Raw genomic sequence first — 113,255 nt, 5'->3', positions numbered from 1 at the left:
AGTCTCCCGGAAGTATGCTCTTGTAATCAGAACATAAACCCAAAGGGAGGTAACTCTAAAGCACAACCTTAAAACCTGCTGCCAAAGCACTGAACATTTATGATACGAAATGTGACCCATAATAATTTTCTCTCAAAACACTAAACGTTGTGACCCAATAATAAGTATTACTTACTTAATAATACAATTTACAGAAGATGCACTCTCTTAACACTCTGTTGAATTAATTGTCTTCGTAGGGCAAATTTGCCGTGACAAAAGGTAAAAGAAATCCCCTCAGAACCAGCAAAATATATATACTTTTGTATTGAGCAGAAAACAAGATACAAAGATTCACAATAGAGGTTTCATGTACGATGCAACTGAGTCAAATCTAAAGTAATGGGTCACAAATATAATATCAACTCACCAATAGTCTTGGTTTGAGAGTGAGAAACGTTATACTGAATGTACCATGGTGAGCGGTCATGCAGCAGTTATGTAGGTCAAGAGTTGACGGAGAGGCAGGCAGATATATATACTCCACTTAATCTCTGTGTGTCTCCGTGTCGTCAACACGACAACCAGCCGCATATACAAAGTCACAGATTCCTGAACATTCGAGCACATGTGCCACCTTCGGCATTAACGCAGATTTTTCTCGTAGTCTCCCGGAAGTCATCAATTAATCAAAACACATGCTCAAAGTGAGATTACTCTAAAGCACTAGCATAAAGCCTGCTGCCAAAGTACGAAAATCACTGAACATTTATGACACAAAATGTGCCCAGTAATAATTATCACTCAAAACTATAAAAATTGTGACCCAAAAATAATGAGCACATTAATACAATTTACAGAAAATACACTCTCGTAACAGTACATACTAATTTATAGTAGCTAAACGTATGGGTGAAGTGTCCGCAAAGTTTGAAACTGTTTCGCCCTTTCTGTGGCCCTGATGTGATATTCCGGGTGGCCCAGGCCACTGGTGAGGAGGTGAGAGCCAAGTATAACAACTGCACAAGGTATGGGATATATGGCGACCACAATGGTATCAGCTGTTTCAGTCCGGTCATCAACAATAGAAAACACTGTCAGCGAATGCTTGCCCGATGTATTGATACAATGTTTTCTTGGTCTTTAGCACTATTAGACTTCATCTTAGTATAAAAAATGTAAACCAAAATACCATTGAATAAATTCACAATGTATCAAACGATATATGATAACTGTTCAGAGTTAAAGGTAGGATTTCAAAATGTCAGACCAGAAGGACTCTTCCCTTTTCAAGAAAAGGGGTCATCCTATTCTTTTGTGGGTCATTAATTTACTACTAGGATAAAGGATAAAATAAAGGATATGTAATTCATAACTGTTTTGCTAGTTGTTTTGTTTGTTTTTGTTGTTGCTGTTGTTGTACCTTGTGTTTTTTCTTTTAAACCACATTAGAGTGTTGTGGCTTGTTGGTGTCAGTCTAGCTGTTCAACATTAATCAGCAGCACACTCACACAGTCATGCGTTGGTAGATTTTCTGTGGCCAACCAACACGTTACTTCCAATCTCACTGTAATAACGTGTTCTTTATTAGTTAAAGCTGTCTCGATGACTCTGTCAAAACTTAATTTCATAATTTCAGCTTCTACAGCTGCTTGGTGGTCCGCCCTAGTTGTATATCTCGTCAGCCTGCCAGTTCTAAAATTGTGGTTACCACCTGTTGCTAAATTATCTTTCTTACGTCTTTTACACAGGGAACACGTCATCACGGTAGACGTTTGGTCATGATATAACCACGTGTATAATTTGAGCCATGACTGTTGAGAATCGTTTTCATTACTGACAGTAGCGCTACTGTAACTCGATTCTCGCACTTCGGTAGGCGTCCTAACAACAGACAGTTTCATTCTCACTGCAGTTATCACTTTCCTTCTACCTTGCGAATTTTCGGGCAAAAGTTTAAAATAATGAAAAAATCCCACATTTTATTTTTTGTTTATTAGCTAATGTTCGCGTGTGGTCATCCATGCTTAGTCTTCACGATGAGCCTACGCCTGACACACACGTGCTGGCAACGTCACACGCGATATGATTGATTGACACAACCGAGCTAACGAATGAAATTTACGTATAATCGAGGTTTGTCAATAAACCTCAGCATACATGATCAGATTTCAAAATATCGGTAGGAGTGAGTGAGTGAGTTAGTATTTAACGTCACATCGGCAATGTTTCAGCCATATCGTGACGAGAACATTCAATACTAAAATGTAAGATATGTATTTCATAAATAAGCCTGTCCTCAAAGGACAGTAAAACAACTAGAATATCACAGTTACAATTTAAAACTAGTGTGGAAAGTTAAAACTAATATCACTATCTGGACAAAACAATATAAAAACAGGCTATAGGTCTCCAACAACTGAGGTAGATCACCATACTAGGGACCATGGGGACTTACAGTACTTTTGCTACCTGCATGGACCCTAGCTGGATTTACATCATCCCCTCAGCCGCTGGAGATTGTAAGAAATGCTAGCCAAACTTAAAATAACACGAATACTACGATTAAAAACCTGGTAGGCTTAAATTGACTATGAATGTTTTTGGACCTACGTACCCTCTCAGGAGGACAATAATGCTTCAACCCCCTTTGAGGGTACAGCCACCAACAATTCAAGTTACTAATCTAAACTACCAATCATTAAAATATATCTATCTACAAAAACATATTGCTCAAAATTCAACCATGAAATCGATTTCCTTTAAAAAGCCAATGATTAAATGACAACTAACACTGGTAAAAAGGTCCTTCATAGTTTTGACACTGAAATATTTATCCCTTATGATGGAGAATTCAACACAGTCAAGCAGAATATGCTTGACCGTGGTTTTCTCATCAAAAGGGATGCAAAATGGAGGATCTTCACCTTTCAACAGGTATGCATGTGTATACCTCGTATGACCAACACGACATCGTCGTAGTATGACCTCTTCAAATCTGGACTGACAGCCCAAGTGGGTATAACCAATGTAAGGTTTTATCTCATGTAATTTATTGATACCCACTTGGGTGTCCCACTTCTTTTGCATCAGATCACGGATATAAGATCTAATGGTGGCTTTGTAATCACTGTAAGGAATAAGAAGTGGTGTCACAGATTTATGGAGTGCTGCTTTAGCAGCAAGGTCAGCCAATGTGTTACCAGAGATTCCTACATGGCTGGGTAACCAACAGAAGACGATGTCATATTGACCAGTAGCAAGATTATTATACAATTCAATAATTTCAATTAAAAGTGGATGTTTGCAAGAAATATTTTTAATAGCCTGAAGGCAAGAAAGAAAGTCGGAATAGATTATATATTGTTTACGTTTAGGGTGCCTTTGAATATATCTAAGAGCCGTTAGTATGGCGTTAGCTTTTGCTGTAAAAATAGAACTGGTATCTGGTAGTCTAGAAGATATTGTTCTCGATCCAATGACAGTAGCACAGGCCACTGCACCACCGTCCTTGGACCCATCTGTAAGTAAGGATTTATAATTGCTATATTTAAGTTTTAATTGATTATATTCTTGTTTGTATTGTAATTCATTAGTTTCTGATTTTTTAAATGTAGTTAATGTTAGGTCAACTTGTGGCCTAACCAACTACCAAGGAGGAGAAGAGAGAAGTCGGAAAGGAGCTATATTTTCCAACTCAATACTAGAAGCAGCAAGAAATGGCTTATTTCTGAGCCCAAGAAGCGGAATAAGGGAAGACATTTTGTTATACAAATCCTCATAAAGAGGATTAAAGACACAATTAAATGCAGGATTAGACTCATTAGAAGCTAATTTTGTAATGTACTGTAAAGATAGTTTTATACGGCGTTGGTTGAGAGAAGGCTCATCAGCCTCGACGTACAGACTGTTGATAGGAGAAGTTCTAAAAGAACAAAGTCTTAGGCCTTGGTGGTGCACAGGATCAAGTAGTTTTAGGTTGCTTTGACAAGCTCCACCATATACGATGGAGCCGTAATCAAGTTTCGATCGCACGAGTGATCTATATAAGTGAAGGAGGGTAGTCTGATCCCCTCCCCATTTTGAATTAGAAACAACCTTTAATAAATCGAGAGCCTTCAAACATTTGGCTTTTAGGGACTGAATATGCGGCAAAAAGGTCAAATGTGAATCAAAAATAAGTCCCAAGAACTTAGCCTCCTTGACAACTTTGACTGGGGTGCCACTTAGAAATAGTTCTGGGTCTGTATGCGGTTTATACTTACGGCAGAAGTGTACACAATTGGTTTTTGATTTAGAAAATTTGAAGCCATTTTCAAGACACCATTTATTTATTTTGTTTAAACACAACTGCAGTTGCCGTTCAATAGTATGCATATTTTGTCCACAAGAAATATTAAAATCATCCACAAATAACGATCCATCAATTGAATCGTTTAAAACTTTAGATAAACTATTGATCTTGATGCTAAAAAGAGTGACAGACAGAATACTGCCTTGTGGAACACCCTGATCCTGATTGTAATGATCAGACAGGGTAGAACCGACACGGACCTGGAACTGTGTGTTATTTAAAAAGTTGCCTATGAATTCAGGCAAACGACCTTGCAAACCGAAGTGATGTAAATCCCTTAAAATGCCATATTTCCATGTTGTATCATATGCCTTCTCAAGATAAAAAAAGACAGATACAGCGTGTTGTTTATTGATCAGCGCGTTTTTCACAAATGATTCTAAGTGAACTAAGTGATCGACAGTACTACTGTTTTTCCGGAAACCACATTATATATCTGTAATGAGATTGTTTGTTTCCAAGTACCAAACAAGTCGATTATTTATCATGCGTTCCATGGTTTTACAAACACAGCTAGTTAGTGAAATCGGACGATAATTGGCTGGATCCGTATGATCACGTCCAGGTTTAGGTATTGGTACTACTATAGCATCACGCCATGAAGAGGGAAATTTCCCGGAAGTCCAAATATCATCAAAAATTGATAAGAGCGTCTCTAAACAAGATTCAGGTAAATGCTTCAGGAGTTCATAATGTATGTTATCAGCTCCTGTAGCAGTATCATGAGCTTGATCAAGAGCAGTATGGAGTTCGTGAATAGAAAAAGTTTCATTATAATCTTCCCCATTATCAGAATTGAAATTAATAGTTTTCTTTTCTTGTTGTTTTTTATACTGCTGGAATTTAGGTAAATAATTAGAAGAAGAAGAGTGTTTAGCAAGGGTTTCGCCCAGTTTATTTGCGATATCTGATTTATCAGTAAGTAACTGATCTCCATGTTTAAGATGATGGACAGTGGATTTAGTACCTTTACCTTTAATCTTTTGGACCATGTTCCATACCTTGGACATGGGTGTCCGAGAATTTATTTTGGATACATAATTTTGCCAAGATTGGAGTTTGTTCTGTTTAAAAGTACGCCGTGCTTTAGCATTTAAAATTTTAAATTTATTTAAATTATGCACCATAGGATGGCGACGGAAATATTGTTCTGCTTTTTTCCTTGCCTTCCTAGCTTGTTTGCATTCATCGCTGAACCATGGTTTTCGAATATGTGGAACTGCAGAGGACTTTGGTATACACTCATCAGCTACAGAATTCAATTCATCAGAAAAACATGTAATAGCATCAGGAACGTCAATAAAACGTTTCTCCGCACACAGTGTTTCGTATAAAGCCCAGTTAGCCTTTTTAAAATTCCGCCTTGATGATGGAGGAACATCGGATGGAGTTACAGCTATTAATACAGTAGGAAACTGGTCACTTCCACAGTGAGTGAGTGAGTGAGTGAGTTTAGTTTTACGCCGCACTCAGCAATATTACAGCTATATGGCGGCGGTCTGTAAATAATCGAGTCTGGACCAGACAATCCAGTGATCAACAACATGAGCATCGATCTGCGCAATTGGGAACCGATGACACGCGTCAACCAAGTCAGCGAGCCTGACCACCCGATCCCGTTAGTCGCCTCTTACGACAAGCTGAGTCGCCTATTATGGCAAGCATGGGTTGCTGAAGGCCTATTCTACCCCGGGACCTTCACAGGTCGGTCACTTCCACAGAGGTCACCGTGGTCTGACCATTCGAATTCATTTAGCAGTTCTGAATTTGTCAATGACAAGTTGAGGGCAGAATAGGTCCCAGTACCAGGGTGTAAATATGTGTTGGAACCATCATTATAAATACATAAATCATTGTCAGAACAAAAGTCCTCCAACAATTTACCTTTAGTGTTTGTAGTTACACTACCACAGAGTGGGTTGTGTCCATTTAAATCTCCCATTATGATACAGGGATTCGGGAGTTGGTCATATAGAGCTTGAAGATCAGTTTTGTTAAAGGGCGAAGACGGTGAAATATAAAGAGAGCATAGCGTAAACGCTACATGTAAAGTAATTCTCACTGCAACAGCCTGCATATTAGTATTAAGTGAAACGGGGCTTTGAATAACGTTTTGTCTGACTAGAATGGATGATCCGCCAGTGGCTCTATCACCCAGAGGTGAAAAACAATGATATGCATTAAATTGACGAAGGTCAAATGTATCTGTTTGTTTTAAATATGTCTCTTGGAGAAATATCGCGGAAGGTGTAAAATCTTGGACTAATAGCTGTAATTCATGTAAATTAGTCCTCAATCCTCTGCAGTTCCACTGTACAATATTATTGGAATAAACTATCTTTTGGGGGGATTTATTGGGGATCTACCCCGCACTCTCTTGGTGGGCGACAAGCTATGTGCCCTAGAATGGACGTTTTCAGAAACGTCCATGTCTTCAAGAGACCCATATTTATTAAACAACTGAATTTTATTCTGTGGCTCTGCCACTTTGTTGTTTTGAAGTATCAGACTTAGGCTTCGGTTTACTTTTCACAGTTTGTTGACCATCAGCTGTCGATTTAGACTTTGAATGTGACTGAGATGATGATTTGTGATCAGAAAACGACTTTGATGTACTTGGAAGTGATTCCTCAGTCTGAGAAGATATAGCAGGGTACAAAAGCTGTGGAGAATCGCAATTTATCCAAGTCAAGGTAGTCTGGCATCCTGTGGATGATTTTGTTATTTTAGAGGTAGACTCCGGTGATGTTTTTGCTACTGTAGCATAACTTTCTGGAAGATCAGACCTCTTTACCAGTTTTTTTGCCTCAGAAAAGGAGATATTTTGAGTGAACTTTATTCTGTTTATCTCCATGTGTTCTTTCCAAATAGGACACTGTTTCGAAGAAGATGAATGGTCGCCTGAACAGTTGGTGCATTTTTTATAATCACTGTCACAATCTTCTGTTGTGCAAGTATTCACGCCATGTCCATATTTCTGGCATTTAAAACACCTTAGCGGGTTGGGGATGTAGGTATCAACTTGTATGTTACAATAGCCTGCCTTCACTGATTTAGGTGCATTTGGACATGAAAACGTAAACAGATAGGTATTAGTTTGGAATGTTTCATTGTTTTTTCAGGTTGAAAAGCACTTCACATACAGTACACCTTGATCTTTCATTTCTGATGCAATGTCAATTTCGGACATATCTGCAAACAATCGATCACGGTTTCTGATGATACCTTTACTAGTGTTCAAGGTCTTGTGAGCAGAGACCATGACCGGAATGCCGACGAAAGATTTCATGTTCATCAGGTTCGTTGCTTGTTGCTTTTTCCCGCATTCGACTAGCAGGGCACCCGAACGCAAGCGTCTAATGTTTTTCACCTCCCCAGCAATACCTTGAATACCCTTGGATACAGCAAAGGGGTTCAACTTCAGCGGTGTCTTCTCAGGAGTCTCAATAACAACGAAACGTGGCAAATATTCAATCGATGCAGACGGTCTATGGTCAGTATCAACATGGTCAATATCAAGTGGACGTTTTGTTTTTTTTGGTTGGGGTTTCATACACCATAGTTAGTGTAATATGGTTCATCATCCGAGCTCCCCACCCACCACGGAGTATCACAAGGACAATGCTAAAGCAAGCGGGCCTCCAGCTTGCAGCGCCAAGGATACCCGGATGATATACTCCAGTAGAAGAATTACAAAGATTTAATCCACCAGATTGGCCCCATGAGCATCCGCCTTCTGGGCATAAGACTCTAGGCAAAAATCAGAACTTATATTCCAAAACCAGAGAAGTCGATGAATACTTCAGCCAAGACCGAAATTAAAAGTATATATATATATATATATATATATATATATATAATCCATGCACAGGGCTTGGCATGACCAGCCGATTGGTTGAATCGGGCCAATTCAACCACCCGTCTAGGTGAAGTAAGGGCCAAAGTGGTGCGTTGGGCAAATGAAAAGCAGTTAAAAGCCCAAATGCCCTCAACCACCAGGAAAATATACTGCAGCTTTGCCGTTTACAGAGGTCATTTATTTTTCTGTTATCTGCGTGGCCTCAAAAAAGACCAGAAACTCACTAACATGAATTCACTCACATTCTGGTTCACGCGTCTTATTTCGTTTCCTGAGAGAAATTACATCTTACATTTTTGTAGAAAACCAGCGTCTAAACCCTTAAATAACACCGTTGTCCCACCTCATACATCCAAGCATTTTTACATTGACCAACCCGTAGACATCACTTGCTAACAGTTTAACAGACATAACAGTTTTAACAGGTGCACCGCTTACATTACAAGAAGTTGTATGTTCATAGAAATTTATCCGTTTTTCACAATTATCATGGCCTGACCCGATATTACTTTGTCATATGAATTTCAAGCTATTGGGTTGTAATCCACATGCTGATTTAGCTCGCTTCTTCCTCATTTCCAATTTCATCATTCTGAGTTTCTTGAGTATTTCAGCATGACCCGCAATAACGAGGCTACGGAACGCCCTCAGTTGCGTAATTTCCGCAAAGCGCCTGCGACAACTTTCGCCGAAAGTGTGTCTTATCCGCTGGCCTTCTGTACCGGAGTAAAACATCCGTCGCTTCCTAAAATATTTTGTATACAATCCACTGATAACACTCAACAATTAAGTGACACTAGGTTAGAGGTGTACAGGGGTTTGTGAGGGTATTTTGATGAAAAAGACTGACTGCGCATGACACGCAGATAAATATCTCACACTCTACGGAAATCTCGACTGATTGTTTTATAAGGCGTCCAGCTGACCAGTTGGAATTCTATTTATGGTTACTAACCTTATCAGGGCCAAGTGTTTCGTTAGGCGTGGAAAATTCTATTTTCTAGTGAAATATATTGATGTTTATATACATTTATGCGCCACAGAACAACCTTGTATACTACAAAGGGAATGGGAACTTTGGCCTCCTCAAAACGTGCACATTAGCCTGTGATAGTCAATGGCATATACGTGTTTGTGCTTTTAGAAACCTTCTTTGATACGATATGCTTTTAGGCTTAGCTATTGTGGACATGTCCATGGTGTGTTTCATTTGTGAACATGTGGTTCAAACATATTTTGATTCTCAAAGAATCTGGTTTGGTAAACGAGCAAAACATTCCTTTTATTAATAACTAACCAGTCCATCTCGGGTTCTTGAAGGTAGCAAATGTACTGTAAGTCCCTTTGGTGATCTACTTTCAGCTACTGGCTGTCTATCGGCTGTATTTTGTATGGCCTGCTTTTAATCTGTATGACCTGTTTTTATTTTGCATGGCCATATTTTTGTTTTGTGTATTGTCCGATTAGTGCTATTATATAAACATCAAATGCTCAGTTTAAATCTAACTGATATTCTCGATATTTTACTCTCCCTTGACGACAGGTTTTATGATACAGTTTACGTCTATTCCTTATCGATGTTTAATTGGGTCGCTTAAAGATACGGCTAAAATATTGCAGAGGTGGCATTTTTATTCGTGAGAGCGACGTTCTTCGCCCATGAATGACATTTTAAAAACAAACACTCTAAATTAGCTATATTAAGTCAAAATGAGTTGAAATTTCTGTCATGATATTTATAAACATACTTTCATTCATTCACAATGACCAAACATACACAAAGCATTATTTTGAGTAAAAAAAAATTCTCGCACATGGGCGAGGAGGTTTGAATTTTGAATTTTCAAGAGAACATTTTTCATCTCTTTTTCGTCCTTAGCATATACTCCTAACTGCATGTTTATTTTTGTCAAACCCCTTGCCAGAAAGTGGCAACAATACGGAGAGTTTCTCGACGTTTGTGAGTCCAGACTTACATTGTGACGTTTTATTCATTAAAACTGAACATGAATCGAGAAACAATACTGTCTGACACATTCGGAATGTAATTTGTCACGTGCATGCATGCGCGCGTGCTTGCGTGTGTGTGTTTCTTTACATTTAGGGGGGTGTTGGTAATATATTTAAATCCACATTTTTTTTTCATAAACACTGTTTCCAAACATATACTACACCTTCAGAAATATATCTCTACCCTGGGAGGACAGAGTCGACGATCTGGTAGGTCGTCTCACCCTGGACGAGATCCAGCTACAGATGGCCCGTGGGGGGTCAGGAATTAATGGCGGTCCCGCCCCTGCTATACCCCGTCTTGGAATCAAACCCTACGCCTGGGACACTGGGTGTCTTCGGGGAGATCTGTGGGCAGGAGAGGCTACATCCTTCCCCCAGGCTTTAGGCCTTCAGCCTCATTCAGGTAAGAGATACTGCAACAGTAAAGTTCATACAGTTAGAACGATTAGAATATCCATGTTTAATCTATATGAATATTCTTGGTTCACAAGCTGAGAAGTCGTCCTGACGCGAACTTCATCACTAAATGATAGTTTCACAAGAAGGCACTGTAATATTGTCTGAATCTTAAGCAGCTATTATCTATCTTTTCTGGTAATGGCTTTCTTGATTGTATTACAAGTTGTATCTGATATTATAAACCTTTCCTATGTAAGTATAAAGAAAGGAGACTCGTAGCAATATTTTCATAATTTTATGTTTGTCTTTTCAGCCTTTTACCTGTAACAACGTACCCTTTCCGTATATTTTGTATAAGATACAGAGACAGACTCATGTACACACTGCCTTACACACTCCCTGTACATATATGCTGACTGACATATACATACCAACATATGTAGCATGTGTTACTCGGGTAGTATACATGTTAAATGCATTCGCTTCTCTTGTAGCACAGACCTAATATTCCTGGTGGCCCAAGCCACAGCTGAAGAGGTGAGAGCCAAGTATAATAACTACACCTCACATGGATTATACGGCACTCACAAGGGTATCAGCTGTACCAGTCCGGTGATCAATATCGCGAGAGACCCCAGGTGGGGCAGGAATCAGGTACGCCCTTCTTCCTTTCTATACCCATTGTGTGTAAGATTGCATTGTCTGTAGGATATTATATGTCACAACGAGCAGGTCGTTTACAGAAATATCTTATACATTATCATCTTACCTCACACATAAATATCGCATTCTGACTGGCTGAGCGCTCTCCTAATATTTTCAATGTACACCGCATGCAAGCGAGTGACATTTTCTGTGTCCCCCGCTCAGCTCATTTTGTACTAAGTTGTAGTAATTCTTTATCGCAAATAAAACTGGATCCCCTATGATGTATGGAAATTACCGATGTTAGGAGATAACTTTAAATCTGTTTATCTAATTATCTTCAAAATCTAGGGATGACTGTAAAAGGTTTTGTACCCGTGCTTCAAACGATTCAAAATTGACATTTAGGTGTTCGGTAAGATAAATGCGCTGTTCACTTGTCCCAAGCGGCCTACGTGTTGATGTACCACCTATGGCCTCAGGGAACATAAACAAACATCGAGGATACATCAACCCACGCTCCCCTTATGACCCTTGAAGAAATTATAATCTTGTCATTCGTCGTATAGTGGAAAAAAATCATGCACCAAAAGGATCATGTTGATTATGCAGGACGTCTGTTAATGTAGAAAAAGAAAACACGAAACAACTCGGCAGAATGTGGGATATTTTGACCATCTCTCATGTGTCATATGTTGCCTTACCGTCTCATACCCGTTATTGGTCAATATCCTAGCGTTATTCAGGAAATAGAATTCGTTTTACCCCAATGCGTTTTGTAATAAAGTATAGTTTTGCCCTGAACTGTTATAATTAAAGCACGTGGACGTTGTGCCTAGACTCACAAACGAGCACTACAGAGGTTCGAAAGTTGAATGTGTTCCATAATACAAATATTTTCCTTTCTTCTCTGGCTCTTCAAATTATTCACTTCAAGCGAACAAAGTAATACATTGTACTTTAAATCAATTTATATTCTATAAGATAACCCATTTAGTTTTTCTTTTTATATCATTGTGACAGAAGTCAAACCCAATGGTGCTTCATAGATCTGAAGTGTGGGGGTGTTGATAGATACGAGGGGATATCAATAAGTTTTGAGCCTTGCATAGAAAAACACAAAATATTGGTATGAACCACACTTATTTTTCAACATAGTCCCCTTGTGAGTCAAGGTACTTGTTCCATCTTTTCTGCCAGGCGCTGATGCCATCTCTGTGGAAGGCGCCATTTTGGTCCTCAAACCAAGCCTAATAAGGCTTATAAGCTCATTATCATCCTGAAACCACGCAAGTGTTTCTTGAGATTTGGGAACAGATGGTTATCACTTGGTGCCAGGTCTGGAGAGTACGGGGGATTCGGCAAGATTTCGTACCCGCATTCCTGGACAGCAGCGGCTGCAACGCGAGAGGTGTGTACTGGAGCATTGTCTTGATGTAGAAGAATACCACGTCTGATCTTGCCCCGGCGCTTCTCCTTGACTGACTGTCGCACTTGCCTCAACAAGTTAGCGTTATATTCCTTATTCATTGTTCTTCCTTTTGGTAAGTAATCTATGTGGTTGACGCCTTTGCTATCCCAGAAGACTGTCGCCATTACCTTCTGCACTGATCTGGAGGCTTTGAACTTTTTGGTCCTGGGAGAAGTGACATGTTTCCATTCCATGGATTTTTGTTTGCTCTCCGGATCATAGTGGAGGATCCAGGTTTCATCACAGGTTACTAGCCTAAAGTGAAAATCTTCTGGATTCTTGTTGCATCTGCTTAGCATGGAGTTCATGGTGCTCATGGTGACCCTTGTTTGCCTCATTTCATCTGTAAGCATTCTTGGCAACCATTTTCCGCACACCTTAGACATGACGAGATGTTCATGAAGAATTGTCTCGATGGATCCGTGTTAAATGCCTGTGGTCTCCTCTAATTCGTGGAGTGTGATTCGACGATTTTCCAGCACAAGTCTATGCACTCTGTCAATGTTTCCTGACTAGTGCTTGTTGTTGGGCGACCTGGACGGGAGTCATCTTCAAGACTCTCTCTACCATGCTTAAATTCATTGACCCATCGTTTGATGGTAGCAGATGGAGGGGAAGACTTCCCATAAACTGCTGAAAGCCTTTCTTCAATGTTCTTCGCCGAGTTTCTTTCAAGAACTAAAAACTTAATTGCTGCTCTATACTCAAGTTTATTAATTTTCACTGCCGTGAGGGGGTCTCTTTCTGTCAATGTTAGCTGTTCAATAACCTCTGAGAGTAGGATACCAAAACTTATATATCACATCAGCTACACCCCAAGGTTCAATGTCGTACCATAGGCTGTGACACCTGGGTATGAAAAATGCTAAAGGCTCAAAACTTATTGACATCCCCTCGTATGATAAGCACAAAGATACGTGTTTCATAAATTGGTATTGTAACAAACAAGGCCAACATACGTTTTTATGAACTACTGATCTGAAGACAAGTCTCAGTGGAATTGTTTTAACAATAACATCTTCTAAACATGTTGGTTACTTTGGATGAAATATAGGATATAATTGTTCTTCTGTCTTCTGATTTAGGAGCCAAAGTATCAAGTGATCTTGTCGATTATCCGAAATTAACTGTTTTAGATGCATTTTAGAAGTTGCTGAACTAACGGGGAAGGAACAAGTTTTATGGATGATCAACTTCTTTATGTTCACAATGGCAACGTTTCGGCATGGATTCTTATAGCGTTTTCAAGCATATGGGAGGACAAGGTATAACAGTTTATATAAAGGCAGGTAAATGAGCTATAACTGAGGAGTTGAGATAACCAAAACATCAAAGGATATAACTAGAGTTGTTGATATAACCTGTGATTGGTGTGAAGCCAGGGGTGGGGGGATTATAGCGTTGAGGGAACCAATTAATGGAGGATTAGTGACGGAAGCTAGAGGTTATTATTTGTTGATTTAAATGTCGAATTGGTTAGGTAGAAATCTACCCTGACCCCTGTTTATGGAACGGTTGTGTTTGCGGATGTGAACAGCTTCTGACAATTTTCTCTGCTTGTAATCATGTTTGTTGCTGGAGAGTGTTTTGATAGGGTCCCAAATGATCTTCTGGTCAGGAAATTTGGTGATGTGTTCCGAAATGACTGTTGTCTGCTTTGTTGATGTCTTGTGTTCCTTGATGCGAATGTTTAGTGGTCTGGATGTTTCCCCAATGTAGTTGAAAATGTTTTATCTCTGGGATTACGGTTACAATATGACCAAGTCAAAAATATCCTGCAGTGATGTACCAGACAGCTATACTTATGACAAACATACATAACTACTTTGATATTAACCTTCATTCATAGTTACATTTCTAAACAGCTGAAATACAACGCAAGACCATTGGCCTTGTCAACCCTTTTGAAGGCTACAAACACATTCGTGTCCTACAGTCACTCACGTAGGAAGGAGCTAGCGTTATGAGAGAATGTTCGCATACAAAAGGTAACACAGTTGTTCCAATTGTTCGTTTTCTGCAGGAAACATACGGTGAAGATCCATTTCTGAGTGGAGTCTTTGCTGCATACTTCGTGAAGGGTCTCCAGGGAAGCGATCCCCGCTACGTTAGGGCCAGTGCTGGCTGCAAACACTTTGATGTCTACGCCGGCCCAGAAAATATACCTGTCTCACGCTTTTCGTTTGACGCAGAGGTAACTTGGAGTTAAAGATTGCATGTCAATTTTGTCACGGAATACACCTGTAAATCACACATAGCAGTGACAATGTCGTGAAATGAATCTGGCAAATGAGGTTAATTGCTTACGGACAAATACATTGAGTGTAAGCAGAATGAGTGTAATTTAACTCTCTGCTTCTTCTCCAAGAACATCAGTGCAAGATGACAAGAACATACTGCATACAACAATAGAACACATGCATTGTACACATTGAGGGATGTGGGGTAGCCTTGTGGTTAAAGTGTTTGGGCATAGATTCAAAGCCCCAGGATCGATTTTCACGCTGATCCAATATTTGAATCACATTGTTGATGTTCTCGTCAATTTCCTTTTCTATGTATATGTTGGACGAAGCAATAGTAGTACTACCCTCTATTGTTTCACAGGTGTCTGAAAGAGACTGGCGCACTACCTTTCTGCCAGCATTCCGCTCCTGTGTCAAGGCCGGGACCTACAGCCTCATGTGTAGCCTCAACAGGTAGTGTACACATTCAACACTATATGTTGTGTTTTATTTACGAAACGTGTCTCCGTGATAATTTGTCATATCGAAATTATGATCTACAAACCGAAAATACCAACTTACATAACTACGATAAAGTGAGTGACACTTGTTAGAAAGAAATAAGACATCATCCAGATGCATCGTAAACACTTTGTCAATCACTTTTGGTAACAGTCTTTGTACTTCTCTCCTATCTGGGTCGCTTATGTTCAAGAGTCAACGGAGTTCCAGCATGTGCCAGCAAGAAACTTTTGACAGATATTCTGAGAACGGAATGGGGTTTCAAGGGTTATGTGATCAGCGACCAAAGTTCCATTGAGAACATCATCACTCAACACCACTACCTCAACAACAGTGTCGACACCGTTGCAGCGTGTGTTAAGGCTGGCTGCAACCTTGAATTGTCACCAAACCTAACTCAGCCCGTATTCATGTCGCTCGGTACGAGTATATTGTGTAGGAGCTCACCGTGGAGGGATGCTTTCTGTTAACCTGATTGCGGGGTAATGCCAAAGGGTTTGACCATCTTCCATGCCAAAATCCACAATTCATTCATTCAGTCAAATGCTATTTACATAAGCAATTTGTACCACACGCCTGTATGCCAGTAGCTTTGGAAACAAAATCGAGAAATATTTCAGTGATGAATTACGAAAATGGCGCTAAGTTATAAATGTTCATCTTTTGCTGGCGAAGATACATATCTTGGACAAAAATATGAAGAGATGAACTTCAGTTTTGTTAATATTTTCATATTCTAAGCTTGTCGTGTGGCATATAGCGGTATTTACTTGAAGTCATGTAATGTTAGGGTGTTGTTTCAACAATGTCAACAATATCTTTTATTGTACATGCTTTACCGACTTTGGTGTATCTAACGAACGGGATGCAGATGGATGTGTTACAATTACACTTAACCTTTTTCATTTAGGGCGTTAAAACAAGAGTACAAGCACCGGTGACATCGTGATTACATGTCTCAACAAGCTCCTCTGTACGCCCAGTAAACATTTTAAGTTTCAATCGGCATTGGGCGTAGAGTTTACACCGTGTGTCATCCATATCATCCATATATAACAGGACGTTTGTACATTCAGTTATATTCAACGCAACATTGAAACCCATTTCACCAAACCAATATTGCCAAATTGTAAGCTGTCAAAATGAAGGGCCATGAAATGTAAGAAATAAGCTACACTTCTCCGGCAGTGGTGGCTGTTTTTCTTTACAGTTGATGCTGTTAAACAAGGCAAGCTTACTGAAGACGAGGTCAGGAGCAGGGTGAAAGCCTTGTTCAATGTCAGAATGAGGGTGGGAGAGTTTGACCCACCGGAAATGAATCAATACACCAAACTGAACGTTTCAATAGTTCAAGGCCAGGCCCACAGGAACCTGTCGGTGGTGGCAGCAATGAAGACGTTCGTATTGCTGAAAAACGAAAACAACGTCCTTCCCATAAAACCAACGGACTACAGAGATGTGGCGGTAGGTATATGCATTTAAACACACACACACACACACACACACACACACACACACACACACACACACACATATATATATATATATATATAGCAACATTCCAATGTGATACTGATAATTATAAATAGACATATACAACTTGAATGAAGTGAAGTCTTGTCTAACAGGTTGTGGGACCAATGGCCAACAATCCTAAAGCACTATTTGGATTTTATACTCCTGACATGGACCCTAAATACACCACCACCCCTCTACAAGGTGTACAGTCTATCTGGACTACAGTCAGGTATGGAGCAGGCTGCTCGGACAACAACTGCACCCAGTATAACCGGCAGGAAGTCCAAACAGCGGCAAAAGACAGTGATCTGGTATTTGTGTGTCTTGGGACAGGTGAGTCCGTAATTTATTCCAACTGGGCATTATTCTGAAAAGCCGAGAATACCAAATTTGTGGTTTATTATGCATTGAGTAGAGGAATAGGGTGAACATTTGGAATGTTGAATTACTATCTCGTCCGATTTAAAGAAATTACTTTATTTTAACCGTGCAAACATGCTCACTTATGAGAGTATAACAAACCAACATCCTGTATATATTGATAATGAATGTGAAGTTTCATTTTAAAGGTATGCCCATTTCTGTGGCACAAAAGGGATGTCTGCTCCTTGCCTAAATGTGTTTTCAAGTTTGCTCTCCCTACCTGTTTGCAGAAATACTTTTCAGCGATCCCTCATTGTGTTTCTCAACGCTATGTGGTTGAGGCAGGGGGTGTTGTGTTCAGATGATCAGGTGGCCTAAAAGTATCATATTTTATCAACATACACTACACTTGGATATGCAGTTCAGATCAAAGGTGGAAGTGCTCAACGGAATCCTGTGATATTTTGTACTGGACTGTGATGGTGACCGTACTTTCTTGTCAGGAATTGAGGTAGAATCTGAAGGCAATGACAAACCCAACCTGGATCTCCCTGGACAACAGCTGCAGCTGCTGCAGGATGCCGTAAACGCTGGGCAGGGTACGTGAGTGTAGATTTTTAATAATCACAGTGGGATTTCTTTTGCAGTTCTTCAGTTGTCATTTATCAGCCACATAGTAAGAGAAGAATTACAGCAACATCAATTGTTATTTCCCATAAATATTCATCTTTCGTCTCTCCTTTCTGAAGGTGCGAAGGTCATCCTTCTTCTCGTCAATGCTGATCCACTCAACGTCACATGGGCTGTTGAGAGTCCACAAGTTCATGCCATCATGGAACTATTTTTCCCAGCTCAAGCAACAGGCGAGGCATTGCGAAGAGTTCTTTTAGCTGAAGGACCCAACTCAGTTCCTGGTGGCAGACTTCCGATCACGTGGCCAAGGTATATGGACACGGTGAGTATATGCATTTGACTCCATATCAGTTTTCCCAAGGGAATGCCCCAGCGCGCTTATCCGTTCCCTTGTGAAAACATTCTTACGTCTTCGTAATACCCACGGGTCATGCTTTGTCCTTATATACGTTATAAACAAACCCTTTATACTTATAAACAAACAGAAGATATCCCTTGACAGAGGGACATTATTTAGATAATTGCCAAAAACAGTGAGAGTGTATCAGATTTTAGAAATATTTACGAGAAAAAGTGCCCTCCTACGAGCAATAGAGGGACGTCACTGAAGGTTTATAATCTCGAATACTGACCTTCACAGGGTAATAGTATTGGATACCTTCTCCAGTAGTGTCATACATGGCAGGTATATATACATTGCCTCCCTACGTATATTCTTTCACAAGGTGCCTGACATGACCAACTACTCAATGGTTGAACGCACATACCGGTACGCCACGTATCCAGTTCTCTTCCCCTTCGGCTACGGCCTGTCCTACACCAGCTTCTTCTACGACACCTTGGAGTATCCCGATCAGGTGACAGCCGGGACCGACTTGACTGGTTCTGTGTCTCTTACCAATCGAGGATCCTTCGATGCTGATGAGGTATGCACTGTTAAAAAGCATGCATTGAGCAAAATTATATGATCCCTTTAATTGAATCATACCACAAGCAAGCATTACATAAAACAATTGCAAATTATACACAGTGCGGGAACTATGTCAGTGTAGAAGACGAGTGTCAGAATGATATTTGTTCACGCGAAAGACGACCCATCGCTTCTTCATTGCAGGTTATACAGGTGTATATATTCTGGTCTAACGCCACGGTGACAGTTCCACAACTTCAGCTGGTGGCCTTCAACAGAGTGTTTACGCCAAGGGGTGGACAGACACAATGGAACTTTACCATTTCAGCTGAAACCATGGCTGTGTGGACTGAACAAGAGGGATGGGTTGTTGAACCAGGTACGTTCACAAACCAATTTGTGATGGTCGAGCGTATCGACAGTTGGTAGGAAAATCCAATGGTTAATGTTATAAATACAGTCAATATTATCTTTTAGTCCGGTATTAGCTCATATATATCATGAGACACAGTAGATGTTTCTGGGAAAGCAATGAGCGATTATTATGACCAAAATTGTGAAAGAAGATTTCTTCATCCATTGTAAAATATCAGACTGTTCTTTTTAATGCCAGTAAATAAATATTCTTGCTAATAATGGACTTATTAGTATACGATAAATCTGTGTCGTTCGTTTTTTTTTCAGGTGTCATTTCATTATGGGCAGGAGGTCAGCAGCCCAACATCAGTCCAGCCGTAGAGTCCAATGTCATTGCTGGCCAGTTCAAAGTTGTAGGGAAAAAGGTCCTTGGTCGATATTAAGAAAAAAAAGAAAATTATAATGCTAGCCCTTTTCACTTACTTTTTAATAGAGACATTTGTTTGTTGAAACAATTCTTCGTGGAGACTGGAAGACAAGTGCCACTACGAAAACCTTCTACTCCAACACTTCAACGATTATCTCTCATCCCTGCTTTCATGACCCTAGAGGACAGACATGGAAGACTGAGATATGACAAAGCAACATTCATAATTATACATTTGAGATTCGAACGGACTAATTAAGAGGTCGAACCCACACTTTCATACATCACACACAGAGAACGGGATTCAGCCCATCAAGCATTTTACAATCTAGACTTCACCCAGAAAGTGTAATCCCGAAACTGACATGTGACCACTTTGTATTCATGGGACACGCCAATGGTATTGGCTGGTTGGGCAAGATTCGCTCACATGTCAGTAGACGAACATAAGCTGTGTGATAGTGATACATAAAAACCTGTTTGTGGCAGTCGAAATCGAACAATGAACGTTTAGCAGGTATTTGTACGACGGTACCGCCCGCATCCAGTGGACCATTCAGTACGACAGTGGCCTTTAGCATGTCTGGGCAGTGCATGATTACCTTCATCACGAGCACCTGGTGTCATTCCTGGTATTCCAGGAACCCATAAGTCTGAGTCCTCAAAGAGAGATTATCGGGACTGATTATTTCTTAGCTTTGCCTGATGTGTAAGGTATCTCAACGACCTAGTAACTAAACATATATAGTTATGAAACTATAACATACATTAAATTCGCGAGAAACAATACCATCTAGTACGTTTCTAATGTAATCCCTCATGTACGTGAATACGTGCGTGCGTGTGTTGTTTCCTTACAGTCAGGGGTGTATTGCCAATGTATCCCCATTTACAATCTTCACAATGTGTTGATTTCCTAACGCACTTTTTATAAACGCATAACACGTTCGGTTTTAAAAGTGATACAGTTCAGCATGGCAGATAGTTGTATGTTTGTAGACGAATGGTACCGTTATCCAAACTGTCTTTAAGGAGTTTGAAAAGCAATATTTCCGAAGGGGAAGTAAGTTGGATGAAATGTTGCCTCTTATTGTAAAAACGAAAGAAGAAACTATGTTCGATAGTTGAACGAGGAGTGTTAGTTTCTCAAGGCGTTTCTCTCCTAAAACACAGAGGCATGAAAGTGTTTGCAATCGAGACTTCTTGTTTGTCTTTAAGATTTATCTTTAGTATCACCATTACTGACTATAATGAAGTACACATCTTTATGTATGGGAACTTTTTGTTAACTAAACAGAGATACGTTGTATATCCCTACGTCGTTATCACGCTGATGTCCGTACAGTGGTATTCTTCCTAACTGACCCACTGACTGCAGGAATTGTGACCAAATAATCAATGCAGAATAAAAGATGTGTAAGTTACAAATGATAACTGGGTGACATTTGTCATTCTCAGAACTGTTTGTTCAGTTAAAGAAACAACTGTTTAATCTTTACAACCAGAACAAGATCACATAGCAAAGAACATGGTAACACCAGCTCTCGGCGGTACAACTTTGTGTTTTCACTTAGAATGGGAGTGGGTACCAACTGTACCATTTTGCCGTGTAGCCGAAATTTGTAATGTTTAGGTATCAAATACTTGATAGTTGTCAACTGCTCTGCGTTTGAGTCTGTTTCCCAGTTGTAACAAGTTTGACAAAATTCAGACAATATATAATATGATCCCGTATCTCATCTAATAACCTTTGTAATCATGTCTTGGTTTGACACGTATGCAGTCAAATATAAAATGACTCACGTTGTCCCTATAACACACCCCTAATTAGCTGTCATACAGTCGCTTTCCCTGTGTCGTCCACACAAATGCTTCTCCTTCTCGCTTTCGTCCCTCTCGTGACTCGGGACTATCACTTTAGAAATATCTCTACCCTGGGAGGACAGAGTCAACGATCTGGTAGGTCGTCTCGCCCTGGACCAGATCCAGCTACAAATAGCCCGTGGGGGCTCAGGAATTAACGCTTGTCCCGCACCTGCTATACCACGGCTTGGAATCAAACCCTACTCCTGGGACACTGGGTGTCTTCGAGGGGATGTATGGGCGGGAAAGGTTTCATCCTTCCCCCAGGCATTAGGACTTGCAGCCTCACTTAGGTGAGACCTATATGAAGGAAACACTGAAGCCGAAACGTTTAGAAATGACTACACATGGAGTATAGCTTCATGTTTCATCCTCACAGTACTTCTTGTCCAAGCTAGGAAGTCATTTTCACATCTCTAAATGTGAAAAGGTTTTCGCTCCTCCCGCAGTTCAGATCTGATATTCCGGGCTACGGGTGAAGTGAGAACCAAGTATAAGACTACTACACAAGGTACGGGGTATATGGAGACCACAAGGGTATCAGCTGTACTAGTCCGGTGATCAATATCGCGATATCATTTTTGCAAAATAAATAATAATTTAGTTTGACTCTGTCCTTCACAGACCTGTTTACTTCTTGCAGACAAGAGGCTGCTCTTAAAGAGATAACAAAACTATCCTTATACGTTAAAACGAGATTCCAGTTAGCTTATTTCTGTGTTAATATTTTCTTAAGTGTTAAGAACGTGTCATTCAACGTTATTTCTGCTTCTTATATGAAACATTTTTGTAATGGAGATAAGGCTTTCCTTACCTTTTTGAAAATGTATAAGCATGAAAGAAACTTCCCAGTAAAACTTCATTTGTACTGTACAAACAGAGGCCAGCTGTACAATGGTTTGATATATGAAACAGTGGAGACAAATGAAATATTTATTTTTTGTTTGATTCACCTTGTGCATGTCAACATCCATCTTTACTTGGCATTGTTGAATTACACAATAATATCTATGCAGCCCAGCAAGACATCGTCACTTGTTGGTTGTACAGCCATTTTGGGATCGTTGACAGTGCATTGGCTGACAAACTGAATGGTGATTCCAGTTTTAATCTAAGACAGTGACTTAAAACTGTGGTTGGATGATAGGATAAGTATGTACAAAGATATGGTATAGAATTATAATATCTTTCTTTAACATCATTTGGGAAGCTCTTCTCCAACTATATCGTATTTTGTCATCATGAATTCCCATTCTCTGTCCCTTTTAATGAATACCTGTAATGCTTCTAATGCTCCAGTGTGCTGATTTACAATGAATACATATGTTTTAGCTTCACCCAGTAGGATCCTTTTGACCATAGTGAGTGAGTAAGCGGAGGTAAGTCACATCAGCAGTGTTTCAGCCATATCGTGCCTAAAACCAGTAATAGATTCTTAAGACATAAAGCTATCTTTTTAAACCCTGTCAACGAAGGACAGTACAATATATAGAAGACCACAATTATAGATCGAAAACTAGCATGATAATCCAGAACTTTAACCTGTGAAGACAATACAATATGAAATAGGATATACTGTTGCCAACAACTGGAGTAGATCACCATACTGGGGACCATGGGGACTAACAGTACCTTTGCTTCCAACATGGACCCCAGCTGGTTCTTTTTTACAATACTAGTTAACAGTTAATTATTGCAAACTTTCCGAAGAAACATAATTAACCTTTATGTTCAGATTTCTGAGTGGAGTCTTTGCTACAAACTTCGTAAAGGGTCTCCAGGGAAACGACCCCGCTATGTCAGAGCAAACGCCGGCTGCAAACACTTTGATGTTCTTGGAGGTCCTGGAAATATACCTGTTTCTCGCTACTCGCTTGACGTTAAACACTGGAGGTCACTTTGTGTCATATGAAACACTTGTAAACAGCACATCACAGTGACAACAACACCGTGAAATAAATATGGCTTATTCACGAGAAGACTGCAAATATATTGAGTGTGAATAGTTAGTTCAACTTTCTGCTTCTCAAGAAAACGAGAACGTATTGGCGTCTGAAGTTGACCTTCGTATATAATGTCCCTGTCTGTAGGATTCTACGTGTGCTCACTCATTAAATAACAATTAGAAAACCATGTCCATGCTGTTTCTGCCCATCACAGAAGACAATGAAATATAAGTGTAAAACTACTTTAGTGAATATTTGTACTGTATTTGAAACACATTTTGATGTGCCTCTCCTGAGTTTGCATAAGTATTGGAAAAGCAACAATAGCACTACACACTTGTTTGACAGATGTCCGAAAGAGACTGGCGCACTACCTGTCTCCCAGCGTTCCACGCCTGTGTCAAGGCCGTGACTTACAACCTCATGTGCAATGGCAAAATGTAGTGTACAAATTTAAAAGCCACATGATCCGTTTTATTAACGGGTCGTTACTCCATGATTAATAGTCCTAGTCCTACCAAAATTGGCGGCTGCTTGCCGAAAGTACCAGCTCTATAGAGTGTGAGACGCCTTTTAGCAAGAAAACAAACACGATTTGATGAGACCCATGGTAGACAAACTGTCTCTTGTTATTGGTAACAGTGGTGAGTCTTTGTAATTCCCTCATGTGTATATCTTATGTTCAAAGAATTAACGGCGTTCCAGCATCTGCCAACAAAAAGCTTCTGACGGATATTCTGAGAGCAGAGTGGGGTTTCAAGGGTTATGTGATCAGCGACGAAAGGTGCCACTGAGAACATCATCTACCATCACCACTACCTCAACAACAGCGTCGACACTGTTGCAGCGGCTGTGAATGCTGGGTGCAACCGTGAACTGTCACCAAACATATCTCAGTCCGTGTTTATGTTGCTCGGTACGAATATATTATTCGTGTTAGAGTTTACTTTGGAGAGAGGCTTCTTTTTGTTAACCTGTAGTAGGATGAGATCCGAAGCATGAAGTGTTTGGCAGTCTCACATGCCAAAGTACATAGTTGAAGTATTTATGACTCACAAATGTGTAACACACGGTTGTATACCTATCGACATGGGAAAAAAAACTTTTTCGCATCGCATCACTGATAAATTACCACAGGGAAACGATGTCTTTCAAAATATACTTTGCCGATGAAGATACACATATATATCCACAAGAGATCAACCTGAATTTCGTTCATATTTTCACATTCTAAGCTGGGCGTGTGGCATATTTTGATATATTTATCTGAAGCCAGGTAATGTCCACCATTAGGAGGGACCAATGACCAACAATCCTGAAGCACTGTTTGGAGACTATACACCTGACATGGACCCTAAATACACCACCACCCCTCTACAAGGTGTACAGTCTGTCTGGTCTACAGTCAGGTATGGAGCTGGCTGCTTGGACACCAAGTGTACGCATTATGTCCGCCAGGAAGTCGAAACTGCGACAAAAGGCAGTGATCTGGTATAAAATTAACAATGTTTATAAATAATCGAACATGGACCAGACAATCCAATGACTGATTTCATGGGCGCCAGTCTTCGTAACTGGAACGAGCCAAACCATCAGACCCCTTCAGTCGCATCACGTGAAAAGAATGGGATAATACCGACAGACTGGGAAGACTAGTTGACGGTCCTTCGATCTATTGCACACAGTGCGGGAACGATGTCAATGATGATGAGTGAGTTTAGTTTCACGCCGCACTCAGCAATGTTCCAGCTATATGGCGGCGGTCTTTAAATAATTGAGTCTGGACCAGACAATTCACGATTATAGACAGAGCGGGAACGCTGTCAATGATGAGTATCGGAATGACGCAACGTTTTCAGGTTATCCATGTGTATATATCCTGGTCTAATGCCACTGTCACAGTTTACTATCTCGACTGAAACCATGGCGGTGTGGACTGAACAAGATGGATGGGTTGTTGAACCAGGTATGCTGAATGTGCAGGTATTTAACATTTGGTGATGGCAGAGTGTATCGAGACTGGGACCGAACTCCAGTGGCTGATGTTATAAACAAACAGCTATTGTGAACAGATCTCTTTATCTGTTGTAAAATTATCTGTTGTCAGTAATTATCAACGTAATGCTATGTATAGAATCAATATCATTGTTTTTTCAGGTGTCATTTCATTATGGGCAGGAGGTCAGGTGTAGGGTCCAATGTCCTTGCTGGCCAATTCAAAGTCCTTGGTCGATATTAATATTAAAATACAAGAACTATGCCATCTTTTCTCATTTACTGTGCACATGATTTCGCTGGCTAAACTCAACCACTGGCTTGATGTTCAAGAAGCAGATTAACTGACCAATAACATCAGTATTGCCCTGTGAGGGAATAAAACGACAACAACCGCAGCGTGTGACTCTGCAGTCCAGCATGGTGGATATTAATAAAAAGGTCATGCTATATTTTTTCAATTATTTTAAATACACTGGCTATTTACTTGGTTAACTTCAACGGATATAGCACATTCAGGATGGGAATGTGAGCTATATAAGACCATGATGACATGGAGTGTACCGACAATTTGGTACACCCTGTTGAACTGGCATTCACTATTGTAACATGGTCGGCAAAGTATAATGTTGAATTGGAAATGAACGAATGATTGAATGAATGAATGAATGAATGTCTTCTTTCCTCCAAAAGATATTCGAAGATTAAATAATTGTAAACTCAGTCAGTTACATATACATGTATGTACATTTGATATTTACAAGACACGGAGACCCGTAAAGGTTCGGGGTAAAATAGACCTCCAGCAACCCGTGCTTGCCTTTAGAGGCGACTATGCATGTAAGAGGGATCGGGTGGTCAGGCTCGCTGATCATGACTTGGTTGACACATGTTCCCAATCGCGCAAATGCTCATGTCGATCACTAGATTGTCTGGTCGAGACTCGATTATTTACAGACCGCCGCCATATAGCTGAAATATTGCTAAGTCACTCACAAAACGCGAATATTTACATCAACGATTGTTCAGACATCAAAGAATCAGTTAAAGAATAGATATAGTTCAAAACATTTAGTATGATGGTTTGCCATGTTGTTTCTTCAAGGCCAGGGATGTTTAGTTTTTCACTGCAAAAAGAGTAGAAGAGCTTTTGCATCATCAACCGTTTCAGTTAATATTTATACATCTACATCCAACATCGCAAGAGCATTTTAAGCTCCCTGCTCAATTTGAATTGCGTTTATCTTAGGGCTAGGAAAGCAATATAATTTGCACGTGTTAAAGTCTCCTCATCTCTGCACATTCGTGCAACTCTGGAACAAGGATCTTCCTTACCTACCCACATTTCGAATTATGTTGACATAACTATCTTAGTGGGTAAATATATCCAAAAAGATCAGTCGAAACAAAAATTATTATTTTTGACAAGTCTCTGCCTTCAATACCGCAAGATGAAATGGTGGTTGTAACTGATGCAAAACTGTAGCGTTATATCAGTCACTAACTTCATTGTATAACCATCACTGTCTTCACAATGCCTTGAATCTGTAGCATAACGTTCTCATACGTTCCTTACTTACCGTTCGAAAACCAGCTGATAGTGTCAATTAACATACACCGAGGTAGTGCTCCATGGTTTTGATAAAGAATCATATTGCAAAGGGACAAGAATTTTCAATATTTTGACTCGGTTATACAGCTGAGCAGGGCCACCAGCTGCATGCAGTGAAAGAATAAAGTGGCCGGTTTTCAAACTTGTTCTAAAATGACATTCCGAGCGAGTTTGGAAACCCAAATGCCAAAAGCAAAGATCACCAGTTACTTTAAAAGGGAAATAGCAAGCTTTACTTTCTAGGCAGTTGAATGCTGAGTGTTAATCTGTCGCCTTGAGCGCAAAGGCATTTAACGTGTGTGCATGCGAACCTTTTTATTGTCTTTAACAACTTACCTCTATTTTGACAAACATCACCAATACAGACTACTGGCAATTAATGATTAAAGAGAAAGAGAAACCAACAGACACAGTGAGTGAGTGAGTTAAAATTTTACATCGCATCGGCAATATTACAGCCATATAGCGATGACGTTAAAACTAGTCATGAAATCTAAAATATTTTAACTAGAGAGGACGATACAATGTATAAAACAGGCTATAGGTCGCCAACAACTGAAGGTAGATCACCATACTAGGGACCATTGGGACTTACAGTACTTTTGCAACCTGCATGGAACAGACACAGACAGAAAGACGCTGTTTAAAGTGCACGATAAGCGAAAACATATGGATCTAGTCTATATATCTAGATACATACCCCTTCTATGTCCGAAACGTTTACATTGCATTAGATAAAATGTTCCAAATCTAAATACTATGAATTTAAATGAAAAGTTAAAACTGATTATTGCAACTTCTACCTTTGTCATTCTATATACTATGCCGTGCCATAACGGCAACGCTTCTTCATTTGTGTACGTTACATGGCGATATCCTAATCACGATATGTCACAGTATAATCAGCAGTTATTTGCCGAAGGCACAGTTGAAAATTGAGGGAAACACGTGTTGTGTCAATATTTTCTGCATTTCCTTACTTATGGTCATTTGCTGAGTTCCGCCTGTTTTTATATTATATATCTTAACAAAACTGATAACAGTTGCCAAAGAAAGACAGTAATCAGTTGGTGTTCAATAAAAGTAGGCGTGGGCAAATGGAGGCCAGGAGTAAAAGAAACCTTAAACTAAAACTTATACTTTATATACACTTAATGGTAATGGACAAAAGACTCACTGGTTATAAATTTAGAATCCAGCTGAGATCATGCTTGACACAACCTTAGCTAAGTATTTAGAAGATGAGAATGGTTGCCCTTCTTGTCTTATCTAATAATCTTCATACTAGTTATCATGTCTTGGTATGGCAAGTATGTAGCCACAGATAAAATGGGTCATGTCGTCCCCGTAACAAATCAGTTCTTAGTCCACACACAGTCATTCTCTCAGAGTCGTACACACACAATGATTATCCTTCTTCTCGCCCTTGCCCCCCTCGTGCTAGGGGACTATCCCTTTAGGAACACCTCCCTAGCCTGGGAGGACAGAGTGAACGACCTCGTTGGTCGTCTCACCCTGGACGAGATCAAGCTACAGATGACACGTGGTGGTGCTGGTCCTCAAGCCGGCCCCGCCCCTGCTATACCTCGACTGGATATCAAACCATATTCCTGGAACACCGAGTGTCTCCGAGGAGACGTAGGGGCTGGTGAAGCTACCTCCTTCCCCCAGGCCATAGGACTTGGCGCCTCATTTAGGTAAGACATTAATTCTGTCATTTGGATGTTCTTGTCTTTTCCAGTTTATACACTTACTACATGAATATGAAAATCCTTATCTGGATGAAATACAGAGCTGGCCCAGCTACATAAAACAACTGGACAAGCTCTGAAATACCCCTGACCTTGTATTTCCTGCAAGTCACGATACATACTAATTTATAGTAGTTAAACGTTTACGTGACGAAACGTTTGAAACTGTTTCGTCCTTCATGTAGCCCAGATCTGATATTCCGAGTGGCCCAGGCCACTGGTGAGGAAGTGAGAGCCAAGTATAATAACTACACAAAGTACGAGACATATGGCGACCACAAAGGAATCAGCTGTTTCAGTCCGGTCATCAACATCGCGAGAGATCCCAGGTGGGGAAGAAATCAGGTCGGTTTAATCTAAAAGTCACTTGCATGAAATTAAAGAATTGCCCTTGCAGCGGCACCAACAGAAAACAATATCAGCACATGCATGGAATTAAGGAATACTTTCTTAGTCTTTGCCACCTTAAGACGTCAGTTTAACTTTTAATAAGTTTGATTTTTCGACGATAATTGAAAAATCACTGGCGCCTAAACTTTGAATGAAGACCTGAAATAATTATATCCAAGAATAAGCTGCTGAATAAGATGTCATAAACAGTGTTTAAATAGTCATTTTCCGCGATCTTGTTTCGTCTCTCATGAGGTTGAACTCGCTTAACGCGCAATTGCAAAAAAAACATATAGAGGGTTACAAGATATTCCAGAAATATGTGTAAATTTCTACATATTTGCAAAATAGTGAAACTTTACCTTTACTCTTGCGCCACGTGTTCTTCGTTCACTGTCCAGAGAGGAAATGGACTTACATCTTCGCGCGGACCGCGCATCCTCCACTCCTCAATATCAGATCATGTCTGTGTGCCTGCCAAACTAAATGGCTGCTTGCTCAGATTTTTGCAAGTTTTCAAAGGCTGGTCTGTTTTTTCCTATAGGAAACATATGGAGAAGATCCATTCTTGTCAGGAGTCCTTGCTGCCAATTTCGTGAATGGACTTCAGGGAAATGATCCTCGCTACGTCAGAGCCAACGCTGGCTGCAAACACTTCAATGTCCACGGCGGTCCTGAGAATATACCTGTCTCACGCGCATCGTTTGATGCAAAGGTAACCTTTTAAAATGCACTCCTGATACTAAGTTACAGCGAGTTTAGTTTTACGCTGCTTTTATTAACATTCCAGCAATATTAATGTTGGTGGATCACCAGAAATGCCTGTGAAGGACTTATTTCGCTAATCGAAATCCAAAACTTGTGAGTTTGCATATAAGTGTTTCCTGGCATTATTCTTTTGGTGGGAGTGAGTGTGTCTAGTTTTACGCCACACTAGCAATATACCAGCTACGTGGCATGAGGTCTGTAAGTAATCGAGTCCGGTCAAATCAATCCACTGATCAACAGCATGAGCATCGCTCTACTCAGTTTATCTATGAATGAGTCAACTAAGTCAGCCAGCCTAACCACACGATCGCCTCTTACGAAAAGCATGGTGTCTGAAGATCAATTCGAACAAGATCTTCGCTGGTAGCTTTGGTAGGAATGCTGTTTGGTGTGTAGATATAAAACACACAATCAGAATGAATGTAAACTATGACTTTATTCCTCGATAAAGACGAAACATTTATACATACTGTTAAGTTCTAAGTGATATCAAGGAATAAAAGAAATGTTGTCATTTTATGCTTTTGGAATACAGAATTAATCATTTCAGGTGTCTGAAAGGGACTGGCGCACAACGTTCCTACCAGCCTTCCGCTCCTGTGTCAAGGCCGGGACCTACAGCCTCATGTGTAGCTATAATAGGTGGCTACAAAGTAACCGATACACAGTCTAATATACCGACAACACATTACTCCTAAAGCGTCCATGTCTATCTGTATGTATGTATGTATGTATGTATGTATGTATGTATGTATGTATGTATGTATGTATGTATGTATGTATGTATGTATGTATGTATGTATGTATGTATGTATGTGTGTGCGTGCGTGCATTCATGCATAATATTCCATGGCATGTTACGTATCCACTTCATCACGTGAATTCTTTGTTTGAAAGCATCAACGGAGTTCCAGCATGTGCGAACAAGAAGCTTCTGACAGATATCCTGAGAACTGAATGGGGTTTCAAGGGCTACGTGGTCAGTGACGAAGCTGCTATTGAGAACATCATCACCGAACACCACTACCTCAACAACAGTGTGGACACTGTCGCAGCATGTGTGAAGGCAGGATCTAACCTCGAGTTATCTTATAACAAAGATGAACCGGTGTTCTTTTCAGTGGGTACGAGCATGCAATGGATTTGAAGTGAACGAGTCGTATTTTGTTTCCTTAGTAGTCTGTTTTAGCTCATCATTGTGTCTTATTTTAGACATTGATACTTGAACTATATCCAGTACGCACATGTCCACAAACGATGCTGCCATCGTATCGTATGGTGGCAATCACTGGACTGTCTGTTCCAGACATTGTTTACAAACAATATAGTACATCTGTAATACTAATAAACAAACATATACTCATGATATACTAAGTAGTCACAATTGTACAATCGAAGTCTTATGGATGTGGAAATTATCTTGTCACATCTCTTGTCTGATGTTTTTGTGCATATACAATTTAGTTCAAATCGGGTTAGGGTGCATTAAGATAAAGCAGCACCAATAGCTGTTTATGCCACAATGAGATACAAAATACACCGCTACAACAAAGACTGTATGCGTAAAATGTTCTTCAATCTTATTCCTTTCACGTCGAATCGATCCGTTTCATTGCATAATCATCCCGGTTATTCAAACTGTGGATAGAACCTTTGAACTATTCAGGAAACACAATGCCTTGGAAGCTTATATGTGACATTTAGAAACACCATGAAAATTACCAGGAATTCGAGTACCTGTTAATAATGGGCAAAGACATGTCATGGCACTAAGATTTGTTCAGCGTTAAATTGAAGTATTTCGGTTTTCCATATAAACGTGTTCAGATATGTACATGAACATATTAAGCAGTTAATGTAACTGTCAGTTCCATTTAAGTTAGCAACAATACACTTCCGTTGATGCCAAAGAATTGTTTCTTCCACAATGAACGAAACATTATGTCAAGGTAAGCTATCGGTGCTGTTGTTTGGCTTATAGTTGATGCTGTGAAACAAGGGAAACTTACTGAAGACGAAGTCAGGACCAGTGTGAAGACATTATTCAACGTCAGAATGAGGCTTGGAGAGTTTGACCCACCGGAAATGAATCAATACACAAAGTTGAACATGTCAATAGTCCAGGGCGAGGCTCACAGGAATCTCTCTGTTGAGGCAGCATTGAAGACATTTGTGCTGCTGAAAAACGACAAAATTCTTCCCTTAAAACCATCGAGCTACAAAAGTGTGGCGGTAGGTATATGAGATTGAGGAAACTCTTTTGTAATCGTATTTTCAAGAATGGTATTTACGCTGAAATTTAAGATGAACACTTCCTGTGTTCTTACCATCCCTATTCTTTTAAATTGTGAAGATGAAAACTTGCACAGGAAGTTGCATGCTTCATTCTTGTCCAACAGGTTGTCGGACCAATGGCCAACAATACATATCAAATGTTTGGAGACTATACTCCAACAATTAACCCAACATACACTACCAGGCCATTACAAGGCGTACAGTCCATCTGGTCTACAGTGAGGTATGGTGCCGGATGCACCGACAACAAATGCATTCAATATAACTCCCAGGAAATCCAGACAGCAGCAACTGGCTCCGATCTCATATTTGTGTGTCTTGGAACAGGTGAGTTAATGCCTGTGTTGTTATAGCTGTCTATGAACCAACGTTAGGGCACCCTTGCACGTAGTATCTGATAGGCCATATTCCAACTTAGTTCATGTGTTTTACGCTCTGAAACAATGTAAATCCAATGTTAGGCATCTCTTCATACTATTTGCTAAGAGATCAAAGTTGTCGCCCGCTGTAGGACCAACTGTTATTGTGTTTATTCGTTTGGCTTTAATAAACTGATAAACATTTGGGTTTCTAAAACTGCCTTATAATAACTGGTTCAAAGCGGCATTAACCACAACTGAATCACTCACAAGCTCAGAAATATATTTCTCTGTCACTTGCAAGACTACCTTTTGAGTTAAAACGAAGCTCATCTGCATTTTTGTATCGTATTTTTCACAACGATTAAATATAATATATAAAGACTTGGCATAAATGTGTGTATGATCCATATTGACAAACAAGATTATTGCAAGACCTACCCAACAGGCGAAGTTTCTATGAGAACGTTTGCATTCAGGTCAGGAACTTGAATCTGAGGCCAACGACAAGGCCAACCTGGATCTCCCTGGACAACAGCTGCAGCTGCTGCAGGATGCCGTCAACGCCGGGAAGGGTACGTGGGAGATGGAATACACAATTGTTACGATTATTGTTCAATTTGTTCAGCTCCTGATGATTTCAAAGTGTTCACTAATCAAGTCTCACTATCTATCTCCAGGTAACAAGATCTAATTGTTCTAATTCCAGCGTCTGGTGCCAAAGTCATCCTCCTTCTTTTCAATGCTGGACCTCTCAACATTACATGGGCTGTCGAGAGTTCAAATGTACAGGTTATCGTGGAACTATTTTTCCCAGCCCAGTCAACAGGCGAGGCACTTCGAAGAGTACTCTTAGCAGAGGGACCAAACTCAGTTCCTGCCGGAAGACTTCCGGTCACTTGGCCAAAGTATATGCACATGGTAGGATCTCACCCTGGTTTCGCCACTGGACATTTGACCTGTTCTTGAGCAGACATTCGTTAAGTCAGTTTGCCTTGTATTCTGAATTCAAAATATTATTCAGTGAAATGTGCGTTACATTAATAACAATATCACATCTACAGAGACAGCTATAGCTTATTGGTTGGTTCTGAGATTGAGATTCAATATATTGGTAATATGATCACCAATCAACAACCTGCTCTGTGACTAGCCAGTATTCGCTTTCAATTGCTGACCAGGTTGGAAAGTAAGTCCAATGTAACTTACCATCGTTCCAATCGCAAACACAAAACAGGATGTGTACACCATCGGTGGGTATACCAGCCTATGAACCAGCCCATATTCTTTCACAAGGTGCCTGACATGACCAACTACTCAATGGTTGAACGCACATACCGGTACGCCACGTATCCAGTTCTCTTCCCCTTCGGCTACGGCCTGTCCTACACCAGCTTCTTCTACGACATTTTGGAGTATCCCGATCATGTGACAGCCGGGACTGACTTCACTGGTGCTGTCCTCTTTGTCAATCAAGGCTCCTTTGATGGCGATGAGGTATGGAGTTCTGAAAGAAAACATCTGTTGCCTGATAATGCAACAGTGTCGTAAACATGATTTCATCGTCCTTCCTCCCTCCGACCTCATTAGGCTCATCGTCAGTTTAGAATAAATATATGCGGCATATTTTTGCAACACGTAAGATAATACAGTTTATGCGTATAACCGCTAATAATGTCGTTGACGCCTAACTCCTGTTGAAACGTGTATGACCAGTGGATACTCGGACATCGTACATTGACTAGCTGGAGTCGTGGCTTGATTTCAGGTCGTCCAGGTGTATATATCCTGGTCTAACGCTACTGTGACAGTTCCACAGCTTCAGCTGGTGGCATTCAACAGAGTGTTTGCACCACGGGGCGTTCAGACTCAGTGGAATTTCACCATCTCAGCTGAATCTATGGCAGTGTGGACTGACGAGAAGGGATGGGTTGTTGAACCAGGTAAGTCATCTCTTCATGGTGACGAACTACTTTTACCACATGAACAAAACACAGGGATAATCTAAGATTTGGGCTTCAGTAAACCCTAACCCAGTTACATACTAATTATAGCCGTTCCATATTGAGCGTTCCACTCGCTTGGTCCTCTGCAGAATGCTTAGTTAAGTAGTGGCAGTTCGGGCGACCGTGACTCCTAACTGGCCAAATAACATTCTAGTACTGGCACACACACATTCGAAGATAAACGCAACACCATGTTTATGCTCACGTGGTTTTTCCCAGTCTCAGTCCATCTCTCGAACCTCAACTTCACGAACAGACAGGGCAGGCTTGTACCACACGTGGAAACTGAGTCACGTGGTCTAGCTTCAGTGACTTACATCACACCACTCTACCCTCGCCAAACCGGCATCATATGGGGTTCCAGCCTGGCCATCGTTGGATTCGTTAATCTTATATCCGACCTTGCCCTCATGAATATTGTGCCAGTCTATGGGGATTTTTCGTCTCCATACCGTACCTAACCGTTGTGACTCATGAGCAACCCTGCAAATCTAAATACGGAATCTGATTTAATTCTCTCGTGGTTTTAGGGATGCATTTCACCATCTAACAGTATTATGTTCACGTAACGTACAGATTCCAGCACTTTTGGGCGTTGAGGTCCAAGTGGGATTCCAACTCACGCTGTCAGAGTGCAGCACATACAGGCTGATTCGATAACAAGTACACACCATCTGAAGTAAACTGAACTCACTCACTCACTCACTCACTCACCCAAACATCCATAAAAGTGATTCTGTTATCATTTCTTATATCATTTCGTAGTTATCTTGTGTAGTCTGACATAGCGGGTGATATTTTCTGAGCGATTATACATGCAACAACAAATTAACGCACATCCTTTTTCTTTTTAGGCGTCATGTCGTTCTGGGTAGGAGGTCAGCAGCCAAACGTCCAACCAGCCATCATCTCTAATGTCATTCATGGCCAGTTCACGGTCATGGGACAAAAAATACTTGGTCGATATTAATTATTTAGTTTACGTTTTCAATTATACATGTCATGTAGCAGCAGATGATAAACGTGGCATGCACCACCTTCGACATATGTATTAAGTAGGTGTTTAGAGATCTGAGAGCATCAGAATGGTGCTTACCAAAGCATAGAAACAAGGCACTCTAGTTAACGATAAAAAAATCTGTGTTCAGACTGTAGCTGTGTCTTCGACGATGTGAAATATTGGCTGTAATGGACAAGGCCAGGTTTAACAAGGACGGTTGGATTGTGGAAATAAGGTAGTCCGCTTTATCAGTCCATGATGAAATCATTTCTCGTCATAATTAATAAATTCAATCCTTTCATTATACGACCATATTCTGGCTAGTTGACAGACATTAGGTTCATAAAATTAAACATACTGGGTATCTGCAGTCACGGTAGGTATAATCTATAACCTGCATTGACAAAATTGTGAATAGCAAATTCTTTCCTATTGCGAGTGTAACGTTTCAGTACAGATTCTTGTTCCTTTCTCAAACAGGAATATGAGGAATGTTCTTCCCAACTTCTAAAATGTCACTCGAAGAAGCAGGTACAGCTGATATTTCGAAGAATGTTGGCAGATCGGAAATACTTCTTGAATTTAGAGAGAGCATGCTAGGTTTGCTTTCTCGGAATCCATTTGCAGACCTTTCCGTCAATGAAAACCGTTTTCGGTATCGTGTGAAACAATTTGAAGAACACTGTGGCAGAGACACAAACACAACTATTCCTAAGGCGTAGTGACCTTTGGCCATTACTGACGCCCTATCACTAGTATTACAGCTGGGGCTTTACAAGCAACACACTTTGAATGGAATGATATGATAACATGTTGCCTTTTGGAAAGTTGTCAAATGTAACACGTGTTGGATTTGGAAGATCGCATTCCCAGGATACTTTCTTGTAATTTTTTCGGCTACCATTCAAGGTTGTTAATTGCAAGTAAACAAAGTCTAACATACTCAGTCACCACGGCTTCAGTCATCAACACACGTGCGTGTGCGTGTGCTTGTGAGTGTACGCTACAATTACAAATCAAAATAATCATATGTGTAAGTGTAGGATGGTTCTTAGTGATGTAGAACTGCTCAAATCCGAATGTCTGTTCACTAACAGACCTAATTCTGGAATTATCCGCACACGCTATGCCCTTCCGGTGAAATTGCATCAGGAAGAACCATATATATAACCATTCTATACAGTGTCAATGTCGTCATTGCTACGAGTGTGACGTTCTATGGATAGTCAACTTCTTTATAACAATGAGTGCGACGTTTCGGTGTAGGTACGTGCTACATAACGGTGTTAGTACCTCGCACTCATTGTTATAAAGAAGTTATAAGTTGTCACCAATAAAACTTCTAAAATGCTTCTCAAAGAAAACTGAATTAAACTGCCACCTGCTCGAAAAACTATTCTCTCAGTAGTGATAGGCTAGGACACAGAATTTTGCAAACTTTTTGCACGCCGCCTTGGCTCCGCCAATGACAAACATTAACATGTCGGGTTATTGTCGACTGAGACAGGTCACTGGGGATATTAACGTAATTGAACGGAAACCAGACTGAACAGTTATATGCTTTTATGTTCCTTGACACAGTTTGTACTTCGTGTTTTTGAGTTCATGCAGAGTGGTAAATGAACTCAACTCAACCACAGACACTTACAAAACTGGTCCAAGCTTTACAAGGAGAATGGGGTCGAATTTCACTGGATAGAATTCGCAGACGATTTCCGCCTTTCCGCCTCTCCTGACAGTCCTGATACCGACCGACGTGACATTATCAATCACGCGTCAGTTTGTCTTGTCTCTTTCAGAGATGTCATGTCATCTCACTAGATTTGACGTTTACAGTCAGATGGTTGACAACATTAAAGTCACACATGTACAGTTTGCAACTTCACAACAGATACCCAGTGTTCAGGTATACTATACTTCGCATGTTTACAGTTACTTAAACATATTGTGGAACGCTAAAGTGCAGCGGTAAGGCGCCTGCTTATTATTATCCCCGGTGGAGCATCTAGGTTCGGATCCCGAGGTCTGCACATTTGCGTGGTATCTTTGGACAAGATCCTTAGATCCACATTGTCTCAGTTCACCCAGCTGCAAAATGGGTACCCGTAAGGATGTCATGTGAGCGTCTAGTTCACTGCCCCTAACACACGGCATGGTCGTATGGTCCCCAGGTAGATGAAAAAGTGTCGTAAAGTACGATAATGTACTATGACTGGGGGTAGCGTAGCGCTGTGAGCAAGCAATGAGCCTGGATATCAGCGCCATATACGCGAACTATTACTATTATAGTTACTATTACTTTTCTATTTGCGTTTCTCATTGGCTCACAACAAAAGTAGGTCGGTACCAGTATGTTTATCTAATAATGGTATGTTAGGTATACAACCACAGATAAACTCAACCACGATGTCCCTGTAACACATCCCTACCTTGTGCAACAGTCATTATTTCAGTACAAAATGATTAGCCTTCTTTTTGTTCTTGCCCCCCTCGTTGTGGGAGACTATCCTTTTAGAAATATCTCTCTACCCTGGGATGACAGAGTCAACGATCTCGTGGGTCGTCTCAGCCTGGACGAGATCAAACTACAGATTTCCCGTGGGGGTGCTGGACCAAATGCTGGTCCCGCTCCTGCGATACTCAGATTGGGAATCAAACCCTACTCCTGGGACACCGAGTGTCTTAGGGGGGACGTGGCTGCAGGTGAAGCTACTTCATTTCCCCAGTCCATAGGACTAGGCGCCTCATTTAGGTAAGTCATTATTACTTCGTTGAGCGGAGTCTATGGATGCTTGTTGATTGAAATGCAAGATAATATATGCCGGTATGTACGGTGAACGTGCATGCATTGCTCGAACCTATCACATGAAAGCTCAGGACAAACACGCCTTTAACAATCTATGGCATGCGATACGATGTCATAATAATGCACGTATCGCCATGAGCAGGCAATGTACATAATAAGCGTCCTGTAACTCTTACTATACGACAATAGCAAATGCGATGGATTAAAAGACAGCAGCATAGTTGCTAGATATATTAATTCCTGAAACACTGAAATCGTCTCGTTGTTCCCCGTAGCCCTGACCTGATATTCCGGGTGGCCCAGGCCACTGGTGAGGAAGTGAGAGCCAAATACAACAACTACACACGGTATGGGATATATGGCGACCACAAGGGTATCAGCTGTTTCAGTCCGGTCATCAACATCGTGAGAGACCCCAGGTGGGGCAGGAATCAGGTGAGAGACCACAGACGGCATATCGGTGTTATCTTTAGGTGATCTACCTGTAATTATAGAGTAACCTTGACAGCAAAGATAGAATCACCGACAACGACAAGGATAAGGACGGTTAACATGCCGTGCTTACGATGAAACTAGTCCCAACTCTTTTCCTCCTGGCCTGCAAATGATGAGAATATCGTTCCTAGACTCCACAGCATCAGTAAATACTATATTGTTTGATTAATGTCCGGCCATTGAACGTGCTAAATGTCATTTTCAATTATCACCGTCGCATTTCAGGGAAACCATTTAATGGAGTAAATGTATCAGCTGTTGAAGGTACTGAGAGACACAGGACAAACGTATACTCTACTCTCTAACCTCCTTAATCGCTAAATGTCAAAGATCCACTTACAGAATTTTCACTGCCATTGTGCATGTTTCGCCCAATGGAATCTGCTTCAAATGAATTGAGAATTATTTTCTGAAAGTGGCGTTTTCTATCCCGTATGTTGAAACACACACATGCCCACTTAATAGAAATTAAGATCGAAAAAGTGGTTAGCTAGTTTGCAAGGTTTAGAAAAGTTAATAATCTTTTTTCTCGATATGCTGCTGTCGACAGGATGATTTCCTGCATGACCTAATGAACCGGTAGGTGTAATATGCTTCTCAGGACACAGCCTTTTGTATGATTTATCTGTGCGAAATGGTATGTCCAGGCGTTTCAATACATGAACATAGAATCTTGGTTGTACTCCTGAAGATCAGGTTAACAAGTGGTACCCATGGGGTGGTCAGATTGGTTGACAGATGTCACCATATCCCATTCATGACGTCAATCAGTGGATTGACGGCTACAGACTCGATTCTTTTCAGACGGCAATGGTTTCTAGTATGGTGATCTACCTTCAGGTGTTGTAATCTATAGTCTATTTTATATTATGTATAGCCCAAACTATGCTGCTTTTAACTTGTTATTAGTTTTAACACATGCTAGTCTTAAGCTTGAATTACGATAGTCTAGTTACTTTGCTGTCCACTGACGACGAGTTCCTAATACATGCATATTCGTTATGATCAAATTTGATCTCGCCACGATAGGGCTGAAATATTGCCGATTTGACTTTAAATATTAACTCACTTTTCAGTCCGTCAAAAATATTATTAAGTATAGCCTTAAAAAACAAACCAACCTTCGTGGTTTCATACTCACATCCCTCACAGCTTTGTTAGACGAGATTAATTTTCCTTTAGGAGACATATGGAGAGGATCCATTCTTGTCGGGGGTCTTTGCTGCATATTTTGTGAGGGGTCTCCAGGGAAGTGATCCCCGCTACGTCAGAGCCAACGCTGGCTGCAAACACTTCAATGTCCATGGCGGTCCGGAAGACATATCTGTTCAACGCGCTTCTTTCAATGCAAAGGTAACTTTAGATCAGATGGTGACGTCATGTGCTGTTATGACGTCCACGATCTCTTGCTGAAGCCACTTTGCCTTAATTTTCACCTGTCAACCCAACAAATGAACAAGAAGTAGTCTACTAAAAATAACGAACAAGTTAAATTGCAAATAACGAATAAGTTGTTATCCAAACTATATATACATTTGCAAACACGTAAATAAAAATAGTGTTCATACGGGACGATCTTGTGAAGTAATACATCCAGTAATCCCGAATGGATCTTTTCAGGTGTCTGAAAGAGATTGGCGCACTACCTTTCTCCCAGCCTTCCGTACCTGTGTCAAGGCCGGGACGTACAATGTCATGTGTAGCTATAACAGGTAGGTGAAATGGACCTGGTCAAAACAATTAATAACTCCTAGGCCATTCCTCATGTTCTCCCGTAAACCTGCCAGGGCTGACAATGGAACCTACAAAAATTATGCATGTTTTTCGAGGAACATTCGTCTCTTGCACGAATATGCCGATATGAGCGCCACACATTTGTTGGATATTGTTCAATGCTAAACCATGATACATGGCTATTTCATGATGTGAAACCCTTGTTAATAAGCATCAACGGAGTTCCAGTGTGTGCCAACAAGAAGCTTCTGACCGATATTCTGAGAACTGAGTGGGGTTTCAAGGGTTACGTTGTCAGTGAGTAAGGCGCCATTGAGAACGTCATCTATCAACACCACTACCTCAACAACAGCGTGGACACTGTCACAGCATGTGTGAAGGCTGGGTGCAACCTCGAATTGTCCTATCACAGCGATATTCCTGCGTTCTTTTCAGTGGGTACGAAAATGAATATATTGAGTGACCGTTGAGCACTTCCTCAGTTGTCTATCTAGTTACAGTCAGCATTATTGTCTTAAAATTTTGACAGATATATTTGACTGTGTTCAATTGTGCACATGTCCACCATTACTGTTATCATTTATAGTTTCAATTTGCAATGTACGATTGCTTGAGTGACGGTATCCAATACATTGTGTGAACATTGAAACAATAAACAGTAACAATATCAATACTAATTGCAACCTCACCAGCTTTATTAGAAGATTTGATTGTTCCAATTGAGACAAGAACATTTCGGAAGCCACATGGCTTAGGTAACTGAACATTTATGTACGATGATGTCCGGTTGTGAAATAAGAAGTCTGAATAATGAAAATGTTCAGACCTCCTCTCATCAGAAAGCCCAGGCCCAAGGCAAACCTGATACGAAACTTCAGAGATGCGTGATGTGACTAGGATTTGTTCTTCGTAATTGATAAAGGAGCCCGATAATACTGACGGGATCGGATGGTCAGGCTCACTGACTTGGCTTGCATGAATGGTTCTGAAATTCACGGGGCGATCAATGTGGTATTTTTCGTCATACAGTTGATGCTGTGAAACAAGGAAAACTTACTGAAGACGAGGTCAGAGAAACTGCTAAGCCGTTATTCAACGTCAGAATGAGGCTGGGAGAGTTTGACCCACCGGAAATGAATCAATACACAAAGTTGAACATGTCGATAGTTCAGGGCGAGGCTCACAGGAACCTGTCCGTGGAGGCAGCATTAAAGACGTTTGTATTGCTGAAAAACGAAGACAACGTGCTTCCGTTAAATTCGCAAAACTACAAAAACGTGGCAGTAAGTATTTGGAACAGATAGTGCATGTGTCCAGATATACGACGACAGTTTATAAATAACTGTGTCTGAGTCAGACAATTCAGTGATAGCTATCGTGGAAATGATATACGCTACTGATACCGAGTTCCCGAGTTACCAAACGTAACCAACAAATTCAGTTTGTCGCCTAATACGACATGTTTTTATTTATTTTCCACACATGTTCTTGTTGCTCTTTCACGGCGCATTTGTTTACATGATGAAAATGTTTACCAGGTAGTTGGACCAATGGCCAACAATACATATCAAATGTTTGGAGATTATGGTCCAAACATTAACCCGACATACACTACCAACCCACTGCAAGGCGTACAGTCCATCTGGTCTACAGTGAGGTATGGTGCCGGATGCACCGACAACAAATGCAGTCAGTATAACTCCCAGGAAATCCAGACAGCAGCAACTGGCTCCGATCTCATATTTGTGTGTCTTGGAACAGGTGAGTTAATGAGTGATACACGCTAAAGCCTGTGTTGTTATAGCTGTTAGTTATAACTAACGTTTGGCGTTGCACGTAGTATTTGATAGGCCATATTCCAACATAGCAACAAAATAAACTAAGTCCCAGCTCATCGTTATACAATCTGAACACGATGTATGAATTTATCATACTTTTATCAACAATCAGTGAGTCTTTGCAAGAATTTAGTGTCTGCAAACCCGCTGTATCTAAGTTACTGGAAACTGATTATGAGCAATTGAAATTTTGCAGCATAAGCGTTCAGCATAAGAACAGCACGATTGTGTCAATATACTTATTCAACAGCAACTTTGCCTTAGTTACATGTAAACCTATACACCGTTTTATGTTCGTGTTGCATTACTTTGTACAAGTAGCATATGACAGTACTATCCCTTGTGTAATAACGAAATTAATTATAATAACACACTGTCGTATCACACGTGCTATGATTGACATAATCACATAACAATATCAGAAGATATATATCACAGCATATATTTGTGTATCGTTGCAAGCAAAATAGGTGTGGAATTGTAAAGAAATGAGGGCGAGTCATGTGTATCATGATGAAGATGTTGTAAGCGTGTGCGTGCATGCATGCGTACGCTTGTGTGTGTGTGTGTGTGTGTGTGTGTGTGTGTGTGTGATAGCATTTATGCTAGGCAAGGGTGTTTTGAATCCCATATATCTGTTAGCATATGTACCACATTGTTGATAAGGTTTACATCTGATCTGATGTTGCTGGTTAAAAATGTTTTATGTAGGGGCGAATATAAACACCAAAACACCCTATATTAAAGTAAAATAATAAACTCTTTGCTTCAGTTATTCATCATTCTTTCCATCTAAGACATCTAAAAGAGATTTCGAAATTCTTTATGCATGTCTTCAATAAGGTCAGGAATTAGAATCTGAGGGCAACGACAGGGCCAACTTGGATCTCCCTGGACAACAGCTGCGGTTGCTGCAGGACGCTGTCAACGCTGGCCATGGTAGGTTGGAGATTAACAACACAGTTAATATTCACATTCGTATTGTTTAATCCAGTTACGAAAACGAATGTTCACATATTCACTTTTACTCTTTATCTGACTGCACCACTGTACATGTGATCAGTATGTGTTTCCTTCCAGCATCCAGTGCCAAAGTCATCCTCCTTCTGTTCAATGGAGGACCCCTCAACATTACATGGGCTGCTGCAAGTCCTAATGTACAGGTGATGTTGGAACTATTTTTCCCAGCGCAAGCAACAGGTGAGGCTCTACGGCGAGTTCTTTTGGCAGAGGGGACAGATTCAATTCCAGCAGGAAGACTTCCGGTAACGTGGCCAAAATATATCAACACGGTAGGTCCTCAGCTTGATTGCGCCCTGGCTTCATTTGATTTATTCTTAATTTAGCCAGTGACCTGTTTGTTAACGTCAAGTATGTGTCTTGAAAGAATGGTTGTGTATCACTTTTTATCTTAACGTCGAAAATGAAATCAGAAAAGGTAATGTCACATAAAGACAATGTGTAAAATATCCCCTTCGATTCTAACTACAAAGGTACCTGACATGACCAACTACTCAATGGTTGAACGCACATACCGGTACGCCACGTATCCAGTTCTCTTCCCCTTCGGCTACGGCCTGTCCTACACCAGCTTCTTCTACGACATCTTGGAGTATCCCGATCAGGTGACAGCCGGGACCGACTTGACTGGTTCTGTGTCACTTATCAATAAGGGCTCCTTTGATGGCGATGAGGTATGGAGTTCTGTAAGAAAACATAATGCAGCAAAGTAGCACAAACTTGATTTCATTATGAACTCTTTTACCTTCTTCCAACTATACATTTTGACCATTTACCTACAGTACCTCAGTAAACATATTGAATGTAAAACTGAAGTTTTCTTCAGTTGTTCTTTCTTTAGAGACCCGTGAAGGACCCGGGGTAGAATAGGCCTTCAGCAACCCATGCTTGTCATAAAAGGCGACTATGCTTGTCGTAAGAGGCGACTAACGGGATTGGGTGGTCAGGCTCGCTGACTTGGTTGACACATGTCATCGGTTCCCAATTACGCAGATCGATGCTCATGTTGTTGATCACTGGATTGTCTGGTTCAGACTCGATTATTTACAGACCGCCGCCATTTAGCTGGAATATTGCTGAGTGCGGCGTAAAACTAAAACTCACTCACTCTTTCTTTAGACGTCAGTCATAGTAAGACATAGCCCAAGTATGCTCCAAATATGCGGACCATGACTAATTGTCTCTATTTCAGGTGATCCAGGTGTATATATCCTGGTCTAACGCTACTGTGACAGTTCCACGGCTTCAGCTGGTGGACTTCAACAGAGTGTTTGCACCACGGGGTGTACAGACTCAGTGGAACTTCACCATCTCGGCTGAATCTATGGCAGTGTGGACTGACGAGAAGGGATGGGTCGTTGAGCCAGGTCACTTGTCTCGTGCTGCTACAGAGATACTGTCACAACACAATACTAAACCTGTCTGGACCAGACAGCAGAGTGGCTAACTCAATGATAAACAATCCTCGCTTTATGATAGAACACAATGAAAGAGTGGAAGTATTGCCTTATTGTCACATTCAGCAGCATCACACAATAATACATAATTTAGACTACGCTACACAAACCAGCTGTTCATAGCACAATTCCACCTATTCAAAGAAGCATGCCCATACGTAATAATTTAGTAAACGTGTAATCTTCCTGGATGGAAGTATTTGCAGTTGGGGAAATCAGTCAGTCCTGTGATTACACGGACCTCCTCGTGAGTGTTTTCTGTTCCCTCATGAAGCCGTTTAATGTAACTCTGGCAGTGTGACTAGTTCTTAATATCAGGTCGGGTTTTCTGGAATATTCCCACTATTGACTAAGTCGGTGTTCTACAAGTAATTGATCTTCGTCGTGGAAATATGTACGTCCTCATTTAATTACAACCTAGGTTTGGATCACTTAGAAACATTCAGACATGTACAAGTTTCAAAATGGTAAATTTCATAAGATTTTTTTTCCTAGGATAATCACATCTTTAACATGTTCATGTAAGAAAATAATTCAGATATACTTTGTCTTTGCAGGTGTCATTTCGTTCTGGGTAGGAGGTCAGCAGCCAAACGCCCAACCAGCCATCAGCTCCAATGTCATTCCCGGCCAGTTCACAGTCATGGGACAAAAAATACTTGGCCGATATTAATAAGCATTAATCATGTCCTTATACCGCATGGTAGTGGATTTTCATCGCTCTTTATATTGTAACTAAGCAGATAAATATTATCTCCATCACATAAAATGATAAAATGTACTCGATGTTGGTTTAGTAATGTTACCAGTTGCGGAAATGTTTAGTTGTTGCCAGATTTACAACTGTTTGCTCTTTTCTTCAGTAAGATATAAGGCGGATTCAATACAGCGATTTGAATTAATTACACTTTATACATGCCTGTAGTGCAGGTCTCAGAGGTTTATTAACCTTATGACATGACAGAGGTTGGGGTTGGTAATGAGTCGAAGATGTTCAGCCAACGGAATTTGGAATTCAGAAGCCCTAATCAACAAATGAGAATGCATGACAGAGCAGATCTAGAGGTTATCATTGCCGACGACCAATGCAATATGGAGTTGGTAAATACTGTACGTAATAATACATGCATTCATTCAAAAGGCTTAACATTTATGAGATTATATGATTGGATATCAGGAAAGACGCGAAGTGTTTGTAATATACAGTTAAAAATTGCCGTGACAAAAGGTATAAGAAATACCCTGAGGACCAGCAAAATATAACTTTGAGAAGTCTGAAAGTTTCAATTCCTTTTTCTATTGTGGAAACATAGGCAAGAATATAAAGATTCACAAAAGAGGTTTCATGTACAATGCAACTGAGTCAAATCTAAAGTAATCGATCACAAATATAATATCAACTCACAAAAGTCTTGTTTTAAGAGTGAGAAACAGTTATACTGAATGTAACACCGCGAGCTGTCAGGCAGCGGTTACGTAGGTCAAGCGTTGACGAAAGCAGGCAGACTTATGTACTCCAGTTAATCTGTGCGTGTGCCCGGCGTCAACACAATAACCAACCTCTGTATATACAATGTTACATTCTGCACGACTGTTTCTCTCTCACACTAAGACTTTGGTGAGTTTGCCATACTATATGTTTTGTGACCTACTACTTTAGATTTTGACGCATTTGTATTGTATTTGAAATCTGTATTGTGAAATTGACTTGTGACTTCGTATACCTTGCTCTCGGTGCATAATAATACAGAATTTGAATGTTTCAGACTTGTCTTTGTTCTGTTTCGCTGGTTCACAGGGGATTTCTTACATTGTTTGTCACGGTAAATTATTAACTGTAACAACAGTCACCGAATAGTTTTAATAGATATTTTTCATTCTTTTCACCGATATGAAAAATAAAGATTACATTTTATTTCCATTTGATATAATTGCAGACTCTGTCTATCGATGGGATTCGAATCGCATTTTAGTCCTAATGGCAATAATTATCACTTCCATATCATTCATTGTTCGGGTTTTGATCAAGGTCATAAGCGATTAAATGAGTGAGTGAGTTTAGTTTTACGCCGCACTCAGCATTATTCCAGTTATATGGCGGCGGTCTTGTAAACAATCCAATGATCAACAGCATGAGCAAGAGGCAACTAACGGGATCGGGTGGACCATGCTCGCTAATTTCATTGAGACGGGATTGTCTGGTCCAGACTCGATTATTTACAGACCACCGCCATTAGTAACAAAATGAGACCCAGTCTGGTCTGTCCATGATTACGCTGATGGGGTAACGCTAATGCTATTACAAACCGAAAAACTCGTATGTATTGTGCCTGTAACAGCAGACAATTTATCTAACTGAGGATCTGTCAGATTTACACTTTATCAGCCTGCCTGTACATTTCTATCTTTATTCGACAGATGTTTTGGATGGCATTCAAACTTGAAACTGGTGACACTTTCAACTGCAATACAGCCACTAATTTTCTTTCACGCCTAGTTGATTCTTGGAAGCAGATAACGGATGACGATGACGCCTATATCTGCGTCAGTTACCTACTTGACAGATTCCTGTCTATCGCATTCTTAACAAAGCGACGCTTATTCATGACCAGAAACAATTGTGGTGTTATTGATTTCATGTACTAACACTTACCTTTAGTAGATACTAGTAAGTTATTTCGCTTAAAATAATAGTTTTCTTGATGCAGTTGTGATCTGTATACGTTACGTCCACAAGGTGCCTGACGTGACCAACTACTCAATGGTTGAACGCACATACCGGTACGCCACGTATCCAGTTCTCTTCCCCTTCGGCTACGGCCTGTCCTACACCAGCTTCTTCTACGACTTGGCTCGTTCTGTCTCATTCGGCAATCGACGATCATTTGATGCGGATGTGTACGCATGAAGGAAACAGCTTCAAACTTCACCCTTGCCCATACTGCAACATTGTTCCAGCATCGGACAATGACTAACTTTGGAAATTGTCTATATTCCGGGTCATCCAGGTGTATGTATCCTGGTCTAACGCTATGGTGACAGCTGCACAGCATCAACTGGTGGATTTCAACAGTATGTTTGCACAGAGAGATGTTCTGACTCAGTGGAATTTCACCATCTCGGCTGAATCTATGGCATTGCGGATTGACGAGAGGGGGATGGGGGTCGTTGAGCCAGGTAAGTTGTCTCGTGCTGCTTCAGAGATATTTGCAAACAGACAGCTAATACAAAGGGTGAGTGGGATGGTGGTTTTTTGTTGCATGTCTTCAACTGGCTTTACTTGATATTAAGTAAATAATGTAGTCTGTAGGTGATAAAAGAGACAAGCTTATTGTTTTTGAAACCATCCGTCATTGTGATGTAGTGATAGCTACTAATAATATTCTATTTTTCAGATGTCATTTCATTTTGGATAGGAGGTCAGCAATAGACCACCAATCCAGCTATCGACTCAAATGTTATTAATGGCCACTGCCGGTTACAGGACAAAAGATTCTTGGTCGATATTAATACATACCTCTTCTTGCCCCCTTTTACAATGTACAGAAATAAAAAACTGACAGGCCTGGGAGGTCATAGTGTTAACTATATCTGAGATATCTGAACATGATGATCATGGAAGAGCATGCTCACACTGAGACCACCTGTACACTATAGGGTCTGTCCCTGGGCTATCATGACAATTGATTCCACGCAGTCCCAGCTGGCCATCCAGAGAGTCTTTCGATATAAAGTCCATTGTTTCTATTCATGTATATAAAGTACTTGCTGTGTGATGTGCTCCACTCATGGTTTAAGGTTTTACTTCAATGCGTCAGTACAAACGTAAACCTCAATGTGTGTAAACTTCAAACAAACCAGTTAGCCCACTGATTGATTGTGCTATCCTTTTTGTGTTGGGTGACATGCAAATCTATGTGTACCTCACGTCGAAATGGAGACGCAATGGGCCATCTGTCGTCACTGTAGAGTTCGAGGCCATTACACCAAGAACCAATAGTTTATCACTCACTGACCTTAACCTTTTTCCAGCTTCTGCACACTTTAGTGTTTCCGCTTATATTTGACATCCATGTTCACTATTTCGTTTATTAAATTATATTGAACATGTTCAGGATTTTGAAGTACATAAGAAATTATAACAACAGGAGCGGACTTACATAGACTACAAAAGGATTTTCAAGCATTGTTATAAATTTGTTAAATGCTACTTGGGCAGTGAAAAGCGTGAATGAAGCATGACCACAACGCTACTAACATGCGCATGCGCCTTGACCTCAGGATAATGCGCATGCGCAACGTCTAAAACGCGAGATCGTAAGATTGCGAGAACGCGAGAAAATGAAATGTCGCATTCTCGTGTTCTCACGATTTTGTGTTTTTGTGGCCTTATTTGACAAGTCGAGATTGGGAGATTGCGAGATTTGACAGCATGTACAAATATCGCATTCTCGTGTTATCGACATTTGACAGAAACGTGCTCTGTACCGCGAGAATGTCCCTTACAGTATTCCATGAATAAGCGTAATTGCGACTTATATAAGTCTCATGGAAAACAGGAAACCTAGACATTTCAGTACACTGGTCTATAAATAGGCAACATCCATATATATCCGGGCTGTGCAGTCACAACGCCAGTCATACACACGGTATCGTCCCTATGCTTCTCCTCCTCTACCTTGCTCCCCTCGTAGCTGGGGACTTCCCCTTCAGAAATACGTCTCTTCCCTGGGGGGATAGAGTCAACGATCTCGTGGGTCGTCTCACCCTGGACGAGATCAAACTGCAGATGTCACGTGGGGGATCAGGGCCTAAGGCTGGCCCTGCCCCTGGTATTCCCCGACTGGGCATCAAACCTTACTCATGGAACACCGAGTGTCTCCGAGGGGACGCTGGGGCTGGGGACGCTACCTCCTTCCCCCAGGCCATAGGACTTGGAGCCTCATTTAGGTAAGACGATAATAAATATATACTATATCACTCATACCCCTCTTTTATGTTCGACCTACATGCTATGTACAACATCTACAAATATCATCATACATTGACCATGCTTGCTTTGGGTTTGCTCTATTTTCCTTATTTTTTGCATTTATTTATTTATTCATTCATTTTTATTTGGTGTGTGTGTGTATGTGTGTGGGTTTTTTTTGTTTTTTTTGTTGGTTTGTGTGTGTGTGTGTGTGTGTGTGTGTGTGTGTGTGTGTGTGTGTGTGTGTGTGTGTGTGTGTGTGTGTGTGTGTGTGTGTGTGTGTGTGTGTCCATGCTTATCGTATAGTAGGATATTGAGGTAACATATTGGTGCAAGCCATCGATCGACACGTTAAACACCGGAGAATGCAATGTGTGGGCCTGTTTCTGTTGTCCCTCACCGTTGTATCGCTGGCATGTCGTTGCATCGGCCTAAAACCATTTCCACTTACTTAAGTTATATTGCGGTAGAGAAATTCCCATATAACAATAATTCATTTATTTACAGCAACGACGTAGAGCACTATGCTGTGAGGAATATGGATGTGTAGTATATGTGTAATCGACCGTGACCACTCAGTGTCTTGCATCAGTACGGAAGTATATTTAAGTGTATACACACTATAGCCATTGTAAGATAAGGATATCATCATGATAGATGTTAGACAAAGGAAATTCCAGTCCTCCCGACCTGCAGGATGCACACAGTCATATAGCAGTGCTAAATGTTAAAACTGAGGACAGGGCGTTTGCACAACACTCTTTGTTTGTTATTCATTTCGCTGTGACCTGACACGGCATTTATTGCATTCCTACAGCCACAGTAGCCCCTTGGGCAAGTGAAGGCTTGAAGTTTAGCCTGTTCATGTGTTACAAATGATGTATACTGCGTCGGCATTGTCTTTGTTAATTTGAATGCATGAAACAATGTCAAACAATGTGTGTGTCGTACTTGTAACTCAAACACTATATAAGTGTTGCGTTTAATATGTAGTTCGTGCTGTATTATTCAGAACAACATTATTTTGTAGTGCTGAAATGTTAGGTAACATCTGCAACGGTATGTTAATGTGAGTAATACGTGCTGCAGTGGTAGTGTGTTATATATGCTACAACTATTAACACACAAAGGATCAAATTATGCATCACTGATGTCATTATTGGGCCATATCGACAGGCATTAACACGCATTTTGCGACACATCAGACACTTATTATTTACATTAGTGTGCGTATGTTTTATAAGAAAAACAACTCCGTGTTAACTTGCGAAAGCAAAGGAAAGTCCGTAGTGTGGTGATTTACCCTTTGCCACGGGCGATCTAATGCACACTTGTATGTTGTATTGTCGTGAAAATATGAACGCTTCACCCGCCAGGTGTATTTCAGTTCTTTTACTGTTCTTTGTATATTGTTGTATAATGCCTTTATGTATTATGGCTTGTTTAACTTGCGTTGGTGAGAGATTGAGTTTAGTTTTACATCGCACTCAGCAATACTTCAGCCATAATCCAGGGATCAACAGCATGGACATCGCTCAGCGGAGCTGGGATACGATGATATGTGTCAGCCCAGTCAGCGAGTCTACCATCCGATCCCGTTTGTTGGCTTTGACAAACATGGGTTACCGATGATCGGTTTTAACCTGGATCTTCATGGGCCCTTGCGTTAGTGAGTAGGAAATACTGCCGCTGTGACTAAGATCATAACTCACTCACTCACTCACTCACTCACTCACTCACTCACTTATGATGTACGTACCGAAAACATACTCACCCCCTTTCGGGTATGTACATCATATGTGAGTGAGTAATCTGGTTTTACGCTTCTTTTAGCAATATTCCAGCAATGTCACGACTTTGGACACCAGAAATGGGCTTCACACTGTACCCATGTGGGAATCGAACTTTGGTCCTAGGCGTGATTACTGAAGAATTTAGGCACCAGGCTATCCCACCGCCCCTACGCCAAAAGGACAGGGTTATTCTTATCCATACGTGATATATGAGAGAGTGAGGTACACTGTAAGTTCGTATCGCCACTGTTTCAGCCGTACAGCAAGGGGCATTTGAAACGCCACTGGCTGTGCACACGTTAAAATGTTTCGCTCCTAACGGATCCCACGAGTCTCCGGATCCGCACTTGATTAACGTCTTCCCAAGACGTATTTTAATGTAACAAGTGAGATATTTAGGATCAACCGGTGTGCGGATTTTATTAATAACTTGTTTTGAGAGCCATCGGAGCTTATGCGTTCAGAGTATTGCAGCTCACCAATTTCCTGAAAGGTGCTTTTTTGCGTATCTTTATACAATGTCAAGCTGTACCAAATTTTGAACCAGGGCCTACTTTCATCCCTTTGTTCAGCCCTGATCTGATATTCCGAGTAGCCCAGGCAACTGGTGAAGAGGTGAGGGCTAAGTTTAATGACTACATGAGGAAAGGACAATATGGAGACCACAAGGGTATCAGCTGTTTCAGTCCGGTCATCAACATCGTCAGAGACCCCAGGTGGGGCAGGAATCAGGTGAGAGACCCATGAATTCTCGAAGCTGAAACGTAGGAGAGAAATTTACGGGAAAACGGGAAGAAGGATCAGAACCTTCAACAGCAATCAATCAAGGATTTTCTTGAAGTGCAAGTGCAATATAAGTCTCCCAGAGGCATTCGTGGTAATAGCTGTCTAAATGAATGTTTGAATAAGACCAGCAGACATACGAGGGGGAAAGAATCAATGACAGTTAGATGTTAATCCGATCAAAAACAGCACCATTCAATACTGAGAAATATGAATTACTCTTAGGTTTGCAGCATATTTGGCTCCGCACATACAGTGTTCCCAGAAATTATTGAGAAAATCTTTGTTTTTTTCCTAATGATGCTAACATTGGAAAAAGGGCTTTCACTATGCACTAAGCATACTAAATAAGGGAGACAACTCTTGAAGGCTTAGAAGGCAGCTCATTGCGTCAAGAGTTATCTCCCTTGTCTGAGCAGACGGCTTCCTGTGTTGACATGGCAGAATTTACAGCAAGAGAGAAAAGAAAGCTCATTCTAGATGATTTTGAAAGGGGTGAGGCTGATGCTAAAGTGTTAGCTTGTAGACATGGTATTCCTCTGTCTACAGTATACAGAACTTTGAAGAATATTCAAACAGGAACCGGGATAGAGCACAAAACAGGGGCAGGTCGGCCTAGGAAATTCAGTGTTGTGGATCGCCGAAGACTTGGGCAGATTGTGAGTAGGGGCAAATTGAAAAGTGTTGAGAACATCAGAAATGAAATGATTAGCAGAGGAAGTCCTCAGGTATGCAATGAAACAGTTAGGCAGGAATTACAGAGACTTATTTGGGTGAAAAAACGTGGAATTCCCTCGCCGTTGATGAAAGATGCACAAAAGGAAAAACGTTTAAACTGGTGTCGGGCTCATGAAAATCAAGATTGGGATAATGTTTTCTTTTCGGATGAAAGTTCTGTTTGGCTTTTCCCTAATTGTGTGAAAATTTGGACCAAAGATACTGTCAAACCTATCTACCAGCGACCAAAACATAGCCCGAAGTTTCACATGTGGGGTGGCATATCGGCTCGCGGAGTGACGCCATTGTGTGTTTTTACGGGAAACGTGACAAAAGAAAGATACGTTGACATTCTAAATGGTCACCTTCTTCCGACAGCACAAACATTGTATGAAGATGATTGGATTTTCCAGCATGATAATGACCCAAAACACACTGCGCGCTACACAAAACAGTGGTTGTCGGGCGAAAATGTTCAAGTTTTAGACTGGCCCAGTTACAGCCCAGACCTAAACCCAATTGAGAATGTGTGGGGAGTCATGAAGGACAGAATAAACCAAAAGGGACTGAGAAATATTGAAGATATGAAGGCCGAGGTGGTCAAATATTGGGATACCCTGTCACACGATTACCTACAAACATTGATGGGTAGTGTGCCTAGGTGTATTCAGGCATGCATTGCTGAGCGAGGAGGTCTAACAAAGTACTAAAACAAGACTGAGACTGTAAAAGGATGATGTTTTAACATGTTTATGTAAGTAAAACGCCAGAAGTTAATAAACGTAATGAGTTACATGACGCAACATGATTTTCAATAATTTCTGGGACTACTATATAACTGAACGCTCCGAAAGGTTGTGTTTGTCACTATTATCAGGGATACTATCTAAATATCTTGTAGATTATCCCAGCTATTATTCACTATAGAGATGTTGAAATATATCTGGCTTTGTCTTGTATTCATACACTTCCAATGAAATTGTTCTCTTTCGTCAGGAAACATATGGGGAGGATCCATTTCTGACAGGGGTCTTCGCTTCAAATTTCGTAAAGGGTCTCCAGGGAAGTGATCCTCGTTACATCAGAGCAAATGCTGGCTGCAAACACTTCAATGTCCATGGCGGCCCTGAAAATATACCCGTGTCGCGGTTCTCATTTGATGCAAAGGTAAGGTAAAGATTAAGGTCATGTTAAAGATCACATGCAACCCAAAATCAAACATAATTAAAACACATTTATCACCTATTCATGACATATAATATACATTGCTGCTTTTAAAAAAAACAAATAAACAAAATTATAAGCGTACAATCGCGATTCAAAAGTGCAATATTTTGTTCTTGGGCTTACTTCCCCCGAAACGAAGCCCTCGGGAGACCGAACCCAGTCATAGCGGGTGGATATGCACTCAAGTGTAACGACGGCTTCCGATTGGCTGTTTCTTTTGCCGATATGCTGAGGGTTCATTGTGTGTACAGAAAGATGATCTGTTTGATGGGCATTTTAGAAGTATAGCCCATCACAAGAAAGTAAGATTCTTTATGGATAACAACTTCTTTTTGTGTACTTGATGTGTCGTTTCAGCATGGATTCATATACTGTTGTCAAACAAAATCATATACACGAAAAGAAGTCGCTATCCATGAAGAATATATATAGAGATGTTGGATTTGGAAAATGCATGTTCTCTGAATTTGCGCTCGATCCAATAAAAAATCATATCAGTATAGATGGTAAACCACTGCGTGGCTGGCATCTGTCATTCGTCCAAGTACAAAGCAGGACTTGAAACTGACAAGAGTTTGTACCAGTTTCCGTCAGATCCAGTCATCCGAAGAAAATGAATGTAGTTTGTTTGCAACCAAAAGACATAAAAACATGTCATGTGTATCACACTTGCCTAATTACGTAATGTGGCAGACACGGGACTCGGGTGCACGAGTCATAAATCAACATATTTTCTTTATGTCGTATTGTCTGATAGGTGTTAAGTTCAAATTGCACGTGGTCAATGATTGAAGCTGTGTATTGCATGTTGTCTTTAGCAGACAGGCAGGCAGACATATAGGTGTGAATAAACCAGACACTGAGCTTGCTCTGTGACAGAGACTGCTTACCACAATCAACAAGTTTTTTTTACGTAACGAGTAGATTATTTACTTGTTTGTGTACAGAACCAAGATTAGACTACTGCTCACGACCTCAGACGTTGGGCATACATACTGTTCCAAGCTCCGCGAAACTATTCACTGCGCATGCGTTATGGACGCAGCGCAGCACAGCTGTTGAAACCAGTTTTCCCCCCAGCGCTGGGGGGAATTTAGTGAAACGTTTGAACTCCGATTTCGCGGGCTTTTTTTTCATCGCGTTTTTTTACAACTTAATAGGTTGTAATGGCATTTTTTATGATTTGTTTCGGTAAGTGCATACCGAAAGGTACCAGAATCTGCAAAGTTGTGTTTTGCGTTGCATGTGACCTTTAACATAGTAGTACGAGAAAGTAAATCAACACCAGTCCAACTATTTACCTGTACGTAAGTCAGGATCAACCCAATCAGCGACTAGAAGTCTGCTTCACATTTTCGTCGTTCGCTTTCATTCATCAGGTGACTTTAGGGATTAAGTAACAAAAGGCAAGTATGGGAACGTAAATGTATAGACGTGTTTCAGCTTATGTCTGTTGCTTTTTATAGGTGTCTGAAAGGGACTGGCGGACCACGTTTCTGCCAGCCTTCCGCTCCTGTGTCAAGGCTGGGACCTACAACCTCATGTGCAGCTTCAACAAGTGGGTACCACTACAGAAACATTCATGTTTGTGCTTGACACAGGTGGCCCAGAAGGCACGCCATCAGTCTGTGATCGAATCACTGTTCGAATCCTGCTTTGAATGCTGGTTCATCCCGACTGTGCTTCCTGGTTCGTCAGCAGCCAGCCCGTCCCTGAATGTTGCCTCAAAGTGATAGACGTCTGAGACCTGCATCCCTTGGTTTGATGGTTCCTTCCTAATTAATGAATAACCGCAATACTCTTCAAACCAGCGTTACAATGTAACTCTCTCAACCTATTATTTACAGCTTCTTCTGGCTCTTTTAACATTATTTCTTAATTGTCTTATGTCCACGTTCACGTAAGTTTCAATTTCACATAAATTTACAGAATACTTACGGAAAAGATTATTGCAACATAACATTACAAGCACTATAGTCCAAGTAATCGTCTTTATGATCCATTTCTGGAATTTACCTGTAACAACTATTCAGAATCAACGGAGTTCCAGCATGTGTCAACAAGAAGCTCCTGACTGATATCCTGAGAAACGAATGGGGCTTCAAAGGTTACGTCATCAGCGATCAAGCCGCCATTGAGAACATCATCAGCGAACACCACTACATCAACAACAGCGTTGACACTGTTACGGCGTGTGTGAAGGCAGGACTGAACCTTGAACTTTCCACGAATCTGGACCAGCCTGTCTACTTCTCAGTTGGTATAAGATGTTTAAGATCTCATGACATATATGCAATAGTTGTTATGTATGTGATTTATTCCAGCAGTCATCACCTTCATTACACGATGCCATTTAGAAGTGGTCAAATGCTACATATGTCATATTTGGGATTTCACTTTCTCAGTAAAGTACAAATTCTAGTACTTTTTTGGTTGAGTCCCATCCGGGATTCGAACCTGCACCTTCAGAGTCAGGCACCTAATCGCCAGCACACAAAGTCAGCCGCCTAACCCGCTCAGCCACCGCGACTTGTGAGCTAGGCGGCTGACTTTGTGTGCTGGCGATTAGGAGCCTGACTCTGAGGATGCGGGTTCGAATCCCGGATGGGACTCAACCAAACAAGTACTAGAATTTGTACTTTACTGAGAAAGTGAAATCCCAAATATGACATATGTTGCAGTCATCACCTTGTCAGAGAAAAAAATTACTTAAAAACCTGTCAGTATATTTTCGGTTCCAAAACGTCCTTCCTTCCTCATTCCAGAAATCTATGTATAATGAAGAATCGACAATACCTTCGCTCACTCACAGGAAATACCTTTTTAGCCAAAACATATTCATTCATATAAATGTTTGGGACGAAATAAGTTAAGAATAATTATTTATTAATATGTTACTTAGAACTTGAAGGGGATGTCTTAAATCAATCAGATTTGAACGTGGCCAGAATCCTATTCCTACATTAAACATCCGGGCATATTTATCGATAGGTAACACCGAGGATGCTGTGTATATTGCCGTTGTATTACAGTCGATGCTGTTAAACAAGGCAAGCTTACTGAAGACGAGGTCAGGACCAGTGTTAAGACGTTGTTCAACGCCAGAATGAGGCTTGGAGAGTTTGACCCACCGGAAATGAATCAATACACCAAACTTAACCTGTCAATACTGCAGAGCGAGGCTCATAGAAACTTGTCCGTAGAAGCAACGTTGAAATCATTTGTGTTGTTGAAAAACCAAAATGTCCTTCCGTTAAAGGCATCGAGCTACAAGAATGTGGCGGTAAGTTTGAGCTGATTTAGAAAAGTGAATGAGTGAACATTTTAGTCACAGGGTCAAGAAAGAGAAACATTACCATTCCTGTTTGAAACATGAAGGCTCGTTTTACTTTGCCATCGGTAATGAGACTAAACCAATGTCCGTGTACATACGATTAATATTTTTCTGTCATCAACAAATTAATGTAAAGTGTATCAAACTATCAAAATTCACCATGGATGTGATAAATTATATATTTGCTTTTCTTTCAGGTTGTTGGACCTATGGCTAACAATTCGATACAGTTGTTTGGAAACTATGCTCCTGACATGAACCTCAAATATACCACCAACCCTCTTCAGGGCATAACTCGCCTCTGGTCTGCAGTTCGGTTTGGGGCTGGCTGTACCGACAACAAGTGTACTCAGTATAACTCGCAGGAAGTTCAGACATCAGCGAAAGGCTCTGATCTCATTTTTGTTTGTCTGGGGACAGGTGAGCTGATGTTTTCCTTTGGGTTTAAGACCCGTTCTCTTGTAGTCTGTTTTAGGAGTGTCAGAAACAGTTTTATCCTAACGATATGAATAGGACCAAATCAGAAAAAAGACACAACAATTACAAAATAGAAGTCATTTTAGACGTTTTCTACGCGAAATAATCACTTGTGCAAGAGCTCTGCTACATTCATTCGAATAAGCTGAACTGGAGTCTTGTTCAGGTAGGCTTCTATCTTGGAAGCTTGACATTTACCATGACCTATCAACTTGAGACTACGTTGATATCTTATATTGCCGACGAAGATTTAGTTGAGACACACACAATCAAACGTATTGACTAATTCAGGTCAAGAACTAGAATCTGAAGGTAACGACAAGGCCAACCTTGATCTCCCAGGACAACAGCTGCAGCTGTTAAAGGATGCTGTCAACGCCGGTCAGGGTAGGTGGGGGCTAGACGACCCAGTTACTATCATTATCGACTTGTTGAGGGTCATAAAGTTACAAGTGCACTTTAAACAAAATGAATACGTAGACTAAATGTTAATTCATTAACGTTGTTCCGGTACCTCACCGATGCGATTAAATATTATGCATATCTAATTTTCAGGGATGGTTTTCAGTTACAGCCAAGTGATTTATATGCTTGTTTATATCAAAGGCCCAGTTTCGATTGTTCATCGTGGTGCACTATGAAAAGCCCATTTCTGTCGTCTTACGTGATAAGTTTTTCAGCATTGTTCAGAGTGAATGGAACACACGCGTTCAAAGGTCTGATGTGAAGTAGTCAGTTCAATGACACGTGAACGTCAAGTTCAAAGTTTAAATGTCATTTAGTCCATCCTTCCAGCCACTGGTGCCAAGGTCATCCTTCTTCTCTTCAACGCGGGGCCGCTCAACATTACTTGGGCTGTCGAGAGTCCCAATGTTCAGGCTATCATGGAACTATTTTTCCCAGCCCAGTCAACAGGCGAGGCATTGCGACGAATACTTATTGCAGAGGGACCAAATTCAGTTCCAGCCGGAAGACTTCCAATCACTTGGCCAATGTATATCAACAGCGTACGAAAACGTTTCTTCAATAATATAGCTTGTAGGCAGATTTCATTAATTGAAACAAGATTCCAAAGCCGGACAGCAAGAGTAAACATCATAAGATTATCTCAGTCACTATTGTGGGGCACCACATACGTTACTGTATTGGTCAGTTGTCTCCATCATTTAAGGCCCGTTGATGCTCTGACACTTAGAGCCCGATTCCTAGTAGGTAATCTGATTCTGCAGGGCGTATAGAAAAACATCTAGGAATGTCAGATTTTACTAAGTAGATGTGGATGTCCATACCCACCAGATCTTGTATACCTGTATTGCTTTGTAAGGTGCCCGACATTACCAACTACTCCATGGTGGGACGCACGTACCGTTACGCTAAGTATCCAGTACTCTTCCCATTCGGCTATGGACTGTCCTTCACCGCTTTTGTGTATGAGAGTGTGAAGTATCCCAATATGGTGAAAGCTGGGGACGCCATCACCGCTTCTGTGATACTCGGCAATCGAGGATCATTTGATGCTGACGAGGTATGTTTGCGCTCAGTGTATAACGCTATTCTTCTATGTCTAGTATTCTTTGTATTCTATGTCACATGACGGTCATGCTTTAGACAGTGTTGTATATTTGCAGAAATTCCTTAATTGGTATAATGTACACTGCTTTCCATGGTATGTCAGGACTACGAGGAAACGTTGCAAAGTGTGGTCTGGCTTATGTGACCAGAGTTCACCCTGATTTCATTGTGTTTGCAACAAATAGACAAAACTGCTTTTTCAAACACAACAACCCACGTTACAAGTACCAGTAGTACTAGCATTTCAAACTCAGAAAGAATATATCTGTTCTGCCTAGTAGGTCCACTCGCATGACCAAAAGTCTTGTAACATCATATTTCAGGTGATCCAGGTGTATATATCCTGGTCTAACGCTACTGTGACAGTTCCACAGCTTCAGCTGGTGGACTTCAACAGAGTGTTTGCACCACGGGGTGTACAGACTCAGTGGAACTTCACCATCTCGGCTGAATCTATGGCAGTGTGGACTGACGAGAAGGGATGGGTGATTGAACCAGGTAAGTTGACTGGTCCTGCTGAAGAGATACTTTCACTACAACAAAATTACGAACAAACACTATGATCAACCAATATTGATCGGACAATAGAATGACTGACTGTATGATATATATCTGCCACATCACACTGTTCCAAGAGTAGGCTAAACCTCCTAGCACATCAACAGACCAGAAGAGAGGGTTTCTTGAGCCAGGTACATAATTTTATGTTATTGTTTCCAATCTACAAATGATCTGACAATGTGAAAACCAGTGTGATCACACAGCGTAACCAATGACAGAAGCCGAAGTACAGTGTGCACAAATATACTCACCGAGGTGTCATATATCTTATGAAATAATATAAATGGTTCGATTAGAGAAAGATACTTTTAATGAGACCATATGACCACTATTTCTCAAACATATGAAAGATTCATATTTACGCCCGCTTCATTTCACGGTTTGACAAGTATGAGAGTTTTGAGAAAAAAAACATCAGTAAATGTTTTATGTGAGCTTCTACCAGTTTCCACTATCACATAGCCACATATGATAATCTTCTTACAGATCAAATTCCATTTGAAAACAGAAAGAAACAGGTTTCTGTAGATGTACAAAACATTTGAGTGGTATTCCATCAAAAGGCTACTACATCTAGCCTGATATCTATGTAATAGTCTGCATAGAAACGTTGTCATCCATAAACTTCCAGAATGCCGACCATACTGTCTTTCTGTGCAGTGTATTATTCCATGTCATAATATACAAAGTACACATTGTTTCAGGTGTCATATTATTCTGGGTCGGGGGTCAGCAGCCCAATGCAAAGCCGGATGTTGGATCCAAAGTCCTTTCTGGAAAGTTCGAGGTTGTCGGTCGAAAGGTTCTTGGTCGTCATTAATCTGAAAATGAATATTGACTTATAAAATCTGTACATCTAAAACATATCATAAGCCCTATCAGTGTGCATAACAAATTTCACAGTCTGTAAGCCACGTTTTTGTCATGCATTATGTGTGTTTAATCTGCGAACTCAAAGGTACAAACCGTGTTTATAATCATGAGAAACACATTCTAAAAGTCCATTGTAGGATTGCGACTATATCATGAACACGTGCTAGTGAAGTACTTATCAACAGTGATGAGAGCAAGTGTTTTGAAAGGCCAAGCGTTGGCTCCATACACAACCAGGTGCAAAGGCATGTCCTTTGTCCCAGTCCAAATGGAGTATTTAAAGCATAACAAAGCATTCATGTATCCCATGTCGTTTTACATTGTATTCATTCTCATCTTTATCAACCATTGTATGTTTTCTTATCCACTCCAATAAATATGAAATATATTCTTACAACTGTCTGTGTCAGTGTGGTCATTGCTTTATGAACAACTCGGGATTATCAGATTGTCCCATCATCAGTTCATAATTCACACCGAAACCTGTACCAGCACGACGACCGGATGGGCTGACACATTGAGATCTAAACTACCATGCAAAAGAAATGCTGATGATTTTGGAGAAAATGTCTGCGTACTGTCGAGAAAGTCATATGTAGATGTGGCGTTTGTAGACCCATGGAATGCCAGGGCTGATCGAATCTAACTCCCTTTATGTCAACGTGGCTGGAAATATTTATGGTGGGTTTTCGCTGCCTTGGCTGATGCATAGTTTTGCCCGTTGAATTAACATCTCCGTTACTTCTGTTCGGATCTTAATCGCGGCCAACTCAGACCACAGGACTACTGACCGTTATCCTCTTGGATATGAAACAAGAGTACGGTCCAATAAACAGTTAACTGACCCTCAGTGTGGGAACCTGCGGGGAAGTGGTTGATGATTTTTATGGATTGCAAGTACACCAGAACAGGTGTAAAAAAATGATGACCCCCTAACACGCCAGAACAAAATGGGTGCTAGAATATTTCTCTTTGTAAAATATTAGTTTCAGAAACTGCATTGTTCTGATCACTGCATGAGAATTCACCTCCTTATAATATCGCATTGTTTCAATTAAATCACCGATAGGTCGCGTGGAGTCGTGAGCTGATTGGTATTTCCGGCTCTTTACTCACGTGCACCTCGTGCACAAATATATGACGATTGTTTCTTGAATGGTTATTTTGTGACAAATGTTATGCACTTTATTCTGGAGTTGGTCGCCTGTTTTATTGGACACCGCGTTGGTGTGATCATTTTGTCTCAAACGGACTGCAATTGCTTCTGCCCAACATGACATCATCACATGTGCCGTCACTTCAAACCCCTTCAATGATTTGAAATCGGTTTATTGTTTAGTTGGTTGCCTGGGAATCTGTCAGTAGAGGAACTATGATTGCAACAACAAAGAAAACTTATGAAAATAACTATTGCCTTTAAGGATTGAGTGAGTGAATTTGGCTTTACACCGTACACAGCAATATTCCAACTGTATGGCGGCAGTCTGTAAATAATCGAGTCTGGACTAGACAATCCAGTGATCAACAACATGAGCGTCGATCTGCGCAAATGGGAACCAATGACATGTGTCAACTAAGTCAGCAAGTCTGAAAACCCGATCCCGTTAGTCGCCTCTTACGACAATCATAGTCGTCTTTTATGGCAAGCATGGGTTTGCTGAAGGCCTATTCTACCCCGGACCTTCATGGGCCTTGGCATTAATGTTCTTTGCAGGTGGACACGGTTTTAGTGCATGCTAACGCTGCGTTAAAATACACAATACTGCCCCTCGCCGACTCTACAGGTAAAATGTATAACAGGTGACACACTGATGCACCAATATTACAGAGCCACATAAAGGCATACATATGTTGCATGCAATAAAGTCATCTTGCGGTCAAACCTTGTCTGGTAGCCAGTTTTGATTTGTGCAGAGTTTATTCTGCGATGATATAATTGCATTGGTCACACAAGATTCCCGTTGTGAATTCCTTCTAATGATAGAATAAATGGCATCCACGCATTGCTTCAATGTGTTGATTTTACAAGAGATAATCATGTTTCGTCCACGTGGGATCTTGTTATCATGGCATGCTCCCTGACCCCGATCACAAATATAGCATGACTCTCTCTGAAACATGAAACAAACGATATATGTGTGTTGTTCATAATCAAACCTCTGCATGCACGATCTGATTTTAAAATATCTGCAGAAAAAGACTATGTCATTACACGGTACCTTTGCTGTTTACAGAGGTCATTCATATATATGTTATCTGCATGGCCTATAATCCCAACAAACGGCTGATAGTAAAGAGTTAAACTGTCACAGGACCGGTTTAGAAGGTTACCAACAATCATGTACTTGACCTATAATCACTCCCATAAGGAATAACTACTGCATAGTATATGTCAACAGTTGAGGTAATGATCAGATAAATACAGCAAATAAATAGGAACCTTCTGCTTATACAGTTTGTTTTCTTCATGAAGATACATTTCTGTATGGCGTCTTTACTGCAAACTCAATCCAACAAAGGTTCTTGAATCTGTCAAATATGTAATTCATATATAGCATGTATTAAAATAACAAACGTTGTAAATGACATTGTGTATTTATTGGTGACGGTTTAATGGTGGAGGCTGGTTGGGCAGGATTCGCTCACATTTCCGTTAACACTTGATGTCATGACTGCTTGATACTTATACATAAACACATGTTTGTGACAGTCGGATGAAAGTTCAGCTATGAAGATGACAGTGCGGTGAATATAGCAGGCTTGGACATTGTGAGATTACCGTCCTCGTGAACACCCGGTGTCATTGCTGATTTTGAGGGTACAAGTCATTCAGGTTTCGTCAGTTATGACTAGCGCAAGTTACTGAGGAAGACAATCGGGACTGATGATTCCCTTGCTTTGGCATTTTATATTGACAATTTTTATGATAGTGGACTGTGAAATGTGAACTCGTCAACAGTCAGCAAAGTTGTTGCGTGTGTAACGTTTCTTCACGAGGTGGTCTGGGAATGAGAGACCTCATTTTAATGTCACGACACATATAAATATATAATTTTTGGACACATTAGTAATTACAGATGAACAAATGACATGACACAAAATAACATCCGTTAAAACTGCTAAAAAAAGAGACACAGCATCTTATACTTTGTTAATGTAATCCAACACAACCGTGCCAGTGTGTGTGTTCCTTACATTTAGGGATATATTGCCAACATATTCCCATCTACAGTGTTAACAATGTGTTATAAAGACTGCCTTTAAATGGCATTACACACGTGGTTGGAAATACGGACATCAGAGGAAGAAGTAAGTTGGATCATGTAAAGGCAACACAAAAACTATTGCTGATATTTAGGTAAACGCTGAGTTAGTTACTTAAGGAGTTTCTCGACTAGATGACTTACCAGTATGGACCATAATGAAGAATATCTTTATGTACTAGGACGTCTTCATTATTAAATAAAGCATAGTTTGGTTGTAGACATATAACAAGTTGTTGTCCATAAGTCGTATTCCTCGTTCCTGACACACCAACTTCAGGAAATAGGATCAACCAACCAATGCCTACTAATAACGTGTATTCATGACTGATAGCTTGGTGATATTTCTGATTCTCACAGGTGTTTGTTCAGTTGAAATTATTGGTTAACAACCGGAATAAGATCACGTTGCAGTGAAATGCCGTCTTCAACACCAGTTCTCGGCGGTTCAGCTTTGTGTTTTCACAAAAATGTCTTTACAGTGGGTGTGGGTAAAGAACAGATAACTGTACATGTCATTGCTGACATGTGTCACTCATGAAGTAACCCTGCTTCGAACATGCAAAGAGCGTGAGGTATTAGCTCGATTTATGCACTATTATTTTAATTATTATTGTTTTCCGTCATGTACAAGTAAAAGCCCTCTCATTTCTTCCTTGCATTATTTATTGGAGCGTCAGGTGATTATACTTTTTTTGCAGCTGTATAGCCGCATCTGCATGAGAAATATGCAATATTTAGGTGTCAAATACTTCATAGGTTCCATTTACTTTTGTCAAACCAATCCAGGCTCACAACTCAGTAACCAATCTAACAATCGGTTTCCTTATCTTATCTTATAACCTTCAGGGTAAACATGTCATGGTATTTATATAAGCCAAATGTAAAGTGAGTGACATTGTTCCCATAACACATCATTATTTGTCGTCATACAGTCACTTTCCCTGTGTCGCCCACACACTATGCTTCTCCTTCTCCTCGCCCTCGTCCCCCTCGTGTTGGGGGATTATCCCTTTAGAAATATCTCTCTACCCTGGGAGGACAGAGTCAATGATCTGGTAGGTCGTCTCACCCTGGACGAGATCCAGCTGCAGATGGCCCGTGGGGGCTCAGGAATAAATGGTGGTCCGGCCCCTGCTATATCCCGACTTGGAATCAAACCCTACGTCTGGGACACTGAGTGTCTCCGAGGGGATGTATGGGCGGGAGAGGCTACATCCTTCCCCCAGGCTTTAGGACTTGCAGCCTCATTCAGGTAAGAGACACTGCAGCAGTAAAGTTCATACAGTCAGAACGGTTAGAACATTCACGTATTTTTCCAAAAAATATTCTTGATTCACAAGCTGAGAAGTCGTCCGCAAAATTGATTACTAATTCATAGCTTCATAAGAAGGCACTGTAATGTGGAGTCTGAATCTTTAAGATGCAATCATCAGTGTTTTATGGAAATGATTTCCTCGTCTATATTGCATTAGTATCTCTTACATTTAAAACCGTGGCTATGTAACTATAATGAAAGGATACCTGCAGTAATATTTTCAAAATTTTATTTTAACTTTTCAACCTTTTACCAGTGAGAACCTGCTGTTTCTGAATATTTTGTATAAAAGACAGGGGTACATTGGTGTGTACAAACTGCAAATTTATTTTGCTGTAATTTTATGCTGACTGATAAATTCACACCAACACAAACCATTGGTTACTTGGCTTATCAAGTCCCATGACTTGACAATAAATGTTAATGATTTTCGCTTCTCCTGAAGCACAGATCTGATTTTCCGGGTGGCCCAGGCCACAGGTGAAGAGGTGAGAACGAAAAACAACAACTTCACGTCACAAGGGATATATAGCGACCACAAGGGTATCAGCTGTTTCAGTCCGGTCCTCAACATCGTGAGAGACCCCAGGTGGGGAAGGAATCAGGTATGCCAAAATATAGTTTATATTGTCCTAAATATTTTGGAATATCGCTGACTTCCCTTCTATCTTCTATATCCATGGCGTATTCATCTTGCTGATCTATTTCAGCATTGTGTGTACGATGTAGAGTATATCTAAAGAGGTACGAGTACCTCACAAATGTGAAAATTGTTTCAACTTGGGCAAATTTTCCGTAATCACCGGTAACGAGTTGGCTATTCTATTGTTACGGTTAAAAATATGTTGTGACAAAAGGTGTAAGAAATCCCCTGTGAACCAGCCAAACAGAACAAAGACAAGTCTAAAACATTCAAATATTGTATTATTAAGCAAAGAGAGCAAGTTATACAAAGTCACAAGTAAATTTCACAAAACTGATTTACACAAATACAATACAAATGAGACAAAATCTAAGGTAAAGGTCAGAAATATATAGCAAACTGACCAAAGTCTTAGTGAGAGAGAGAAACAGTTATGCAGAATGTAACACAGCGAGCGGTCTGGCAGCTATATGTAGATCACATGTTGACGGATGCAGAAATATATCTACTCCAGTGAATGTGTCCGTGTCCTTCGACAACACGGCAACGTTCGAGCACATACGACCATCGCCCCTAGCGTGGACAACTCAAATCACGAAAAATACGCTCTCGTAACACTATTTATTATCTTAATGTAATTTAAAAAGAAGATCCACAAAAATACAATGAAAAAACACCCGGAGACAGGACTTGTGACCTCAAACAGCCGATTGGTATTAAACCTATCTTCTCCAGCTCCATAACATAACTACGCTATGAAAAACACCACCTTAAAATCGCTTTAAATACAACAAAATATTTTTTTATAGAAATCAATCAACGTTGTTAATATGAATAAATAAAATGATCATTTTAATGCAATATCATTGAGTCCTGTAACAGCTTAAACGTTATTTGATCAAGTTAGAGCGCCGAAAAAATCGTCCATTACGACTGACGTATGTCTTGTGGCGGGTGACGTTCTGGTGTTGAAACACACTTTGACCAAAACCTGTCAGTTTGGGGGAAAGCCAACGATTAAAAGTTCGGATATCTAAAACACAGCCATCCGACGAATACACCTGGAACAAGTTTTCTGTGAAGAAACGCAACACGTTTGAAGACTAAACATTTTGTATTGTGGAAGGCATGTAACAGTCACGTCATTGGTCTCAGTAGAGTACAGCAAATCCAAAAAGGAAAAATCTGTTCTTAATCCGAGTCAATGGGAAGAATACGCCTCTTTACAGCAGATGGTCGACTGACAGAGGAGTCATTTGAGATGTTGAAATGGAATACACCTCCATAATTTGGACCTGAGAATCCTGTATGTACGGAATAAAGATTTACGACATGCGAAAATGACTGTGACTGTGTCGCGGTGGTGGAGTTACACGAGTTTGACAATAATTTTGTGATGGACTAATGTTGTTTCTCTTTAACTGCAAAGTAATTGTTTATTACATTTTGTTGATGTAAAGTTGATGATTTCATGTGCTGTTACACCATTTTCGGAGAGGGTCTTGTTGAGACGCTTCGGGAACGGGTTAGCTTAATAGCGGCCATGTTTGTTTTTAAACACAGCAAACAATTGTTGTTTTTTATAGGGTTGAGTGTTCTAAAAAGACTATTCCTAATAACGCAAGTTCACAGCAAAATAATGTCTAACAAAATAGTATGTATGGATACTCTTTAACCTTTGTGTTTTCTTTTATAAATCTCGGAACGTTCTAATTATCAATGAAACGGTAAGCGTTGTCAAAGAACTTGAATCATGAAAAGTAGTTCCGTCAACCATTCATATTTCTTCCCTGCTTAGCTGGCCAATCAACGTTGAGAATCATTCAAAAGCATGTGCGGTTATCACAAACATAATCACCTGTATATCCTGGTGCGTGTGGGTAATAATATATTGTGAGATTTTTATTGGTTATAATGTGCACGATATTTAAAGAAATACCTTATACATTAATGTATAATGTTGCCATTCGTTGTAGAGTAGTACAAATTCATACATTCAAACGTACCATGTTGATTACACAGGTCATACGAGTATTTGACCTGTGTTGTGTTTGTTTCTCTTACCTCTCACTGGTCATTATCCTAGTGTTATATCGAGATACTCTAGGCGTGATCTCCAACGTTACTGCTTACTGTATAAGGCGACTGTATGGGACAACAGGTTTGCCCATTTGGTTTGTGCTGAGTACCTTTTAACTGTAACTGACGGAAAACTAACGTTGCTGAGAAATGTGGATCTGTTATCTAGTCTCTCAAAGGTGTACCACAGAGGTTCCAAAGTTGGATGTGTTCAATAATACAAATATTTTGCTTTCTTCTCTGACACATCAAATTTTTCACTTCAAGCAAGCAAAGTATTATAAATTTTAAGTCTAAGATTTTGTTCTAAAGCACAGTCCATTTAGGGTTTTTGTTATAGCAGTCAGACCCAGTGGTGCTTCATGGTTTTGAAGTGGGTTGTTGAGAACTGTGATGATGCACCAAGCTGTGTATTTTGTAAATTGTTTTATTGCTGCAAACAAGGCCATCATACTTTTTGATGAACTACTGATTTGAAATCAACACTAAATGGAATTCTTTTCAGTTGAACGATAACATCTAACAATGCTGGTTACTTAGTATGAATTACAAGGTTTTGTTGTTGTCTGATTTGTAAGCCAAACTATCAAATGACCTTGTCGATTATGCGAAATAATCAGAAAATGACGGTCTGACCCCATAGCAGATGTATAACCTCCCGGGTTACAATTACAATATATCTCAATCAGAAAAATACTATCAATCGAAACAATAGAAGAATATATATATGCTGCAGCGATGTACGAGGCAGCTATACATGTTATATACATAAACAATTGCTTCAATATTAACCTCAATACACATTTCAAAACAGCTGTAATAAAGAGCAAAAAAATAGACAGTACGGTCACAAACCTAAAGACCATTGACGCTGGCAACCTTTCTGGGAAGGTACAAACACATTCTTGTCTTACAGTCACTTACATAGTCAGGAACTAACGTTATGACAGAATGTCCTCATGCAAAAGGTAACAAAATGGTCATGTTGGAGTTTCTATCCATACAGTTCCAATTGTTTCTGCAGGAAACATATGGTGAAGATACGTCTCTGAGGGGAGTCTTTGCTACAAACTTTGCGTGGGAGTTTCTAATCATACAGTCCCAACTGTTCGTTTTCTGCAGGAAACATATGGTGAAGATCCGTTTCTGAGTGGAGTGTTTGCTACACACTTCGTGAATGGTCTCCAGGGAAGCGATCCCCGCTACGTCAGAGCCAACGCTGGTTGCAAACACTTTGATGTCCACGGGGGCCCTGAAAATATACCTGTCTCACGCTTCTCATTTGAAGCAACGGTAAGTTGGAGTTGAAGACCTTGAGGTCCCTTTTTATCACGTAAAACGACATATATCAGTAAAAATATCTCCGTGAAGTGGCAAACTCACAAATTAATACAATTACGAATTTCGAACTCTCTGCGTAGAAACATCAGTGCAGGATGGCCAGGGGATATTACGTACAACCATAGATCTATTAGTATAATGTCCACATGTCCATCTGTGACCTCTCGTTTTTTAATGTATGAGCAACAGAGCCATTACAATAAGGATATACAACAATGTTTACATGAAGGAGGTAGCACTTTATACGTAATAAGTATATCTATCTGAATCCCTGGCATGGAGTATACGTATGTTTTTGTATATATTGAGACAACCGGGATAACGTGGTGGTTAAAGTGTCACTCAACGTTCGATTTCCACGTGACAACACTATTTGAATCACATTTGTGATGTCTCCTTCCTGAATTTGCTTATGTGCTGGTAGACGTAACCGTAGCACAACCCTCAATTGTTTTACAGGTGTCTGAAAGAGACTGGCGCACGACCTTTCTCCCAGCCTTCCGCAAATGTGTCAAGGCCGGAACCTACAGCCTCATGTGCAGCTTCAACAAGTAGTGTACAAAATTAAAAGTAACATGTTCTGTTTTATTAATGAAACATATCTCCATGATGATAAGTGATACCAAAATTGGGGTCCACAAACCGATCACACCACTATGATAAAGCGAGTGACTTGTTACTGTTTGTTGCTACTCGTTGCGTCACTTATGTTCAAGAATCAACGGAGTTCCAGCATGTGCCAACAAGAAGCTTCTGACGGATATTCTGAGAACGGAATGGGGTTTCAAGGGTTATGTGATCAGCGATCAAAGTGCTATTGAGAACATCATCACACAACACCACTACCTCAACAACAGTGTGGACACCGTTGCAGCGTGTGTGAAGGCTGGGTGCAACATTGAATTGTCACAAAACCTAACTCAACCGGTGTTTCTGTCGCTTGGTACGAGTGAATTGTGTGTGGGATTACTGTGGAGAGGTGCTTTCTGTGTTAACCTATTTGCGGGATGATGCCAAAGGGTTTGACCATACTCCATGCCAAAGTGTATAATTAATGCAGTCAAATATTATTTTCATCAACAATCTGTAGCACACGTCTGAGTGGCTGTATGTGGGGAAACACTATCGTAACTTTTGTGATGAAACATGTCCAAGAAATCATCTTTCACTGGCGAACATACGCGTCTTGAACACACAAAAGCCCAAAAGGATTAAGTTGAATTTCATGTATATTTTCCTATTCTGAGTTTGTCGTGTGACATGTTATGGTTCTTATCTGAAGTCACGCAATGTTCTACGTAAGGGAATTGCATCATTTAAGGAGGATAAACAATGCCAACAAAGTCTGGGTTTTTTTTGTTCACTGACTTCGGTATATCTAACGGATTCAAATGAATGTTTTGCAATTACACATGACTTTTGTGTCATCTAAAGCGTTAAAACAAGAATACAGTCACCCATGAAAGCATGATTACATATCTCAAGAACTTAAGTTCCTCTGTACACTCAATAAGTTTGGTGTACGTCACATTTTATTTCTCAACTGACCCTGGGCCATATTAATCCGCAGCATGAAATCTGAGTGGACTGGATAGCTGTCATTAATACAGAACGTTTGTACAAGCAATTATATTGAACACAACATGAAAACTCATTTCACCTCCAAACTCCACCAGATTGTAAACTATCAAAACGTAGGGCCATGAAATGTAAGATATAAACTACACTTTCATCGTTATTGTCTTTTTCCTTACAGTTGATGCAGTTAGACAAGGCAAGCTTACTGAAGACGAGGTCAGGACAAGTGTGAAGGCCTTATTCAATGTCAGAATGAGGCTGGGAGAGTTTGACCCACCGGAAATGAATCAATACACCAAACTAAACATGTCAATAGTTCAGGGTGTCGCTCACAGGAACCTGTCCGTGGAGGCAGCATTGAAGACGTTTGTATTGCTGAAAAACGAAAACAACGTCCTTCCCATAAAACCATCGGACTACAGAGATGTTGCGGTAGGTGTATGTTATTGTTAAAAAGAAATATCATATATCTTTACAGGATCGGATGTAATTCTGTGCCATTCACATGTAATACTCGTGGTAATAAATACGCAAACATACCATCAATGAAGACTTCTCGAACAGGTTGTGGGACCGATGGCCAACAATCCTAAAGCACTATTTGGATTTTATACTCCTGACATGGACCCTAAATACACCACCACCCCTCTACAAGGTGTACAATCTATCTGGACGACGGTGAGATATGGGGCTGGCTGCACGGACAACAATTGCACTCAGTATAACCGACAGGAAGTCCAAACAGCGGCAAAAAGCAGTGATCTGGTATTTGTGTGTCTTGGGACAGGTGAGTCCGTAATTTATTTCAATGGGACATTATTGTGTATTGTTATTGCAAACAAAATTTGCTTATAATGCATTGCATAAAGAAATGGCGTGTACATGTGGAATATTAAATCACCATCTCATACGATTTTGAGTAAAGAAAAGTTTTCTACGTGGCTGCATCAGTAGTTAACAGCGATCCTGTCGCGTGCTTCTCAATACTATGTGACTGAAGGAGGGATGTTGGAAGTCTAATGATCCTGTGGTGTTGAAATTTAATGTTTTGTCACAGCACATTTTTATGTGGCCTTGTGCTGAGGGCTTGTTGGGGAATGTAAGAACACGTTTCTTTTAGGAGCTGAACTAGAGTCTGAAGGCAACGACAAGGCCAACCTGGACCTCCCTGGACAACAGCTGCAGTTGCTGCAGGATGCCGTCAACTACGGTCAGGGTACGTAAAGGTACATTTAACAACCACTGTGGAATTTCATCTTCTTGAATGGCCATTTATCAGTCGCATATTAAGACAATGTTGTTCCCTTCTAGACCTACAAGCACAAAAAAAAACAGCAGCAGTAACACCAAGCACCACTATCATTTCCAATAACTATTCATCCTCCGCCTTTCCTTTCAGAAGGTGCGAAGGTCATCCTCCTTCTCTTCAATGCTGGCCCCCTCAACGTCACATGGGCTGTAGAGAGTTCAAAGGTTAATGTCATCATGGAACTATTTTTCCCAGCACAAGAAACTGGCAAGGCATTGCGAAGAATTCTTTTAGCTGAAGGCCCCAACTCAATTCCAGCTGGGAGACTTCCGGTCACATGGCCAAGGTATATAGACACGGTGAGTATATGTATTTGACTTGAAACCTTTCCTAGTTATTACCAACTCTGAACACTGCTCGAATCTTTCTCAAAAGTTATTTGATCAATTTACATCAATATGTGCATGTAAAAGCTGAAGATGAAAGGTCGCAGTGGATAGAGTTCGCTCAGCTTCTACATGCGTTGAGTAAGTTATATCTAGAAATATCAGTACGGATAGGGTATTTTCGTGCCTGTGATTGTATAGGTTTACATGGATTAGAGTGATAGTGCCATGGTTTGAGGTATGATATACCATGAATAATGGTGAATGTTCTGTTATTTGTTGAAGATATGACCTTTACTATGATTTTAGTGCTTGGAATTGTTTGATGTTGTAGCTGAAGTAGCTGTCGTGATGCGATGTTTCGGTATTTCACAAGGACACTAAACTGCTATCCGTAAAGGTGTCTTTCCTTCGTAATGGAACTCTCAGGAAGTATATTATGTATAACGCCAAAGGCACTTAACATCACAGTGTGTCAACTCTGATCATAGACGTACTGTATGGATCTACCAGCAAGATTACCTTCAGTGAATCATAGTCAGGCATCTTGGATACCTTCTCCATAAGTGTCACTCATGACACGTATGTATTGACTCTCTGCATACATTATTTCACAAGGTGCCTGACATGACCAACTACTCAATGGTTGAACGCACATACCGGTACGCCACGTATCCAGTTCTCTTCCCCTTCGGCTACGGTCTGTCCTACACCAGTTTCTTCTACGACATGCTGGAGTACAACAGTGAGGTGACAGCCGGTGTCGACTTGACTGGATCTGTGTCTCTTACCAATCGAGGATCCTTCGATGCCGATGAGGTATGTACTCTGGAAAATATACACCTTAATTGTTAGATAATTAAAAAAATTCAATATCGTCCTGATCAGTTCATGGTGAAAGAAAAATATTGTTATATCCGCCATGTAATTGACTATCAACCATACAAACATTTATCTTAATTCTAACCTAGACTGCTCAGTATCGTAGGTACCTCAAACATCTTGGAATCATCTCTGGACCGGACAATCCAGTGACTGATATCACAAGCGTTCATCTAACTGTTATCCATATGAGCGAGCCAAACCATGCGATCCCTTTGGTTGAATCATACGACAAGAAGAAATTAACAAAAACCAAAAAGACTGGTTGACGGATCTTCGAACTATTATACACTGTGCGGGAACGATGTCAAAGACGAGTGTAAGAATGTTTTTTGCTCTATTGAAAAATTACCTATCGGGTTTTTTTATTTTGTTTTGTTTTTAGGTAATCCAGGTGTATATATCCTGGTCTAACGCCACTGTCACAGTTCCTCAGCTTCAGCTGGTGGCCTTCGGCAGGTTGTTTGTACCACGGGGTATACAGACACAATGGGACTTTACCATCTCAGCTGAAACCATGGCAGTGTGGACTGAGCAAGATGGATGGGTCGTTGAACCTGGTATGTGGATTGTTAAAATACTTTGTGATGGAGGAGCGTAGCACGACTAGGCCGGAAATCCAGTGTTTATTGGTATACATTGAGCTAGTGCGGATATTATCTTTTTGTCCTTTATTATCTCTTCTAAACTGCAACACGAGGGGCAGTAGACGGGCCTAGGAAAGCAATTAGCGATTATAATGACCAACCTTGTCATTAACTGATCCATTGTCAAATATCCGACTACCCCCTTTAGTATCTAGAGTTACCTTCCTCCTTCCTCTTGAGAGGATCCTCAATATAACAAAGGCAATAATTCGGTAAATCGGTTCATGTACGTGTTACACCGTTAATTACAAAAGAAAAGAAATGAAGCAACTTGCAATTACTTGTGTCAGCTGGTTTCTTGACAATTAATACATTGTATTGTGTACAATTCTTAGTAGAATCATAGATGTAAACCATTAATATGTCGTTTGGTTACCCACAGCTCGTAATGTGTTTGCAATTGCTATTTTATCATTTAGCAAACACATCAAGTGATGTATTAATAACTGGCTTATTCGCATATAAAAATCACTATCGCCATTTTTCAGGTGTCATTTCATTATGGGCAGGAGGGCAGCAGCCTAACATCAGTCCAGCCGTACAATCCAATGTACTTGCTGGCCAGTTCAAAGTCGTAGGGAAAAAGGTGCTCGGTCGATATTAATGACGAAGCCACCCTTTTACCTATAGACTGATTCCTCGCTTTGATTGATGAACAGCATGCAGATCATGTGTCAAATAACATCAGTTTTGCCCACAAGACCACATAAATCTACAGTGTATTGTGATGTTTTGTAAATGTTGTGAAATAGCGTTATGCGTTGTAAGAATATTGTTGGAAATATTTAGCGTAACGGTCTAGGCCAAGGCCGGGTGTTGTCTCGGCACAAGAGCAGCAGCAGTTTCTTGTGAGTATGTAGTTTGTGTCTCAGATGGTAACGGTGCACTGAAGACTTGAATAAAATTGACCACTATGTATTCTGTTAGCATGGCAACTTGAAGTCACTTCGTCGTACCACGCCACCCTAGCAGTAAACGCAGTTATTATGAATAACCGTTAATCTCGTTCATTTACGAATTTTGTTTTTCTACGATTTACAAACAGTAACGTAGTCACGTTACTACGTATGTGTTATGATGAATTTACTTTATTATGGGTCGCTGAATGTGGGTTTGAACCCATCCATTTGTTTTGCTTCCTATGGATGTTGTATGCTATGAGCATGCCGTAGTGTTTGCTATATTTCTCTGGAACTGTATCTTACTTTTATATAGAGATGGCTGTTGAAATGTATTTAAGGAGTGCTTTACCCTCATCTGCATGCTAAATCGACAAGCCTTTTACGTCTGTTCTACACTGAACATTCAACACCTGTCAATCTTCAACCTATACATCTCTTCTACTGGGATATCAATACTTTTGTGAGTTAATATTTTAGAAGTGTGACGCAGTAGCTTAGATTTTAAAACTTGCACATCCAACGAACATAACTCCTTGCACTTTGACTCATGATGACAGGTGGTACTGTGGACACAGATATGACAAACCAACATTTATAATCTTACAGCCTATTCGCAACGACTAATGAAACTTCATAATGCTTACATTTACGCAATATAACAAACTGTGAATGGATAGAGATTCATGCCTCAATAACTCCTTTTAGGTTTTCATTCAGATTCTCTTCTGCAAAGAAATGTAGCGACTAGTGAGACCACATGATGTTAACATTGCATTAAATGTTTTTCGTCTTGTAATCTCTTTGTAATACTTTACAACATAGGTTGGTTGGATATATAGTGAATCGCAAAATAATGATCTTATTATGATTGTACCGTTTTGTTAACATGTTCTGCAATCCATATTGACAATTACTATCAACATCATTGCATTTCCTGCTCATACAGCATCCAGACCACACGCACCTAAAAGTGGTATAAGGTTCCGAATGATGCTCGTGCAAATCGAAATGGACTTGCATATCGTGAAAACTATACCGATAAAAGCGAATTCCCACTTGCATGAAATAATTCTTGTTTTTACACAATCGTCATACCACGACTTACGGCAGATCAGAGGAACCAAGCCTTGGAACTACTGGCCAGAGGGTAGCCAGCCGTTTCAGTGTTCATGTTAAGACAATCTGCTTGAGCGGTATCACGCGACTAATAGCATCCAGTAATTGCAGTAACATCACAACATCTAAACGACAGATTGTGAGCAACAATTTCAAGGAACTATTCACCAGAGAAGCGGAACCAGCACATCAGTCCATAGGAACTCACAACAGACCCATTAGTGCTGATAAGTTTGCGCGCGAAGAAAAGCTATGCAGAGACTAGTATCATGGTTCTGATTTCACCGCTCGTCACCGCCAAAACTCAACTCAGAAACTGCGATATCAACTGTGGAGATCTCTGCTCTGTTTCTGTTATTGTGTTCTGACACTCGATGACAATGTGACATGCAAAGGCATGGAACACGGTTTTTTTTTAAATAGAGTACTGTTGTATGGTCCAAGCATCATGTTGTGGTGTGCTATTGGTCTGAACCAGTGGTGTCCCAGAATCTCGATCCAGGGCGAAGAAATGGCGTGCTAGCTCCTCACTATATTGACCTAGTAATAACACTCCACATGTTACCACACTTACAGAATCACTTCTTCTAGCAAGACCACGTTCGTGCCCACCCTGCAATGACCTGCACTCAGTCGGGATTGAAGTCCAAGAGAACACCTTTTCGGCGGGACTCAAAGACTGAATTGCCGCCAACCCAAGACATTATTTTAGAGTACCAGTTTTGGAGATTTTGTTTGTGTAAACTCTAAATGCAATTCCCAAAACTCTGTCAACTATAAATATAACGTTTGAACTCAATCCTCAGTTTTTATTGGTAATTCAGTATATCTGTACGCGTATCAACTACACGCATGTTCACGTTTGTTTGGTTCAGTTCCGTCAAGGTTTCGACCAACACTCTCAAATTAAGACACCTTATGAAAACATGCATCTTACAGGTACAACTACCGCGGATGGGACTCGTACAAAAGAAACGGTGACCACGTTGTAAATGATACTGTACATTCATTGCTGACGTCGATGATAACATATTGCCATGGGCAGTGTTAACAATGCGTTACGTCCGTGCGTATTGTTTATAAGCATATAATACTTTCTGTTTTAAAACTGTTAGTAGTTGATAGTCCCCAATTTTGCCTGATTTGACAAAACTGGAATGTCATCAATTTCATCGTGTGATAAGATGAATCATGGCTGACAGCTGTATGCTGTTGAGGAACGATATCCGTCATTATCCAAACTTTAACTGGCTTTTCAAAATGGTTTGGAAGCCAGATATCAGAAGTAAGTTGGTTCGTGTTTCTCAACTAAAACGCAGAAATATAAAAGTGTTTGCAAACGAGCCTTCTTGTCTGTCCTTCTCACCAATACTGTCTATAGCGAAGAGTACATCATTGTGCACAAGGAGGTATTGTTTATTGAATAGAGCAACGCTGTGTTGTAGATTCCTACACCGCAACAACGGTGTCTTCTTCGTCACTGACTCACCAACTTCAGGAATTCTGGTCATACAATCAATACAAACTAAAAGATAACATGTTTGGTAAGTCGGGGCAACTCGGGAGACGTGTTCAGCTATGTGTGTTTACAGTAATGTTTTAGGATGGGTGTGGGTATTGAATAAATAACGGAAATATGCCACACAAATATTCAAATTTGACTTGAGCATAAATTTTTGGTGTGCGAGATGATTATACTTTCAGTCAGCTGAATAGACGCAACTTCATACATAGGAAACATGTAATATTTAGGTATCAAATCCTAAATCGTTTGCAACTGCCTTTTCACTTGAGTCTATTTTTCAGTTTTATCAAAAAAACAGCCCAGGGTCACACTCAGGGGAACAGACCGTTATACTACTATCTTATCTAATGACTTTCAATGTAATCATGCATTGGTTTGGCACGCATAAAGCCAAATATAAAGTGAGGCACGTTGTCCATGTAACACATCCCTAGTCAGTCGTCACACAGTCACTTTCCCTATGTCGCCCACACACAATGCTTCTCCTTCTTCTCGCTCTCGTCCCGTTCGTGGTGGGAGACTATCCCTTTAGAAATACCTCTCTACCCTGGGAGGACAGAGTCAACGATCTCGTGGGTCGTCTCACCCTGGACGAGATCCAGCTACAGATGGCTCGTGGGGGATCAGGAATTAACGCTGGTCCCGCCCCTGCTATACCCCGGCTTGGAATCAAACCTTACTCCTGGGACACTGAGTGTCTCCGGGGAGATGTATTTGCGGGCGAGGCTACATCCTATCCCCAGGCACTAGGACTTGCAGCCTCATTTAGGTGAGACCTTTATGAAGGAAACACTGAAACAGAAACGTCCCTACAATGTGAATGCTTAGAAATAACTGTACATGTTTATCCACACGTTATTCTTAATTTCCTGCAAGCTTTGAAGTAATCTTTACCCCAAACTCGATCGCTTAAGTAGTGTTTCAGTAGAATATCGTTGGACATTTCTTCAAGCAGCGATTATTTATGATTTTGGAATATCGGTTTTCTCGCTTGTATATCAGGTAGTATTTGTTGTAAGAGTGAGTGAGTTATTATTTCACGTCACATCGGCAATATTGCAGCCATATCATGACGAGAACATGTTAAATATTGAAATAGAAGATATGTATATAATAATAACCTGTCGACGAATTACAGTAAAACAACTAGAATATCACAATGAGAATTAAAACTAGCCTTGAAAGTCAAAACTAATATCACAATACAATTTGGACAATTCAATATGAAAACAGGCTATAGATCGCCAACAACAGGTGTTGTAAGAGGGTGTTGTTATTTTTACTTGGAATCTTTGGAAACATGTACACAGCTAGGTCGTTGGTCAAGAGACACGTGAATGGACCAGGTGGTCGATTAATTGGTTTATTTCAATGTCTATAAATGTTAAATAATGTCTCTCCTCCTGCAGCACAGATGTGATATTCAGGGTGGCCCAAGCCACGGGTGAAGAGGTGAGAGCCAAATACAACAACTACACTTCACACGGGATATACGGCACTCACAAGGGTATCAGCTGTTTCAGTCCGGTCATCAACATCGTGAGAGACCCCAGGTGGGGCAGAAATCAGGTGAGAGACCACAGATATGTTTGAAGGTCTCACATGTCTATAGTCATTCGGGAACCTGCCTTCCACATTTCCACATCCATGGCCTTCGTTTCATTATTATCTGTATGGCCCGTTTGCCCGTTTGTTTGGTACTCACTATATGACATTTAACTATACAAATTGATTGAAAACTAGAGTTATTTAAAGATACAAGCGCATACTACAGTTCGAAAGTTGAAAGTGTTCCGTAATACAAATATTTTGCTTTCTTCTCTCACACATCAAATGTTTCACTTAAGGCAAAACATATTTGTTAAAAGATTGTTTATTTAAGCTTGAAAATCACAAGAAAGTCTCTAAGTGTGATTATTTTATGTCACAGCGAAACATTTACTTGGTAGGCTGACATAAACAGGCAACATTCCATTCCAGGGTGAGTGAGTGAGTGCGTTAATATTTAACGTCACATCGGCAATATTACAGCCATATTGTGACGAGAACATACATGACAAAAAAGAATATATATGCATATTATGAAGACCCTGTCTACAAAGGACAGTAAAACCTATAGACCATCACAGTTAGTGTCAAAACTAGCGTGGAAACTTAGAAAAAATATATGGTATGACTATTTAGACAGTACAATATAAAAACAGGCCATGGATCGCCAATAACAGAGGGTAGATCACCATACCAGGGGCAATGGGGACTTACAGTACCTCTGCTACCTGCATGGTCCCTGGCTGGATTGACACCATCCTCTCAGCTGTTGGCGACTGTATGCAAGATTAACCACAAACTAAAATGACACATAGTCTACGATTAAAAAAGTGCAAGATTAAATCTGACTTAAATCGTTTTGGGACTTACGTACCCTCTCAGGAGGACAATAATTTTATGGTACTTCAACCCCCTTCGAGGATACAGCCACTAACAATTTTAGCTGCTAATTCAACTTCCAGTCATAAAATATTTATTTACATGTCAGTCAATAAATTCAATTCTTTTTAAAATGCAATAATTAAATGAGAACGTACGTTACTAAAAAGGTCCTTCATAATTCTTGATTTAAAATAATTGTCCCTTGTGATGGAATATTCAACACAGTCAAGCAAGATTATTATGCAATTCAATAATTTCAATTAAAAGTGGATGTTTACAAAAAATATTTTTAATAGCCTGAAGGCAAGAAAGAGAGTCGGAATAGATTATATACTGTTTACGTTTCGGGTGTCTTTGAATATATTTAAGAGCTGTTAATATGGCGTTAGCTTCTGCTGTAAAAATGGAACTGTTGTCTGGTATTCTAGACGATATTGTTCTGGATCCAATGACAGTGACACAAGCAACTGCGCCACCATGCTTGGACCCATCTGTAAATAAGTGAGTGAGTGAGTGAGTTAACATTTAACGTCACATCGGCAGTATTGCAGCCATATCGTGACGAGAGCATTCTTAAAAAAGGAATCTATGTATATGATAAAAACCTGTCGACGACGGACAGTAAAACAACTAGAATATCACAATAAGAAATAAAACCAGCGTGAAAAGATAAAACTAATATTCCTATTCAGACAATACAATATAAAAACAGGCTATATAGATCACCAACAACTGAAGGTAGATCACCATACCAGGTTCCATGGGGACTTACAGTACTTCTGCTACCTGCATGGTCCCTAGCTGGATTTACATCATCCCCTCAGCTGCTGGTGATTGTATGCAAGATTAGCCACAAATTAAAATGACACATATTCTACGGCTAAGACAAAATGGAAGATCAAATTTGACTTCAAATGTTTTGGGACTTACGTACCCTCTCAGGAGGACAATATTTTTACTGTACTTTAACCCCCCTTGAGGATACAGCCACTAACACTCTAAGTTACTAATTCAAACTTCCAAGCATAAAATATTTATCTATTTACAATTCTTTAAGCAAATCTAATTCTTTTAAAAATGCAATAATTAAATGAGAGCTAACAGAATTAGAAAGATCCTTCAAAGTTCGTGAATTAAAATATTTATCCCTTGTGATGGAATATTCAACACAGTCAAGCAGGGCATGCCTGACTGTGATTCTTTCATCACAAGGGATACAAAACGGAGGATCCTCACCTTTTAACAAGTACTCATGTGTATACCTCGTATGGCCAATGCGACATCGTCGCATAATGACCTCCTCAAATCTGGACTGACAACCCAAGTAAGTATAACCGATATAAGGTTTTATTTCATGTAATTTATTTATACCTACCTGGGTGTCCCACTTCTTCTGCATCAGATCACGGATATAAGATCTTATTGTAGCTTTATAATCAGAGTATGGAATAAGAAGTGGTGTCACAGATTTGTTGAGTGCCGCCTTAGCAGCAAGATCGGCCATTGTGTTACCAGAGATGCCTACGTGACTAGGTAACCAACAAAGGACGATGTCACACTGGCCAGTAGCAAGATTATTGTACAATTCAATAATTTCTATTAAAAGTGGATGTTTACAAGAAATGTTTTTAATAGCCTGAAGGCAAGAAAGAGAGTCGGAATATATTATATACTGTCTACGTTTCGGGTGTCTTTGAATATATTTAAGAGCTGTTAATATGGCGTTAGCTTCTGCTGTAAAAATAGAACTAGTATTGTCTGGTAATCTAAAAGATATTGTTCTGGATCCAATGACAGTGGCACAAGCCACTGCGCCACCATGCTTGGATCCATCTGTAAATAAGGATTTATAATTGCTATATTTATGTTTCAGTTGATTATATTCTTGTTTATACTGTAATTCATTCGTTTCCGATTTTTTAAAAGTCGTTAATGTTAGGTCAACTTGTGGCCTAATCAACTGCCAAGGAGGAGAAGAAAGAAGACGGGAAGGAGCTATATTTTCCAGCTCAATGCTGGCAGCAGAAATAAGTGGTTTTATTCTTAAACCAAGAGGCGGAACAAGAGAAGACTTCTTATTGTATAAATCCTCATACAGAGGATTGAAAACACAGTTATATGCAGGGTTTGACTCATTTGAATATAGTTTTGTTACATACTGTAAAACTAATTTTATACGTCGCTGCTCAAGAGATGGTTCATCAGCCTCGACATACAGGCTGTCAACAGGTGAAGTTCTAAAGGAGCCAAGACAAAGTCTTAGACCTTGATGATGGACTGAATCTAATAGTTTTAAGTTGCTTTTGCAGGCTCCACCATAGACAATGGAGCCATAGTCAAGTTTTGAACGCACGAGAGAACGATATAGATGGAGAAGGGTAGCTTGATCCCCTCCCCATTTAGAATTTGAAACCACTTTGAACAAGTCAAGTGCTTTCAGGCATTTAGTTTTAAGTGATTTAATATGTGGTAAAAACGTTAAATGTGAATCAAAGATAAGACCCAAGAACTTGGCTTCCTTAACAACTTTAATGGCCGTCCCATCTAAAGATAGTTCAGGGTCTTTATGTGGTTTGTATTTTCGACAAAAATGTATGCAGTTTGTTTTCGATTTCGAAAATTTAAAGCCGTTTTCAAGACACCACTTTATTAATCTTGTTTAAACACAACTGCAATTGCCGTTCAATGGTATGCATATTTTTACCACGACAAGAAATATTAAAATCATCCACAAATAACGATCCATCAATTGAATCGTTTAAAACTTTAGATAAACTGTTGATCTTGATGCTAAATAGCGTGACAGACAAAATACTGCCTTGTGGAACACCCTGATCCTGATTGTAATGATCAGACAGGGTAGAGTGAGTGAGTGAGTGAGTTTAGTTTTACGTCGCACATAGCAATATTCCAGCTATATGGCGACGGTCTGTACATAATCGAGTCTGGACCAGACAATCCAGTGATCAACAACATGAGCATCGATCTGCGCAATGGGGAACCGATGACATGTGTCAACCAAGTCAGCTAGTCTGACCACCCGATCCCGTTAGTCGCCTCTTACGACAAGCATAGTCACCTTTTATGGCAAGCATGGGTTGCTGAAGGCCTATTCTACCCCGGGACCTTCACGGGTCCAGACAGGGTAGAACCCACACGGACCTGGAACTGTCTGTTATTTAAAAACCTGGCTATAAATTGAGGCAAACGACCTCGCAAACCGAAGTCATGTAAATCTCGTAAAATGCCAGTTGTGTCATATGCTTTTTCAAGATCAAAAAAGATAGACACAGCATGCTGTTTGTTAATTAGCGCGTTTTTTACAAATGATTCCAAACGCACTAAGTGATCGACAGTACTTCTGTTTTTCCGGAAACCACATTGTATATCTGTGATAAGGTTATTAGTTTCCAAAAACCAAACAAGTCGATTATTTATCATGCGTTCCATGGTTTTGCAGACACAGCTTGTCAATGAAATCGGACGATAATTGGACGGATCCGTATGATCACGTCCAGGTTTAGGTATTGGTACCACTATAGCATCACGCCATGAAGAAGGAAATTTCCCGGAAGTCCAAATATCATCAAATATATATAAGAGCGTCTCTAAACAGGATTCTGGTAAGTGCTTCAGGAGTTGATAATGTATAGAAAAAGTTTCATTATAATCTTCCCCATTATCAGAATTGAAATTAATAGTTTTCTTTTCTTGTTGTTTTTGATATTGCTGGAATTTTGGTACATAATTTGAAGAGGAAGAGTGTTTAGCAAGGGTTTCACCTAGTTTATTAGCAATATCTGATTTATCAGTAAGCAATTGATCTCCATGTTTAAGATGATGGACAGTAGATTTAGTACCTTTACCTTTGATTTTCTGGACCATGTTCCATACCTTGGACATGGGTGTCCGAGAATTTATTTTGGATACATAATTTTGCCAAGATTGGCGTTTGTTCTGTTTAAAAGTACGCCGTGCTTTAGCATTTAAAATTTTAAATTTATTTAAATTATGCACCATAGGATGGCGACGGAAATAATGTTCTGCTTTCTTTCTTGCCTTCCTAGCTTGTTTGCACTCATCGTTGAACCATGGTTTTCTTATGTGTGGAACTGCAGAGGACTTTGGTATACACCCATCAGCAATGGAGTTAAGTTCTTCAGAAAAGCATTTAATAGCATCAGAAACGTCAATAAAACGTTCAGCTTTAAGTTTTTCAGCACACAGTGTTTCATATAAAGCCCAGTTAGCCTTTTTAAAATTTCGTCTTGATGATGGAGGAACATCGGATGGAGTTACAGCTTTTAATACAGTAGGAAAATGGTCACTTCCACAGAGGTCATCGTGGACTGACCATTCAAATTCATTTAGTAGTTCTGAGTTTGTCAATGACAAGTCAAGAGCAGAATAGGTCCCTGTACCAGGGTGTAAATATGTGTTGGAACCATCATTATAAATACATAAATCATTGTCAGAACAAAAGTCCTCCAACAATTTACCTTTAGTGTTTGTAGCTACACTACCCCAGAGTGGGTTGTGTCCATTTAAATCTCCCATTATAATACAGGGCTTCGGGAGTTGGTCATATAGAGCTTGAAGATCAGTTTTAGTGAACGTCGAAGACGGCGAAATATAAAGAGAGCATAGCGTAAACGCTACATGTAAAGTAATTCTCACTGCAACAGCCTGCATATTAGTAATAAGTGGAACAGGACTATGAATAACGTTTTGTTTGACTAGAATGGATGATCCGCCAGCGGCCTATCACCCGGAGGTGAAAAACAATGATATGCATTAGGTCTTTGAATGTCATTTAGAAGTGAAAATACATAAGAATGAAGATTTTTATGGATATCAACTTCTTTATGAGAGAACACAGCATTAAATTGACGAAGGTCAAATGTATCTGTTTGTTTTAAATATGTCTCTTGGAGACATATCGCTGAAGGTGTAAAATCTTGGACTAATAGCTGTAATTCATGTAAATTAGTCCTCAGTCCTCTGCAGTTCCACTGTAGAATATTAGTGGAAGAAACTATCTTTTGGGGGGATTTATTGGGGATCTACCCCGCACTCTTTTGGAGGGCGACAAGCTATGTGCCCTAGAATGGACGTTTTCAGAAACGTCCATATCTTCGAGAGACCCATATTTATTGAACAATTGTATTTTGTTCTGTGACCCTTTAGGAGCTCTGCCACTTTGTTGTTTCGAAGCATCAGGCTTAGGCTTCGGTTTACTTTCAACAGGTGGCTGACTATCAGCTGTCGATTGAGACTTTGAGTGTGACTGAGATGGTGATGATGATGATTTGTGATCGGAAGAAGACTTTGATGAAGGAGATACGGTCTTTTGTGTATTCTGAGCTGTGTCTGTCTGAGTAGACTGTTTTGAGATATACTGTAGAAGATCAGGAGAGATAGACTGAGGAATATCTGAATTTACCCATGTCAGGTCAGTCTGACATGAACTTGACGAAGTTAGTACTGGCGTAGTTGTTCCTTTTGATAAGGTTTCAGGTGTTTTTGTGACAGAGGCGTAAGTTTCAGTGTGCTCAGTAGATTGTACAATCTTTCTTGCTTCAGCAAAACTGACGTTCCTGGAAAATTTGATTTTGTTAATTTCCATTTGCCTTTTCCAAATGGGACATTCTTTCGAAAAGGATGAATGGTTTCCTGAACAGTTTGCACATTTTTTGTGAATACTGTCACAATCTTCGGTTACATGTGTATTCTCAGCACAGTGAGCACATGTAACAGACAATGTGCAAGTATTTACACCATGTCCGTACTTTTGACACTTAAAGCAGCGCAGGGGATTTGGAATATATAAGTCAACATTGAGATTGCAGTAACCTGCTTTGATTGACTTTGGAGGTGTTGGAGCTGAAAATGAAAACAGATATGTGTTGGTTTGGACAGTCACATTATTTTTCCGTGTTGTGAAACGTTTGACGAAAGATACTCCTTGATCTTTCATCTCGGACATTATATCGAGCTCAGTCATGTCTGCTAGAAGACGCTCACGGTCTCGAACTATGCCTTTGCTTGTATTCAGTGTTCTGTGGGCAGAAACTAATACCGGGACTCCGACAAACATATCAGTTGATAATAGGTTGGTAGCTTGTTGTTTTCTGCTACATTCAATCAGCAGTGAACCTGATCGCAAGCGTTTGATATCTTTTACCTCACCTGCAATGCCAATGATACCTTTTGAAATTGCAAAGGGATTTAATTTTAAAGGAGTCTTGTCAAGGGTCTCAATAATCAAAAAACGTGGCCAGTGATCAATTTGTATACAGGGTCGATGTTGATCATCATTTTCCAGTTGACGTTTTGTTTTTTTGTTAGGGGTTTGGTATTCCATGATTATTGGTATATTGGTTCGTCATCCGAGCTCCCCACCCACCACGGAGTATCACAAGGACAATGCTAAAGCAAGCGGGCCTCCAGCTTACAGCACCAAGGATACTCGGATGATATACTCCAGCAGAAACATTAAAAATATTAACAGTTCCATCAGATTGGCCCATGAGCCACCGCCTTCTGGGCATAAGACTCTAGGCAAAGTTCATGTAATCAAAAATCAAGTCAAATAATATTCTATGAACAAAGGGAGCCAAGACTAAAATGTAAACAATTCCAAATCAAATTCTGTGCAATGACATAAAATCCATGTACAGGGCTTGGCATGACCAGCCGATTGGTTGAACCGGGCCCATTCAACCACCCGTCTAGGTGCAGTCAGGGCCGAAGTGGTGTGTTGAGCAATAGGAACACTGGTCCTGGCCCCATTGCCCTCATCCACCAGGATCCCCTCCTCCACCGACACAGGGCCGCAACCCACGGCAAACGGGTTGGTGGACCAAATATCCCCCCGGGTCCACTACGGGGGTGTCGGCGAGCTCTTAGCATTACCCAGCACCCACCACGAGGAGGTGGCTCGCCACGGGTGCCTCTGTAAATAAGGATTTGTAATTGTTATATGTATGTTTCAATTGATTATATTCTTGTTTATACTGCAATTCATTAGTTTCTGATTTTTTTTAAATGTAGTTAATGTTAGGTCAACCTGTGGCCTAACCAACAGCCAAGGGGAAAGGAAAGAAGACGGAAAGGAGCTATATTGTCCAGCTCAATACCAGCAGCAGCAATAAACGGCTTTATTCTGAGCCCAAAAGGCGGAACAAGAGAAGACTTTTTGCTATACAAATCGTCATAAACAGGATTGAAGACACAGTTATATGCAGGGTTAGATTCGTTAGAGTATAGTTTTGTGATATATTTGATACGGCGTTGCTCAAGAGATGGTTCATCGGCCTCAACGTAAAGACTGTCAACAGGTGAAGTTCGGAAAGACCCAAGACAAAGTCTTAAACCTTGGTGGTGGACAGAATGAAGAAGTTTAAAGTTGCTTTTGCAGGCTCCGCCATATACGATGGAGCCATAATCAAGTTTAGAACGTACGAGTGATCGATATAGATGGAGAAGGGTAGCTTGATCCCCTCCCCATTTAGAATTTGACACCAATTTCAATAAGTCAAGGGCTTTCAGGCATTTAGTTTTAAGTGATTTAATATGTGGTAAAAACGTTAAGTGTGCCATCTAGAGACAGTTCAGGGTCTTTATGTGGTTTATATTTAAGTCTTGCCAAGTTTTTAAATGACAGACAATTCCAAGTCCGTGTGGGTTCTACCCTGTCTGATCATTACAATCAGGATCAGGGTGTTCCACAAGGCAGTATTTTGTCTGTCACTCTTTTTAGCATCAAGATCAACAGTTTGTCAAAAGTTTTAAACGATTCAATGGATGGATGGTTATTTGTGGATGATTTTAATATTTCTTGTCGTGGTAAAAATATATGCATACTATTGAACGGCAGCTGCAGCTGTGTTTAAATAAAATAAATAAATGGTGTCTTGAAAACGGCTTTAAATTTTCTAAATCCAGAACCAATTGTATAATTTTTGTCTTAAATATAAACCACATAAAGACCCTGAACTGTCTCTAGATGGCACGCCGATTAAAGTTGTGAAGGAAGCCAAGTTCTTAGGTCTAATCTTTGACTCACACTTAACGTTTTTACAGCATATTAAATTACTTAAAACTAAATGCCTGAAGGCAATTGACTTGTTGAAAGTCGTTTCAAATTCTAAGTGGGGAGGGGGAAAAGCTACACTTCTCCATCTATATCCTGCAGCTTTATCGATCACTGATTCGATCAAAACTTGATTATGGCTCCATGGTATAAGATGGAGCCAGTAAAAGCAACCTAAACCTTTTAGATTCTGTTCACCATCAAGGTCTAAGACTTTGTCTTGGCTCCTTTCGAACTTCACCTGTTGACAACCATCTCTTGAGCAGCGACGTATACAACTATCTTTATAGTATGTAACAAAATTATATTCGAGTGAGTCAAACCCCGCACATAACTGTGTTTTCAGTTCTCTGTATGAGGATTTATACCTCTCTTGTTCCCCTCTTGGTTTAAGAATTAAACCATTTCTTTCTTCAGCCGGCATTGAGCTGGATTATATAGCTCCTTTACGTCTTCTGTCTTCTCCTCCTTGGCAGTTGGTTAGGCCCCAAGTGGACCTAACAGTAGCTACATTTAAAAAATCAGAAACTAATGAATTACAATACAAAAAAGAATAGAATCAATTGAAACATAACTATAGCAACGATAAATCCTTATTTACAGATGGGTCCAAGGACGGTGGTACAGTTGCTTGTGCCACTGTCATTGGATCCAAAACAATATCTTCTAGATTACCTGATAATAGTTCTATTTTTACAGCAGAAGCTAACGCCATATCAACAGCTCTTAAATATATTCAAAGACACCCGAAACGCAAACAGTCCACAATCTACTCTCTTTCTTGCCTTCAGGCTATTGTAAATATTTCTTGTAAACATCCACTTTTAATTGAAATTATTGAATTGTATAATAATCTTGTTACTGGCTAATACGACATCGTATTCTGTTGGTTACCCAGCCACGTAGGCATTTCCCGTAACGCAATGCTGCAAAGGTAGCACTCAACAAGTCTGTGACACCACTTCTTATTCCATACTCTGATTACAAAGCTAGCATTAGAACCTACATCCGTGATCTGATGCACAAGAAGTGGGACACCCAAGTAGGTACAAATAAATTACATGAAATAAAAACGTATGTTGGTTACACCTACTTGGGCTGTCAGTCCAGATTTGAAGAGGTTATTTTAAGACGATGTCGTATTGGCCATACTAGATATACTCATTCATACCTTTTAAAAGGTGAGGATCCTCCATTTTGTATCCCTTGTGATGTCAATTTAAACTTTCCACTGTTCTTAGTCGTTTGGCTAGATATGTCTAAATTGATAACAGCTGAGGGGATGATGTAAATCCAACTAGGGTCCATGCAGGTAGCAAAGGTACTGATGGTCCCTAGTATGGTGATCTACCTTCAGTTGTTGGCAATCTATAGCCTGATTTTGTTTTGCATTGTCTGAATAGTGATATTAGTTTTAACTTTCCAAGCTAGTTTTAATTGATATTGTGATATTCTAGTTGTTTTACTGTCCTTCGCTGACAGGTTTTCATACTATACATATATTTCATTTCAGAATTAAATGTTCTCGTCACGATATGGCTGAAACATTGCCGATGTGACGTTAAATATGTACTCACTCACTCAGACTCTTGTCTTATGTGTATATATCTCCGTGATATATACCATTCACCTAGATACGCCCCGAAAGGTCGTGTTATGCACTCTTACTTACTATAATGAACTATGAGTCCATATATATGGCTTTGTCTTGGATTCATACGCTTCCAATTGTTCTCTTTCTTCAGGAAACATATGGCGAGGATCCATTTCTGACAGGGGTCTTCGCTGCAAATTTCGTAAAGGGTCTCCAGGGAAGCGACCCTCGTTACATCAGAGCCAACGCTGGCTGCAAACACTTCAGTGTCCATGGCGGTCCCGATAACATACCTGTTTCACGCGGATCGTTTGATGCAAAGATAACTTGGAATAAAAACCCAGACGTCACGACATAAAAACCTGTATAAAACATTCGCATCTACAACAATTCACGAAGTCTGGTTTCTACCTTAATGGTTTATTATGGACAAATAAGATGGCTGCAAATATAAGTACTAGTATCGGACGTACTAATTTCGAATATGTGAACTGTTGCATTGCTTTTATGATGTCCCTGTCTTCAGGATTCCTTCTGTGACCATTCGTTCATTTTATTTCAACAGCAACGAAAACATGTCCATACTGCCTCCACTGTATGTTTGGCTAAACGACACCAGTGTCAAACTGCGTTAGTGAATATTTGCCGGCTAACAAAACCTTGAACATAATAAGTACATAAACCATTTGCATGGATGATATGAATGCTTTCGCGTACATGAGTGTTTGAGTTTTTTCCTTTTGTTTTACGCCGCGCACAACAATATTCCAGCTATATGTCGGCGTTCTGAAAATAATCGAGACCAGTGAACCAGTGATAAACAGCATGAACATCGATCTACGCCATTAAGATACGATGACATGTGTGAGCCAACAAAAAACAGCCTAACCACCCCATCCCGTCAGTCGCCTCTTAAGTGAGTGAGTGATTGAGTTTAGTTTTACGTCGCACTTAGCAATATTCCAGCTATATGGCGACGGTCTGTAAATAATCGAGTCTGGACCAGACAATCCAGTGATCAACAACATGAGCATCGATCTGCGCAATGGGGAACCGATGACATGTGTCAACCAAGTCAGCTAGTCTGACCACCCGATCCCGTTAGTCGCCTCGTACGACAAGCATAGTCACCTTTCATGGCAAGCATGGGTTGCTGAAGGCCTATTCTACCCCGGGACCTTCACGGGTCTCGCCTCTTAAGGCATTCATGGGTTACTGAAGATCATTTCTAACCGGTATCGACCCGGGAAGGTCCCGGGGTAGAATAGGCCTTCAGCAACCCATACTTGCCATATAAGGCGACTATGCTTGTCGTAAGAGGCGACTAACGGGACCAGGTGGTCAGACTCGCTGACTTGGTTGACACATGTCATCGGTTCACAGTTGTGCAGATCGATGCTTATGTTGTCGATCACTGGATTGTCTCTTCCAGACTCGATTATTTACACGCCGCCGCCATATAGCTGGAATACTGCTGATTGCGGAGTAGCTCACTCACTCACTCACTAAACGGTATCCTGACCCATCCTTTCGTGTACACTGAGGCAAATGGGGTAACCTAGTACTACAGATGTTGATATGAACCTCATTGTTTTGCTTTCCTATTGGTAAAAGCAATAGTAGCAGTACGCTCAACTGTTTTGCAGGTGTCTGAAAGAGACTGGCGCACTACGTTTCTCCCAGCGTTTCGCACCTGTGTCAAGGCTGGCACCTACAACCTTATGTGCAGCTACAATAGGTACTGTACGAATCGCAAAACTGCATTTTTTCGTTATTTAACGAAACATTACTCCATGATGATATAAAAAATGGCGGCCACAAACCGTACATACCACTACGATACTATGAGTGAGTCTTCTTAACAAACAAATACGAAACGATCCAGATGACACGCGGATCTTTTTGGTAACATCCATGCGTCTTTGTAATTCCCTCCTATCTCCCTCACTTATGTTCAAGAATCAACGGAGTTCCAGCATGTGCCAACAAAAAGCTTCTGACGGATATTCTGAGAAACGAGTGGGGTTTCAAGGGTTATGTGATCAGCGACGAAGGCGCCATTGAGCTCATCATTTCTGGACACCACTACCTCAACAACAGCATCGACACCGTTGCAGCGTCTGTGAAGGCTGGGTGCAACCTTGAACTGTCAGGAAACCTGTCTCAGTCGGTGTTTATGTCACTTGGTACGAGTATATTGTTCACGTTAACGTTTACTATGGAGAGATTCTTTCAGTGTTAACCTGACGGTGGTGTGACGCAGTGTTTAGGTCAACGGGCTTGACCATCTTCCAGTCAAGTAATAATAATGATATTATAAATCCGTAACACACGATTTTATACCTGTACGATTGGGAACAAAATGGTAACGTTTTGCATGGTAGCAGTGATGAATTACCATAACGCCAAGATAATATTTAACCACAAATTACCAAATTGAATGTAGGTCATATTTTCATATTTTAAGGTTATCGTGTGGAATATGTTGGCATTTATCTAAAATCAGATAATGTCAGACGTCATGGGGTCAGGGGTTTGCATGTCTACGGCAGTATTGTCTGTTTCCTTACAGTTGATGCTGTTAGGCAAGGCAAGCTTACTGAAGACGAGGTCAGGACAAGTGTGAAGGCCTTATTCAATGTCAGAATGAGGCTGGGAGAGTTTGATCCACCGGAAATGAATCAATACACCAAACTCAACGTTTCAATAGTTCAGGATGAGGCTCACAGGAACATGTCCGTGGAGGCAGCATTGAAGACGTTTGTATTGCTGAAAAACGAAAACAACATCCTTCCCATAAAACCCTCGGACTACAGAGATGTTGCGGTATGTGTATGTAATTAACAACGGTATCGTATACTGTTACAGGGATGGATGTATGTCTGAGTGATTCACACGTAATAATGATAGGGGGTACGGATCAAACAAATCTAACATGAATAATGTGATTTGTTGCCAAACAGGTTGTGGGACCAATGGCCAACAATCCTGAGGCACTGTTTGGAGACTATGCTCCTGATATGGATCCTAAATACACCACCACCCCTCTACAAGGTGTACAGTCTATCTGGACTACAGTCAGGTATGGAGCTGGCTGCTCAGACTCCAAGTGCATCCAGTATTCACAAGAGGAAGTTCAAACAGCGGCAAAAGGCAGTGATCTGGTATTTGTGTGTCTTGGGACAGGTAAGTTCATAATAAGCTCTAATTCGACAATATCGTGTGATATCATTCCAACTGTGTTGTTTATTATTTATTGAATAAAGTCATAATGTATTTATTTGAAACATTAAATCACTAACTCGTTTGCTTTAAAGATTTAAAGTCTTTGTGATCCCCGCAACCCGTTTGAGTTTTGTCACATAGGTAGGTTGGATTTTAAACTGGTGCTTTTTGGTAGCTTTGGATTTGTGCGAAAAATTTGATAGCAACATGTTTAACTTCAACTGATATTGGTGTTGGTGCTCTCTTCCTGAGCAGAACATTAAAACCATTTGTCATTTCTTGACCAAAATGGGCACATAGATAGTGAGGGAATTTATCGTCACATCGTTATGGCAATATTTCAGCCATATCGTGACGAGAACAATTGATTGTATATATAACAATAATTGGTAAATTGTAAAAGCCTATCTACGAAGAACGGTAAGATAAATAGAGTATCACATATTCAAATTTAAAACTAGTGATTAGATCTGAAGCAGTTTAACTATAGATGACAAGAACAGGCTGAAGGTGAATCATCACACTAGGGGCCATGGGGGACTTACAGTACATTTGCTTCCTGCATGGAGCCTAGCTGGATTTACACCATCCCTTCAGCCATTAGCAATTTAGGAAATCTAGCCATAACGTTACAAAGACACGTATTCTCCGATTAGAAACGTGGAAAGTTTACTTTGAATGTTTGTGGAGTTACGTAACCTCTCAGGAATAGAATCATTTTACAGTACTTTATCCCTTTTGAGAATACAGTCACTAACAATTGGAGTTACAAATTTAAACTTTCTATAATAAAATATAACTTACAACTCATTCAACAAATGTAATTCTTTTAAAAAATCAATAATTACGTGAGAATTAACATTAGTAAAAGGCTCCTTCATAGTTCGTGATTTAAAATGGTTATCGCTTGTGATGGGCCACAAAGACAGGTCTGGTGGTGAATTGGTGCCTTCTCGTAGATAGGCATTATATATATCAACACTAAACTACAGTCATTCGAAATCGAAATCACAATTATCGAAATGATATGATTATTTTACCAAATGATATGAGTATTTTACCATTGATATTGATGACTTTGGCTTCTTATTTCACTTGGTGCAGACCATGCACACCGCTCAGAATATAACAATATGAACATTCCTTTTCCATATTCACAATAAAGCAAAAGATATCGACTGCTAAAAAAGACTCCTTTAGCAGAAATGGGGAAATACCTGTAAAAATCATATGAATGGATGTCTGCTTTTTGCCAAAATGTGGGTTTTTTTTCAATTTGCTCTCAACGATCCCTTGTAAATGCGCTTCTCAACACTATGTGGCTGATGGAGGGCATGTTGGGGAAAGTTGATGTTGAGAATACGTTTCTGTCAGGTACTGAGATAGAATCTGAAGGCAACGACAAGGCCAACCTGGACCTCCCTGGACAACAGCTGCAGCTGCTGCAGGATGCTGTCACCTACGGTCAGGGTACGTTCAGGTACATTTCATAACCACTGTGGAATGTATTCTGCAGATCCTGAATGGTCATTTATCAGTCTGATATTATTAAACCAACTTGACTTACTAGAACACCATCTACCACTTCCAATAAATAGTTCTTTCCTTTGACAAGGTGCGAAGGTGATCCTCCTTCTCTTCAATGCTGGGCCACTCAACGTCACATGGGCTGTTGAGAGTACAAAGATTAATTCCATCATGGAACTATTTCTCCCAGCACAAGCAACAGGCGAAGCATTACGAAGAGTTCTTCTAGCTCAAGGACCAAACTCTGTTCCGGCTGGCAGACTTCCGGTTACGTGGCCAAGGTATATAGACACGGTAGGTCGAGTCTTTCTCAAAAGTTATTTGATCAGGTTACATCATGGCAGACTTGAAAAAGGTCCATGGACTCGTTTAGCATGCCCATTCGATAACCTATTGATTTGTTCAAATAATGTAGACTGTGTGTATGCAAAATGAGTATTTTCGTACCTAATTGTGTGGGTTGATGTTAACTGTTTAGATTCTTCTTGCAGAAGTTGAAGTATCTTTTATCATGCGACGTTTCAGTATTTAAAAAGAACAACATGTTGTTATCCATAAAAGTATCGTTCCTTGGCCATACAATACTCAAGTAGTGGGGTTTATTGACACCACTTGAAACAACATTTCAGACACATCAAAGCATGTTCGTCTGATCTGAGAAGTGTACTATATGTATCTTCCAGGGAATTATCTGGGATATTGACCTTCAAGGAATGATGCCAAACATTTTGAATACCTTTTCCAGCTATCTCGCACTTCGCGCATATGTACTGACACCCTACCTATATTTTTTCACAAGGTGCCCGACATGACAAACTACTCAATGGTTGAACGCACATACCGGTACGCCACGTATCCAGTTCTCTTCCCCTTCGGCTACGGCCTGTCCTACACCAGCTTCTCCTACGACATTTTGGAGTACAACAGTGAGGTGACAGCCGGGGATGACTTGACTGGATCTGTGTCTCTTACCAATCGAGGATCATTCGATGCCGATGAGGTATGTACTGTTAAAAATATGCCATGCAAAACTATTTAAACTATTTCACGAATACCTGTCAATATATCTTCCTGAAACATCAAGATCGGTTCATGTTGAGAGAAAATGAGTCTGTTAGATTCACCATGTAAGTGGCTGCCTCTTACACAAGTATCTATCTTACTTCTCACCTGCGTTGCTGGGCATCGTAACTAACTGAAACATTTTAAATGCACACTTCAAAACAAAAGAAAAGCATATGCCAAATATAGAGAAAAGATTCAAACGAATTTAAGTCTACATACGTCGATTGGCTGGAACATAGGTGAGGGAAATTCCATTCACGGATGTACATGTGTAGCGCTGTTATTGTAGACATTAATTCAGTTCACTCGCTGCTTATATGCGGACACACAAGAACGTTCATCTCCGTGCTTGGTGACACCACCCCTTGCACCCGTCACTGCTTGACACCACCTTGAAAGGGATTGCACAAGTCGCCTGAAGACATTGGTGACGTCGATCAACTTCGCCCCACAGATTTGAAAGGCCAGGAAAGCACATTGACATTTGCACTGGGCGCCCAATACGCCGTATGGGCTCGGGCATTGTCGTGTTGAAACGGTTTCGACAGGCGGAAAAAGTGGGAGGAGGTGAGGTCGCACGTAGGATTTGGTCGATGTGGCGATTTGCTGTAACACTGCCTAGAACCACCATTAGCTCCGACCTACCAGTGTAGGACATGACACCCCACTGCATAACGCTTTCTTCGCCAAATCTGTCCTCCTGTCGCAAAACGTTCCTGTTGGCGTCCATAGACACGTTATCTCCCATGTCATCGTTGCAGGAGGAAACGCGAGTCAACGCTGAACCAAACGCTTTCGATGCGATCCCTAGGTCCCATGCCTGTACTGTGTGGAACATTTGAAACGTCGTTGCCGGTGTAGACATATCAGGACAAGTCCAACGTTTGGTAGATATGCTTGAATTCCCACTTCTCTCCGACGATTTCTGATGATTTGGTTGGAAAGTACCTGTCCTGCAGTGTCCGTTGCTGTAGCAATTCGGTGAAACGCCCACATGAATCGGTGCTGAGCAGGAGTGACCACTCTTGCGTTTCCGCTTTTGGGATCTTGGGTCGAACTGAAGCGGTTATATCTATGTCATAATCGAGATATGGTGCTGTGGTGGACGTTGAAGGCTGATTTGGACTCCACTGCTTACAAACGTGCAATGACATTCAATCTGGTCATTTTTTAAAAATCTTCGTTTACGTCGTAAATTTTGTAATGAAATGATGAATTTGTTTTGTTCTTTTGCAGTCGATGTCCCTATTCATGTGTCAGACACCTTGTATGTGCATTACTTGGAAAACCTTTTCTGCTTGCACTTTGTATCGTCTTCCTTTTTATGACAAAAACATTGTGGGATGCGTTGCCTGAAACATGGGAGTTATCTTAATGATATTACTGTTAAAATATATGAAAACGCTGAAAACTGCCTCCGCGTTTCTGTTTTGATGATTGTAGCCTGGGAATGTATTACTTATCATGGGATATTTCATACGTCGCATTTAACAATATTTAAGCCGTTGAAGCGGGCTATAAATAATTGAATATGGACCAGGCAATTCAGCGACTGATATCATGGGCGCCAGTCTACGTAACTGGGATAAGACGTCGTGAACAAACCAAACAATACGATCACTATAGTCGTCCCATACGGCTAGCAAGGGTTGATCAGGACCGATTGTAAAGACTAGCTATAGTTGACTGATCTTCGATCCATCATACACAGTGCAGGAAAGAGGTCATTGAAGAGTGTCGGAAGGATATTTGCTTGATTGAAAATCGACCCATCGTTTCTTCATTTCAGGTTATCCAGGTGTACATATCCTGGTCTAACGCCACGGTGACAGTACCACAGCTTCAGCTGGTGGCCTTCGGCAGAGTGTTTGTACCACGGGGTGAACAAACACGTTGGGACTTTACTATTTCGGCTGAAACCATGGCAGTGTGGACAGAGCAAGATGGATGGGTTGTTGAACCAGGTATGTTAAATGTACAGGTACAAAACACTTTGAGATGGGAGAGCCCGGAACTCCAGTGGTTGATGTTATAAACACACAACCACTGTGAATAGATCCCTTAATCCTATGTTATGTCATCTATATCATGGGATGCAGTAGAGAGACCTGAGAAAGGAATTAGGAATTATTATGACCCATGGTGTCAGAGAAGATTTCTTCACCCACTGTAGACTATCATCTTGCACTTTTTATTTTCTTTAGTTACCTTCCTCTTGAGAGAACCTATAACATGAGAACGCCAATCAGTGTTAAACTGTTGATTATATTGAGAGGAAAATGGGCAAGCTTAGCCTTTGCTTTATCAGTTGATATCTTGACGATAAAATGGAACACTGCATTTGTTAAACATTGTTAGTATAATCGCAGACATAAACCATTCAAAATGTGAATTGGTGATCAACATCTCTTGATGTGTTCGTAATTAACGCTTCATATTAAGTGATTAGTTAGGTTTATTAGTACATACTAAATCATTCACATTTTTTCTCAGGTGTCGTTTCTTTATGGGCAGGAGGTCAGCAGCCTAACATCAGTCCAGCTGTAGAGTCCAATGTCCTTACTGGCCAGTTCAAAATCATAGGGGGAAAGGTTCGTGGTCGATATTAATAACAAACCGCGCTTTTTCAATTACTTTAGACTAGATTCCTCGTTTTGTTTGATGAACAGCAATAAGATCAGTGAGTGAGTTAGTTTAGTTTTACGCCGCACTCAGCAGTATTCCAGCTATATGGCGGCGGTCAGTAAATAATCGAGTCTGGACCAGACAATCCAGTAATCAACAACATGAGCATCGATCTGCGCAGCAATAAGATCAAGTGACCCAAGACGTCAGTTTTTCACCGACAAACAAGAGGACGTAAATGTACCGAATATTGAACTATTTTGTAAATTCTGTTAAATGGTATTATGTTTTGTGAAGTGATATATATGGGCATATTTAGCATGATGGTTTACGTCAGGACTGGATGCGGTCTTGCCACAACAGCAGCAGCATCGTCCCTTGGTTTGCAGTTTGTGTTGTGTATGTTGAATGTACCTCGGATAATTGCGGTTCATATGAGACGATAATAAAATTGACCACTATGAATTTTGCTAATATGGCAGCGTATAGTCTCTTGATCGGATTCGCAACGACTAATAAAAGGTTTTGGCACACCTTAGTCACGCAACGATCTCTGAGCAGTATTGTCATGAAGCTTACTTTTCATAAACAGAGGCACCCGTGGCGAGCCACCTCCTCGTGGTGGGTGCTGGGTAACGCCAAGAGCTCGCCGACATCCCCGTTGTGGACCCGGGGGGATATTTGGTCCATCAACCCGTTTGCCGTGGGTTGCGGCCCTGTGTCGGTGGAGGACGGGAGTCTGGAGGCTGAGGGTACTGGGGGTTCCCTTTGCTCAACACACCCCTTCGACCCTTACTTCACCTAGACGGGAGGTTAATGGGCCCGGTTCAACCAATCGGCTGGTCATGCCAAGCCCTGTGCATGGAATCTGTATATATTTATCATTGCACAAGAATAATTTGAAATTGATGTAATGTTGGTCTTGGTTTCATTTTTATAAACATGTTTGATTTAAATTATGACGTTTAGAACTTTGCCTAGATTCCTATGCCCAGAAGGCGATGGCTCCTGGGCCAATCTGGTGGATCAATTATTCATAATTCTTCTACTGGGGTATCCTTGGTGCTGCAGGCTGGAGGCCCGCTTGCTTTAGCATTGTCCTTGTGATACTCCGTGGTGGGTGGGGAACTCGGATGATGAAACCTAAATAACTCACCATGGCTTACGAAACCCCCACTAAAAAGAGCAAACCCTGTTGATGATCTCAGACCGTCTAAACACATTGACTACTGGCCACGTTTTATCGTCATCGAGACCAAAGATAGTGCACCTTTAACGTTAAACCCTTTTGCGGTGTCTTAAGGTATCCAAGGCATTGCCGGTGATGTAAAGAACATTAGAAAATTACATTCTGGTGCACTGTTGATCGAGTGCGCCAAAAGGCAACAGTCAACAAACCTTTTGAACACTGACACTTTCGTTGGCACTCCGGTTACCGTCACGGCCCACAAAACACTGAACCTAAATAACTCACTGCAGTGAAAAGACACACACAACAGAAGATTGTGACAGTAATGTCAAAACATGCACCAACTGCTCAGGCGACCATTCCTCATTTTCTAAATAGTGATCATCAAATTGCATATTCTGCTTGACTGTGTTAAATTCTCCATCACAAGGGATAAGTATTTTACAGTTAAAACAATGAAGGATCTTTTTACTAGCGTTAATTCTCATTTAATTATAGGTTTTTTAAAAGAAATTGATTTTTTGGTTGAATTTTGAATGTCATGTTGTGTAAATAGATGTATTTTAATGATTGGTAGTTTGAATTAGTAACTTGAATTGTTGGTGGCTGTACCCTCAAAGGGGGTTGAAGTATTGTAAAATTATTGTCCTCCTGAGAGGGTACGTAAGTCCACAAACATTCACAGTAAATTTAAGTCTACCAGGATTTTAATCGTAGCATTCATGTTCTTTTAATTTCGGCTAACTTTTCATACAATCGCCAGCAGCTGAAGGGATGGTGTAAATCCAACTAGGGACCATGCAGGTAGCAAAGGTACTGTAAGTCCCAATGGTTCCTAGCGTGGTGATCTAGCTTCTGTTGTTGGCGATCTATAGTCTGTTTTTATATTGTATTGTCTAAATAGTGCTATTAGTTTTAACTTTCCATGCTCGTTTTAATTGAAATAATGTTATTCTAGTTGTTTTACTGTCCTTCGTTGACAGATTTTACCACATGCATATATTTCATGTAAATGTTTTCGTCACGATATGGCTGAGATATTGCCGATGTGACGTAAAATATTAACTCACTCACTCACTCACTCATAAACAGAATCAGCTTTAAATGAATACAGATTCATGCCTCAATAACTCATATTTGGACTTCATTCAAGTTATTTTCTCCACATAGCGACGAGGAAGACCATATTATGTAGACACTTCCATGTGCATAAAATATCTTTTCATCTTTGTATAATATTTTACAAGACAGAATGGTTGATATATACTGAACCGCTACAGAAACCCCACCGTTCAAACCCAAATGCAAAAGTTCTTACAAGGTGGTGATTTTATTATGATTCTACCGTTGTGCTAACATGCGTGTTAATGCAAATTCTCAGTCATCACCAACATCAGTGTGTTTTCTGATGAATAAAACATATTGCATATTGACCAAGCGCACATAAAAAGGCAGGCATGGCAGACGTGTTGAAAGCCCAAGTTTGACTTCAATCATTCTTGTTTTGACACAATCGCCATGCCACGACCTAAGAGGGATCAGAGGTAACCATGACTATTGGCTGGACTGCAAGGACCTCAATCATTTTAATGGCCATGTTAGGACGATCTGACGGCAGCAGGAGCGGTATCAGGCCACTAACAGCATCTAAGACCGTCCACTCAGTGGACCACCTGCAGTAACATCACAACGTCAAGACCGACAGATTGTGAACCATCTCCAGGGTCACTTTACCAGAGCGACGGAAACAGCACGCCAGACAATTGGGACTCACAGGCCCATTATTGCCGATACAGTACGTCGACGTTTGCGAGAAAGAAACCTCTGCTGTCACAGACCACATCATGGTTATGTCCTCACCGCTCGTCACCGCCACAACCAACTGCAATGTGCAACTCAAGATAGAAACTGGCGTTATCCACAATCGAGAACTGTGATTTCTTTCTGATAAAAGCTGATATTGTATTTTGACAGCCGACGACGGCGTGAGACTTTGGAAAAGGTGTGGGGAACGGTTTTCCAAGGTGTGTGTTGGTGGAAGAGACTCGTGGGGTGGTCTACGCATCATGGTGTAGACTGCAATCGGTCTGAACCAGTGAGTTGACCCTGCGGTGTTCTAGAATCGAAGGGAATGGCGTCACAGCTGCCCGCAATATTGACCTAGGCATAAGACTCCACGTTGTACCACATTTTAGACGTCACGGAAATCACATCTTTAAGCAAGGCAACAGTCAGAGCAACATTGAACTTCCAGCGACACCAGTATAGATTCGCTCATATTTCCGTTGACACGTGATATGAGCACTGTTTGATAGTGATCAATAAATGTGACACTCTGAATCGGTAAATGGACGTGTAACAGATAATTGTAAAGACGACAGTAATTTCACTCGAGTGAATCACTCAATCCATATGGGTGTATACGATTTCTCCAGGTGGTCTGGCTGACGTACCGCGGCCGCATGAGACACATATTTCACAATACAAAATACGTGAAAATATCATCCCATAAATTGAACAAAACATGAGAAACAATACACCTTGGGAATGCAACCTGTGTGTTTGTTTCCTTACATTTCTGGATGTATTGCCCAAGTGGTACCCGTCAACGGCCACCTCCTCGTGGTGGGTGCTGGGTAACACTGAGAGCCGTTCACCCCCGTTGTGGAGCCGGGGGGATATTTGGACCACCAACCTCAATACACCACTTTGGCCCTGACTTCGCCTAGACGGGTGGTTGAATGGGCCCGATTCAACCAATCGACTGGTCATGCCAAGCCCTGTGCGTATAATTTTGTATTTGCACAAATTTCTGACTTACTTGTTAACTTTAGGTCTTGGTACGGTTTGTCAATCACAGAGTTCTTGTTTTGGAAATATCGTAATAATACATTTGCCTAGAGTCTTTATTTTCCCAGATGGAGATGTCTCATGGGCCAATCTGGTAGTATATTTTATTTAAAGTTACAGCTGGAGTATACTTTCATGGTATCCTTGGTGTTGGAGGCCCACAGGCATATGGCATTGTCCTTGTTGACACTCCATGGTGGGTGGGGAGCCAGGAGAGTGAACCGCAAACTATATAATCATGGCTTCACAAAACCAAAAAGAAAAACAAACCCAAAAACGTTATCATTGTTGCAGAGTCTAGTGAGAAAAAGTTAACCTAATGTTCTCCTTTTCTATTAGAAAAAACAATTCAACGTATTGCTGGAACCATTAAGAATGTAACCACAATTAGATCTGGTTCACTTTTGATAGAATGTGTAAAGAGAGAACCGGCAGTAAATCTCATGGAAACAAAATGGTTTCCAAACATTCCTGTAAAATGTTATCCACACAAGTCTCTCAACTTCAGCAAAGGTATTATCCGAGACAGAGATAGAAGTCTTGCTGATCTCTCCACGGATGACACTGCAAGTCAATTCAGAATGCAAGGTGTAGTTGAGTCAAAGCGTTTCACATCCAAGAAAAACGGTGTCTGTTTGCCTTCAAACACGTATTTACTTGCTTGAAAATTGACCTCTATATACCTAATCCTCTCAGATGTTTTAACTGCCAGAAATTCGGCCATGTGCAAAACTCATGTAAAAACCATGCTGCCTGTTTTCGCTGCGGCGACCAAGATCATGATAATGGTACTTTTACATCAGAACCAAAATGTGTGAATTGTTCTGGTTCAAACATATCCTCCTCTAAAGGAGTGTATGGGTTGGAAATTTTAAATGGCCACTCAACGCATTAAAACAGAACACAATGTCAGTTTTTAAGAATCATGGAAGTTAACTGCTTCACTAACACCATCTGGTAACACTCCACTATGGAGTAAGTCAACATATGCTGAAGTGATGAAACCCTCTACTCATTCTGTTGATTGTCACACGGACTTAACCTGGGTGTCTACACAGACACCTATGTGTGTTAATGATCTTACCTCTGGTGTGGTGCAATTAATCAATCGTCATCACAAAAAGTATCAAAATCATCGGAAACTCAAACATCCGCACTACTTGTTAAAAAGAACCTAACATTGATTATTCAAAAAAGCCAAACAGAAATGAACGTGTTGCGAAAGGACAAAGAGACCCTGTGCCAATTTTAAACAGGTTCAATCTTTTTGATGACATGGAAGTGTCATGCCAACTGAGCACCCGCTCCAAGAGCCACTCTCCAAAGAAGAAAGGCCGGGAGCTTTCTCCAATATCACACTCTAAATTAATGCTCAAAATATAATCTATTGGAACTGTAGAGGAATGAGGAATAATTTGAGTGATTTACAGCTTTTAGTTCAAGATTTGAAAACGTCATCTTTATGCTTCCAGGAGACGCATCTTAAGTCAACTGATACATTTGACTTACGACGGTATACATCATACCAATGTTTCTGCCCTTCAGGTCGTGAAGCTTCTGGGGGATCTTCAATTATTGTACGACAGGGTTTAATTCATAGCCCTGTCCCACTTAATACCCCTCTTGAAGCCGTTGCTGATTTTGCTTGTTGTTTTCTTTACATTCCACCCTCATCCTGTGTTCAGCAATCAGATCTTCAAGAGTTATATGATCAACTCCCTAAACCTTGTGTTATCACCGATGACTTGAACGGCCACAATCCACTTTTGGGTAGTACAGTTATAGACACGAAAGGAAAAATCCTTGAGGATTTCATCTCGAATAATGATGTATGTATATTCAATGATACTTCTCCTACTTACCTCCAACCTGGAACACGAAGTTATTCTTCAACAGATCTTCCGCTCACAGACTCAAACTTATTAAATGAATTTGCATTGAATGGTCGGTTCATGATGACCTTTGTGGAAGCGATCATTTTCCCACTGTTCTATCAACTGTACATCCAAGTGATGATCCACCTTCCTCAAGACTGGTCTTTATTTCATGCATTGTGCACTCAAAGATTGCAGCCGGATTTATTTCTTAGTGTTACCGATCCAATTCAAACATTTTCTGATGAACTACATATCATTGCTGATGAAATCCTCTACAGTCCCACAAATTCGTAAACCATGGTTTAACAGGACTGCAAACAAGCTAGAGAGGAGAGAAAGAAGGCAGATTTCTGCCGACATCCAACTGTCCATGATTTAAACCAATTTAAAATTTCAAATGCCAAGGCTCGTCGCACCTTTAAGCAACATAATCGACAGTCATAGCAAAATTATGTTTCTAAAATCAGCTCAAGAACACTAATTTCTAAGGTTGGGAATATGGTGAAGAAGATTAAAGGCAAAGGATCCAAATGTAGTGTCCACCATCTAAAGGAGGGTGACACCCTTCTAACTGAAACGTCTGTTATTGCCAATAAAACTGGTGAAAAGTTTGCTAAACATTCCTCCTCACCTAATTATTTACCAGCATATAAACAATTTAAAGACCAAGAAAAAAAAAGAAAATTAATTTTAATTCAGACAATGGGGAGGATTATAAGGAATTTTGTTCCATTCATGAGCTCCATACTCTATTGGGCAAGCTCATGACAGGGCCCGATAATATACATTATCGGCTACTTAAACATTTACCTGAATCATCTTTAGAAACATTATCGACTATCTTTGACAATATATGGACTTCTAGTCACTTCCCATCATCATGGAGAAATGCTGTTGTCATTCCTATCCCTAAACCTGGCCGGGATCATACTGATCCAATCTCACTTACTAGCTGTGTTTGCAAGACTATGAAACGCATGGTTAATAATCGTTTAGTTTGGTACCAGTCTCATCTGAGAAGTGTACTATATGGATCTACCAGGTAATTACCTGGAATGTTGACCTTCAAGGAGGTTTTGATACCTTCTCAATAGTGTCACCCTTGGCACGTATGTTTTGACTGTTCACTTATATCCTCTCACAAGGTGCCTGACATGACCAACTACTCAATGATTGAACGCACATACCGGTATGCCACGTATCCAGTTCTCTTCCCCTTCGGCTACGGCCTGTCCTACACCAGCTTCTTCTACGACATCTTGGAGTATCCCGATCAGGTGACAGCCAGGACCGACTTCACTGGAACTGTCTTCTTTATCAATCAAGGATCCTTTGATGGCGATGAGGTATGGAGTTCTAAAAGATAATGCTTGATAATGCAACAGTGTCGTAAACATGATTTCATCGTTCTTCCTCATTAGGCTCATCATCAGTTTAGAATAAATATATGGGACATATTTTTGCAACGTAGGATAATACAGTTTATGCTTATAACCGCTAATAATGTCGTTGACGCCTAACTCTTGTTGAAACGTGTATGACCGTTGGATACACGGACATCGTACATTGACTAGCCGGAGTCGTGGCTTGATTTCAGGTCGTCCAGGTGTATATATCCTGGTCTAACGCTACTGTAACAGTTCCACAGCTTCAGCTGGTGGCATTCAACACGGTGTTTCCACCACAAGGCGTTCAGACTCAGTGGAACTTCACCATCTCGGCTGGATCGGCTGGAACGTCACCATCTCGGCTGAATCGGCTGGTCACGTCAAGCCCTGAGCATTACTATACGTAATGTTGCACGAAATTTTGACAATTCTAATGTGTGTATTATTAGGTCTTGGTCAATTGTGGGGCTCATGGGCCAACCTGGTGGAATAATTAAACTTTTAATTTTTCTGCTGGAGTATATCATCCGGGTATCCTTGGTGCTGCAGGTCGGAGACCCACTTGTCATTACCATTGTCCTTGTGATACTCAGTGGTGGGTGGGGAGCTCGGATGATGAAAATATAAACATTAAACATGACTTATGAAACCACAACTAAGAAAACCAAACGTCCTCTTGAAACTGATCCAATTGATGATGACCTGCGACCGTCCAAATCAATTGATTTTTGGCCACGTTTTTTAGTGATTGAAACTATTGACAAGACACTTTTAAAGCTGAACCCTTTCGCCATATCTAAGGGTATTCAGGGTATTTGCTGGAGAAGTCAAGAACATAAGAAAGTTACGGTCGGGTGCGCTGCTGTTTGAATGCGCTAAAAGATAGCAGTACGCCAACCTTATGAGCGCTGAATCGTTCGTCGGCGTTCCAGTTACTGTTTCTGCCCACAAGACCTTAAATACAAGCAAAGGCATCGTCAGAGTCCGCGATCGACTATTTGCTGAAATGCCAGAACTTGATATTGTGTACGAAATGAAAGATCAAGGTGTGCTCTACGTCAAACGTTTTTCAACCCGTAAAAACAATGAAGCTGTTCCAACCAACACGTATCTGTTCTCCTTTTCATCCCCGACAGCTCCAAAATCATTGAAGGCTGGTTACTGCAACATCAAGGTTCCGAACCCGCGCAGATGTTTTAAATGCCAGAAGTACGACCATGGTGTAAATACTTGTACATTGTCCGTTGTGTGTGCTCACTGTGGTGAGAAGACACATACAACAGAAGATTGTACAAGTATCTTTAAAAAATGCACCATCTGTTCAGGAAACCATTCATCTTTTCCGAAAGAGTGTCCGATTTGGAAAGAACACATGGAAATTAACAAGATCACATTTAACTAAAATATCAGTTTTTCTGATGCCAAAAAAACTTGTAAAGAGATCTGAACTTCCAGACACTTATGCTTCTGTAACCAAAACATCAACTGAACCAAGCCATAAAATATCTAATTCTTCCACAAGCTGTCAAACAAATTTGACTTGGGTCAAATGTGATTCTCCCCAGATTTTATATACTAATACATCATCTCAAACTACGGAATCACTTCCTAGTAAGTCACAAAAGCAGTCAGAGTCATCTTCTGATCCTAAGGACCCGTGAAGGTCCCGGGGTAGAATAGGCCTTCAGCAACCCATGCTTGCCATGAAAGGTGACTATGCTTGTCGTAAGAGGCGACTAACGGGATCGGGTGGTCAGACTAGCTGACTTGGTTGACACATGTCATCGGTTCCCCATTGCGCAGATCGATGCTCATGTTGTTGATCACTGGATTGTCTGGTCCAGACTCGATTATTTACAGACCGTCGCCATATAGCTGGAATATTGCTAAGCGCGACGTAAAACTAAACTCACTCACTCACTCACTCACTCACTCACTCACTCTGATCCTAAGCCATCCTCTCAGTCGCGTTCACAATCTCAATCGTCATCTGATATGCAATCAGCTAAACTGAAGCATGAGGATTTAAAAAAACTTAGTGGAAAGGGTCGGAAAATAAAATTCGGCTACACAACAAATATGGATCTCTGGGGGACATGGACGTGTCTGAAAACGTCCATTCTAGGGCACATACCTTGTCGCCCTCCAAAAGAGTGTTGGGTAGATCCCCAATAAACCCCTCCAAAAGATAGTTTATTCCAATAATATTGTACAGTGAAACTGCAGAGGATTGAGGACTAACTATAGTTGTGTTTAAAGAAAACAGATAAATGGTGTCTTGAAAACCAACTGTATACACTTCTGTCGTAAATACAGACCCCATGAAGACCCAGAACTATTTCAAAGTGGTACCCCAGTCAAAGTTGTCAAGGAGGCCAAGTTCTTGGGACGTATTTTCGATTCACATTTGACCTTTAATCCCTTAAAGCCAAATGCTTGAAGGCACTCGATTTATTAAAGGTTGTTTCTAATTCAAAATGGGGAGGGGATCAGACTACCCTCCTTCACTTATATAGATCACTCGTGCGATCGAAACTTGATTATGGTTCCATCACCAAGGCTTAAGACTTTGGTCTTTTTCTCCTCTCCTAAACAAAACAAATAAATCACAGTATAAACAAGAATATAAAATCAATTGAAACATAAATATAGCAATTATGAAACCTTATTTACAGATGGGTCCAAGGACTTGTGCCACTGTTATTGGATCCAGAACAATATCTTCTAGATTACCAGATAATAGTTCTATTTTTACAGCAGAAGCTAACGCCATATTAACAACTCTTAAATATATTCAAAGACACCCTACACACAAACAGTATATAATCAATTCCGACTCTCTTACTTGCCTTCAGGCAATGATCTTGCCACTGGCCAGTACTTCTGTTGGTTACCCAGCCACGTAGGAATCGCTGGTAACATATTGGCTGACCTTGCTGCTAAGACAGCACTCAACAAATCTGTGACACCACTTCTTATTCCTTACAGTGATTACAAAGCCACCATTAGATCTTATATCCGTGATCTGATGCAGAGGAAGTAGGACACCCAAGTAGGTACCAATAAACTACATGAAATAAAACCCTACACTAGTTATACCTACTTAGGTTGTCAGTCCAGATTTGAAGAGGTCATCATGCGACGATGTCGTATTGGACATACAAGATATACCCATAACTACCTGTTAAAAGGTGAGGATCCTCCATTTTGTATCCCTTGTGATGAGAGAGTCACGGTCAAGCATATCCTGCTTGACTGTGTTGAATTCTCCATCACAAGGGATAGATATTGCAATGTCAAAACCATCAAGGATCTTTTTACCACTGTTGGTTCTCATTTAGTTATTGGTTTTTTAAAAGAAATGGATTTTTGGTTGAATTTTGAGTAATATGTTCTGTAAATAGATGTATTTTAAATATTGGTAGCTTAGATTAGTAACTTGTATTGTTAGTGGCTGTACCCTCAAAGGGGGTTGAAGTATTGTAAAATTATTGTCCTCCTGAGAGGGTACGTAAGTCCCAAAACATTTGATATAAATTCAAGCCTACCGGGTTTATAATCGTAGTATTCATGTTATTTTAATTTTGGCAATTTTCGTACAATTTTTCGTTATCTTGGCTGATGCATAGTTTTGCCCGTTGAATTAATATCTCCGTTACTTCTGTTCGGGTCTTAATCGCGGCCAACTCAGACCACACGACTCCTGACCGTTACCGTCTTGGATATGAAACGAAAGTATGGTTAACCGACCCTCAGTGTAAGAACCTGCGGGGAGGTGGATGATGATTGTTATGGACTTGCAAGTACAACTCCCCACCAGAACAGGTGTAAAAAACTGATGGCCCCCTAACACGCCAGATGTGGTGCTAGATTATTTCTCTTTGTAAAATATTAGTTTCAGAAACTGCATGAGAATTCATCTCCTTATAATATCGCATTGTTTCCATTAAATCACCGATAAGTCGCGTGGAGTCGTGATAAGTATTTCCGGCTCTTTACTCACGTGCACCTCGCTGTTCATTCAGATGCCACTGCGCAACTGGGAGAACGTACAAATATATGATGACAGTGTCCTGAACAACATGGTTATTTTGTGACAAATGTTATGCAGTTTATTCTAGAGATGGTCGCCTGTGTTATTGAACACCGCGTTGGCTTGACCATTTTGTCTCAAATGGACCATGATCCCATACAATGATTTCAAAATCGGTTTATTGTTTAGTGTCGATTCCACGGGAATCAGTCAGTAAAGGAACTATGATTGCAACAACAAAGAAAACTTATGAAATTAACCATTGACTTTAATGAGTGAGTGAGTGAATTTAGCTTTACACCGCACCCAGCAATATTCCAACTATATGGCGGCAGTCTGTAAATAATCCTATCTGGACTAGACAATCCAGTGATCAACAACATGAGCGCCGATATGCGCAAATAGGAACCCATGACATGTGCCATTCAAGTCAGCGAGTCTGAAAACCCGATCCCGTTAGTCGCCTCTTACGACAATCATAGTCGTCTTTTATGGCAAGCATGGGTTTGCTGAAGGCCTATTCTACCCCGGACCTTCACGGGCCTTGGCATTAATGTTCTTTGCATGTGGACACGGTTTTAGTGCATGCTAACGCTGCGTTAAAATACACAATACTGCCCCTCGCCGACTCTACAGGTAAAATGTATAACAGGTGACACACTGATGCACCAATATTACAGAGCCACATAAAGGTATACATATGTTGCATGCAATAAAGTCATCTTGCGGTCAAACCTAGACTGATTGCTTGTGCAGAGTTTATTCTGCGATAATATTGCATAGGTCACACACGATTCCCATTGTGAATTCCTTCTAAAGATAGAATAAATAGCATCCATGCATTGCTTGTTGATTTTACAAGAGATAATCATGTTTCGTCCACGTGGGATCTTGTTATCATGGCATGCTCCCTGACCCCGATCATAAATATAGCATGACTCTCTCTGAAACATGAAACAAACGATATACGTGTGTTGTTCATAATCAAACCACTTCATGCACGATCTGACTTTAAAATATCTGCAGAAAAAGACTATGTCATTACACGGTACCTTTGCTGTTTACAGAGGTCATTCACATATATGTTATCTGCATGGCCTATAATCCCAACAAACGGCTGATAGTAAAGAGTTAAACTGTCACAGGACCGGTTTTGAAGGTTACCAACAATCATGTACTTGACCTATAATCACTCACATAAGGAATAACTACTGCATCGTACACGTCAACAGTTGAGGGAATGGTCAGATAAATGCAGCAAATAAATAGGAAACTTCTGCTTATAGTTTGTTTTCCCCATGAAGATACATTTCTGTGTGGCGTGTGTGTGGCAAACTCAATCCAACAAAAGTTCTTGAATCTGTAAAATATGTAATCCATATATAGCATGTATTACAAATAACAAACGTTGTAAATGACATTGTGTATTTATTGGTGGCGGTTTAATGGTGGAGACTGGTTGGGTAGGATTCGCTCACATTTCCGTTAACATTTGATATAATCACTGCTTCATACGCATATAGTATTCCCAGAAATTATTGAGAATCATGTTGCGTCATGTAACTCATTACGTTTATTGACTTCTGGCGTTTTACTTACATAAACATGTTAAAACATCATCCTTTTACAGTCTCAGTCTTGTTTTAGTACTTTGTTAGACCTCTTCGCTCAGCAATGCATGCCTGAATACGCCTAGGCACACTACCCATCAAAGTTTGTAGGTAATCGTGTGACAGGGTATCCCAATATTGGACCACCTCGGCCTTCATATCTTCAATATTTCTCAGTCCCTTTTGGTTTATTCTGTCCTTCATGTCTCCCCACACATTCTCAATTGGATTTAGGTCTGGGCTGTAACTGAGCCAGTCTAAAACTTGAACATTTTCACCCTACAACCACTGTTTTGTGTAGCGCGCAGTGTGTTTAGCGTCATTATCATGCTGGAAAATCCAATCATCTTCATACAATGTTTGTGCTGTCGGAAGAAGGTGACCATTTAGAATGTCAACGTATCTTTCTTTTGTCACGTTTCCCGTGAAAACACACAATGGCGTCACTCCGCGAGCCGATATGCCACCCCACATGTGAAACTTCGGGCTATGTTTTGGTCGCTGGTAGATAGGTTCGACAGTATCTTTGGTCCAAATTTTCACACAATTAGGGAAAAGCCAAACAGAACTTTCATCCGAAAAGAAAACATTATCCCAATCTTGATTTTCATGAGCCCGACACCAGTTTAAACGTTTTTCCTTTTGTGCATCTTTCATCAACGGCGAGGGAATTCCACGTTTTTTCACCCAATTAAGTCTCTGTAATTCCTGCCTAACTGTTTCATTGCACACCTGAGGACTTCCTCTGCTAATCATTTCATTTCTGATGTTCTCAACACTTTTCAATTTGCCCCTACTCACAATCTGCCCAAGTCTTCGGCGATCCACAACACTGAATTTCCTAGGCCGACCTGCCCCTGCTTTGTGCTCTATCCCGGTTTATGTTTGAATATTCTTCAAAGTTCTGTATACTGTAGACAGAGGAATACCATGTCTACAAGCTAACACTTTAGCATCAGCCTCACCCCTTTCAAAATCATCTAGAAAGAGCTTTCTTTTCTCTCTTGCTGTAAATTCTGCCATGTCAACATAGGAAGCCGTCTGCTCAGACAAGGGAGATAACTCTTGACGTAATGAGCTGCCTTTTAAGCCTTCAAGAGTTGTCTCCCTATTTAGTATGCTTAGTGCATAGTGAAAGCCCTTTTTCCAATCTTAGCATAAACAAAGATTTTCTCAATAATTTCTGGGAACACTGTACATAAACACATGTTTGTGACAGTCGGAATCGAACAATGGAAGTTTAGCTATGAAGACGACAGTGCAGTGAATATAGCAGGTTTGGACATTGTGAGATTACCCTCCTCGTGAACACCCGGTGTCATTGCTGATTTTGAGGGTACAAGTCATTCCCTTGCTTTGGCATTTTATATTGACAATTTTTATGAGAGTGGACTGTGAAATGTGAAGTCAACAGTCAGCAAAGTTGTTGGGTGTGTAACGTTTCTTCACGAGGTGGTCTGGCTGACCTACGACAGCCGTATGAGAGACCTAATGTTAAT

The 113,255-nt window shown here is 40.5% G+C and overlaps 4 protein-coding genes and 2 pseudogenes across 5 annotated transcripts; all 6 read left to right on the top strand.

Annotated features, from left to right (window-relative positions):
* Nucleotides 1-7,593: 7,593 nt before the first annotated feature.
* Nucleotides 7,594-19,691, top strand: LOC137288013 (uncharacterized; annotated as a pseudogene).
* An 8,732-nt stretch (nt 19,692-28,423) lies between these two features.
* On the top strand, nt 28,424-35,966 carry LOC137287036 (uncharacterized). The gene is made up of 12 exons (XM_067819144.1): nt 28,424-28,788; nt 29,028-29,187; nt 29,777-29,947; nt 30,551-30,642; nt 30,898-31,124; nt 31,982-32,232; nt 32,400-32,622; nt 33,134-33,229; nt 33,364-33,575; nt 33,951-34,151; nt 34,423-34,597; nt 35,515-35,966. Exons 1-12 carry the CDS (start codon nt 28,496-28,498, stop codon nt 35,628-35,630), a joined length of 2,217 nt encoding a protein of 738 aa, XP_067675245.1. The 5' UTR covers nt 28,424-28,495; the 3' UTR covers nt 35,631-35,966.
* A 2,153-nt stretch (nt 35,967-38,119) lies between these two features.
* Nucleotides 38,120-45,683, top strand: LOC137287043 (uncharacterized; annotated as a pseudogene).
* Nucleotides 45,684-49,314: 3,631 nt separating this feature from the next.
* Nucleotides 49,315-61,717, top strand: LOC137287038 (uncharacterized). 2 transcript variants are annotated; one of them, XM_067819147.1, is made up of 12 exons: nt 49,315-49,960; nt 52,348-52,507; nt 54,272-54,442; nt 55,969-56,060; nt 56,536-56,762; nt 57,535-57,785; nt 58,034-58,256; nt 58,605-58,700; nt 59,109-59,320; nt 59,638-59,838; nt 60,209-60,383; nt 61,151-61,717. In XM_067819147.1, the coding sequence occupies exons 1-12, from the start codon at nt 49,671-49,673 to the stop codon at nt 61,264-61,266; spliced, it is 2,214 nt and encodes a 737-aa protein (XP_067675248.1). In that variant the 5' UTR covers nt 49,315-49,670; the 3' UTR covers nt 61,267-61,717. The 2 variants fall into 2 exon arrangements, with proteins under 2 accessions (XP_067675248.1, XP_067675249.1); XM_067819148.1 differs by lacking the exon at nt 58,605-58,700 and having other exon boundaries at nt 49,639-49,960.
* Nucleotides 61,718-65,507: 3,790 nt separating this feature from the next.
* Nucleotides 65,508-76,403, top strand: LOC137287037 (uncharacterized). Its single transcript, XM_067819146.1, has 12 exons — nt 65,508-65,837; nt 66,346-66,505; nt 69,745-69,915; nt 70,423-70,514; nt 70,680-70,906; nt 71,720-71,973; nt 72,106-72,328; nt 72,662-72,757; nt 72,941-73,149; nt 73,795-73,995; nt 74,444-74,618; nt 75,194-76,403. Exons 1-12 carry the CDS (start codon nt 65,545-65,547, stop codon nt 75,307-75,309), a joined length of 2,217 nt encoding a protein of 738 aa, XP_067675247.1. The 5' UTR covers nt 65,508-65,544; the 3' UTR covers nt 75,310-76,403.
* A 2,321-nt stretch (nt 76,404-78,724) lies between these two features.
* On the top strand, nt 78,725-98,793 carry LOC137287042 (uncharacterized). Its single transcript, XM_067819152.1, has 12 exons — nt 78,725-79,017; nt 79,658-79,817; nt 90,519-90,713; nt 92,014-92,105; nt 92,327-92,553; nt 92,940-93,193; nt 93,331-93,553; nt 94,967-95,062; nt 95,208-95,413; nt 95,919-96,119; nt 97,974-98,148; nt 98,678-98,793. The coding sequence occupies exons 1-12, from the start codon at nt 78,725-78,727 to the stop codon at nt 98,791-98,793; spliced, it is 2,238 nt and encodes a 745-aa protein (XP_067675253.1).
* The last annotated feature ends 14,462 nt before the right edge of the window (nt 98,794-113,255 follow it).

The sequence above is a fragment of the Haliotis asinina genome, chromosome 6 (assembly GCF_037392515.1).
Source record: "Haliotis asinina isolate JCU_RB_2024 chromosome 6, JCU_Hal_asi_v2, whole genome shotgun sequence".
Lineage (NCBI taxonomy): Eukaryota > Metazoa > Mollusca > Gastropoda > Lepetellida > Haliotidae > Haliotis > Haliotis asinina.
Note: the sequence above shows the minus strand (reverse complement) of the source record. Positions and strands in the feature narration are given on the sequence as shown.

Bases quoted from the DNA above. Each gene is read 5' to 3' on its own strand.
- LOC137287042 (XM_067819152.1), top strand. From the start codon at position 78,725: ATGCTTCTCCTTCTTCTCGCTCTCGTCCCGTTCGTGGTGGGAGACTAT. The intron at 79,018-79,657 runs GTGAGACCTTTA...CTCCTCCTGCAG, and splicing joins GGACTTGCAGCCTCATTTAG to CACAGATGTGATATTCAGGG. The intron at 90,714-92,013 runs GTCACGACATAA...ACTGTTTTGCAG, and splicing joins CTTGGAATAAAAACCCAGAC to GTGTCTGAAAGAGACTGGCG.
- LOC137287038 (XM_067819147.1), top strand. From the start codon at position 49,671: ATGCTTCTCCTCCTCTACCTTGCTCCCCTCGTAGCTGGGGACTTCCCC. The intron at 52,508-54,271 runs GTGAGAGACCCA...CTCTTTCGTCAG, and splicing joins CCAGGTGGGGCAGGAATCAG to GAAACATATGGGGAGGATCC. The intron at 58,701-59,108 runs GTAGGTGGGGGC...CCATCCTTCCAG, and splicing joins TGCTGTCAACGCCGGTCAGG to CCACTGGTGCCAAGGTCATC.
- LOC137287036 (XM_067819144.1), top strand. From the start codon at position 28,496: ATGATTATCCTTCTTCTCGCCCTTGCCCCCCTCGTGCTAGGGGACTAT. The intron at 28,789-29,027 runs GTAAGACATTAA...TCCTTCATGTAG, and splicing joins GGACTTGGCGCCTCATTTAG to CCCAGATCTGATATTCCGAG. The intron at 33,230-33,363 runs GTACGTGGGAGA...TTCTAATTCCAG, and splicing joins TGCCGTCAACGCCGGGAAGG to CGTCTGGTGCCAAAGTCATC.
- LOC137287037 (XM_067819146.1), top strand. From the start codon at position 65,545: ATGCTTCTCCTTCTCCTCGCCCTCGTCCCCCTCGTGTTGGGGGATTAT. The intron at 73,150-73,794 runs GTGAGTATATGT...TTATTTCACAAG, and splicing joins GGCCAAGGTATATAGACACG to GTGCCTGACATGACCAACTA. The intron at 73,996-74,443 runs GTATGTACTCTG...TTTTGTTTTTAG, and splicing joins GATCCTTCGATGCCGATGAG to GTAATCCAGGTGTATATATC.